Source organism: Anoplopoma fimbria, chromosome 11, assembly GCF_027596085.1.
Source record: "Anoplopoma fimbria isolate UVic2021 breed Golden Eagle Sablefish chromosome 11, Afim_UVic_2022, whole genome shotgun sequence".
NCBI lineage: Eukaryota > Metazoa > Chordata > Actinopteri > Perciformes > Anoplopomatidae > Anoplopoma > Anoplopoma fimbria.
Window position 1 is genome coordinate 3,831,997 of NC_072459.1, and position 116,132 is coordinate 3,948,128.

General features: G+C 41.5%; 18 protein-coding genes across 24 annotated transcripts; 9 read left to right on the forward strand and 9 right to left on the reverse strand.

Annotated features, from left to right (window-relative positions):
• Positions 1-3,070: 3,070 nt before the first annotated feature.
• elavl3 (ELAV like neuron-specific RNA binding protein 3) lies at positions 3,071-14,666 on the reverse strand. 3 transcript variants are annotated; one of them, XM_054607396.1, is made up of 7 exons: positions 14,658-14,666; positions 7,908-8,124; positions 7,711-7,814; positions 5,439-5,592; positions 5,082-5,310; positions 4,177-4,215; positions 3,071-3,398 (listed from the first exon to the last, which is right to left on the reverse strand). In XM_054607396.1, the coding sequence occupies exons 1-7, from the start codon at positions 14,664-14,666 to the stop codon at positions 3,071-3,073; spliced, it is 1,080 nt and encodes a 359-aa protein (XP_054463371.1). The 3 variants fall into 3 exon arrangements, with proteins under 3 accessions (XP_054463371.1, XP_054463370.1, XP_054463372.1); XM_054607395.1 differs by having other exon boundaries at positions 3,071-3,419; XM_054607397.1 differs by lacking the exon at positions 4,177-4,215 and having other exon boundaries at positions 5,082-5,307.
• A 9,660-nt stretch (positions 14,667-24,326) lies between these two features.
• LOC129099031 (dedicator of cytokinesis protein 7-like) lies at positions 24,327-55,156 on the forward strand. Of its 3 annotated transcripts, XM_054608193.1 has the most exons (50): positions 24,327-24,531; positions 26,547-26,634; positions 27,891-28,069; positions 28,281-28,349; positions 28,482-28,608; positions 28,989-29,201; positions 30,145-30,230; positions 30,318-30,384; positions 30,630-30,779; positions 30,981-31,061; positions 31,267-31,423; positions 31,558-31,688; positions 32,555-32,648; positions 32,746-32,908; positions 35,531-35,648; positions 36,569-36,639; positions 36,731-36,869; positions 36,996-37,097; positions 37,197-37,283; positions 37,978-38,209; positions 38,805-38,969; positions 39,126-39,295; positions 40,566-40,667; positions 41,045-41,131; positions 41,613-41,708; positions 42,628-42,768; positions 43,091-43,204; positions 43,319-43,489; positions 43,589-43,728; positions 43,895-44,064; positions 44,201-44,352; positions 44,650-44,832; positions 45,420-45,546; positions 45,679-45,763; positions 45,901-45,997; positions 46,101-46,235; positions 47,049-47,201; positions 47,736-47,894; positions 47,993-48,093; positions 48,177-48,369; positions 48,534-48,677; positions 48,820-48,951; positions 49,073-49,087; positions 49,746-49,871; positions 49,961-50,050; positions 50,957-51,193; positions 51,277-51,420; positions 51,580-51,686; positions 51,788-51,961; positions 53,268-55,156. In XM_054608193.1, exons 1-50 carry the CDS (start codon positions 24,482-24,484, stop codon positions 53,308-53,310), a joined length of 6,357 nt encoding a protein of 2,118 aa, XP_054464168.1. In that variant the 5' UTR covers positions 24,327-24,481; the 3' UTR covers positions 53,311-55,156. The 3 variants fall into 3 exon arrangements, with proteins under 3 accessions (XP_054464168.1, XP_054464166.1, XP_054464167.1); XM_054608191.1 differs by lacking the exon at positions 41,045-41,131; XM_054608192.1 differs by lacking the exon at positions 40,566-40,667.
• On the reverse strand, positions 33,121-34,879 carry angptl8 (angiopoietin like 8). Its single transcript, XM_054608194.1, has 4 exons — positions 34,458-34,879; positions 33,822-33,965; positions 33,523-33,633; positions 33,121-33,435 (listed from the first exon to the last, which is right to left on the reverse strand). The coding sequence occupies exons 1-4, from the start codon at positions 34,770-34,772 to the stop codon at positions 33,418-33,420; spliced, it is 588 nt and encodes a 195-aa protein (XP_054464169.1). The 5' UTR covers positions 34,773-34,879; the 3' UTR covers positions 33,121-33,417.
• A 1,404-nt stretch (positions 55,157-56,560) lies between the features above and the next one.
• Positions 56,561-72,684, forward strand: kank2 (KN motif and ankyrin repeat domains 2). The gene is made up of 13 exons (XM_054607118.1): positions 56,561-56,599; positions 62,650-62,734; positions 65,530-65,612; positions 65,913-67,286; positions 67,440-67,649; positions 67,730-67,838; positions 67,954-68,499; positions 68,584-68,671; positions 69,162-69,381; positions 69,992-70,134; positions 70,322-70,522; positions 70,635-70,733; positions 71,167-72,684. The coding sequence occupies exons 3-13, from the start codon at positions 65,576-65,578 to the stop codon at positions 71,221-71,223; spliced, it is 3,084 nt and encodes a 1,027-aa protein (XP_054463093.1). The 5' UTR covers positions 56,561-56,599; positions 62,650-62,734; positions 65,530-65,575; the 3' UTR covers positions 71,224-72,684.
• Positions 72,685-75,476: 2,792 nt separating this feature from the next.
• On the forward strand, positions 75,477-76,245 carry LOC129097978 (hemoglobin embryonic subunit alpha-like). Its single transcript, XM_054606908.1, has 3 exons — positions 75,477-75,574; positions 75,670-75,877; positions 76,078-76,245. Exons 1-3 carry the CDS (start codon positions 75,477-75,479, stop codon positions 76,204-76,206), a joined length of 435 nt encoding a protein of 144 aa, XP_054462883.1. The 3' UTR covers positions 76,207-76,245.
• A 1,222-nt stretch (positions 76,246-77,467) lies between these two features.
• LOC129098534 (hemoglobin subunit beta-like) lies at positions 77,468-82,425 on the reverse strand. 3 transcript variants are annotated; one of them, XM_054607551.1, is made up of 4 exons: positions 82,311-82,425; positions 81,930-82,152; positions 81,798-81,824; positions 77,480-77,780 (listed from the first exon to the last, which is right to left on the reverse strand). In XM_054607551.1, the coding sequence occupies exons 1-4, from the start codon at positions 82,400-82,402 to the stop codon at positions 77,568-77,570; spliced, it is 555 nt and encodes a 184-aa protein (XP_054463526.1). In that variant the 5' UTR covers positions 82,403-82,425; the 3' UTR covers positions 77,480-77,567. The 3 variants fall into 3 exon arrangements, with proteins under 3 accessions (XP_054463527.1, XP_054463526.1, XP_054463528.1); XM_054607552.1 differs by lacking the exons at positions 81,798-81,824; positions 81,930-82,152; positions 82,311-82,425 and adding an exon at positions 78,117-78,231 and having other exon boundaries at positions 77,468-77,629; positions 77,735-77,957; XM_054607553.1 differs by lacking the exon at positions 77,480-77,780 and having other exon boundaries at positions 81,672-81,824.
• Positions 79,649-80,417, forward strand: LOC129098535 (hemoglobin embryonic subunit alpha-like). The gene is made up of 3 exons (XM_054607554.1): positions 79,649-79,746; positions 79,842-80,049; positions 80,250-80,417. Exons 1-3 carry the CDS (start codon positions 79,649-79,651, stop codon positions 80,376-80,378), a joined length of 435 nt encoding a protein of 144 aa, XP_054463529.1. The 3' UTR covers positions 80,379-80,417.
• A 1,418-nt stretch (positions 82,426-83,843) lies between the features above and the next one.
• LOC129097986 (hemoglobin embryonic subunit alpha-like) lies at positions 83,844-84,587 on the forward strand. The gene is made up of 3 exons (XM_054606923.1): positions 83,844-83,941; positions 84,037-84,244; positions 84,420-84,587. Exons 1-3 carry the CDS (start codon positions 83,844-83,846, stop codon positions 84,546-84,548), a joined length of 435 nt encoding a protein of 144 aa, XP_054462898.1. The 3' UTR covers positions 84,549-84,587.
• Positions 84,588-85,817: 1,230 nt separating this feature from the next.
• Positions 85,818-86,571, reverse strand: LOC129098563 (hemoglobin subunit beta-like). The gene is made up of 3 exons (XM_054607599.1): positions 86,457-86,571; positions 86,076-86,298; positions 85,818-85,970 (listed from the first exon to the last, which is right to left on the reverse strand). The coding sequence occupies exons 1-3, from the start codon at positions 86,546-86,548 to the stop codon at positions 85,842-85,844; spliced, it is 444 nt and encodes a 147-aa protein (XP_054463574.1). The 5' UTR covers positions 86,549-86,571; the 3' UTR covers positions 85,818-85,841.
• A 1,419-nt stretch (positions 86,572-87,990) lies between these two features.
• LOC129098564 (hemoglobin embryonic subunit alpha-like) lies at positions 87,991-88,759 on the forward strand. The gene is made up of 3 exons (XM_054607600.1): positions 87,991-88,088; positions 88,184-88,391; positions 88,592-88,759. The coding sequence occupies exons 1-3, from the start codon at positions 87,991-87,993 to the stop codon at positions 88,718-88,720; spliced, it is 435 nt and encodes a 144-aa protein (XP_054463575.1). The 3' UTR covers positions 88,721-88,759.
• A 1,098-nt stretch (positions 88,760-89,857) lies between these two features.
• Positions 89,858-90,639, reverse strand: LOC129098562 (hemoglobin subunit beta-like). Its single transcript, XM_054607597.1, has 3 exons — positions 90,523-90,639; positions 90,141-90,363; positions 89,858-90,035 (listed from the first exon to the last, which is right to left on the reverse strand). The coding sequence occupies exons 1-3, from the start codon at positions 90,612-90,614 to the stop codon at positions 89,907-89,909; spliced, it is 444 nt and encodes a 147-aa protein (XP_054463572.1). The 5' UTR covers positions 90,615-90,639; the 3' UTR covers positions 89,858-89,906.
• A 7,154-nt stretch (positions 90,640-97,793) lies between these two features.
• On the reverse strand, positions 97,794-98,608 carry LOC129098726 (hemoglobin subunit beta-2). The gene is made up of 3 exons (XM_054607815.1): positions 98,466-98,608; positions 98,128-98,350; positions 97,794-98,022 (listed from the first exon to the last, which is right to left on the reverse strand). Exons 1-3 carry the CDS (start codon positions 98,555-98,557, stop codon positions 97,894-97,896), a joined length of 444 nt encoding a protein of 147 aa, XP_054463790.1. The 5' UTR covers positions 98,558-98,608; the 3' UTR covers positions 97,794-97,893.
• Positions 98,609-99,804: 1,196 nt separating this feature from the next.
• LOC129098727 (hemoglobin subunit alpha-1) lies at positions 99,805-100,698 on the forward strand. Its single transcript, XM_054607816.1, has 3 exons — positions 99,805-99,938; positions 100,044-100,251; positions 100,477-100,698. The coding sequence occupies exons 1-3, from the start codon at positions 99,844-99,846 to the stop codon at positions 100,603-100,605; spliced, it is 432 nt and encodes a 143-aa protein (XP_054463791.1). The 5' UTR covers positions 99,805-99,843; the 3' UTR covers positions 100,606-100,698.
• A 749-nt stretch (positions 100,699-101,447) lies between these two features.
• Positions 101,448-102,250, reverse strand: LOC129097921 (hemoglobin subunit beta-2). The gene is made up of 3 exons (XM_054606818.1): positions 102,120-102,250; positions 101,782-102,004; positions 101,448-101,676 (listed from the first exon to the last, which is right to left on the reverse strand). Exons 1-3 carry the CDS (start codon positions 102,209-102,211, stop codon positions 101,548-101,550), a joined length of 444 nt encoding a protein of 147 aa, XP_054462793.1. The 5' UTR covers positions 102,212-102,250; the 3' UTR covers positions 101,448-101,547.
• A 1,256-nt stretch (positions 102,251-103,506) lies between these two features.
• Positions 103,507-104,674, forward strand: LOC129097922 (hemoglobin subunit alpha-1). Its single transcript, XM_054606819.1, has 3 exons — positions 103,507-103,645; positions 103,757-103,964; positions 104,453-104,674. Exons 1-3 carry the CDS (start codon positions 103,551-103,553, stop codon positions 104,579-104,581), a joined length of 432 nt encoding a protein of 143 aa, XP_054462794.1. The 5' UTR covers positions 103,507-103,550; the 3' UTR covers positions 104,582-104,674.
• A 745-nt stretch (positions 104,675-105,419) lies between these two features.
• LOC129097923 (hemoglobin subunit beta-2-like) lies at positions 105,420-106,222 on the reverse strand. Its single transcript, XM_054606820.1, has 3 exons — positions 106,095-106,222; positions 105,757-105,979; positions 105,420-105,651 (listed from the first exon to the last, which is right to left on the reverse strand). The coding sequence occupies exons 1-3, from the start codon at positions 106,184-106,186 to the stop codon at positions 105,523-105,525; spliced, it is 444 nt and encodes a 147-aa protein (XP_054462795.1). The 5' UTR covers positions 106,187-106,222; the 3' UTR covers positions 105,420-105,522.
• Positions 106,223-107,486: 1,264 nt separating this feature from the next.
• LOC129097924 (hemoglobin subunit alpha-1) lies at positions 107,487-108,455 on the forward strand. The gene is made up of 3 exons (XM_054606821.1): positions 107,487-107,624; positions 107,734-107,941; positions 108,234-108,455. The coding sequence occupies exons 1-3, from the start codon at positions 107,530-107,532 to the stop codon at positions 108,360-108,362; spliced, it is 432 nt and encodes a 143-aa protein (XP_054462796.1). The 5' UTR covers positions 107,487-107,529; the 3' UTR covers positions 108,363-108,455.
• A 1,176-nt stretch (positions 108,456-109,631) lies between these two features.
• LOC129097925 (hemoglobin subunit beta-2-like) lies at positions 109,632-110,688 on the reverse strand. Its single transcript, XM_054606822.1, has 3 exons — positions 110,553-110,688; positions 109,969-110,191; positions 109,632-109,863 (listed from the first exon to the last, which is right to left on the reverse strand). The coding sequence occupies exons 1-3, from the start codon at positions 110,642-110,644 to the stop codon at positions 109,735-109,737; spliced, it is 444 nt and encodes a 147-aa protein (XP_054462797.1). The 5' UTR covers positions 110,645-110,688; the 3' UTR covers positions 109,632-109,734.
• Between the last annotated feature and the right edge of the window lie 5,444 nt (positions 110,689-116,132).

The following is a 116,132-nucleotide window of genomic DNA, read 5'->3' on the forward strand; positions in this document are numbered from 1 at the left end:
GATATGGACGCATCCGATTTTTACTTTGTCAAGAGGTGAATTCATTTTTGATATGCCTTTTTTTTTTATCATTCGGTGGGTGTGCATGACATTTGTGCAAATAGGATTTGCTTGCAACGGTTTCATTTTAGCATTTGGTTAAGTGGTTATAGGATTTACAAACTGATATGTGCAACTTAGATATTCAAAAGTAATGATAACTGAAATTGTAGAGGGTCCTTATTCAATAAATAACATAGATTTGTACAGCAATTACTCAGGGAATAATATAGTTAGTCTTAATTTATCCTCTTGGTACTGACTTGCAAAGCAATTCTTTGGCAAAAATCAAATCTATCTAATCATAAAGAATCATGCTCAGTGTTCATTAGAATTCTGCATCACGGTTTGAATCTGCGTTTTACCTTGTTTTTATTTATTTGCAAGCAGCTATTGGGTTTTTTTCAGCTGGGCACTGAGCCGGTCTCACTGCAGCTTTGTCTGGGATTCTCAAGTCAAAGAACTTCACTTCACTGCACCATCATTGAAGCAACACTGTACACAACTTCAGGACAAGAGATGAGAGCGCGTCTAAGCACCCGAAAGTATAAATGTTTCTGTCAGGTTATATCCCCAACTGTTTAATTTCCCTTTTGTTTTTGATTTTTACATTAAATTAGCTTCTTTTTAAAGTTTGTTTCAATCAATGTGATATGGTTAAGTTTGTACGAGATACAATGTTCCTTCGCCCCCTCCCTAGATCCCCACCCATACACCGCATGCTTATTCCCCCTTGCTCTGCAAAGATCAGAGGGTTTAAAATAAAGCCATGCGATGTCCCAATTTTTCCAAGCTTAAGAATCTGTAAAAATTCAGCACAAGGTCTTCGTCCTTTGTATGTATAAAAATAGATTTATCTCTAATGTAATCCTTTCAAAGAGATCGTCCTCTTTGGCTAACACAGCGTCATTTAGAAAAGCAAAAGCAAAAATGTCTTGAATATAGTTGACCTTATTTAATCTATTATCATGTGCAGATGTCTTGATATTGAAAGACATTAGCTCTCCCCATGGTAAATCTAGACAGGTCGGCCTTAATGTTTCATCCAGGGTGCCATAAATAATTTCCATGCAATTGGGTTGGGGATATTTTGAGAAATGCTATTCTTGTTTGAGTGCAGATCTGAAGCAAATAAATAAATACCGTTCTGTTGTAAACAGGTATTATTATAACACTTATTTGCAGGCTTGATGTGGTACAGTTATCTTTTGAGAGGGCAGGAGTTCAATGTTTCTGGGAAGCTTTTTAGAGAATTGAGGGTTTTTTAAATAAAACTGAGGAGCATTTGGCGGCGCTGGAGGAACTGCTAATCTTCCTCCTCAAAGGATCGGCGATCATTTTAACATTGCCCGATATTGTGGCTCACACACACCAGACTCTAAGTCAGTTTTAAACGTTCAGTCATGTGGAAGTGCATTCCTCTTAATCTGCTCTTTGCATGTTGTTACGGGTGAATGGCGGAACATTTGACCTCGTTATTTCGGGGAGTTTCTATCTGTGCACTAGACGGAAGAATAATACCGGTGCTCTTGAGTTTTTGCTCGTCTGTGATGTGTCTCTGCAGACCAGCCTAGACCGTCCATGGGGTGTGTGGTTTGACATTTTACTTAGAGTTACTTGTAGCAGCTACTTGGGTCATCATTTCCTGCTTCCATTTGTCTAAATGGATCTGAAGACTTAACCTGCCTGGAGCACAGTCACATTCATAATCAAAACATGTCAGAAAGAACAATATAATTTAGACGCGTTGTTTGTTTTTCTCTTGACCTCTTCACACCAGATGGCCTCTCAGTTAAAGGGATATCACACCGAATCGTGGCTGACGAAGCCATGCAAAGTAAAATGGCCTGTGGATAATAATAATAATAATAAGATACAGGTGCAATGAAGAAATTATGCAAAAAGGGAAAAAAACACCGGTATTTTCCTTTTGACGTGGCCGTGTTATGGTGAAACGGTTTCCCCCTCCAACTCGTCGTCACTCTCTCGCCCACTAGAGATTTACTAATGAGCGCTGTCGCCATGGGAGCACTGCCACTCTGCTCTAAGTTCACAGACAGTCTGCTTCAATCCATCCTGAGGATAGATTCGAAGAAATACAGGAAATCTTTTCATGTTTTTTGTGGACTAAATATATCTTCTAGGTATTGATGTGTACTCTTAATGTTGTTCGGTGTGAGACTGTGAGGGGAAAGAGGGATTCTGATGGCTTCGGACTTCTCTTTTCTGTGACCAGTATTCATTGGTTCGCCTAAATCTTGTTGGGTCTGAGCTAACGAGCTCGCACAGGGTAGAGAAACTGCCTTTACGCTAGGCACCACCTAATTCAGGTCAGGAAACAGTAGTCAAAGTTTCTAGAAAATGCTTACATACTCGGCTATTATAACCACCTTAAATATTGAATATATAGTTATATTTTAATAGACGTATATAAGAGAACACTGTTTTTTAATTTCATTTTCTTTGATCTAAAAAAATCGCTGATTCAAAATGCCCAAGTGTAAAAAAGTGACTACATCCTCTCCAGCAAGATAATAGGAGAGATGGTGGGGTAAGAGTTTGGGTAAATTGCACATATTCGTTCATTTAAATTTTTTTGATCGTTTTGTTCATCAGTTGTCATTATTTGCCTGAATTCAATCAAAGCACTCAGTACACATTCTCTGTCACATTCGTTAGACTGTCTCCTAAATAGATAGCTCTCGCCCCTCCCCAACAAACCAGCTACGTACCCCTTCTAATTCAATCCAGGCAAATACAGGGAAGGACTAGCATGTTGTGTAAAGAGAAAAGAAAAACTCCACTAGTGTGTTTGTTTGATACTCTGACTCGTGTATGCCTGCGCTTATGGATATGTCTGCTCATGTCTGTGCGTGTCTGCGTGTATCTGCATGTCTTTGATAATATATTATGTATTTGTGTGAGAATGTGTCAGAGAGAGACTCAGTCCAGGCCCATGTAGAGTGATGAGACAGGGAGCTCGGGTTTTGCTCCCTGCAGGTGGAAGGAGCTGCTGCCAGCCGCCTCTCTCTCAGGCCTTGTGCTGCTTGCTGGTCTTGAAGGAAACCTGCAGCACGCGGTCACCCAGGCGGTAGCCGTTGAGGCTAGCGATAGCCATGGCGGCTTCGTCGTAGTTGGTCATGGTGACAAAGCCAAAGCCCTTACATTTGTTGGTGGTGAAGTCACGGATGACCTTGACGTTGGTGACGGCGCCGAAAGGCCCGAAGAGCTGCCACAGGACGCTCTCGTCCGCCTCGGGGGACAGGTTGTACACAAAGATGCACCAGCCGGCTCCAGTTGGACCAGTGAGGTTGACCCCGGCCAGGCTGGTCATGCTGTCAATGGTGATGGGGGAGAATCTGGGGAAGAGAGTAGGAGAGCTACCATGGGTGTCATTCTGAAGTTCCACACAGGATTCAGTCGTCTACACTGTCTCTTTATGGGCATGTTTCTGTGAGGAATGATTGGAGTCGGGGGACACCATCTCCATCCCCTCTGCTGAACAGTAAGTAGATAAATATGTGTGGGCACCACAGCGGCTCCAAACTACCCGCTCTCAAACAAAATGACACTGTGTGCCCTGAGACACAGACGCCCACACAATGTGAATATTTTCTCTGCTGACCAAAGCCTCTGGAAGAATTAAACACATGAATCACAATGTTCAACAGAAATCACGGTATTGAACAAAACACAGAAACCTAGAGAGGGATGAAAAGCAAATTGGAATCAAATCATACACAAACTGGAGCAAACAGAGGAGACGCAAACGGAATCTGGTATGTCCATGCTGGTGAAAAAAAGGGGACATTAAAGCAACTGAAACTGACAATGTTAGTTCATAAATAAATACATAGAAATTATTTCTATTAATTAAATTAAAAGAACGAAAAGGTTAAACAAAGCCATGCCAGAATACCCTGCTGTTAGAAGCTTGCATCGTTGCTTAGTGCAATCGCAGATAGTATTTTGTTGTCTGGGCTGCTTCTGTAACATGGTTTAAATGGGCAGTGGATACTAAAAATTATGGCCTTTGTATTTGATTTGGAGATGAAGTCAGCAGGCGGTATTCCAGGCACTTTGTTTGAGGTTTTATTTTGGCATGGATGCTTTTGAAAATACACCTTTGGCATTTACCTCTTGACTCCGTAGCTGGCGTTTAGTAAATTGTCGAGTCTGCAACGCAAGAGGGAGAATGAAGGGGATGCAGAAGTTAGTTATGAGATCTACAAGGAAGGGGGGCTTTCAGTTAACATGTTGCTCCTTCACCAGCTGGCCTCCAGAGGGCATCCTCCACTGCAGCGCAGCCCCAAACCATCCAACCACAAACTGATGGCGTGTAAAATAGTCCTGTGAGTATGTGTCTCAGCTGGTATTTATTCTTCATTGTGATTTCTATTGGTTAAGCTCCCAAAATAGACTCCCCTTTAATAGTTTAAATGTAGCATCTACTGGTTATAAATAAGTATCCATACTGAGTAAGTGAGCAGTCCAACCTGAAAGCGTATCTACACTTGTTTTGGGTTGTTACATGAAAATATTGAATACTTGAAGCCTTTGTCTTTCACACCTTTTGAACCTTTATTCAAAATTACCGGCATTTTTACTCTCTATGGCGCCTATGAAGTATAGGCAAACTAGGTTCAGTGTTATTCTTCTTAAACCAAGATTATTTAGCTATAGTTTTTTATCGTATTTGGAAAAGTCTGGTCTCTTACATTGGTTTTGAGCTGTTATTTGGATCTGGTCCCTTTCCAAGTGAAGGGATCATGCTGCAGTTTAAAAGAAAGTCAGAGAGAAAGAGTGAGAAGGGGGGACAATGCAATATTGCCAATTCCTTCTGTACTGTGAAGCTATAATATTGATTAAAGGAACAGTTGACTAATAAGTTGTGTTAATATTGACAGATATTTTGAATGATTTTGATTACACAGTTGTCCTTATTATAAAATGAGACCACATTTGCTGTTTTCCGGGTGTGCCACTTCATCTGATTGATTTTTCTTCTCTAGGTGGTGTGAGGTTGCCAAAATGTTCAGTACCTGAAACGCTGAGTCTGGTGGTGCAGAGGCCCCGTGTAGCGGCGGGCAGCAGTCTGGTACAGCTGAGTCAGTAAGGCCTGGCCCGTCTTCTGGCTCGGATTGTTGGCGAACTTGACAGTGATGGGCTCGGCGGCGCCCAAAGGCTTCTGTCCGTTCAGACCTTTGATGGCCTCCTCCGCCTCGTTTCGCTTGTCAAACCGGATGAAGCCCACTCCTCGTGATATGCCTGCTCCGATTAAGAATAAGAAAACAATGTTACCACCTTGGCGTCAAGGAGCACTGCGGCGAACCAGTCTTTTAATTCGGAGGTAGAAATGGCGCCGGAGTGACAGCTTGGGAAGTGAAATAAGGCTATACCTGTGACCTGGTCCACTAGGATGCGGGATGTGATGATGCGACCGTATTGGGAGAACAGCTGCTCCATGTCCTTCTGGCTCATGGTTTTAGGGAGCCCACTCACGTAAAGGTTGGCATCACGAATAGAAGCCGAGCTTGGCCGGGCATAAGATACCTATAACACCAAATAAATGTATCAGTGAGTGCGTTATATATGTTTATACATACGACCAAATCACAAGTTTGTCTCAGAGGGCTTAAATCTGAGGAAAAAACAGGAAAACTCCATGAACATCCCAGAGAGACCTGATGTTCATGGAGTGAGTTCCCAACATATATTCCCCCATTTGACTCCTGCTGATTTCTCCTCATTCGCCCTCTCCACAGACCCAACTGCCTCTTAGCTATCTGTGGACTTAATCAGCGGCTTTAAGCTCGCACCGAGACGTCACAGACACACTGTGAAGACTGTAACCATTACCCAGACTGAAACCAGTCATCAGCTAACAAGCCCGAGTGTCAGCTTTGTTTTCCACTGTATCACACATCAGCCTTAGTTGGTGTGTTTTTCTGAATCCACTGGTGACTTAATTAGTGCGCAGACGTTTTTTGGTGCGTCTGTGTTTACATCCCTTATGGTTTTCTGTTAGCATTTTACATACATCTTATCTAATTGATGTAAAAGAAGAAAGAAAAAAAAGCCATACACTCATTCCCGATTTTCTGGTGTTCATGGGAGCCTGTGAACATGTGTGATAGATAATCCAGTCAGTGCATTGTAGTCAGTGCTGTGTTTGTGTGTGACGGAGAGACAGAGTGAGTGTTGTGTGAGATAGGCTGAGCTGCCCTCCTCGTCCTGCCTCCTTCCTTTGTCTCTATCCTCTGGGAGAGAACAGCTCGACTGGCAAACAGCAAACAATGTAAGAGCCTCACAAGACTTGCAGGATGCTCGACAACTTTCAAACACTCTGTTCACACATATGTATTGGTGTGATAAAACATAAATGTTTGTTCATTTTTGGAAGTATTATCAGCTTTAGAGTTGACTTTGCTCGGCGCACAGGCACAAAGGGAGCTCTGATGCGAATTAAAAGGGCTTGTATGTTTCTGATGAATACAGGTGTTCTGATTTCATCCATCAGTACTGAGCACCAGTGTCTATTGTGTACACAGACGGACTGTATGAGCAGGAGGGTTGTGTTGTGCAGTGATTAGGGTCTTCTGGATGAGTCAGGGGGGAGTTGCTGTGTTCGGGGAGCAAAGGCTGCCCTATAATTAACCCTCTCCCCGTCGCTCCCACAGTACAGATGGTGCCTGAAGCCCATATGGCCTCTAATCCTGTCATTGGCATTCTGCTCTCTGAGCTACCCCCCTACCCTCCTACTGCTGCCCCCCCTCCCTCACAGCCTCACCCCTCTCTGCTGAAGTCTCCTGCTAAATCAGATTAATATAAAACTATGCTATTGACCAGAAGAAATGTTTTTTTTACATCTGAGAAGTTCTTTATAGACAGAGCAGTCTATGTATAGATACATCAAGTGATTATTAAATCAAAATCAACAATATCATATAATATATATAATAATTGTCATGAATGTAAACACTTTTACTACCCTGGTTGTTCCAGAGTAAGAAGTATTAAATTACATTTTACACAAATATTTTAGAAAAGGACTGAGTCCAGCTCTGTTCCCGCTGAGAGCTGGCTGTTTGATCAGTCGTTCATCAGAATGAACGTCCGTGTTCGTTGGCAGCTGTTGGAGGATCACCTGCTCTGCTCTCTCAGAGATTTGATTTCTCAATCCTTCAGTTTGTCTCAATCTATGATCTACTTTGATCCGGTCGGAGGGGGGGTGGGGGTGGAAGAAGTAGTGTCTAACAATATGCCCCCTCTTTCCCTCATCTGATTTTGGGACAAAGAAGCCCCCTAATTAGCCTAGATTGGAGGCAGATGGGGTAACCAGGACTGACCCTAGTGCACCGCAGTCAGACTTCCTAATTACATTTCCATCACAATAACCTCTGCATGCTGTCCGCCCCTTGCTTTCTGACCTCCACTCTCTCCTGCTCTTTTCTCCCTCTTCCTTTGTTCTGGCCACCGCTCCCTTCTGCCTCCTCCTCCTCGCCATTTTCCTCCCCTCCCTCTGTCACGTCTGTCGCCACCTCTCACCCCCCACCCCTCCCCTCTCCTCTCCTTGACAAAATCTCCACTTCCTTTCTTTTTGTCTAGCACGTCTTCAAGAAGAAAAAAAAAGATGGGAGTGATTATTGTAGAGAGTAGAGGTCTTCTCACCTTGATTGTTTTAGTCTGCAGTTTGAGACCATTGAGTGTGTTGATGGCCTTATCTGCATCATTTGGATCCACATAGTTTACAAAGCCATATCCCAAGCTCTGACCTGGAGACAAAGAACAAGACAGTGGGGTTAGAGATTATCAAACCCAGTCGTAGATTGGTGGTTTCTTTTCCCAAACTGCACAAAGCGTCGTACCTGTTATCTTGTCTCTGACGAGCTTGCAGGATTCAATCTCTCCGATGCTACCAAACAAACTTTTGAACTCTTCCTGGGTCATGTTCTGAGGCAGATAGTTGACGATCAGGTTGGTTTTGCTGTCGTCTGTGGAGCCGTTGGTGCTAATGACTGGACCATTAGGCAGACTGGTTCCGCTTGGACCGTTGGACACCTGGGTTTCCATGGTGCTGATTATCTGCTGAGGAAGAGGGTGGGGTTACATTCATGGTTCACAAAGAGGCGCAAAAACACACCGCAGATATACGGCCAAATAAATGTGCATGTGTTAATATTCAACTTATAATGCACGCACGAATCTGAACGACACACGCAGGCTGTCCACTCTGTCACTGTCAGAGGGAAAGGTCAGGAATCAGCATTGCTAAAATGGCTACGAGGTCTGATTTATGGCCTCCCCTCCCCCATTCTCCCCCCATCCTTCCTCCTCCCCGCTCCCTGCCTCTGGTCCTGCAGATGTCACAGTCCCTTTTTCCTTACTCCTCCCCTCCCCCTTGCTCTCTTCCAGGGTCAAACCCCATTACATCATTACACAGGGATGATAATAGTGATGGTGGTGTGTTCGGATGGGGGAGATTGGGGTGGCAGGTGTCGAGATGACGGACAACAGGAGGAGTGACGTTATTAAATTGATTTTGCCCTCCAAGAAATGAGGAATATCAATGTTTGGTTCAACAATAAGTTCCGGTTTCTTATTGGTCAACTGACCTTGTTTTTGTAGGTGGAGTACGGGTGTGAGTTAGTGCACAGAGAAGTGTTTGTGTTGCTGGAGTAAACCGTGTTGCTTAATTTGATCCACAGGGGCTCCTCAAGGATAATCTGTGTGGCCAGAAACTAAACTTCATGCTCCACTTTCACTTTCCCTTCCCTCACTCTCCACACCCAGATCTCTGGATCATTGCTTCCAGTATGAATCCACATGGAAAACCAAAAACCTGCACTGATTTGTTCAGCTGTTTGAATCACAAAATCATGTCTAATATCCTAGTGGTATGTACTGAAAATCTTAATTTTACATCCTATTTTATTGTGCACATTTTGAACATAACTACTGGCTTTGTTTATTTGCACCTGTGTTATTTTAATGTTCATCAATAAATGTAATATTTGATTTATATTTTGAGTTAGCTTACCATTGTTGACTCAAACAACTCAAATTAGCCTCTTTAACATTACCATGTGTGTGCATTTGCAGAATTCTTGAATTTCGATGCATTTGAATCTCTTTGTTCCTTCTCACAAACAACGGTACAGTTTTTGGATAAACAGTTTGAATTCATATCCAGTCAGATTGTTGATTTGAGCTGTTGCAAATCTCTGACTGTTGGTGTTATGTTTGTCAATAAGAATAACAATCATTTAAAAATGTGATCAGTGAATTTCCTGACTTCGTTGAGAAATACTGTTGGTGTCATTAAAACATAAACATTATTTATGCCCCTGTGGCTCTTTGGATTATGTTCTCTATTAATACAAAACAAGCTTCATTTTTGTTCCCTCAGCTTTCCATATCTTGTAAATCCACCAACATTTTGTGTTTGTATGGGCTGCGTTTCTGTGTTATCATCACATCACTAGAATAATTAATTTCTTCACATCTATGTGCGGTCTCTCTCCTTTTCCAGCGTCTGCGAGTGGCTCTGTCTAACCTGCCTTTTCTCCTTGTCTCTGAAACCTGCCGTCTTGCTTTGAGCCTCACCTCGTCTCAGGTTGCCCAGGTAACAGCCCCTCAAAGACTGCATTGTTTCTAATGGCTGAATGGCTTTCTTACTTTCAGCGCGTTTGTGTCTATGCTTATTAGGAGCAGATATGCAGGTCAGACGTTTTCTCCTCCGTGTATTAATATTATATGGCTTTGCAGGAGCAGTGAATATCAGCAAGTCAAATTGATAAAGACAAGGGGAGAAGAAGCACAGTGACAGATTTAAGACAGCCTAAAAATAAAATACTTCAGACGCACATCTACGCACATCTACGCACAAAGCGGTGCAACATTGATAGCAATCTGTCACAAGATGTTGATGCTCTGGCTAAAATGCCCGCTGACTCTGTTTTTCATGCCATTGTGAATTATGATACGATTAACACGTGCTGACAAAAAAAAGGTGGAATCGAGCTGTTATGTTGCATTAAATGTACACTGTTATGTGTTGTGATGCATCTGACTAACTGGAAATATGAGCAACTGAATATGTCCCAAATATGACAAAAAGCATTTTGAAGGAGAAAAGAAACAACATATTAGGGAAAATTTGACTCGCCAACTGAAATAACCCTCAACATGGCAGAACACACATCCTCAGTGAACAGTGTGAAGTTATATAATTCACAGACCCACTGAGGAAGGGATGGGCACATAAGAGTGGCTGACACAAGCAGCAACTGTAAGATGAAGATTTTCATACGGAGCAGCATGCTTTAAAACAAAATACATAAAACAGAGAGGGTTTTTTCATATTTCATATTCCAACGACGAAAATCAAATAGTCTAGAGTTTGGTAAGCAGTAACCCCATTACTATGACAACGAGACAATAAATCATTGTGATGCTGTAGCCTACGAGAGCATGAATAATCCTAACACGCCCAGTATAGATCTACTCCAGGCTCCAGACATTTTCCACTACTGGAGACAATAAAAACGTCCACTATAGGAGAACCGCATGAAGTACTGGGTGCAAATATAATTTCCCCTTCGCTCTCGACATACTTCCTATAGGCTATCTAATTAGGATGAAAACCTGACATAAAAATAATCATTTTTCTTTTAAATCCTCTCTTATAATTCCTAAAACATTCCAGTTGTTAGGTTAGCACTTTGTGTCCCACACGCTTTTTTTCTATTTTGGGGTTCTGTGAGATCTCCCTTAATATTTAATGTACTGCATCAGCATCACCCACACATGGTCCCAGACTTGCACGCAAACAAGAGCCCTGCCTCCTCTGCCAAACACATGAACCCAGACTTGCACGCAAACAAGAGCCCTGCCTCCACTGCCAAGCACACGTACCGCCACCTACACTGTACACCATTAAATTACAACACGCAGAATGCATTACATGGCTTAATGTTAATGCAGTCAATGTTCTCTTGTCTTAGGATGACTATAAACCGCTTTCCCCCAATTCAGTTCTGCTCCAAATGCAGCACAGCACTGGAGGCTATAATGTACAGAAGAATACTCGGCTCCCAGTTTAAGTCATAACATGAGATTTGCCTCGTTACATGTTACAGTGCACCGACAATCACAATTTGAATGTGAGATGTAACAAGAGAGAAAATGACATGGTCACCTTCAGTATTTTGTTTTGGCATGCAGTTCCAGCAAAAAAAGGATTTGGGAATTCCAGGCTTAGTTTAGATTTAAATTCACTAACTGTATGTGTGTATTATACATACTTATTGTATATTTGTGTTAAAACAAATAATGAAAGAAGACCTCACCACCTGGATCTTTGAAACTAACAATGATCATAATGATTTCTCCTTTTACCACATAACCTTCTCTTTAGTCCATAATATAATGCATTATATTAAGTTTTTTTTTCTTTCTTTCTGGAAGGCATGAATTAAAAGTGAATGCTAGGCTGAAGTGTAAATGAGCCCCTCTAAATAACACAGATTACTGGATTATCCCAAACAAAGGGCATTAGCCACACTCTCTGCAGCTTAAAGGATCATGGTGGCAGCTGTAAAACAACAGGCCGACAGGAGTCACAGCCCCCCGTCAGCCGAGCACCGGAGCTCCGTCCTATCCTCCCCATCCTCCCCATCCTCCGCTCCGCAGACTAAAAATAAACCATTTCTAAAAGACTCCAGCTCTCTGCGTACGCGCTGCTTTGTGATAAGATGGAAGCAGACAGCGTCAAAGACTCGGGGAGACAAACGTGTCCTGCAAGTCCTTGCAGCATGCGGGGAGCTATCCAGCGTGCTGAAAAAGGGAGTGGCTTTCGGCGGTCTGGCTGGAGGCCACAGAGGCCCGTGGATCCAGCAAAGACCACCGAGCCCTGTTATTCTAGCTTTTATTTCATTTGAAAACGTTTTATTCGAGTAATTAATAAATAAGAAAAAAAATATGTATATATATATTTTTATTTGACCAAAAATCCCTCAGCATCTCCGGTTCACTTATTTTAGCCCCCTTATAATAAAAAAAGAGGCAAGACTGTGAGCTCTGCAGGCATTCATGAGCCAGAGCGCCCTTTTTGCTGAATAAACGTATTGAAAGGAGCAAACAAAAGAGCCACCCGTCCCTGCTCGTCTCCCTCGCAGAGGCCATGGCAGCACTATGAATATTAATGTAAACAGTGGCGCTTTGTGTCGTGGCCAGAGGGCTGCAGGACTCTCCGGGAACAATGACTGTTACAGTTGCCAGCCACAAGTCAAAGACACCATGATAGGTCAAATCAAACACCATCAATCCCATATGTATTCACTGATTTGTAATGTTTTTCCCCTAAAAAAAGCATTAACCGACTTGATAGTTGTATTTAAAAAAAAAAAAAAGAAAAGCTGAGTAAACTGGCTTTAACTGGAAGAGCACAGTGAGAATGGCCATAAATTATCAGAGCAAACGAGAGTTTTTCCAAAACGCTGAAGAAAATTGTAAATCGATATTAACAGTATTAAAGCTGTACATAATATTTAAATTGTAAGATGCACGAGCTCAACATATTCATTCTCGGAGAGGGAGGGTACTTTCACCTCTTTCTTCCCTAAAGCTTTTATATTTGTTGCTGATAATTACATGAAGTCGTTGGCAACAGGAGGCGAACCACCGCTTACATAACATAATTACATTTAACTCATATCATTTACACAGGCCAAGCCTTAACTGCAAAGATAAAACACCACATGGAGCCTTTTGGTGTGTTTTTTATTTTAATTTTGGACTGAGATTAAAAAAAAATGTCCTTTTTATCTGAAATATTTACATTTAATTGTGTACTTTAAACTCAGCGTGGAACAACAGTTTAGCCTGGTTTACAGTGATGGCCTCGGCTGCCCTTGTCCTTGAATTGTGTAAGTGCCTTGGATAGGTTATCTGACTCAACGCTTTTATGTGCTTGGCACTGCGGTACAGGCATGGAGGACTGCGGACCATGTGTCGGGGATCTGTCCTCTGTCGGTGGGCTTCTGTCTCGTGCTGTGAGGAGGGACAATAGGTGATGCACAACAAAGAGAGAATAAAAAAACTGGGATTGGAGGAGTGTCAAGTGGACGGACAGTCCGAGCCTCAGCGGCCATGAATCAACGAGCTGTCCATCTCCATTTTGCGTCTATTTATTCCCCCCCCCCAAGCAATAATCAGATAATTTCAAACACAATGAAAGATGTTGAAGTTGTTCACGAGCCTCACTCCTTCTCTCACTCCTCCTTCTATGTGTTCAATTATGGATCTTGTGTTGCTATTCGTCACAGCCTGGACATTTTACCACGTGTAGAGATAATTCCAATTCTAATTAATCATTTCATAATTCCACAAACTGATAAATATAGTTTATGATTCTTTTTGATTCACTTTATTGAATGTGGGTTTTAAGCAGCTGTGAGCGAGCAGCATCCTCTGGTTTCACATTGATCTCCTTTCATAACTAAATGTAAATGTGTCTTAATTGGCTCTCTCTGCTGTGCACCGTGTCAAGGGGTGAAGCGGAGGAGGCCTTCTGAAGGCTTCAAGGCCCTCGTTTGGTGCTCAAGTCCAGCAGAGACACGCCCAATCCGAGCAAAGCTAATTTATCACCGCTCACATCCCCTTTTATCCGACACGCGCACCGCCAGCATGGCCATCTTGTACGTGTGCGCTGTGGGTACTTTGATGGGAAACGCGCTTAAAATGGAGATGTCCATGCGCGTCCTCCGAGGTCTCCATCCCCATTCACTCCGGTTGCATCGCAACGAGGACCCTGAGGAATTTTGGACTTTGTCTGATTCAATGCAAACCAATGGATGCGTAATCTCCCTCCTCCCTCCCTCTCTCCCTCCCTCCTCCTCCCCCTCCCGGAGTGACTCGACCCTTTTTTTTTTTTTTTTTTTTTTCTCCTTTGCCTTGCTGGATGGGCCCTCAGCCTCCGAGGCATCATGTTTTGTCTCAGAAACCCGTCTCCAGCATCCTTGTGCTGCGCCAGGCAAAGAAAGCCCGTCCTCCCCCACCCCACACTCAACCATCTCCATCTCCATCTCCATCTCCATCTCCATCACCCTAATGCTGCGGAATTCCTACATCTTTACTCCAGCATCATCTCGTCAAAAAAAAGAAAAGAATCAAAGCTTCGACGTGGAGGCAGCTCGGAGTGGCTGTGGTTCAGAAACGTAAAGGCTGAGCCATCTAAAATGGCAGGATAACGACTTTATCCAGCGCTCATGATGACTGCAGGCTGGAGCGCAGCCGGCATGGCGCATCACTCAGTATGAGATGGCTAATTGCCGCTATCGATCGTTAATCTTATCATAATGATACGGCACTGCACATCGGACAAAAACACAGGACACTAATCCCAAACATCCTCAGTGCTCTGGCATGTGGGCACAGACATGGAGCTCCTTTAAATATAACATTTATCACCACTAAGTATATATCAGTGAGAAATGAATCTGTGTATGGCTACATCATATGTGTACATGCATAGTAGTGTGTAAGAGATCTGCCATGAAGGGATACAATGTAAGCACGCTGCTTCACAAACACAAGAGAAATGGAGTCATACGTACAGTAACCATTCTTGACGTACAATGAAAGAAATCTAGGTCCTTCTTTCCGCTGGTCTTGAATCTGGAGGCTGACTCTCTATATGCTCTTCAGCCTTTAAAATATACGGCCCTTGTGTTCTGTCAGGAGTCCAAATGAAAAGAAAAAAAAAAGAAAAAAAGGAAAAAAATACAATCTTCGCCAAGGAATCTCAGCCCTCTGAGATTGTAGGTGTCCTCTATAGGATGAAAATGAGGAGAAAGGGGTTTTCTACTGGATGATGATGAGGGAGAGCGTTCTCTCCGAGTGGCGTGGGCGATGGTTCAGAAAAAAAGAGAAGCAGTGATCCTCAACAGGGTGTGTCCAGGGGAGGGTGTTCTGGTTCTGCTGTTTTTGTGTGTAATTCCCTGCTCCTCTCGCAGTCTCCTTCTGTGCCTCTGCTGCAATGTTCTTCTTTTATGCGTCCTCCTGGCTGGCAGAGCGGGCTGCTGATTGGCTAATTGTGCAGGGAGGGTACTACATGGCAGCCATTGCAATGCGCTCCTCTCCCATTATCCCCTTCAGGAGAGATCACCAAGAGCCCCCCCCCACCCCACCCCCTCTCTCCCCCTCCTCCCTCCCTGCCCTCCCTTCTCCATCCCTGCCCTTCCATCTCTCCACTCCCTTTTTCTCGCTGCCCTTCCTTTCTTCCTGCCCCCCTCACACACACACACACACACACACACACACACACACACACACACACACAGAGTGGAGTGAATAGGGCTCCACCTGCACTTTCAGAACAGATGGGTGCAGCAGAAGACAGCAGACTTGTCTCTCTCATTCCCCACACTTTGCACTCACTTCTCTCCCAGCACAGCCCCTTCCTTTCTCTCTTATTCTCCATTTAGGTCTGTCTGAAACCACAGCAAACAGCTTCACTCCTCGGGCCTTTGTCTTTGCAAATAAAAGCGATTTTTTGAGTGTAGATCGGCAGACTTCCTGAGTCCACATTCTCCGCTGATAATCACAGAATTGAAGCGAGGGGGGGGAAACAAAATGTGCAATAATTGGGTGGGAATTGTGTCTACAAACAAAGCATTAAATCCATAATACGACTAATGGGTGGATGATTTCTGGACCTCTCGTATGCAAGGCAGATGGCTAGCTAGCTATAGAGTCAGGTGCAGACACGAGAATAACAAATTAGAACCCCCCCCTGAATTAATTCCAGTCTATTCAGTGAAAAGTTGAGAAAGGTACAGTTGTAGTTGTGACCGCGCCGGGTTGAATGGTCTCTTCTCTTTGCTTTATGAACAGAAATGTGTCCAGCAGTGATTTTTGTCTTACTTTATGACACCCATGAATCCCCTTCCTGAGGAGTTCTCATCCCTCTCTGCCCACCTCCTGCTGCTCCCTCCAGTGTGGTGAGTGCTCACTGAGACATGCTGTTTGGGCTCATCTATAATGCATCCCCCTGCCCCGGGACATCATGTGTGACAAATGACCTATTTCTGTGCAGACCCCCATAGGGCCTTGACCTGAGGGGGGGTGGGTTGTGCGTGCAAGTGTGCGCAAATCAGTGTGTGTTTGTTTATTTGTGTATGAGTCTCGGGTTTCTGTTCTTGTGAGGAACTGAGATGCTGATGGAAGGATTTATGGAACTAATGTCTCCAGTTTGGTTTTTTTTTGTTATCTTTGTCATGAGTGGACAAGTGGTGCTGATGTGAGTCCTTCTGCATCAAGATATCACTTCCCCTGCTTTGCTCTCCCTAACTGACCTTGAAGAGTCCTCAGACGTCTCTGGCTTTAAGGAGTGATGGTGGCAGGGAGGGAATTGTTTGCATTAATGCCACCGACCGCTTGCCTTTGAAGGACATGTGGTCGTTGGCTCTACATATCAGAGGACATGCAAGTTACTCATTCCCTCGTCCTGTTTGTCTCTCATTGTTTCTGCTGCCTTCAGTCACTCTTGCATACCACCTCGTTCTCTCTGTCATTGTCCTGCATCTCTCTTCCAGTCAGATTCTGAACATGGGCCCTGTCTGATATTTTACATAATTGCCTTACATAAGTAGCAGGCTCGGCTCAGAGCTTGGATGATATTAGCGGAGATGAATATTGCATGAGGAAAGCACTCGTTAAGCGTTAATAAGAGGATAGAGATGGAGCCCCACTGTCAGTCTGTCTTAACCCCGCCCCCACCGTTCTGTCAAGCAGTGACTCAACTCAGCCTGGATGCGTTGGAGCCTTTGAGTCAGTTTGTTAGAGAGGGAGGAAGAGTATGTGTGTGTGTGTGTGTGTGTATGTGTGTGTATGTGTTTCTGCCGGTGTGTATGAAGGTCTCTGAGAAGAGATTTGGTCATTAGGTGCTTGTGTTTTTTCCGTCTTTGTTTGCTGAATAAAAGCGGCTCTTGTAACACAAAAGCACCGAGGTCCGTCGACTGACTGCAGCCCCACTTACAGTTCACACTTAATGTGAATAAATGGGCTTAATTGTGGCCCCTCATTAGAGCCCTGGCTAGTTGCACGGCAGCTGAATCCTCCCTGTGGGTAAGAGGGCATCTGAAGTGCCTATTGTACATCACTGAATCAAAGGATCAAGCATTGGTTTTGCTTAAAAGCCTTTTTGTTATTCTACTGATTATTTTCTTATTGTTCAGGGTTCCTCCAGTAGTGGTGATTAGGCGTCTTGTTGCAGCGGCCCTTTTCTTTTAAACGTATCATGGAATGCTCTTTGGTGCCAGAGGGATTAACTCCAAGCATTTACAAAATGAGTTCACTGATTTTGTAGTTCATCAGCCCACAAAGCAGCAAATACAGTAGAAGCAGCAGAGACTGATAGAAATGTTATGTAGCATTTTAAATAGTTTTTTTTTTTATCTATTCAGCAATACCAGAACTGAAAGAATATGCCAGTTGTAAAGCATGTGAATTACAAATGAATGATGTGTTTGAACTCTAGAGAGAAAATATTTAACTTTGTAAATCGCAAAAAAAAAAAAAAAAGAAGCCTTTTAGATCTGAATGACGGAGCCGCGCCTCTTCAGTTTCTCATCTCTATTATTCTTGTGTAGTATTACGTCAAAATGAATGCCTGTTGCCATTGCCCTGCGGTAAGGCAGTGGCCTTGTGTATGTGTGTGAAGGAGAGAGAGGGGAGAGAGAGTGACACTATGACAGTGTGTCTGGGGGATGGGGAGGATGATTCAGCCTCAGGTCTGGTTAATTCAGCGCTCTCTCCACTAGGCTTGGCTCTTGGCTATTCAGGGTTTCGTGGCAGCAGCAGTGGAGCAGTTATTGCTTTCAGGAAAGGATCCAAAATTAAATTAGCCTCTTTTTAAAAGGGACTTTGTTGATAATGGCAACTGGCCTAATTCAACCCTTTATGTATTATTTGGCAATTTTCTTGCGGTCTCCCTCATGGGTTCACTCTTGCACTTTCTCTCCGTCTCTCTCCTCTCTTATATCTTTCTCTCCCTCCCTGTGTCTGGATGTGTTGTCTCTGGGCTATTATTAGAGTAGACAGGCTGGTGGGAGGAAGTCTCTGAAGTAGACGCTCTTGTCATCTTTTTATTTATGGATTATATTCTGCTTTCAATGTGCCTGTTTAATTCTCGGTGAACAGCTATCGGTCTTTTGTTTGTATGAATTCAGTGCGGTGTGTGATATGTTTGACCTCTTCATGCAATGTTCTTATTTTTTGACTTTTTTTTTTGAAAATGGAGGTGCTGGTATATATTAAAACGTGTTAATCATAACATTAACGCTGCCCGTGTGTGTGTGTGTGTGTGTGTGTGTGTGTGTGTGTGTGTGTGTGTGTGTGTGTGTGTGTGTGTGTGTGTGTGTGTGTGTGTGTGTGTGTGTGTGTGTGTGTGTGTGTGTGTGTGTGAATGTTCATTGGGTGAAGCAGGACTAACCTTCACAGAGACCACGTTTAACTGATACCTTTTCAAATATGAAGCCGTGGTTATTAATCTTTCATTCTGTCCTGTCTGCGTTGGTATCTAGGGAGCAACCTTAAATACACAAAGCTCTTAGACATTCTCTTTGTTTTTCTCTCGCTCCTTTTCCTGCTGAACAAAACACACAAGTGACAGACACAAAACGGATAGAAGAGATACAAGTACGCCAGCTTCTGATAGGATGAGCTGAGTTCAGCGTCATGAGCTGTTTTAAATCCCTCGACTCATAATGAACGATAAATAATATAAATCACAGTTCCTGCCTGAACCTAAAGTGAGCACCTTGTGCTTTCATGTAGCATTTGTTTTGTATTTACTTGACGGAGAATAAGTAGATCATAAGATAGATAACGCTGGCTGTCCAAATGGAAAATGGGAATGTTTCTTCGAGAAACTCACTGGTGTAGCCGTTGCACTCTACTCCCCCCCTCCATCTCCATCTCCATCTCCATCTCCATCCTCCTCTCCTCTTTCAATCTCTTGCTCTCACTCCCTGTAGTCCAGCTCTCTCCCCATCATGGCCCTCCCCTGTTTTTGGTAACAGGAGACTTGAAATCAATATCACATTAGTCTGGCCGGAAACTCTTGTGGAATTAAATATGAATGACTGAGATTGCAGCTCTACCTGCTGCTGAGAGAGATGCATGATGGCTCTTGGGGATATGGGTTTTAGCTTTTTTTGCGTTCCTCCCTCCAGTAAACAGCCGGGCCATTTTGTGCTGTTCTTCCAGCTCGGCGGATCACCGGGCTACAGTACCTTGTTGTGTCTGAAATAGGTATTGTCGTGGGTTGTCATTTTGTCTTCGGCACTGAACGCTGGCCAGTCCGATAGCATAATTTGATAAAGCAAATGTGATTGTGGACGTCACAAAGCCGCGACAGCTCAGAAGGCAAGAAGAATCAACGGGCCACACCCATCCTCCAACACAGCAGCAGCACCATTTAAATATGAAAGAGCTCTCTGGTTATTAGCAGATTGCATCTTACTTTTTTTTCTTCAGTATTTCCTCCACATACAATATGTGCTGTCTCTTTCATTACGCTCTCAGCCTCGCTGCTCTGCACATTCATTCTGGAACTTTTTACATGCAAATTTCTTTACTTGGTAGTGTTCCATTTTCATTAACTGGTCCACTGTGGAAAGTGGAATAATTTCTTTTAACATGCTGTTTGGCTTAAAAGCATAATTTGCAAGGTGGTTGGAGAGTGCTGGCTGGTGGGAGGAAAGTAATACGAGACAAAAAGCCACTGGGTATGCTTCTGGGAATTGCTAGAGGCTTGGGCACCAGTAAGCTAATACACATAGATGATATAGAGGTAGATGTATTTGCGAGCTATATTTCATCCCATCAGAGATGAAACGGTTTGTGACAGATGGAGTGATATTGTTCCTCTGTACGGCCCGTGAGTGCGGCCCCTCCTGCTTTCCCTCCCTGACAGATGTAGGGGGAGGACCACAGTGCACTCCTCTTTCTTTCAATTGATTTGGGTGCTTGAACCCTTAGGGACTGGAGGATGGTGGTGGGATGGGGGTGGTGGTAATGGTGATGGGGGTTTAGTCGTTTCCTGCAGCACAGAACCTGTAAAAAGTCTAACGCAAGTGCTGTGAAGAACTCATAAACATACAATATGCATATATCTGCATATACTCCAACATGGAGCGCATTAACAGCAGTGTGCTCTGTGCACTGCACTGAGTGGAGCTGGAAGGGAATATTTCCATAAATCTTGGTTAGTGAGTGACAGCGTAGCATGCAACCATGCATGTAATGTAGGCAGAGGAGAGAGTGTGGCTGTGCATAGTGGAGGCTAAGCCTTATGTGTGGCTCTACAAGACACATTCAGTTGATTTTTCACAGTTTATCAGTAAACAGGAAAAGAACAACAGATTTTTCTTCTGTCTGAGTAGCTCAATATACTGTTTTGTGTCCGGAGGAGAGATTAATACAAAGAAGTGTAGGTTTGTTTGTTTTGATTTAAGCAGATTTTGTGTGATTCAGCTCTGTTTATCTTTAGTCCCCCCCCCCCCCCCCGGCCCCCCAAAACCCTGACTGTAGAATCACCATTAGGAGACGTAACAGCTGTCTTCTAGCAGATGTGTCCTGTTGCTACACCTCACTCTCTGTCCCCAGAGGGGAAAGGTCAAGACAGGGGTGGAGGTCGAAGCAGAAATTCTCCTGAAGATGCTACATGTTGATGCTTTGAGAGAAAGAAACAAATGAGCATCTGCCTGCCCGTCGTTTAGGCCACCACCACAGGCCAGAGATTAGAATTAGCATTATTGATTGCAGTATTCAGTCTTGTGTAATTCCTCCATCCTGTTTAGAAGCAGCTGGACTAGGAGGAGCTAGGGAGACCTTCATTTACTGTTCCAGAAAACCATCAATATTTATCTTTTTTAAAGCTTTTCCATGTGTTGTTTTCCATTGTTTGCTATTGTTTTTCTGTTTTATTCCAAACATAGATTGTGGATACTTCCTTCTTTTATAGGAGTTAATGTTGTTAAAGTTTTTACTGCTGGCAGAGTAATGTCCTGAAAGCAAACCCCAGTAAGAAAGTGGTTAATGATTTTAATAGGACTCCCTGGTGGGGTGGGATAGAAGGGGGACGTGCCCTGGCCACGGGCGCGTGGCGCCGGAGCAGGTGGATGACGGGCAGCTGAGTAGTGGGCTCCAGGGGGAGGGGGGGCTCCATTTTGGAGGACTCTTGGGGTTGAGAGAAACCCTGAAAAAAGGCAACCCCATCTGGAACTGAGGTGGGGGCTCTTGTGTGAAAGAGATCTAGTGGGTGGTGTCTGACACTCTCTCTTTTGTTCTTTGGTAACACAGCAGTGATGGTGGTGGAGGTGGGGGCTCTCGCTGCCGTGGGGGCTGGGCGCTCAAACAATAGTGCCGATCTAGGAATTGAAAGCCTTCGATGAACAGAAAAGCAAGAAGCAGGCATGGAAGGTGGGGACAGAAGGATAAAGCAGGCACGGGTTGAGCCCACTTATAGATGGTGGGTTTACCAACACTACAAGGACACTGCAATGTCACACAAACACAGAATATATATCTACTCAATGAATTCGCTCTGAAACGTTCATGGTGAAGCTTTACAAATATATTTCTTCATGCTGGTTTATTTGGACATATCTTTGATGTATGTACACATGAATGCCTGGAGAAGAACGCTATTTTATTTCGCTAATAAACTAATTATGGAATGCACCATTGCACAGTTAATTAGAATTTGCTCAACCTTGGAGCATCAGAGAGAGAAAAAAAGCTGAGTTTTGTCATTGTGATTGAAGCGTGCCTGAGAGATGGAGAGCTCGAGCTTCATTTATTTTCATTAGCTGTGTCTACCGACCAGACTCCTGCCTGCTGCAAACTCTGGTGCTGCTCTGACTGCTGCTCCATGCATAAACGTATATCCCCAAGACGTCCGTCCTTGCTCGGCTACAGCCAAGCCTCTGTCACGCAAGGATGATTTTACCTACGTGTCCCCTCTTTCCATTTTTCACATCCCTCTGTACAATTCATGCCATTCATCAGCCATCTCACAGAGGACGGCCTGAGTACCTGCAGCAGCTCTCCAGGGTGCTGAATAGGACGACTGTGGGGTAGAAGGAGCGAGCAGCGGGGGGAGGGCTGCTGCAGCGAGTATTGCTATATTAATTCCTCATAGTAGGCATGGGGGTATGGAGTGATTGCAGGCGAGGAGGAGGGAGATGTAGATGCAGACCTGTCATTGAAATAGACAGACAAGGCCTCCATTAGTGGGAAGACTCACTGACAATGTCATTCTTCATTTGCACAAGCAGGCGGAGAAAGGGCCAGTCAAATATACAGTTTGTGACATTTATTTAACAATAAAGAATCCAGAATCCTTTTTTATGGCTACTTGTTTAAGAGCTGTAAGAAAAATGCCATATCATTCGTCTCACGGATCTGACTTTCAGTGCTGTTAGGCAGTAGGCCAGTAAACAAAAGCTGTAGCTATTTGTCATCTCCTTGTAGAGGTCAAATTTGAGGACTGAATCTTAAACAATCACTGATGAGGCAAGGCTTTCTTTCTTCTCCAATCCTGGTGAACAGCCCCACCTGCTGGTGTTGTCTGCTACAGATATCATGTAGCCCAGGCAGTCCTCTAGATGTTGCTATTGTGCATTTTTTTTCTTCTACTGAGATTAAATGCATGGTCGTCCTTGAGAGCTGAAGCTAAGGAAAGAAATGGAAAATACTGTTCCATGCAAATAGGAAATGTAATGCTAGGTGGTTTTATGAGTGTCATCGTCATGTTGCCAAAGCAAAGAAACCCCCTCTGGAGCAGGACAGTGAGAGAGTAATGTTGAGCTTGAAACTACTATTTCCTGCTTCCTAAATTTTATACAGAAATGAAACCAGTGAAACCCTAGACTGTGGTAGATGTGCGCCTGTGAACCGGTCAGGTGAGTTTACTTCTTGGACAGATGGGTGATACAGCCAACTAGTACAAGCTGTTCAAATTAGAGATGAAGAATAGTAGGAATGGAAGTGAAGCAGAGACATCCAGTGCGCTCTTACATTGATCTACAACAATACGTTCATCTGGAATTAAAAGATACTATGAAATATACAGTACCAGTCAAAAGTTTGGACACACCTTCTCATTCAACTACTTTGAAGAATGTAAAATATAAAACATATTCTGGTTTGTTGAGCATTTGTTTGTTTACCACATAATTCCATATGTGTTCCTTCATAGTGTGGATGTCTTCAATATTACAATGTAGAAAAAAATAAAAATAAAGAAAAACCATTGAATGAGAAGGTTTGTTTTTTTTGCAGCTTACAGTTGCTGCCTAAGGACCCTTTTCTAAAGAAAAAAATATGTAATTTTTTTCAATAAATGAAGTTTCTCAATGCCAAATCTCCAAAAATAAAATGTAATGAAGATTTGCTTCAATAAATAAATAAATTATGTATCTATAATTATATTAATAGATACTGGATACTTGATGTCCAGGGTGTGGCAGTAAGAAAAACTAGAAAAAAAAAAAAAATAAAGAAAAACCATTGAATGAGAAGGTGTGTCCAAACTCCTACTTTTTTCTTCCATCAAATGGAAAATTATATATATATATATTTTTTGCAGCTTACAGTTGCTGCCAAAGGACCCTTTTCTAAAAAGAAAACAATATGTAATTTCTTTCAATAAATGAAGTTTCTCAATGCCAAATCAAATGGAAAATTATATATATATATTTTTTTTTTGCAGCTTACAGTTGCTGCCAAAGGACCCTTTTCTAAAGAAAAAATATGTAATTTTTTTCAATAAAAAAAAATCAGTAAAAAAAATTAGAAAAATAAAAAAAAATAAAAAATAAAGAAAAACCATTGAATGAGAAGGTGTGTCCAAACTGTACCTACTTTTTTCTTCCATCAAATGGAAAATTATATATATATATATATTTATATATATCTGCCAAAGGACCCTTTTCTAAAGAAAACAATATGTAATTTTTTTCAATAAATGAAGTTTCTCAATGCCAAATCAGTAAAAAAAAAATAGAAAAATAAAAATAAAAAAATATTTTATTGAGAAGTGTCCCCGGATATAACACACACACATCATGGCAGACTTGACTCCACAGGCCGCGGTTCGGCTCCTATCCACTAGGAGGAACAGGGAGGGATCCTGCCCGGTCCACAGTGTCCCCGGATATACCACACACACATCGTGGCAGACTTGACTCCACAGGCCCGGTTCGGCTCCTATCCACTAGGAGGAACAGGGAGGGATCCTGCCCGGTCCACAGCCGGAGAAGGAAGCAGTCTGAGAGGGAGAGAGAGGGACCGCATCCCCGCACAACTCGGGCCGGACAGGAGGGGGGAGACTTCTTAACACTTTCTAATCTTCCTTTAATGGGGACGAGCCATGACCTCCACAGCCAGCGAGAGGAGGGCGTTTGCGCATAAAATCAATCGGTGCGTAAAATGTTTATTGGCTACATTGTTGCGTCTGACTGTGCGTAAAGAGTGACCCGCTTGGACACACACAGAGAGAGAGAGAGAGAGACACACATATGTAGCCAGTGAGCTATGGGTTGAAAGGTATCCCTGCCCACAAACCAGTCATTCTATTCCCACTATAACCAGTGGAGGGGTGAGAGTAGTGTTCATTGGAGCAGTGTGCGTAATAGTGAGTGGGTTTCTGACGCTTTGGAGACTTTAATAGGCTGTTTTGTTTGTGCGTGTGTGAATGTAGCATTGTGAGAGCATTGTCATTGTGATTGAGCTACTTAAAGGTTACATTGTAACGCAGGGTGCTAATCCAATGACCCACATTGGAGGAGGGGGGATGGATTGCAGGCGTTAGAGAAATGCTACAAAGTTTGTGTTAATTGTGATGTTTTGTGTTTTTGTGTTCTTGAGTCGTGTGAACGCCTCGCAGCATTATTGTAGCGACCTGTTTCCACATGTTGTAAACTGGTTTTCCCTCTTCATGCAGAAGGTCTACTGCCACTGCATTGATGTCCTATTACACTGGATAAATATTGATCAGATTCCAGGAGAAATCTAACAGTCATGGCACACCTGTCAACTGGTTATTTGAACAGCATGCCTTAACAACACTGGTGTGTGTGTGTGTGTGTGTGTGTGTGTGTGTGTGTGTGTGTGTGTGTGTGTGTGTGTGTGTGTGTGGAGAGTAATTGCAGCCAAGAGCCAGGTGCAATTGATATCTTTTCTTTAATAAATGTGGATCATCCTGTGTTTGTGCTTTACAGTTTGGCACCCTATTTATTGCCTTGCAGTATCAGATAGCTTCTCCGGAAAACAAACATGATGACAGATTCTTATCATTGAGCTGCAAGTGAATATTTTCTCACCCCCAGTGGAAACCTTGCAGAAATCATGTCAGCGACCTGGGTTATTATCAGCTTTTGGACCAGGCTCCATCACAAATTTTGATTTGTATATTACTCTATTGGCAACCCGTCACTTTGTTGATATGCCTGTCAATAACATTTCCTTTAGCGATATTAGCTTCATCGAACAGTCTCCCACTGCATTCCCCAAATCATGTCCGTCTGTCCTCTCCTTAGTGGGACCCAGACCATTGTTTAGTGCCGGATGCAGGAAAGGGAGGGAAGGGGGTGTTCTGGTTATTGCCCTCGCAGTTGATAGCTTTCCTTTTTCCTGTTTTAGATTGAAGGCTGCACAAACTTTTTCCACATCTTTTGAGGATGTAGCGATCAGTAAAATGGAAACATGCAAAGAAATGCTATGTCGTCATCAGCAGGAAGCCTTGCTCTGTCTTGGAGATGGGTGTAGAGGTCACGGGTGCTCTTTGCTGCCTTTACAGTCCATGTGTATTGATGGATTCAAGGCATGAACCCTAGCTATGTAATCATGAGGTCCACGTTGAAGCCTTTGCAGCTGTGTATATGAGAAACAGACATTTTGCGGTTCTAGAGGAGCAGCTGCTGTCTCTGTGAGAGGATTGTTTTTCCTGCTTTGTCTCTCTTTAAGCCTCCCATTTGCCGTTAGTGAGGCCATGAAGGCCATGGACAGAGGTCTGGCTCTGTGCCTGCTCCCCGGAGCCAGCTTGCCACCTCTCTGTGAGATCCGCCTGAGCCCATATCCAGAACAGCTGCGGGACTTCAGCATCGCTACTAGTACTGGAAGCTGCAAACTTCTGCTTTGGAGTTTTAACACAACATCAGAAACATTTAAATGAGCAAAATATTTTCATTTATGCAGATTTCTCCAGTATTGTAAGACATAGAGGCCTAGTTTCTTCTGCAGTAGTTTTGGTTTTGGGATTCTTAAGTAGGGCATGCAAACATTGACATGATAATGAGATTTATGCATCGGCCCAATTCAGTTTCTTCATATTTCTTTTATCTTGAAGAACTCCGCATCTTGACAGGATTTTTACAGACATTTTCCACGCCTGTAAACTTGTGCCTATGTTCCTTTCATATCCTTCTCTTTCTCAGGACGGTTGCTGCAGAGGTCAGAAAACAAGTGTCCAGAGACTATGGCTCTCCTCAGCTGACCAAGAAACGAGGAGGCGCACACCAGCCGGTGAGTCACCTTGGGTTTAACGGGAAACATTTCCAAGCCAGTAGGTTTAAAGCTCCAGTTAGCGCGGTCAGACGTTTATGGGTGTAACTTTGTGAATAAGGCTTAAGTTTAGATACAAGTGCAAGTGCAGATGATTGTACGTTTTAATTAGTGTTGACAGCAGGCGTGAGGGGAGGAGGTTTGGAAACATGATATACCGGCTCTCGCTCACCTGTGTTGGTTAACAGCATGGGAAGGTTTCTGCTTGGATACTCATCTAAAATAGAGTAACAGGGTTGTTACATAAGACACACACGTGTTTAGGAAAATCTCTGTCACACTTCAAGGATGACCGTGTAGTTTTGAAGTGATCCAGCAGAAATGAAGGAATACTGTGTGGACTCCACTGTGAACCATTATAATATTTTTATTGTAAAATGGGGTGGCCGTGGCGCAGTGGAGAGCAGGGTAGTTCTCCAATCAGAGTATCGGCGGTTCGATACCCGGCTTCGGCAGTCGATGTGTCCTTGGGCAAGACACTTAACCCCAAGTTGATCCTGAAGGCTTGCCATCGGTGTGGACTGGATGTTGCATGAATGTTAGTTAGAGTCTGATGGGCAGGTGGCGCCTTGCATGGTAGCCTGTCATCAGTGTGTTAGTGGGTGAATGATATGTAATGATATGTAATGATATGTAATATAAGCTTTGAGCTACTGATTGTAAGTCGCTTTGGATAAAAGCGTCTGCTAAATGACTGTAATGTAATGTAAAAATCGTCTTTAAATTGCAAGAAGATCATTCTAATTTTCAGATTTGTGTTTACGTGCTTTAATATACACGTTCTTTTTCTCATACTCTCTTTAAATATACCTGTATCTGAAATGTCCACTGTCCTTAAGTCCCCTCCTGAAAGAACCCAGTGAGCTTTGATTGGTTTACAAGAAAATATGTTGCACCTTTGCAAAAGTAGCTTTCAAGCCGTGGTTGGAGATACTCAGATGGAGGTTGGAGCTTTTTTAAAATACAGTTGTTGACACTGTGAGTTTAGTGAGAGGAGCACATACATTTTTTTTTAAAGTATTTGACATTGATGAATCTATTTTCTGTGTTTGCATTGTGTATAAATGTCTAATATCCCGTATCGGTCTAACCTCATGGCACCCTGCCTCCTTTCACTGCAGCGTGTAAGTCCCTCTGATCCTTCTGATCAGATAAGGATGTGTCATTATAGCCACGTAATAGTTTTTGGTAAATAATAGTCTAATGTTGTTTGACAGTTGCCCCTGACGGAGGTGGTGGAGCCGGTGGACTTTGAGGAGTATGTGAGCAGTCATGCTCCCGGGGTGGAGCCCGGCCCGCTCAGACAGCTGATGGAGTTCCCACAGGACGACCTGGAGCTCCTCCGCCTGGACAAAGAGTGCACTACACTGGAGCCGCCACTGCCTGAGGAGGACGAGTGAGTCCGACTGCTAACGGCCAACACAGCCCTCACACCGTAACACACATCCCTCTGTGGTCTTTACATTAGCACACACACAGGATTAAAACGTCTGTAATGGAGGACAAACATCACTCCAGATATGAACAAGGCCTTTCTCTCTGCAACACTGAACGAACATAAATATTAAAAGCATGCTTTGCTCAATTATTCATGTTTCTCTATGTAGCTCCCTGGATCCCAGAGTGAGAGATGCCCTGGCCGTCTACACAGATGACTGGCTGGTCATTCAAAGAAAGTAAGTGATGTAACCGACAGTACATGTTTCCTCTCGTTTTAATAACGTGCACCACTTTTCCCTGTTTCGCTGTTCACGTGGTTGACAGTTACATTATTACTGGGCCAACTGTCTTTGTTTGATTTTGTGTAGATATCAGCGCTACAGCACCACATACACCCCTCACAACTCTGAGCGTCAGAGGGAGAGGCGGCGAGGGCTGCTCAAACAGACCTTTGAACTGGATGAGGCTGCTGCTGCTGAGCGCCAGGACGACCAGGTAGCTGATGTTCAAAGGACTCAGGGTTCATTAAACTAATCTACTGTACATGCAGTGTTCCCACCAGTGAAAGCTTAAAAGCTTCATCATCATTATCATTTAGTACCTGGACAAAGAGAAGCCTGTGTCTCACTGTGATGGGAAGACCGTATGAGTAGCCTTCTGCTCAGAGAGTTGATCACAAGGAGAATGAGTAATGGATAAATGGATATATGCTTTGCTCATCAACCATTACACAGTCTCTATATGAGTCATAATAAGGTAATAGCATATTCTCCGTGTGTTTTCTAAAACATCTGCAGTGAGCACTTAAAGGTGACGTCTTTGCCTGGAAGGGAAACGCATGACCTCACTCTCCGTCTCACTCTCGTTTTCTTCAGGATGACGCCAAGCGGCGCTCGGTCAGCCTTGATGAGACCCCTCGGGGCAGCTGGGCCTCCAGTATCTTTGACCTGAAGAATTCCTCACCGGACGCTCTGCTGCCATCTGTGCTGGAACGGGCAGCTGCAGAGGACATGGACCGCCGTAATACGGAGGCCCGCCTGCAGGGGCGCCACAGTGACCTGCTGGGCCTGTACCCGCCCCCTGATGAGGTTTGTAGTAAACCACCCTGTAGATGCCTCTGCTGTGGGACAGACTATGTTAAACAGATGGGTCGAGGTGTTTTAAGTGGGGTTTCATGAGTTACTTATCCACAGTCAGTGTATTAACTACAGCAGACAGTCGGCACGCCCCAGTTTGAAGGAACAGACAGGAGTACCAAGCAACTGAACCTGTTATCTATTCTACCTTCAAAGCCACCAGGCTCCTTTGACACAAACAGTAATTCTAACCTGGGAGAACACGCCTACTTCTACCTTGATCAGTTAGTTTGTTGGTGTTATTGTTAGACTTTGGTGTTGTTAAGGGTTAGTTCTGATTCACCAAAGTGGCACAGTAACATTACTATAGGTAATACAATGACTACAGATAAGTACCATATTCAACCCAATTACAAAACACCTAACTATCCCTTTTTAAAGTAAAAACACGGTGACTTTATCATATAAATAAGTGTCTTTCATGACTCTTGATCACTGGTTTGTCTTAAATAATACACTTTCTTAGTCTTTACAAAATTATACAAGGTTTATTGTAGCTTTGAAGAAATTATTACATTTTATGAAGTATGATATCAGGCTTAGTAATCTTAGGGAAAAGTAAGCAGTGATGCTATCACACAGCACAGGCCTCATATTTAATAATTGAGGTGATTATCTAAACCTTCAGCTAGGAACTACTTCTACTACTATTTGTTCAGCTCAGGGTAACAGTATTAAAAGTTCCCTTAAAGTAAATCTCTTCAAACCTTTCCACTGCTACACAACTATGTTCTCTTTTTCTCTGCCCGTCCTTCTTCTTTTATAACTGAGTACACGCTGTCTCTCTCTCTCTCTCTCTCTCTCTGCCGCTACGTTGTCATGACACCTGTGTAAATGTTACGCGGGTGTGTGTATTGTAAATGGCTTTTCGTGTGTGTGTGTGTTTGCGTGGCAGGATGAAGCGGTAGAGAGATGCTCTGTCCCTGAAGTGCCCAAAGAACACTGTGGCCAGAGAATCATGGTCAAGTGTCTCTCTCTGAAGTGAGTTACATTTGGAATATAAAATATTCATTTTTAGAAATACCCTTCCAGATGTCCTTATTGTACTTTATTTTTTATGTTTTTCAGGTTTGAAATAGAAATTGAGCCGATATTTGGAACACTTGCCCTGTATGATGTCAAGGAAAAGAAGAAGGTATTTTTTTTTCATTTTTTATTTGATAAACTTCTTCCAATGAGCACTCCGTGAAACGGCTTACGTAATGCTGAGCTCATGCTTAACTAATTTAATTTCCCTTGTTTTAAAAAGGTCTAAGTGGTCTTGCGGTTTAGATCACTGAGTCAAAACTGAATTAAAATCCCTCGAGGTGCATTTCCATTATCATCTTTCCTTTCCCTCCCTCCGCTGTTTCCTGATTATCTCAATCTTCCCTCCAACAGATCTCTGAGAATTTCTACTTCGACCTGAACTCAGATCAGATGAAAGGGATGCTTAAACCCCACACACCTCACATGGCCATTTCCACATTGGCCCGTTCTGCCATCTTCTCCATCACATACCCTTCTGCTGATATCTTCTTGGTCATTAAGGTACTGAAGGAACCCACTTTTACTCAGAAGAATCAAAATGTTAATGGAATAAAATGATGTTTGCTCTTAAAGAAGTCCACTTGCCATTTTATTTGGCATTCAAGCGCTACTTAACAGATTAAAAAAAATAAAGTTAAATTATTAGTATGTGATTTAAAGATGTGCTTTACTGTATTGACAGTTTGTGTGCATGTATTTCAGCTTGAGAAAGTCCTTCAACAAGGAGACATTGGAGAATGCTGTGAACCCTACATGGTCATGAAAGAGTCAGACTCCTCTAAGGTAATGGAGCCAAGCGTGGTTTAAACTGTTGCAATGCTCATGGCCGGCGACCAGCGGGCACATAGGGCGGCTTTGCTGTCTAGTCACAAGCATTGCTCAATTCTGTCTGGGTGGCTGCAATATTGACCGTCGTCTGTGGCAGGTCAACTCTGTCGGCCACTGCAGATATTTTAAGCCTTTTACTGATATTTTGTTTTATCTTCAGCACAAGGAGAAGCTGGAGAAGCTGCGTCTGCAGGCGGAGCAGTCATGCAGTCGTCTCGGCCGTTACAGGATGCCTTTTGCCTGGACGGCCATTCACCTTCTCAACATCGTCAGCAGTGTGGGAGGTCTGGATCGGTCCGACCCCGATTCTGACTCTGGTACTGCCGACTTCAAACGCCTCCTCAATTTTACACGTACATGCACGTACAGAGAGCATTTAACTAGTTGCAGTGACAAACAACAGTCATGCACATGTCTCGCTAATATATTATATGAATTCTCTTCCTGCCAGAGCGAAAAGGTCATGGGACATGGAATGAGAGGAAGAAGAAGGGGATTGAGCGGATGAGTATTGGAGATGAGATGTGTAACTTTGCCACTTTCCGTCCAGCAACGTTGACCGTCACCAACTTCTTTAAACAGGTCGGACTTATTTATTGACTCATTAAGTAGTTAATGTCGTTACATAAACCTGACTAAGATGTGTGATGTAATGTGGCCTAATCATTTGACTGATAGAGCTGAGTGTTGTCACTCTAAAGGCTAAAAGAGGAGCAACCAAACGGATACCTAACGTAGATAACATAATGTATAGATAACGTAAGTCGTGTCTCCATTCACATATTTTGAAGTATGCCAGACTAATAAGAAAAGCTGTATTGAAACAGCAAAATTCAATAACATTTTTTTGTGAAAATAGAGTTGTTGCTCTAAATGGAATATTGAAAACGCCTTTGCTGAATAAAATCTGAGGTAGCAGACATTTAAGTCACATTACTTAAATGTTTGATCCGCTGCCAGCGTCGTCACGGATATTCCCATGACACGCAAATACCTTAAAAACATTTTTTTTTATCTCCAGACAGAATGAATCATGGCCAATAATGGCTGACATGAAAGAACAATTCAAACTTACCTAACTGAAACAAGTCCCTGACGTCACAGACATGGGTTAGTCGTCTACGGCGTCTTGTTTTGTTCCCGTTCACATACTTCTTCCTCTCTCTTTAGCGGTGGATTACAGCCATGTGTAGCTTCTAGCGCAGACTTGGAACCAAACTAAACTGTAACTTTGTTTATCCGCCTTCAAACCAGTTAATGGAAACAAGCCCAATTCACATTTCTTTTTTTTACGACATCCATCAGGTTCATTTATCATTCACTTGACAATTGAATGAAAACATGTCTATTTTAGTACAGAACTGTGTATTTTAAAGTAACTCCTAAATCTTAATGAGACTTTTGTAATACCAATATCAAGCTCTGCTCCTGTGTTTGTATCCATGAAGGAGGGGGACAGACTGAGCGATGAGGACCTCTACAAGTACCTGGCAGATATGCGCAGACCGTCCTCTGTTCTGCGACGGCTGAGGCCTGTCACAGGTAAACACCATGTGCTCCCACAGTCAGGATGTTTGTGTGAAACTGTCTGTATTCATGTGGAAAGTTTAATGGATGCTTTGTGATTTTTGTCCCTCAGCCCAGTTAAAGATCGACATCTCTCCAGCTCCGGACTCGCCTCACTACTGTCTGTCACCAGAGCTGCTCCATGTGAAGCCTTACCCTGACCTGCGTGTTCGCCCAACCAAAGACATGCTGGAGTTCCCTGCTCGCTACGTATACACGCCGCACACCACCTACAGGTGAGGGATCCCATGTCACACACACACATACGTATGCACATACTGTGTAAGTTGACCCATAGAACAATTATACATTCACCCATTCAATGCGTGCATGGCTTACTGTGTTTGTTTGCACATTGTTTTGTTGTTCTGCCCTCACTTTAGTCTGCAGTTTTAAGCACATTGTAAAATGTATAAATGGGAAAAAAACAAGCCATCATCTTTGTTTTTTTCTATATATGTATTTACATAGTACACATCTTAAAAATCTATAATAATTTAACAGTTTTATTAAATTTCTCTCTTGAGAAACAAAGTTTACTTAGTATATCAAAGTCAAAACAAACAAAAGTCATAAAAACATAAAAGATGGATGAGAGCCACAACAACAAGGACATAATCATAAGACTACTAAAAAAAATAGTTTCTGGCTGTATAGCAATCATCGCAGGGCTGGAAGGGAGTGCAGTGACATCACAGAGGTGAAATCTGGGTAGACTCCGAGACCTCAGTGGTGAATCTCAGAACTATGTCATAGCTTCACTCTGCAAGAGGGAAATAAAAGGGTAAATTGAATTGCATGAAAACATTAAAAGTTCAAAACCGTACATTTTATATTTTATATGTCTTACCATCTTCTGGAGTTTGGAGAGCTGCTCATTCTGAGTCTCAATATTCTCTTTTTGGAACTGGGTCAAATGCTGTAAATCTTTCAGGACGTTGGATTGCTCCTCAGCTTTCTCCTAAAAAACAGGAATATATGTTAATCAGCTGTGCGTCTCCAAATCAGTGACTGCTGTTCAAATAAGTAACGTCACTGTGTGCTTGTGCATTAACCAGAAGTGAATATTGTCAGGCTGCTGGGACAGCGAGGGAGATTCTTCCCTCTATGAGTTGTAACTACACGGTGACTGTGTCAGCTTTCTGTTACCAGCAGCTCTTTGATGCTCATGTTGATGTTGAGATACGATTCCAACTTCTTCACTTTGGCATTCAGCTCCACCTCTTCCTGCTCCATGCTGACCAGCCAGTCTTTAGTCCTCTTGGTCTGAGCCTGTTGCTTGGCCACCTGGGTCTGTCAAAAGAGCAGATATCCATATTATCCTCTTCTCCCAACGATGATCGCAGCTGCCTGCCCCTCAGTGTGACAGGCAGCTTTCTAATGACACCCTCACTCTCTTATCTCAGAAGAGTAACACGCCTCCATATACATCAGGGAAAAACATTAAAGAATCGTATGATGATTCTAGGTCCTACAAAGGGAGAAAAGTGAGACGCTAAAGCAAGAACAGTCACATAGGGGTTGGGATGTATAGGCGTAGTTGTGTTGTTTAACACGTGAGCACATGAGAGCTGCGTTGTTATGTCTGTTCAGCTGAGAAGCAGATGTTTAATCAGATGTTACATACTTGACATACCGTCTCTATCTCCCTCTACTCCTGCATGTTGTGTCTTTTTAGATCTGTTAGCCGGATTATAATTCTCAGTGGAAATCTCTCTCGTAATAACACAACCATTCAACAGTACAAGGGGAATCCGTTGTTTACAGATTTCTGTGTTTTCTTACCTGTAGCAACTGTATCACTTCTTTAATCTGTTTCTCCACTTCCGCAGCCTGTTCAGTCTCCCTCCCCAGCTTTTGGAGAGTCCCCTCATGGCTCCTCAAAGTCTGGCTGATTTTGGTGATCTTGGCCTCGGTGGTTTCATAAACATAGTTAAGGGATTCGCTGAACTGTATGACGCCAAACATGAGCACGTTGATTTCTTCCTTCGGCGTAGCCTTGTCTTCCATCTTGCCGGTCTTCCTCACCGGTCCTGCATGCACTGCTCTTAAACTAGCAGCCAAACAAAGCAGGCACAGACCCCAGATCATCTTTATCATACCTGTTTGATGTAGAATCTCAAAAATGAGGAAGAGTGGGGGAAAAACAACGTATTAGCCTATCGCAGCTGTGCAGATGTCAGCAGGATGATGAATGAGGAGCTGGTCTGTGCGCTTTATATTGCATGTGTACATGCAATACCATGGTCAAACATTAGCTCAGTGTGTTCGATCACAGGTCTTGGCCGTGGCCTTAGTCTCAGTGACCCTGAAGTTTAACCCCTGAGAGAATAATTTAGTCTTTTAGGACCACCAACACATTTGACGTACATAACGGTACATATAACAGAGAATAGATACAGAAAATGTATGAGCGGTATCATCTGTGTATTATTTAATATTATTTTAAACAGAAGTGACTTGTGTCCGTCTTGGCCTCTTGACAAGCTGATAAACGAAGCTGTTTCAAAATATGAACAAATGTTACATCGAGTGTTTACCTTGGACAGGAGTTTAGGTGACATTCGCCAAGCCAATGCTGTGTCAAACTTTTCCCATGTGCACAAATCTTTATCTCTGTCTTTTCCTAGAATACGACTATAAAAGGCTTTTGTAAGTTATCAGGAATATTACAAGCTGAAACTTTGGTGTGAAAGTGTCTCCTTTCGACTAGTATGTTAGGATTCTGATTGTCATTTAACTACAATTATCCAACACACAAAGTTCCTTTGACTCATTAATGGCTTTGCGTTTTTTTATTCTGTCCTTGTCATATTTTCTCTCTCTCATTCTCTGCCTTGCATCCTTTTGTCTTTCAGAAACTTGCTCTATGTTTACCCACAAAGTCTGAACTTCAGCAGTCGTCAGGGCTCAGTGAGGAACATCGCTGTGAAGGTTCAGTTCATGGCAGGAGAGGACCCCAGTCTAGCTTTACCGGTGAGTCACAGACGAGGAGAATAAGTGACGACGTGAGGAAAATGAAACTCCAGTCACTAGAAACAGTAAATGACGTCTTCTTGGAAGTATGAACAAAGGGGAGTATTTTTGTGAGCACAGAGGGAAGGAACATCTAGTTACATTTAGTCATCTCATCATTTAACAGGAACCGTTTTTCTAAACTGAATACTAAATGGTGAAGGATATTCTTGTAGTTTGCTCATCTATGGATAACGAGGAAGTGGTCATACGTCAAGGGAGGAAAGGTGTCCAAACACCGAATGAACCTTCCTAAACTATTTCTTCAACATAATCTATTTCTCCTTTTTTGTCTAATTTAATAACCAAATGTTTTCTAAAATTTTAAGAACTTATTTAAAAAAAAACCCCCAACTTTAATCATAATGTTTAAAGATGGTTTCCAGACCAATCAATAACCATTAACTAACTATTGACTATACAATGCTATTTATATTTGTGTTTCAAATGACTTGTTAACCGTTTAACAAAGTATTATAATAATTATTTTAACTTTAGAAAAGCCATCCAAATAATGTTTATAGACTTTTTACAAACCAATTTTTGACAAAGTGTTACAAATATTTGGTCCATAATGTTAATAGATGTTTAAAAAATGATTTCTTAAATGTTAAAAAATGATTTGGTATTCATTTACAAGTACTTAAAAACATTAAGTAAAATGTTAAATATGAACTGTTGAATTAACATAAAATGATAGCATTACTAATAATTATCACGCCATTTATTAATCATGGTCATAAAGTGTTTGCTAACAAACCTAGTTTTGTGTGAGACACAAATCCTTCAAATTATTACAAGACTACGTTGAGGATGATTATGTCTGAGGACTTCCTCCTGTTTATCAGAACTACTATGCTAACGCTCTGCTGTTTGACCAGGTGATCTTTGGGAAGTCGAGCTGTTCTGAGTTCATGCAGGACGCCTACACTCCCATCATCTACCACAACAAGTAAGGCCCCATCACCCACCGCCCCCCCACTGGAGTTTGTCCAACTCTGTCTCACCCTTTTAAACGTTGTGTTTAACCCTTAACTCAAAAGGTCTCCTGAGTTCTATGAGGAGATGAAAATGAAGATTCCTGCCAATCTGACAGACAACCACCATCTGCTGTTCACCTTCTTCCACATCAGCTGCCAGCCCAAACAGAACACTCCTCTGGAGACCCCCGTGGGCTACACCGTGAGTAGTCTCCTTCAGCCGGCCCACGTCCAACACTCCCACCCACACACCGACTTCTCTTAAAGTTCCCTCTGTTGTCTTGGCACCGGTGAGCGATCGCGTGTCTTTTTCTCTCTCTGCTCTCAGTGGATCCCTCTGATGCAGCACGGCCGACTGCGAACCGGCTCCTTCAGTTTGCCCGTCTCGGTGGAAAAGCCTCCACCCAGCTACTCTGTACTCACCCCTGACGTGAGTCTGTTTAAAGGGAAATGTGCTGATATCGGTTTGCCTGCCATTATCTGCTCCTTCTGTGTTGTGTTAAATGTGTTGGATGTCACTCTGCGGCAGGTTCAGCTCCCAGGCATGAAGTGGGTGGATAATCACAAAGGGGTGTTCAATGTGGAGGTGACGGCGGCCTCCTCGGTTCATACTCAGGTACACAAATGTGCTTTTTATACTGTAGCTTCTGCTTTTCCACGTATTTCTTCCTCCCACCTTTTTAAAAAGCCATATTGGAGAAAATATTTACTATTCATAGCGTAGTGTTTTAGAATTTTACGTTTTTTTATTTTTATTAATTATTATTAAGCCAGATTTTATACAGTGTTTCATGTGTTTTATGCTTTGTTTTTGGTATTAATATATATGTTATTTCTTATTTTATTTCACTCTTATTTACTTTTGACTGTTTTACCATGATCAATTTATTCAGTGCCGTAATAATTTATTTATTTATTACGGTAGGTAGTTAGTAAGTTACTTATTAATTAATTTATCTCCATTTTCATATTTTTTGGGGGTATTGTCAATCATTTCTGAAGCACTTTGGATTGCATTTGGTACTATACAAATAAACTTGATTGATTACTTGAGCAGCTCTCATCCATTGTGAATATAAATGCCCATAGCTTATGTCTGCAGAAGATGGAACTGATTTGAGCGTATTACTGAGATTTGAGATGCCGACTACAAGTGCGTTACACGTCAGTAGGCCTACAGATACATATTCTATCAGCAGTGAATGCATGTAATATTAAAAAACCCAGTTTGCATTCAAAAGGTCACAGGAACAAGTTGACATTCACCTGGTTCAAGTGATACTTAATGACTATTCTGTTGTTAACTCTAGGACCCCCACCTGGATAAGTTCTTCACTCTAGTGTACGTTCTGGAGGAGTACTCCTTCCCCTACCGCCTGAAGGACGTCATCATTACCGAGGCAAACATGGAGGGGGAGCTGAAGGCCAGCATGGCTGCAGTGAGAGGGGCTCTGCTGGATACCTGCATCAGGTTCCTGCACCAGCTGCTCAACAAGCTCATCCAGCTCATCGTCTACCCACCGGTCATTGCGGGCCAAATCGGTGAGTGTGTTCTGAAGGACGGCCATTTGGGATTTGAAGAGCACTTCTCAGAGCGAGGACAAAATGCTAATTCTGATAATTTGAGGAGATAATGTGATGATTAATATGACTTCCAAGGGAAAAGAAAGGACAGGAGCACACTGGTGGATTTACAGCCTATTATTGTGCAAACAGACAAACACTTTGTTTGTTTGCACAATTAAATACTACAAATCTAACCTCTGTGCTCAAGCTGAGAGGCACCCGATTTAGCTGCATGCTGCTGGGAAATGCACGGGGGAAACCTGTCTTCGAAATTAATAATTCAAACCGTTTCATTTTCTTAATGCATCTTACTGTAAACCCCACATGACAAGACATCAGATATGCTAGGTGTTAATATTATACTTATTTATAAATACATAAAATGTTGTTAATGTTTTGGTAGGCACTGTGAAGCATAAATCAGGCTAGTTTAAATTTACGGTCTACAAACATAAAATGCAGTTTTAAACAATAATATTTAATTATATACAGTATATTTTATAATAAAACAATTTCCAGTCCTAGTTTTAAGTTCTGCCTTTCGCTGCTCTCACTCTTGATTCATCCACAGTGAACCTGGGCCGTGCCGCCTTCGAAGCTATGGCTCTATTGGTCAACCAGATCCACAAGAACCTGGAGGGGAACCAGGACCAACACGGACGCAACAGCCTGCTGGCGTCCTACATCCACTTCTGCTTCCGCCTGCCGACCGCCGAACCTACAGTACCCCCGACAGGTGAGTCACCAATCTGAAGAGTGCCATCTGCGTCTGAGAAGCAGAGAGAGAGCGTTTCTCTGGACCACTGGCATTCATTCGAGTGGTCACATAGATGATTACTTGGTATAATTTCACCATGTGACCTTTCTATCCGTCCACCTCCATGAGAAACAGGCGCGCAGTCCTACGATATGCCTATGCAATACGCCACTCTGTCGAGAACAACGGTCCGACCCAGCAGCCTCCACCTGGCCCGCTCCAAGAGCATCAGCAACTCCAACCCGGACTTGGCCAGCACCCCAGTTTCTCCTGATGAAGAGGTGCAGAGGATCATAGGGAGCAAGGTGAGCTGCAGCCTTTCAAAATGTGTTACTCTCATTTAAACTATGCCGAAGGTCTATAAAAGCTTTAAAGTAGGGCTGTACAAAATAGTTTGAGGCTTTGAAGTTCATTCATAACAACGACATTCTAATTCTCAATCAACATTTGGATGCGGTGCAGCTTTTTATTGCAGGTCTTAAAGGTCAGGCTACACTTATCAGTGTTTCTCCTTCTGCAGCGGCGCACTTCGATCATTAATGTCTTCTGCTCTCGTGTTTCACTGAGGGCGGGGCTTAACCTCTCCACAGGTGGAGCAGAGGAGAGGCGGGTGAAGTGAAGATAATGCTTTCGGTATCGGATACGAACACGCTGGGTAGTGAATAGTATTTCACTATTCGTAGGTTTAGATTCCAGAGGTTGCTGCGAAAGATTGTTTCCAACTCATATGATCCAAACATGTCTAATATCTCAGGAGCGTTGCAAAGACCAAATGAATTTGAATGAAAATAATTAAAGAAAGGTGATTTAATAAAGAAAGACTAACTCATTTAATCAGATTTTTTAAAATATTTTTTATGGGTGATAAAATATGATGACAGACATTCAAATCTTTGTTCGAAAACCTCATTAGAAGCTTCAAATGTAAAAAAAAAAAAAAGACATTTGGTACAGCCATACCTTAAAGATGTTTTGAAAGTCATGAACAATATATTCAGTTTGAGAGTTCTTATGTTTTGAGAGAAATCTATAAAGTATTGACTCTGACTTGTTTTCTCATAGGAGTTTATTGTTTAATGTGCTCAATCATTTCATTTGCAAATTGTTTCATATTGTTTTCTGTCTGGCAATAATGGTTAATTTTACATATTTAATCTTGCTAAACTGCATTTATAATCCTGATAGATTAAAAAGAGACCACAGCACAAAAAAAAAGAATGATGGTACCTTTTCCCACTTTCTTTTGATTCTGTTATTTGTTGTGTCTCTGCTCTTCACAGCAGATTGAATAAACTCAGATTGACCGATAACTTTGTGCCAACAGTTAATGATGATGCTGCTGTCAGAGATGCGTTATGCTTTGTGCCTCTGTCCTTTGTGTTTAATTCAGTATCTTTGTTCTCCTCTGTGCTGATTCAAGCTTCACTCTCCTACACTCCCTTTCCCTTACAGTTTTATCCTTCAATAATCTTGTGTGGTATTTGCCTTCCCTTTACTCACTGTGCCCTTGCCTCTTGCCGCACTCTGTGTTTGTGTACGTGTGTTTTTGTGTGCGTCTCTGGTGGCTTACGGCAGGGTATTGACCGCTCCCACTCCTGGGTAAACTCTGCTTGTGCCCCCGGGGGCTCCAGATCTGTGCTACGTCGAAACCCCAACTCCAGCTGTGAGCTCAAGCAGGTGCCAAATCCCTCCTCCTCCTCCTCCTCCTCCTCCTCCTCCTCCTCCTCCTCCTCACCTTCACCACCTCACTTCCTCCACCCTGAACCATCTCTGATCAACTCTCGTGGGTCATTTCCTACCCTCAGTTTTGTCTTCTTCTCACTCTGCTAGCCTGTCACACCTTTTGCATCTTTCACAATTCATCCTCTCACCGGCGACTAACAGACCATATCTGTTGTGTGTGTGTGTGAGACATAATCTCTGTCTGGGGCTCATCAGATTTCTTACCAGAGTTCATAGAGAGTTCTCTGGCCAACCATCTGTTTCCGTTCATCCCTTTTCACATCACTTTGTCCTCATCTCTGTGTGTTCACCTCACGGCCACTCCATGTCAGGCAAACGACCGCAGCAGCAATCGCATGTCTGCCTTTCTGGACAGCGTGGCCTGTTTTTCAGTTCCCCCAAGGCAGATTACCAAGAAGGTAAAACTGACATCTCCTGTACCAAACTGTAAACGTGTTGTTCTTCATAACAACTTCATAACACATTTTGTTGTCCTAACATTCACCCACTTTCCGTGTCATGAACATTAATCACCATGACGTTTTAACAGTTGTGTCTTTCTGAAAGCTGGTGTGAGTTTTTGTTGATACACTGACATTTAATAGTCTTTTGTCTTTTAAATTTCAGGACTCAATTGAAGGCAGATTTACTGATGAATGAGTTAAATTAATTTGTACTAGGAATCATTTTAATACAGCTTTTTATTTACTTTTCCCCCTGAATTAGTGACAGAATAACTTTCAAACAGTTTTTTACTTTTACAAATCACAATAAGCGTTCATATCTTGCATCTTGTAATAACAAACAAACACACACTACTTTAATGTTAACAGTTCATCTAGTTTCTGAAATGCTTCGCTCCTGTAATCTAAAATAAGCTCTGTGTTGGTCCTGGTGTAGCTGCTCCACGAGGAGCTGGCGTTGCAGTGGGTCGTCAGCACCAGCGCGGTGAGGGAGGCGGCGCTGCAGCAGGCCTGGTTCTTCTTCCAGCTCATGGTGAGTATATCTTTGCACATTTATGTTCATGGCACTTTCTTACAGGGATGGTTCAGACGTTTTGAAGTGGGTTTGTAAGAGGTACTTAGTCCAGAGTCAGTGTATTAGCTACAGTAGATGACAGTTGGCACGGCCCCGGTTTGGAGGAAGGAGTTCCAGCACGGGAGCAAAGCAATGTACTGCTGAAGACACCCAAAAAGTCAATATCATTTTGAATTTATGCCATAGTTGGAACATTTCACTGCTTTACTTCACCTCTAGACAGCCGTTTCTGATGAGGAACTGATGCCAATATCTATTCTCTCTTCAAAGCCAACAGAATCCTTTGGAAAAAACAGTACATTTACCTCACAGAATACTGGAGTTACTGGTATACCGCTGCCTCGATTGGTTATTTCTTTGTGTTATTGTGTAACTTTGGTGTTTAAAAGGGTTTTTCAAATTCACTAAAGTCACACAACAACACAAACAAAGTAACCAATCGAGGCAGCCGTAGACCTGCATGTCCGGTGTTCTGCAAAGTAAAATGACTGTTTGGGTCGATGGAGTCTTTAAAGAGAGCATAGGTAACGGCTTCATATCCTGGCTGTCTGACGTCAAGTGAAACTATTACACTTAACCGGGTATTGATCTCTTAAGGGTCTGTTTTGCTGCCGCGCTCATCCACAGCAGTCCTGGTACTCCTCTCTGTTTCTTGAAACTTGTGGGCGTGCCTGCCACCATTTACTGTAGCTAATAGCCAGTACACAAGTACCTCATACAGATCCACTTCAAAACATCCTAACTATCCCTTTAAGAGAAAAACAAGCCTCAAAACACAAATACTATAGGAAGCATTATTCAATTAAATAAAAAATGTATTAAAGCAGGACAGGTCATATTTTCATGAAGTGGATTTCTTCTTTACTCTGTCCTCTAGACAAAGAGCATGTCCCATCACTTATTCATGACCTCCAAATTGGACGTTGCCAGGCGTCAGCGTTTCCCAGACCGCTTTGTGGACGACATCGCTGCACTCGTGTGTGCCATCAGCGCAGACATCGCCAGTCGACACCAAAAGGTAAACGGCATACGAGCCACCCTACAAGCAGTTCAGGAAGTGAACGGCTGAAAGTCCAATTGTTTTCAATAAGCTAAGTATTGAATAATGAGAGATGACTGGAGGATGTTTATAAAGTTTTTGCCAAATAGAAAGTTTCCTTATTTCGTACGTAATGCTGGAACCGTTACTGGCATCGTTGATTTAAATAACCCAATATGTCTGTTTATCTCTCTCTCTCTCTCTCTCTCTCTCTCTCTCTCTCTCTCTCTCTCTCTCTCTCTCTCTCTCTCTCCCTCCCTCTCTCTCTCTCTCTCTCTCCCTCCCTCCCTCTCTCTCTCAGGATGTGGAGCTTGTGGAGAGGCTGAATAGCAGTCTGGGCTTCTTCCTGAATGACCTGCTGTCTCTCATGGACCGGGGCTTTGTGTTCAACCTCATCCGCACCTACTACAAACAGGTGTCTTTTACTTCCCTCCCCGTTTGCCTTTTAATAACCAACTCTTTTAATCCCAACGCTCCCACGCACATTTTCAAACAGCCTTTACTGACTCAAACAATGTGTGTTGAACAGATTGCCAACAAGCTTCACACAGCGCAGAACCCGAGCTCCCTGAATGCCCTGAGGGTGGACTTCACTCGTATTGTCTGCAGCCACGAGCACTACGTCATCCTCAACCTGCCGTGCTCCACTCTCAGCCCTCCAGCCTCCCCCTCCCCCTCCACCTCCTCCACCACCTCACAGGTACTGGAGGAACAATATAACTGATTCAAACGGCTCATGTTTTATTGTCATGTTCTTCTATCTCATCTTCTCCCTCCTATCTGTTTTTTGTATAAACAGAGTTCAGCGTTTTCAAGTATGGTGCAAGACCAGGGTGTGGCCACCATGTTTGAGCTCTCCGTCCCTTTCCGCCAGCAGCACTTCCTGTCTGGCCTGCTGCTTGCTGAACTCTCTCTCCTCCTTGACCCTGAGGGAGAAGGGTAGGCTCTTACTTGTTGCACATATAAAGAATCCTGAGTGTCGTTCAGTTTCCGCATAAAGATCAGTTTGAACATTAAAATTAAATACAGTTCGGCACCATTAAGTACATGTGTGCAGTGATAAACTCACCAAATGTGCTGATACGCTTTTCTTTTTCACCCACAGGGTTTTCTTCCTTCATAAAAAGGCCATTAGTGCTGTTCACTCCCTGCTGTGCAGCCATGATGCAGACCCCCGTTACACTGACCCTCAGGTCAGAGCCCACATCGCACAGCTCTACCTACCGCTCATCCCCATCGTCATGGAGACCTTTCATCAGCTCCACGACTTCTCTGGTCAGCACTACATATATGCAACCCACTGCTGTTTTTTTTATGGCTGTGCACCTCCTCCGCACATTTATTTCATTTACACAATGCTTTTATTTCCAGCGTTATTGGACCTGAGAGCTCTTTTCTTATTTCTTTCTAGACTCCTCGCCTGCTCGGTGCCGCCATGCCTCAGCCCACGCCGACGATACTGACCCAGACAGCGGCAACACTATCAGTCAGTCTGTTGCCATGGCGATTGCCGGCTCCCCTTTGCCGCATGTCAAAGCCAACCCGTTTGCGTTGCCCACAGTGGTGAGTGATAGCGGCAGGGGTCAGGCTGTTTCCCCCGGGCCCTGCAGACTGACGGGTCACAGATCAGCCTCTGTGTGGGAGGCGTTCACTCTGTGGCCTTCCTGTAGCGCAGCACAGACAATCACTCAGATAGCATTTGCATTCCTCCCTTATTGCTGTTCTTTCCTGAGGAACAGCTGCTCCTCTTAGCCTGTAGGTGTCTCTCTGTCCCTTTGCTTTGTATCTATCTGTAAACAGCCATTTTGTACGCATCTGATTATAAGACTGGCCCTGTGTTTGTGTGTTTGTCTTCACCAGGCCGGGCGCCAGTCCAGCTCTCTGTCCGCCGAGTGCAGCAGGACTCTGCTGGTGAGTTTCCTGTGGGTTCTGAAGAATGCAGACGCTGCTCTCCTGGAGCGCTGGGTGTCCGATTTATCTGTACTGCAAATCAACCGCCTGCTGGATCTGCTGCATCTCTGCATCTCCTGCTTTGAATACAAGGTACAATAAACACGGCACTGTCGCCCCTATGAGGGTCACCCATACACCTGTTTGGAGTCAAAACCAAAGTACAGATGCCTTATTGGACATGCCAGAACTACACACACGTCACTAGTTGTTTTAAAAGTTACCTGTCTTGAGCTATCAGTACTGCAGTGTGATGTAGTTTCCTTTTTCTTTTGGAAAAGGCGATGTTGCAGAATGTACAAAAGCTTTTCAATATTTTTACATAAAACCTTTTTCCAGTTGTATATATGCATATGCAACCCGTCAGCATTTAAACAACAGTGCTTGTGGGCCGCAACTCATTCTTCAGGAAAACATTCAGATGTACAGACATGTGTACATCTACTTCAATCTGTCAGCAGGTTTTGTGTTTAACTTTCTTACATATGCCCATATTTTTTGTTTTTAGTGTGTGTGTGGTGTTTTTTTGTTGTAGTTTTTAACTGTTGTACATGTATTGAGTCTAACTACAGGCAGCTCTCTCTCATGCTACTGGAGGTTTTTATAGAATTGAAATTTGTTTTTGCCTGATGTCTTTTGTGTTTTTGTCCCTGTCCTGTGATGTTTGATGGTCGTTGTAGGGGAAGAAGGCTCTGGAGAGGATCAACAGCATGACCTTTAAAAAGTCTCAGGACATGAAGGCCCGACTGGAGGAGGCCATCCTGGGCACCATCGGGGCTCGTCAGGAGATGGTCCGCCGCTGCAGAGGTAAGTAGCACGAGAGCAGCCAGTAATGTGTGTGTGTGTGTGTGTGTGTGAGTGTGTGTGTGTGTGTGTGTGTGTGTGTGTGGTGTTTAGAAGCTCGTGTTCATGGAAATTGTGATTTGATTACTCTACCAGAAAGGAGTCCCTACGGCAGCCAGGAGAACGTCAGGTGGAGGAAGAACGTCACTCACTGGAGACAAAACACAGACCGAGTCGACAAGTATGTTTACAATAATTAAAGTACTGATAGATTTCTGGATTAGAATTGAAATGATAAACATTGTATGATAGGCTGTCTCTTACTCTAAATAGTACTTAAATGTGATACTGATGGTTGTGGAATAACAACTCTTACAGGACTAAAGCTGAGATGGAGCAGGAGTCTGTGGTGGATGGAAACTTAGCCACTGAGGCCTCTCTGATCGTACTGGACACACTGGAGATTGTAGTCAAGGTAAAGCCATCATCATCATCATCTTCATCATCTTCATCATCACACCGTGCTGTTCATTCCATGTAGACTCACCTTGCTGTGATTTGTTGTGTGTCTCTGTCAGACGGTGGTGGCATCAGAGCTAAAGGAAAGTGTTCTGGGTGGAGTGTTGAGAGTTCTCCTCCACAGCATGGCCGGCAACCAGAGCGCCCTCTTCCTGCAGCACTGCTTCACTACAGAAAGAGCTCTGGTCTTCAAGGTACACAAAGCAAACGTCTCTATTGTAGTTTGCTGTTGGTTAATTAGTTTTTTCTTTTACAATTTAATATTTATGCAGTCTTGAAATATTGTCATAGTCACTCAGTAAACATTTCTTCTGAGTTGTACTCGCTGTCTCACACCTACTGATTTATTTAAACGCTTTTGTTTATATTTGTATATTAATAACTCACCGCAGGTTACCTTGAATTCTTGAATAAAACGTTGTTTTCTCGCATGCCTCCACGGTGAACGGATAATCCAAAAACTGATTAAGTCCTTGAATGAATTGAAGTAAACGGGGATCGTGTTCAACAACAGCAAAACCATATAAAGCATTGTTTACTAACTCTCACACAACCTTATCATTTATCCAGTCGTATGCCCACTACATCCCAAACACACCCATCTTCAGTAAAACCTCACTATTTAAAACCTTTCAGACGAGTAGCAATTTAATAAGAAGGTTTTAGTGAAGATTCATGTGTTTGTGAAGTAGTGAGCATAAGACTGGAGTAAGTGACTGCCTGACTTGGAGTTTGTAAACTGATTTTTTTTATGTTGTTAAACGCGGCACCCTTATACTTCAATTCATCAAGACTTTTAACCGTTTTTGGATTCTCCGTTCTCAATGCAGACAACTAAGTTTATTCAAGAATTCAAGATTAAGTAACTGGTCATTTTGTGGTAGAAGTATTATTTTAATATTGACTCAGTGTACAAATAACTGGAATTTTAAAGAAACAAATAGTAAATCATACTTCATATATTTGTGTAAGGAGTACACACAGTGAGTGTGTGTTTGTGTCCGTAGTTCCCAGAGATGCTGTTTGAAGAGGACACAGAGCTTTGTGCCGACCTGTGCCTCCGTCTGCTGCGTCACTGCAGCAGTAGTGTCGGCTCGGTCAGAAGCCACGCCTCCGCCTCTCTGTACCTGCTCATGAGGCAGAACTTTGAAATAGGAAACGTAAGTCTGGAGGCTGTCTTTACTTTGTAGATCCATATTTTAATGTTCATGTTATAACCAGGGACATGCCAGTAACATAGAATGGATCCACAGGACACATACAGGATGTTTTAAGACTGGATATGGTGTTTAGACTCAAAACCTGGGCACATTTAAAACCAGGCATGTGCAGGTTTATTACATTTATGCTCCTCATGAAGAAATGCAGTCCAGCTTTTGAGAATGTGGAGACAGAGATGTTTCTGTTGTGATACACACTGCACCATTCAAAAGTTTTCTATCATGTAAATGAAATGTTGAAATGTGTTTGTTTTCTAGGGTGCCTGTTTTTGAAAGACTATTTATTTAATAGATGTATAGAATGCAGGAGTGTGAATCAGCTTTTGTTAGTGAGGATGCTTTTCCGCTCACGAATACTGTTCTCTGCATCCGCCTGGTTTTTATGTACACAAGTTTTGAGAACACAACAAACGTAAATAGACGCTTTAATAATAATACGAGTCACAATCTGTCCTTATTTTACCCTTGGACCAGAACTTTGCTCGAGTGAAGATGCAGGTCACAATGTCCCTGTCATCTCTGGTGGGAACGTCACAAAACTTCAATGAGGAGCATCTTCGTCGCTCGCTCAAGACCATCCTGACGTACGCTGAAGAGGACCTGGAGCTGAGGGACACGCCCTTCCCAGAGCAGGTTTGTATGCGCCTCTGTTTTAAAGTCTCACCTGGAGCTGCTGGAATGGATAAGTCTTATAAACTAATGTGTGCTGTGTTGCACTTTTGAATCTGCAGGTCCAGGATCTGGTGTTCAACCTGCACATGATTCTCACTGACACTGTTAAGATGAAAGAGCACCAGCAGGATCCAGAGATGCTCATTGACCTCATGTACAGGTACTGTGATGCACATTACTACGGCCTTTTCACTTGTTGAAAGTGTCACCAAAAAACCTCTGATATTCCGTAATTTTTTTCAGGATTGCAAAGGGCTACCAGAACTCCCCCGACCTGCGTCTGACGTGGCTCCAGAATATGGCAGGAAAACACTCGGCGAGAGGGAACCATGCTGAAGCTGCACACTGTCTGGTCCACAGCGCAGCGCTGGTGGCAGAATACCTCAACATGCTGGAGGATTGTCGCTACCTGCCAATTGGTTGTGTGACGTTTCAGGTCAGTGCATGCTCTTAAATATGGTGACTCACTCTACTCACAGCCGTATGACAGAATGAGATCGGAGGTTGTCCCAAAACTTTGCCACGAGGACTAAAACTTGCGCTTTGTTAAAGATTCCTGTCCTTAAACACTTTCTGTTCCCTGTTTTTTTTTTTCCTCAGAATATTTCGTCCAACGTGTTGGAGGAGTCGGCCGTATCCGATGACGTCCTGTCTCCAGAGGAGGAGGGGATCTGTGCTGGGAAGTACTTCAGCGAGTCTGGTCTGGTGGGCCTCCTGGAGCAAGCAGCTGCCTCTTTTAACATGGTACGACTCATATTCTCCAACCACATGGTGACGGACTGTATGTTAACACAGCGCGAGGTTACATCATCGACACGGCTGAAGGAGTGTTATGTGATCGGGTGGCATGTGTAAAAGCAGCTTTCTGTTGTGCTGTAACCCTCAGGCCGCCATGTACGAGGCCATAAACGAAGTGTACAAGATTCTGCTGCCCATCCATGAGGCCAACAGAGACTTCAAAAAGCTGGCCACCGTCCACGGGAAGCTGCAGGATGCCTTCAACAAAGTCTACAACCAGGTGAGGAAACAGTTTCCCATGAAATCACACGCAATTAACTGCAGTGTTAAGTGTTGATGAGAAAATTGCCTTCATCTTGTATTCCTTGTTATGTGACACCTTTTTTTTTCAACTTTTCCAGAGTTCAGGATGGGAGGTAAGACGTTCATTTGTTCTCTAGAGTATATTACATTTACGGTAAAACAAATTCAGCAGTTCTGTTTCATTTGTATTAAAGATGTTTTCTTTCTTCCTCCTCTCTCCTCCTGTGTGAACAACATGTTACTGGTGAGTGAAACACAACGTGCTTTCACACTTTGACATAGTCAAGTCTGTTACAAAACAGTTTCCCTCCCTTTTTTCCCAACCTCCTACTGTGGTGAAACTACATTTCATCAGAGATCTGTATTTGCTCTTTGTCCTATAACAAATATAATCCAATTTATCTTCTCTTACTAGATATGATGTCATATTTAAAAAGTAAAGAGAGCTTTTTCATCTGTGTACCTCCTAAGAATAAAAATAAAAGTGTCATTGCCTGGAAAAACAAGTGAAAAGGCATAAATATTTAAAAAAACATTCAAGTAATGAGCGACCATAATACACAAATCTAATTTCTATAGATAGAACTGATAGACTTGAAGCTTTATAACATCACAATTGTCTTATATCTCTCTTTGTACCTATTTAAATTATCCTAGGCTGCTAAGAAAAGAAAATATGTATTGTGTCAAGTAAAGTCAGCTAATTTTTATCCACTCAACCTCTTCACTCTTAAAACCATCTCATCTTTTTGTCCCGTCTTTAGTGCTTAGAGAATGTTTGGGACCTACTTCCGGGTCGGTTTCTACGGCTGCAGGTTTGGAGACCTGGATGAACAAGAGTTTGTCTACAAGGAGCCATCAATCACCAAATTAGCAGAGATCTCCCACAGACTCGAGGCATGTTAACCACTCAGGATACTAATACTGTGTCATTACTGATTTATGAGAAACTTATTTCTAATGATGACAATCTTTTTGATGCACAGGAGTTCTACTCAGAGAGGTATGGGGATGAGATGGTTGAAATTATCAAGGACTCCAGCCCAGTCGACAAAAACAAACTGGATCCCAACAAGGTAACATGACATGTATGTATACATATATATATATGTATATGTGTATGTATGTATATATATATATGTATGTGTGTGTATATATATAGTATGTTCACAGTAATCAATAGAGGAAACGTAAAAGGCTTTGTTCTCATTACAATCAAATGTGTCCCAAATTTGTGTTTTTTTTTGGCTTTCAGACTAGTTTATGGCAGTGCGTCGTTGGTTATCAGACACTGATGATGCTTGTTGCCTGACAATTATTTTTTTCATGGTCATGAGTTCTTCATCATGTTCACTCAGTATAACTGACTCCTATTTAATAAATCAGCAGTTAAAAAAAGGCAGACGAGCATCTTTCTGATATTAACTTAACATGGAACTAAAATGAATAACACATTTTGTTAAACCATGTTCACCAAATGAGTTAGTGTGTTTATGAGTCGTAAGAAATCATAGCTTATCTTTCAGTAGTAGATGTTAACCCGAAGGCTCGTCTCCGTTAGATTCAACAATATGTTAACGGATGTTTTCCTCCAACAGCAGGAAACCGTTGAACACTTGTTTGCCTTTTCATCAGTCATTTAAAATGCAAATAAACTCATCAAACAACCTTTCCACAATTCCCTTAGTTCTTCTGATAAATGCGTCATGTTTCATAACTCAGAACTCTGATTTAATGAAATCACGTGTTATTAATATTCCGTGGAGGTGCTGACTGTTGGTGTTTTGGGACAGTAACAGTTTTATCACACATCTTACTTAATTTATTAAACTAAGTTGACCGAAGAGCCGTTTCAGGGCCAAAATCTGTTCTCTTCAAACATGAATTTGAACAGTTTAGGCAGAAAGATTGGATCTGGTTGAAAATGCAATTTAATGTGAACGTAACCGAAGTGTACTGATGGCAGCTTGTGCTTGTTCCAGGCCTACCTCCAGATCACCTACGTTGAGCCTTTCTTCGACACATACGAGCTAAAGGAGAGAATCACCTACTTTGACAAGAACTACAACCTGCGTACGTTCATGTACTGTACTCCCTTCACTCTGGACGGCAGAGCCCACGGCGATCTGAACGAGCAGTACAAACGCAAAAGCATCCTCACGACATCTCACGCCTTCCCTTACATCAAGACACGCATCAATGTGATCCACAAGGAGGAGGTGGGTCTCTGTTCTGGAGGGATTTTTGGTCAGTTGTTATAAGAAAAAAACAACAACTATTTCTCTTTTCTTTGGTTCTCCAGATCATTCTGGTCCCGATGGAGGTGGCCATAGAGGACATGCAGAAGAAGACTCAGGAGCTCGCCTTCGCTACAAACCAAGACCCTGCAGACGCCAAGATGCTGCAGATGGTGCTGCAGGGCTCTGTGGGCACCACAGTCAACCAGGTACCTCTTTAGATACTTGCAACTGATGATGTGCAACCATAATGCATTTAAAATGTCACAATCCCACATCCTCCAGGAATATTAATCCCATTCAAATGAGGTTGAAAGTCTGCGTCAGACATTCCTTAGCAGATATGTAACAGTTTCTCCCCTGCTCAGGGCCCCCTCGAGGTGGCGCAGGTCTTTCTCTCCGACATTCCTGATGATCCAAAGATGTTTCGCCATCACAACAAACTGCGCCTCTGCTTTAAAGACTTCACTAAGAGGTGATGACACACTCCCTGGCCCAGACACAGACCGCTGTGTAACTTAATAAAAACAAAACCTCAACTCCCACCGCCTTCTCTGCTCTTTTTTTTTCGTGCAGGTGTGAGGATGCCCTGAGGAAGAATAAAGCCCTGATTGGTCCAGATCAGAAGGAGTACCACAGAGAGATGGAGAGGAACTACAATAAACTGAAAGAAGCTCTGGGTCCTCTCATCAACCGCAAGATCCCCCAGCTATACAGAACCCTGCCAGCTCAGGCTACGCAAACACAGCGGTAACTCGAGACAATCACACACACAAACCTGCACACAGAAACACACACAATGAGCTCATGCTACTGCTCCAACAAGAGAAACCTAAAACCAAACTTTATCATCCTCCAGGTCATGCACTCATAGTGACTTAAAAACGGTCACATTTCTCAAAGACTTTACATTCGTGTGTGAAGGAAAGTTGGTGCAGCTCTTGAAGTATTAAAGCCTGTATGACGATGGAAACTTATAGCATATGTTTTTACTTTTCATCAGCTCTTGGCATCCGCTGTGTTTTTTATGTGAGGGCCTGAGGACTGCGGCTTCATAATGAAAGACAAAGCTACAGTCAACAGCACCTGCCAGAGTGAAGCTTTAACACTGAGAACAAATCTATATTTAAAGGTGCAAAGTTCCAAATTCGGAGAATATCGATTGCCTCCACGTGGCTCTCAACATGGGTCAAACAGCGGTTACAGTGCTGACTTTGTTTACATTTTGGGGGAACTGGAGGATGGGTCGGCCAGGACGCCGTTATCAGTATGAGCGCAGTGCTTAGCATAGCGGCGGCCGTGAGCTAACCAGTGGGACACACACACACACACACACACACACACACACACACACACACACACACACACACACACACACACACACACACACACTGGGATTCACATCCATAATATGCACACATGGTCGACCGGCTACGTAAACAAAGCACATAGGAGCTCGGATTACCACACACACACACACACACACACACACACACACACACACACACACACACACACACACACACACACACACACACACACACACACACAGGGGGAGAGCGACTTCCTTTCCTGCTCAGGTAGACAAAACTAAACTATATCTTTTACATAGCAAATCTTTTTTTGCTGCTCTATTTATACTCTGAATTTAGAATTTAGCACCTTTTAGGAAGTAATTTTTTCTTCCAGATTAGTTAAACTTGATATGATAAGATGTAAAAACATTATATTGAGGTTAAATGCCATATTAGTAATGTGATATTACTCATGTCAATACAGTGATGAGGTGGTTTTACCTCATTCTTACTCTTTAAAAGCAGATCCTCATTTAAAGTCATGCAGGCTTTTAGAGGGGCACCACATACAGACAATGTTCACAGCTTTCACTCACTATAATAAACAATAATTTAAGTGTCACAGAACTCGTTATTACATTTGACTTGGACTAATCACTCATTAGACCTCAATTCTGCAGGTTTTCAGATCCACCTTTTAGCACGATAAACCAAATCACTCAAAGTGAAACACTCTGTATCGCCTTGCTTTTCTCTCGCAGGAACTCCTTCAGTCGGTCCAGTCTCCGCAGAGTCGACTGTTGAGGATCAGCAAACTGGAAAACAACTCAGAAAAAAAACAAGCTTTATAAATTAGCCACATCTCATCCCGTCTGCTCCCCCTCCCCCCCACTGATTGGACACCAACTGTCACAAGCACACACGCACCATCCTCTTCCTCGACTAGCTTGTTATTTTAGCCAGCCCCGGCCACCCAGACACGCCATAATCCCCACCCACACACACACACACACACACACACACACACACACACACACACACACACACACACACACACACACACACACACACACACACACACACTTGTCACCTCTCTCCCCCGTCCCCACCGCTCTCACACCTCTGAAGGAGAAAACCCCGGCTGTTTATTCTGGAAGGTTCAACAGCGACATTCGGAGCAAGGCTCTGACATGTCAGCGTTTTAAAGCAAGCTTTAAAGTGGTCTCCTCACAGTAATCTCTCTGAGCTTGATCGGGTTTTAACTTAAGTTTTTGCAGGACTAGAGCTGACAAACACATTTTGTATCCAAATGGTTTTGGGGTGGGGGGGGGGGTTTGTTCATGAGCTTATCTGTTTTCCATTTGCGTCTATTTGCTTTTGAAGAGGCTTTATCTGTCGAGGCCTTATTTAATTTGTAAGAGATTTTTTTTCTTCTAAACTATGCTTGGTAGTGGTCACTGCCAGACTCAGTTATTAAATATTCCCAGGGAGTTTTCTTTTGTTATCAACAGACCAAATAACTGACATTCCTTCTTCCTCAAGTTGTCACATTTATCTGCCCATCTCTCTTTATAAGAATTCATTAAAGAGCGGCGGTGGGATCATCTCCAGTCACAGTCCAGCAGGAATGAAGTCCAGTTTAAGAAGGAAAAAGGATTACTGGGTGGGGAGAACGGCTGGGTGGGATGTTAAACTGTGGGTTGTTTTTTTAAACTGTGAAACTCTCCTTTTAAAGCACTGCAGTCCCGTCATGTTCATCACAGAAGCACTGCTGTCGTCTACCCTCACCACCCTGCAGTGCAGTCTGATAGCTGAATACATTTTACATTTCGTGTGGTATATGTCCTCTTTTGACTGCATTTGAACTGCTGTCACTCCAGATGTGTCCAACGCTCGGGTTGTGGCAGATTCATTGTAGCTATTTCCTACTACTGTATCTATTATATTGCACTATTGTAAACAAACTGCAGCACATTAACATTGTAACTACTAAAATATCTATGCTTTTGTTGTTTTACGAGGCTGGAAACTGTTTTTTTTTTTTTTTTTTTACCAACTAGATAAACATTTTTTTATTTATTGTCTTTTTTACTGCCTTCTATTAAATTTCTCTTCATACGCCTCTGGTCAGCTTTTCTTTGTGTGGGGCTACTGAGCAGAAGAATAGATTGCACTCAGTATTTTAGAGTTTTGTGTTGACAATAACTGATGATATGCGATATTGTGTTCAGGAGTCAATAGTGACTCTACTAATGGTATCACGTTGTGATATAGTAGGTCTGTGTAGTATCTGTAATGCTGGATGACAATAATAATAATACATAAGGGACTTGCATTTAGATTTATTATTTATTTTATAGTAGGTCCTTTTACTAAAAGTTCTATTTTATTTGTGTTACATGGTTATAAAGACAAGACAAAGATGGATGTGATCCAGATGTCCTTCCTTGTCCACACCATTAGTCTTCATTTCCTGTGGCGATATGATGATCCAGGTTCTAACCTCCAATGTTGGTCTTATTTACCAGAATGTAGTTTATATTCAGGTAAATCCTGAAGACCTGGGACGGCTGGAGGTTTTCAACTTAACAAGATCACTCACTACTCTACTGTAGTTTAGTTGTAATGAATTAAGTTCAAGTAAGGTAAATAAAACTGTAAATGTTGAGATTTAAAATGTAAATCTCTATTTCTTTATTTCTAGGTTGTAGAATTGTCTTTTCTGAATTTTTATTAATTAAATATTGTGTGTGTTGATCTTTTACATCTTATTACATGAACATATGTCAAACATTCACGTGTTATTTTATTTTGTGTGTATGTATTTGAACTCTGGTCTCTCTTTCCCTCTTTCTTTTTTCTCGTTGAGTTTATTTTGAGCTTTGTAGGTCCTTTAATGTCCTTGGAGGTTCTTGAATGTTCTTCAAAGTTTGTTTCCCTGCTGAGATCTTAAAGTGTTCAGCTGATCCGGCAGGTCGTCCCCCTGAGGTTCTTAGAGGTCTGTGGAGAACCTTGACCTTAGAGGATCATATAGTGATGGAAAGTAAATACATTTATCAAAGTACTGGATTTATTTTTGAGGTACTGTTTCCGTAAAAGAGAGTTTCTGTTTGATGATACTTTATATTTCTTCTCCACTACACTTCAGAGTCAAATATTCAAATATGATGCACTGTTATAGATTAGGCCTAATAAGTATATTTTGCTGCTACTATATGTACGCATGTACTTTTACTTCAGTGATATTTCTAATGTAGGTGTTGTAGTGGAGTACATTGAGGTATTGCCACTTTTAATTATGTAAAAGAAGGTTATGATGTCCATACAGGGCCATGGATGGAGGGCCTTTAAAGTCATAGAAGTGTTGGTCGCTCAGAGGTCCCTGCGGCCGATCCACCCGGTCACAGCTTCTTTCTGTCCTGGCCCCTCAGTGGAGGAATGAACTCCCCACTGACCTCAGGACAGCAGAGTCACTGCCCATCTTTAACCTCACCTCTTCATGAAGTACTACCCTGAGCCTTCCTCGTAGCACTTATTGCATTCGTATTAGTTGTTGCACTTATTGAATTCGTATTTGTTTACTGCACTTATCCTATTCGTAGTAGTTTGTAGCACTTATTATATTCGTATTAATCTGTTGCCATCATTGTTTTCGTAGTAATTTGCCTCTGCACTATACTTTTGCTCTGGTTTATGCTTTAAGATGCTTGTTTAAGAAAGGAGATGCACTTATGACTTCTGGTGACTAGTAGTTCTCTTGAATACCTATGTTGAAGACACTTATTGTAAGTCTCTTTGGATAAAAGCGTCTGCTAAATGACTGTAATGTAATGTAATGTAATGTTGGTGGAGGTGTTTGGTCCTGTCTTGTGCAGACCCATGAAGAAGCATGCATCCTCGGAGGTAGGTGAAGGTCGGTGCTCTCTCTGGGCTGATGGAGGAGGACTGGGAGCTCCCTGATTGGCCTCATGGCCGCTGGCCCTTTAAGAGGAGGAGGGAGGAGAGCCGGAGCATCTCGGTGCGGTGTGTTTGTCTCCGGCAGTGAGCGCTCCTTCTGCGGCCGAGGCGGCTGAAAGCATCTCCAGAGGGGAAGGTAGGAGCTCCGAGCTTACTCTCTCTGTCACACTGTTATTATATATATATATATATATATATATATATATATATATATGAAAGATCTCCAGACGAGGCGCCTTTTTCCCCAGAATGGGACTTCTTTTGTGCTCTCTCTCTCTTTCTCTCTCTCTCTCGGGTCCTTTATCCCCTAAAAGCATCCCTTCTTTATTAATACTCATGTTTCCATCTGCTCTTCAGACTAATTAGCTTTCACAATTCCACACGAGTATTTATTTCCCTTTAGAATAATGTTAAAGTGAGTCGCTCCTCCTCCTCCTGTGCCTTTTTGTTCATCATCTTCATCATCATCATCATCATCATCTGAGAGAAGCGCCGTTAACAAAACATCTATTATATTATAATCATAGTAATTATAGTCATGCATTAACTACTAGAGAATCTGTCATCTGAATGGTGAGTTTGCACTGGCCTTTTATTCATTTGGGTTTGATAATAATGATGTAAATGTATATTAAAGCTGTGTGTTTTCTATAGTATATACAGTATACACAGGCTGTGTCATAGAGAGGCGGCTTTGCTCAACTTTTGTGTGCATTTATTGAATTGTTTCAGTTTTGTATCGATCTTAAACTAAACTAGGTTTTTACTGTAGTTGCATTGTCAACTCTTTCACCCCCAAGTAATTTATGATCAAGCAACACTTTTGGGTGTTTGTTTCTGTTTGCTCTTCATTATGAAACTTGCCTTACACATGATCTGTTGCAATGATTAAACACATTCTTTTTTCTTTATGAAAAGCTCATTGCAGACTAAAGACTCAGGGGAGAGGGTGGGTCCGTGCATTCTGCAAGTTTTCATGACTTCCAGATGTTAGTCAGCTTTTCGTTGCCGCTTCTTGCCCTTAAATTTGCTCGTCTCGCCTCCTGTAGCCGGTCAGTGGCCACAGACGGGGAGTTTCTGTCCTCAGAAGATGGATTAGAGATGATGGAGTTGTTTGTCAGCCGGGCAGGAGGAGAGTAAACCAATTTAAGACTCTATTTATCCAAATTGGTGCTTTTCAGAAGCTATTAGAGGCTTTAAATTGATCATTCTCATTGATTTCCATTAATTAATTAATTTTTATAGGCATGCTTATAGATTTCCCCCTGAATATGTAATTATTTTATGTTTATATGGAGGCTTGTTTATTTCTAGATTAACTGCATGTATCAGGCTGTCTCATGATATGTGTGGTACACCACCCTGATTCACCAGTAAACACATCAGATGTTCTGATGATTAGGGGCATGCCATAGTTGGCAGGATGTGGGGGTGTAGTCATCGGCCTGTTACACTGCATCAAACATACAATACTCCACTGTCCTGCTCTTGTGAAATGGGCTGCTGGCTGTATTAAATCAGCTACCAGCGGACAGACAAAGATTGTAGCAGCTGCATGGCACTCAGCCGGGTTCTGTGCTGTCGTTCATGGCGTCACATGGTCTGAGGCTCCAACATTTATTCTAATTTATACTTTTCTGGAGGGATGAGTTGTAGCCAGGTGTACCTAATAAACAGGCAACTGAATATGTCCTTGTTGTTTTGAGATTTACTGAGTGTGAGTGTAATAATAGTGAAAACTGAGTCTTCCTCGTTTGTCTGGGGACCCCCCCTGGAAACCCATCAGAGACCCCACGGGAGTCCCTCACACCACAGTTTGGGATTCTCGGGTCACGTTTGTGTGCAGCTGGAGTTTCCTTCTGCAGGTTTTTGGTGGAATGTGATTGTCTCATTACAGCTTTTGGACCCAGGGGTGCAGTCGAGGAATGCAGGGTTATAAACCCCATTTGCACACTAGGCCACACGCCGGGCATTTAAATGGTTTAGTGAGCCTAATGAAATTACACCCTGAAACCTGTGTGATTGTCTGTCACCGTCTATAAGGTCCACCAGTTGCTGCACGATGGATGAACTGTTCTGTTAAAACAATACACAGCAATAATGACCATTACCATCTCTGAAATATATAACGTTAGCGATAAACAGATTTATAATCTTGTTAACTGGCCTTTCAGTGAAAATACATGCAGGCAACTTGTGTTTTTCTTTTTATTGTCTCTGCATGTACCCCATATCAGATTATCAGAAACCAGTGCTGGGCAATATATCAATGTTATATTGATGTTTTTGTATGAAACTGACTCCTCTCTTAGGTAATATGATAATATGGCATAAGTGTTGGCATCCATTTAGAGGTAATTGGTTTAAAATATTGTGATATTTTATTTTCTCCATATTGACCGTTCAGAAACCTGAACTGTGGGTTATTTTTCATGTTTTCCTCCCTTAAAGCAGCCTTTAACTCTTTCTATTTCTCAACAGCATTTGTTTTGATGATGAAACCCAAAGTTCTTAGTCGGATTAGAGGTTGATTAGTTTAAAGTCGGGATAAACATACAGCCCAGTATTGCCAAATTACCAATAGTCTGATTTGGTCAAGACAGAGAGGGTTAATGCTCCGACTTCACTTTATTGATTGGAGCAGCCAGTAAATCAACTTTTTTCAGTGAACATATGGTCTAATCTGTCTTCTGAGCTACTAAAGGCTGTGATTATCTGCTTAAATAATCTCACTAGATCTCCTTCAATACATTAATCACTCAGAAAAGCAACATGGACTTTTCTGTCCAGTAAAGCTCACACACACACGTGGAACAGTCAGTGTTGTTGTTTTTTTTCTTGGCCTGTTTTTATTGTCTTTATGTCCGCCGTCTTTAGATCAACAGCTCTCACTGAATCAGGAAGTAATTGATTAGATCCCTGAGAGGGAAACACTTAAGTACATCGCCGCTGCAGTAAGGTTACTTCCTCTGCTCCGCTCGGTCCCACAACACACGCTGACCTCAGCTTTTAGCCCCAGCACGGCTCTGACCGACTCCCCACCACCCGTCTAACTGCCATCTGGACTTTGTCTTCCTCCCCTCCAGACCCCACAGTTCTCCTCAAAGCAGTGCAGAGCTCTGGCCTCTCTGCTCCGCATCATTCTTAATCCCCACCTCCACAACTGCACAGGAATGTTCTCCCAAATTTCTTTTTTTTTTGTCTTCTTTCCCCAGTGCCGCTCCTTAGCCGCTCAGCCCCACCCTTGCTCAGTTTCCTGTCGGAGGTCAGTACAATGACCAATAGCAGACTGGCGGGTGTTTACTCTGCTCCTGTTCCAGGAGTAATGGGAGCTGGTCGGCCCCTCCTCTTGGCCGTACTCTAGCCAGACTGCTCAGCCCAGCGCCGTCTGCTCCTCCATACCACCACTCCTTAATGTAAAAAACAGGGCTTTAGTTAAAGGACAGAAAATCCTGGAGGGGACGTCCCACTGGATTATGATTTCACTGTCCTGAGTTTTAAGCCCAAATGAGTCAAAAACCAGGAGCCCGACAGCCACACTGTAACACGCTGTGTTTCCATGTAGCTATGAGATCATCTGGCCTCGGTACACGTGGTGAAGGCCTGTCTGTCAACCAGTGACGTACACCGCTCAGCCACATCTCTCCTGGTGACAACCGACTGTTGTTGCCTCCACATTTAGCATTCTGTAGCTGTTCAGGGGAGAGAGTTGTCGTCATTTTTTTCTGATATATTATTCATGCAGGACCATTTGGCTGAATGGAGCCATCTGTGCTGCAGAGTGAAGAGGAGGACAAAGAAGTCTTAGTAGATACATCAACAACCGTGTCTCCTGTTGTGATCTTTATGGAACACTTAAAACTCTTCCCCATGTCTATATTGAGGTCTCTGCGGCCTGTAACGCTGAGTGGAAAACCTCAGAACAACAATCATCTTCATTTGGTTAGACAAAGTGCAGCTTCTCATAGGGAATTCTCTATTGTCGTCCTATTTTTAGGGGAGGAATGCACAAATGAGGGTAATCTTCTAGGCGGGGCCTTTTAAGATTTTGAGGAAAGGTCCTTTTAAACTGTATAAAGTTATGGTGATCGTTCTGATGCTCCTGAAGCGTTAACAGCAGAGACTTCGTTCTGGTGTCAGCAGCATGGATTCATACTGGTGGTGTCCGAATCAGAGAACAGTCATGGTCTTCTCATTCGAGAACTTTCCATCTAAATCTCTCAGCAGCCTTTCTTCCCCCCTCCTCCTGCAGCTTTGCCTTTCTTTCCTCACATTCCCACTCTTTTTCTCTCCCACCCTCCCTCACACACCACCCTGCTCTCCTCTGCTTTCTCTCCTTCTTACCCCTTCTCCTTTTTTTTTGTTTCTTTCCCGTTTACGCTCTCCTCCCCTTGTTACTCTTACTCTGGGCCGGGAGGAAGTGACTGGGTTGTTTCTGGATCCTTTGGGAATAGAAAGATTGAGCTCCCTTTTCCTGTAACCCTTTCTACATCGGACTTCAAACTGTTGCCAGATATCGTCTCGGTTTGGTCGCATCAGTTTGCTTGTTATGAAGAGAGGGGCACATAGACTGGCAGAGCAGGGATCCTCTGAGAGCCTTTCTAAGCCAAAGTGACTTTAGAACAAATTGCACTTGTTATCTGTTGTCAAAACGTTGCTACTGTCAGATTCATCATCAAACAGACAGACAATTTCAAAGCAGCCAAATCACTTAGCTCTCATATCAGTTAGCCCTTGCTAGAATAAATCAACTCAAACGCTACAGCTGTGTTTGTCCGTCTGTGGGAGTCTTCGGGCCTCGGACAGTGTTTTCATCTGTGCTGAGTGGGAGTCGATGGGAGTTCAAGTTGTCTCCTGTAGCGTTTGCTATTTGTCTTGCACAAGTATTTGCCAACCAAACAGTTCTCTTGCTTTAATCTTTTCCTTTGAGAGCACTTTTTGTCAATGATACATAAGTTTCTATAATCGGGTAGGGAGGCATTCATAATATTGTGTCTTACACAATTAGCGGCGCAGATTGTCGGCCATCTTTGGAGCCCGGGGCACCTCTCCAGATCAATCATTTCCCATCTCTGTCAGTGTGTGGGTCCATTACAGCACTTCATCAACTGATTGTTTGTTTTGAGGCAAGTTTCCTCACCACACACTCGTACACACACCCTTTCTCTCTGCCTCTCTCTCTCTCTCTCTCTCTCTCTCTCTCTCTCTGGATGCCCCTCCTTGCTTTCTATTAGAACCAGCTGTGGAACTAGGGGCTGAATGAATGGCTCTTTGTGATTTGGCTGTCTTTCCAGTCCAAAAGGTCTGTTTCTCCCCCTGCCTCTCCACCCTCGGCGGTATTGGCATGACAACAATATGAAACAATGCGTTGAACAACAACACTTCTTGTTATGAAATTATGCAGTGGTCACCCATAGGTGTTTGTTAGACTGCGAGACCCCCCCCAACAAAATGTCGACCGCTCTTACACAGCGGGCTGACTCTGAGCAGCCGGAGCAGAATGTATGAGAATCAGCAGACACAGTCACGCAGCTTATCTGATCGACATGCATGCAGAGGTTACAGTGCAAGCTTCACGTCTGTGTTGTCCATGAAGGGAACGCATTATAAGGCTCCTGAAATAAGTCTGGCTTTAAGGTGATCTGTTCCCACAAAAAACTGGAGTGTGTGTGCCTGTGAATTTGGGGGGTGTGAGTCACAGAGGCAAGGAAACAGAAAACATTGGCCCAATCACATGGCAGGGAGGCTCCCGGCCTTGAATTGATTAGAGAGCCTTGAATTGGAGAGCGGGAGGGTGGGGGAGCGTATTGGCAGAGCGGCTCTGCAGGGATCAGGGCTGCATCCAGGCCTCCGTACAGCGAGGTCACACTGTGATTGGCATTTCATGGGGGTACATTGTTCACATCCGGCTCGTCAGTCAAAACCTCTGGAATGTTTTGTGATGTTTTTTCTGGCTTTGCAACATGTGTTTATAGTCTTGCGGTGGCTTCTCTTTTGTAACCTGTCAGTTTTTATCTCTGTGTCGACAGAGCTAACCACCTTTCAAAACGTATAAGTGATGTCTTCTGGTTACTACTTGTCCGGATACCTCCTGTTATTTTCATGGGATCTGGGCTACAAAACTGCTACTATCAAAAGCTGTGACTGCCAAAGTTCAAATTCTCTTTTATTCTGGTTTTCCCACAGGTGCTGACTGTAAGAGTGCAAGAAAAGGAAGGGAGAGCAAGGAGCCTGGGGAGGAGAGATCCCGTCCTCGCAGCGCAAGCAGCTGGTATGAAGCGGAAAATAAATCCTTCTTCCTTCTTTTCCTAATTCACAAACCATTCCCAAGCTTGAGCAGAATAGTAATCACCAGCGGCTCAGAGAGTCTGCAAGGCAGTGGAAAAAAAAGATCTTCTCTGGATGGTGGGAAGAGTGGTATTTCAGACTTAGCAATACTGAGGTCTAATCCTTTGTAATGGCAATAATAATAAGGTGACTCAATAAATGGAAGCAATGAGTTTGATAAACTTGAGGGAGCTGACCTCGAAATAAAAACCTGGTATCTTAAATCACTTTTCAGGGTGGTCTAAACCGGCTGATACTACCGGCTGAATCTATACACATGCTGTAAATAAAACAGAATGTTTGATTGCGAGTGCAAAAATAAACGATTTGCAGTGGTTGCTGAGATGTGAAAGACACTACACGACATTATAATGTAGTTCTTCTCATGTCTTATTCTTACAGGACATACAGCAGATGTGTAATTTGTGCTGGGTGACCTGCATCTTATCCCCCCCAGGGTTGTCTTAATCTTAATAGCAGGGGGACAGAGGGAGTAGAACTTCCATTAGTGTGGTATGCAGCTGTATGTGGGGGTTGGGGGGGGGTTATAATGTGGGCAAAGGCGTTTGTCCTGGATGAGGCTGGCCAGGGAGAGTCGCCTGAAGAATGGTAGTGTGACGCTGGGGAAGGGCGCACACTGGTTTCTGTTCAGATGTCATCTCAAAGGAACTCTGTTTGTAAGCTGAGAGAGAGGGAGGAAGGTCAACCGCTCCACCACGAGCACACATGCTAACACATGCTAACACATCTGAAACACCCAATGAGCCACTGGTGGAGAAGCAGATGTGGAGGCCTGGATCTGGGGGCGTTTTGAGGGGGGGGATGTGGGACGAATGGCACCCGGAGAAGCAATAAGCAGAGAGGCATTTTGAAGCAGTTCTCATGTTTGGATGTGATTTGAAGGAGTATAAAGCTGCATTCAAAGCGGACTGCAGCGGGCGGCCTCTGGTCTGCTGGGCCGGGATGTTTGGTTGCTTAACTACAGATCCTAATTATATCTCATCAACTGTCCGCTGTCAGCGCCGTCCTCCACCCTCCGGCACACTCTCTCTCTCTCACACTCACACTCACACAGATATGATAGATATTGCTTTCCCAACCACTCCCCCTCTCTCTCTCTCTGCTGTTCTCCCCCTCTCACACATGTAGGCATACCCAGACCACACTGTACAACAGGCAGCACATAATCAATCCAACACTTTGAAGCCACGCTGGAGATAAACAGACGCTCACACTGCCTCGCTTCAGATCCCTTTAATTCTTGTTTTTTAACATGAAGTATAAAAATCTAATGTTAGGAAGCCTTAAAGTTGATATGTAGGACATCTGATAAATTCCTCTATAAGCAAAAATACAGTTGGCTCAGTGTCTTTGCCCTATAAAGTTAACAGTGTAATCTTTTCCGAGGACTTTTAAATCTCTCAATGATAAAAGGGGTCTGTGTGGGCATGCATACAGTATTTCCATGCCTCACAGTGTGTGCAGTAATCCTGGTAGGAGAGGGTGATGAAGGGGCACCGATAAGGGGAATCGCACAGGGACATTAAACTGACTGCAGGACTTCAAAAATACCAAGTCGATTCAGTCAGTGTTTCCAAGCGTCCTACTTTTCACAAATGACGAGGGTCACAAGGCAGCACGAGAGAGACGAAGTGGAGGTCTGTGGTCCAAACCTCTGGTCCTAGCCCCATAAAATCTAAAGTAATATAAGGCTGATAAGCTGGGTAATATTGCGGATGGCTTAAACATTACATCCTCAGTTCCCACAAAGTGATGACCTAGAAAGTTAATCTTTTCCAAGCAGACACAAACTCACAGGCTTTGGCATTGTGGGCTCTATGTCATTGCTGGCACTTTGTTCTTCTCTGTGGGAGGAAAGAGCACAATCTTTTGTTTATAAAGAGTCAATATGCATTACCCCTGATGTGAAAAATGTTTTAAAGTTCTCAGCAATTCTCTATGCTTTCTGTGTGGAAGTACCGAGCGGGTAAATGAGGGAGACAGTGACCAGCTGAAACCTCCTGATCGTCAGCTGACGTGGAGAGAGGGGGAGAAAGCACCAGAAAAACATAAAAGGAAGACAAATAAGAGAAGACACAGGAGGGGAAGATGTGGAGAAAGTGAGGGGGAGAAAGAGAGAGAGAGAATCTTTAAACCCTGAATTGAGAGGCGAAGTTAGCGCGCACCGATGATTCCTAATAAGGTTGTAACTGGCAGTCTCAAACCTCTGTCTTGGATTTAGCTGCCAGGAAACTTTCCTCTGTAACTCCTCTCCGCTGAACGCTCAGAACAGAAACAAACACACGATCCACTGTGACCCACTATGCTCCCAGAAATGAACAGATACAATGAGAAAGGGAGGCAGGAGGGTGGTGAAGTGAAAGAAACACTTCTGAACATCACATTAAAAATATAAATGCGGTCATAAAGAACAATCATCATTGTGCATGTCGGGTATCTGGAGAGCCTCCTAACCCACAAACTGTGAAATAAGACAACCCAGTCAGTTTTTTCAGGGGGCTGCTTGGATCAGATAACATGTGATTCAAAAAGCCAGTCACCTGCTGACTCATTAGAATATGCCTCCACCCGTCTGAGTATCTCCACCTGTAGACTCACATGTCAGTCTCTCAAAGCTAAACGCTCAAGAAGAGACTGATGACAATCTCTGTTCTCAATCTCTGTTGTTTCAGATTGTATACTCATCTATAAATCCAACACGTGTCTGTCTCTCTGCAGGTGAGAGTTGGTGGGTGACTGTTTGAAGAGCAGCCACAGGCTCATCATGGCTCAGGTGCTGCATATGGATCCCGGGTTCCCAGGTGCAGCTTCTGTTTATTTTTACAAATATTTCTCCACATGATAATGAAGTTATGTTTAGATTATTACTTATTTTTGTTAAGCTTTAAACTTTCATAGACCTTCAAAGTAATTTAACAGTTGTAACTTATAAGGTGGGGTCATAGTAACTGTGTCATTCCACTCTGTGCCTCATTTTCTGATTGTTTCAGAGTACATACTTAGATACACAGTAGCCCAAAGTTAAGGCTATTATCTAAAGTCTGAGCCCAAGATTAGACGCAGATTTCCGTTTGTTTAAAGTTGATTTCCTTCCCCCTCAGGCAAACTCAACCCGCCTGCCCCCCCCTCGCTGCACGGCAAAGAACAGGAGGCGCCCTACTCAGTGGAGACCCCCTATGGCTACCGTCTGGACCTGGACTTCCTCAAATATGTAAACGACATAGAGAAGGGAAACACTATCAAGAAGGTGCCCATCCAACGCCGTCCACGCTATGGCTCCCTGCCCCGTGGTTATGGCTACACCGGCTCCTGGTGGACCTCCACAGAGTCTCTGTGCTCCAACACCAGCATGGACAGCCGACACTCCTCCTTCTCCTACTGCGCCCCGGGCTACCACTCGACGCAGAGGCCCAGCTTCAGCACTGCCCGGGTGGAGAAGACCCTGTTGGATGCACGCAGGAAGCTGGAGGAGGAGAAAGAGGCGCGTAGATTCTCCAACCTGGGCAGCATGCACAGCAGCGTGGCAGGCTCTAACACCTCCATCAGCAGTGCACACAGCTACAACCGAACCCACGGTGGAGGCGGATCCTTCACCCCAATGAGTTCTGGCCTGTCCACGCCGGTGACACCAACTCCAGCCCACCTGCAGCACGTCAGGGAGCAGATGGCTTCGGCCCTCAGGAAGATCAGGGAGCTCGAGGAGCAGGTGAAGACCATCCCTGTGCTGCAGGTCAAAATCTCTGTGCTGCAGGAGGAGAAACGGCAGCTCAGCGTCCAGCTGAAGAGCCAGAAGTTCCTGGGTCACAGTCTGAGTTTCAACCGAGGTCGTCCCCGGGGCGAGCTCTACATCGACATCCCTGAAGAAGAGGTGATCACTGGGGCGAAGAGCAGCTACAAGCCACTGTCTCCCACCTCGCCCGATGGCTCCAAGCTTCAGGATTCAGGTTGTGAGATCGAGGACACAGTGATTGTTGGCGGAGCGCGACTGGATGCAAAGCGGGAAGTGCGCACCATCGGAGTGGGACCAGAGGACTTGAGGGGCAGTCTTCATGTGGGAGTCGGGGTTCGGGAGGAGGACCTGGGTCTGCTGCCAGAGACAAAGGCTCTGAGGAATCAAGTGGGTCAGCTTGAGGGCCAGCTAAAGAGGACGGTGCAGGAGCTGCAGGATGCTCAGCAGCAGGCTGCAGCGGCCCAGAATGCACCTCGGGCAGAACATCCAGTCATGGCTACCAGCGTGGGCTGGCAGGAGCCACAAGGCTGCAGCCTGCACACTCTGGTCAGCTTCACACAGCTGCCCCAACAGAGGGAACAGAGGGAACAGAGGGAACAGAGGACTGTGGGAATCCAGGTGTACACACTCGAGCAGCCCACTGTGGTGGAGGTGGGCACGCTGCTCCGGGCGGAGATGTGCAGCTCCCCCTCCCTTCTGCCAGCTGGTGGAGTCGTGGAGGGCCAGCACAGAGGACAAGCTGAAGGTCTCTGACACTAAAATTTATTGCATTGCCATTGGATTGCATTAAGTGTAACCAGTAAACTAACATTGTCTTACTTTTCTTCTTAATGTGTTCCTCCATTAGATATTTCATTAGTTAAGGCTGAAAAGTTGAAGTCTTCTTTCTGTCTCACAGATGCTCCAGTTGAGTTGCCGATTGCAGTCAGCTCCAAGCAGGTCCGCGATGTCCTAAAGAGCGAGTTGTCCACTTCGGTGCCGGTAGCTAATCCCGCCATTGCTGTAGGCACGTCTAGTAATCAGATCAGTTTGTTGCACTCAAAAGAAGAAGAAACAGTCGTGGAAACACCCACAGAGGCCGTCCAGTCACAAGAAGGCCCCAACGCAGGTAACAGGACTGAACTCTGGTCAATACACCTCTTCACCATCACTAACTTTGTTCTAACCACAACACGTTTTATTTTCCAGCCTCATCTCCACAGTCCTCTCTGAGGTCCATTATGAAGCGGAAAGCAGAAGGTGAACCAGGATCTCCCTCCACAAAGAAGAACCTACAGTTCATTGGAGTCAATGGAGGGTAAGCATCAAACATTTTCACCCAATCAACCAGCCAGTTAGCCAAAGGTAAAATGGTGACAGTTGCAAAAACGCATTGGAGCTGTTTGACAGTGAAACGTGTTCTTGACTCACAGATACGAGTCCACGTCATCAGACGACAGCAGCAGCGAGAGCTCGGAGGAGGGGAGTGACTCCAGCGAATATCATGAAGCCAGAGAAAAACTGCCAGAGTCAGCGGCCCACAGCACGGCTTCCCAGCTCCCAGAAAGCAACAGTGTACCTCAACAGACTGCCGCCAAGCCACCAGCCGTCGTTCCAGACTCGCAGCAGAGTCCCAATCAGTCTGAAACTGCCGACACAAAACTGCCAGACGAAGCCGCCCAGTCACCAGCATCAGACACTGCCTCCGACTCCTCTCCACGTCCTCCATGTCCAGCAAACGAAGCTGCTGCCAACGAGACTGTCGACCGGTCGTCGGAAAAACACACAGTCACCCAGGAGATCACCTCCACATCTTCAAGCACTGAATCCACTCCTGAACAGAGCTCAGTCACCTGTTCGCCGTCGCTGTGTGTCACTAAAACCACTGAGATCACCACGCAGAAATTCACCGTCCAGTCAGAGACGACCGTCCTCTCCGGCCAATCAGAGCCGAAGCCAGCAGCTGTCAAGCAAGTCAGGTAAACATACCCATGGTTGACAGACAGACTGATGTAATGATATATGAGCATCAGGGACTGATGTTGTCTCCTCATCTGTCTCAGGCTGGACCTGAGCGACAGCCTGATGTCGGCTCTTCGTGCCCTGCAGGAGGCCCTGGGGGAACCCAACGCCTTCAGCCAACAAGGAGCAGTGAGTGTTCATTTAATTCACTTCATTCAACCAGGATAATCCACTCAGTGTCGATTCTGCGTTCCAGCAGATCCAGCAGTGTCCTTTTGATTGATTTATTTCAAGCGCACACTCGTATGAAGAACCGACTCTTAAAAAATAGGTTGGTTTTTTTTACCATGGGATTTTTTAACGAGAGGTTATAGGTTTCTTTTAATATAAGATTTATTCTGAATTTTTGAATAGATCTAGGATACATAAGCTTTTGTAATACAAATAAAAAAGAAAAAGGGTTTTCTGTGCTGAGCTCTTGGGTGTTTTTTTTTTTTACATATCTTTCAGAATTTTTGCATACAACACATTTTCTGTGTGTTTCTCCAGCTGATTGTTTTCCAACAAACCCTTTTCTTGTATGTTATTTTGATATGCTTATCGTGGTCGGTCTGAGCCGGTGAGCTGTGCTTTTTGTTTGTCAAGTGTCTCAAACCGTCCTCATTGTGTCTGACCTCAGAGGGCGGCCTACACCACCGTGCTGCAGGAGTGGCTGCGCGTGTCCTGTCACAAAGCAGCGGACACGGCTGTGGTCAAGGCCTATATGAACAGCTTCGCCTCAGTCTCCCCTCAGCTGCTGGAGTTTGTGATCAACATGGCAGACGGCAACGGGAACACAGCGCTTCACTACACCGTCTCCCACTCCAACTTCCCCGTGGTGAAGCTGCTGCTGGACACTGGTGTGTGTGTGTGTGTGTGTGTGTGTGTGTGTGTGTGTGTGTGTGTGTGTGTGTGTGTGTGTGTGTGTGTGTGTGTGTGTGTGTGTGTGTGTGTGTGTGTGTGTGTGTGTGTGTGTGTGTGTGTGTGTGTGTGTGTGTGTGTGTTTATGTGTATACAGTACCAGTCAAAAGTTTGGACACACCTTCTCATTCAATGGTTTTTCTTTCTTTATTTTTTTATTTTTTCTACATTGTAGATTAATATTGAAGACATCCACACTATGAAGGAACACATATGGAATTATGTGGTAAACAAACAAATGCTCAACAAACCAGAATATGTTTTATATTTTAGATTCTTCAAAGTAGTTGAATGAGAAGGTGTGTCCAAACTTTTAACTGGTGCTGTATGTGTGAGTTAGAATAAAAAGGGAAAAGCAAGACAAGAGTACATAAGTGTGATTTTAAGTGTCGATGTGTGTTAAGTGCATTAACATTTAAAATCATACAAGAAAAATGTTCACATGCTCCTGTGTTAAACATTCCCATCTCTTACGCCTCATACATGGCTGTCATTGTTTGTGCTGCTGTCGTACCGCCTGTCTCACTGATTGCCCTGTCTACCTGACAGGCCTGTGTAATGCTGACAAGCAGAACAAGGCGGGCTACACGGCCATCATGCTGACAGCTCTGGCCGCCTTCCACTCCGACAACGACCTTCAGACGGTCCTGCAGCTGCTGCGCACGGGGGACGTCAACGCCAAGGCCAGCCAGGTGCGCCCTCTTCTGCTCGTTAGGCTTCACTGCAAACCCATGTGACTGACAGAGCGTTCACATGGGCTTTTCTGTGCTCTCCTCACTAATGTGTCAGATTTAACAGATGCAGAACGTAAACAAATAGTTCTGATATTAGATCCACATGGTGAAGATGAATTTAAACATTATAAATGTGTGTTTGCAGGCTGGTCAGACGGCGCTGATGCTTGCGGTCAGCCACGGTCGGGGGGACATGGTGCGGGCGCTGCTGTCCTGCGGGGCACAGGTCAACATCCGTGACGACGACGGCTCCACAGCGCTCATGTGTGCGTGCGAACACGGTCACGTGGACATTGTGCGTCAGCTACTGTCTGTGCCGGGCTGCGATGCCACTCTCACTGACAATGTAAGCATGGATTTCCTCTCCATCTTTGTTTCTCCGTCTCTTTCTTGTTTTGTTCTTTTATTGACAAAACCTGCCCAGAACCATCTCACCATCACCTCCTCGTTTCTTTCAGGACGGCAGCACTGCTCTGTCCATCGCCCTGGAGGCCAGCCAGAACGACATCGCAGTGCTTCTGTATGCTCACCTCAACTTTGCAAAGCCTCCTTCTCCTGTGAGTCCTTTGATAAACTGCTAACACACTTTTACTGTTGTCATAAGAGCAAAATTCAACAATCATTCAGAGAGAAATCTGCAATACAGGAAGAAGATATTGACTGATTGGTCCACTTACAGCTGCCTCTAACTCTAACTGAAGAATACGTAGATAAAGCTGATTGAAGACAAACCTCCTTGAAAAAGAATTTGATACTAAACTGTATGATACAAGCGTAAATATATCTGAACTCTTTAAATTTCACACATTAGCTGTAATTTTCCTGCAGCTTTATGACAGCTGGGTGTATCCGCACAGCTTGTTTTTCTACAGCATGCAATAAAAACTTAACCTCTGAATAATCAGGTGTCAGTAGTATACTTGGTACCAGCTATGATATAAAGTTTTCATCAATAACGCCATGGTTTCTATTCTTTATTTATTTTTAAAGGTATCACCGAAGTCTCCTCTCTTGGGTTCCTCTCCTCCTGCCGGTGAAACCAAATAAAGCCTCCTGCAGCCAATCCACAGTAACTACTCATACTAGTGTGATTTTTTTTTTTTTGTCATCTATGTAACTACGACAAACAAAGAGTTTGTGTGTGCGTTTGTTTTCACCCTCCATAATGTAAGTGCGTTATAACGTGCTGATAGTTACTCCAGCGTGCACCACTGTTATTCCTTTTGTACACTATGGTCTTTAGTTTAATCACAGTAGTTTTTGAAAACATGGATTTCTTGTTTGGTTAATTCAGCGGCTGTTTAGACACCAGTCCAGTCATGCAGTGATCCAGTATTCAGCACTGGTTTTCAGCTGCACTTACAAGTCAAAACTGTTCACTGAGTTTCATTATACGGTTCATTATAATACACATTTTTGTTTTACTCCATGTGAATCTCATATTAGTTGCTTTATAGAGCGATGTGTGTTCATTGTAATGTGTACAATAGCTCTTACACAGTAGCATTATTATGTTTGTGACCATCACAGTCATTTGGAATAACAAAAGCCACCCCTCTCATGGATAAGTGCCCTTGCATCAAGTAGCTAATTGGTGCTACAAAAATCTAAGTTCAACAGTATATCAATATTTATACACAAGATTTATTAAGTCTAGAGTATTTTTGATATTGATTTTTTTCAAATTTTTGACTTAATTCAGCAATTCTCAAGGATCAATTTTTTTTTATTTCCCAAACAATTGTTAACTTATTTCACCTTTTTAACCAGGGGTCAAAAAATTATTTTATACGGCAACTACATTCCCCAAAATAAACCCAAAGACGTGTCTCTCCTTTCAGCTCTGTGACTCTGTATATTGTGGTGATAATGTTAACAAAGGCCGGGCTTAGTGTGATGGGAGGAATAGAGCAACGTTATTCTCTGAAGGCTACGGGACTGTGCTGTTTGTATTTTTAAACGTGAAGGTATTTGGGATGGTAGGAAGGAAAGATTAGAGTGTTTCTGTGTTTGTAATATTCTGTGCTTTTAGGTTTTAACGAGATGTTGATGAGAAATGACTGAAAGCACCACCTCTGTGGTCATGCTGGTGAGAAATGTACGGGAAGCAGAAAGTGTCTGATTAGGGTCTTTAAAGGACGTGCCGTGTAAGATGTGAATATCAAAATAATATATGTCAATATAAACTGTTAGTTATTATGCCTAAAATCTAATTCCTCGAACAAAAGTGCATAGGCTATTGATGTCAAAATTTATATTAATTGTTAAAGACTTTTTCACAATTTTCGTATTAATTTTTGAGCAACTGAATTTTTATAAACTTTCTTTTTTTTATTTAAGTATCTATCTTTTTATACATTTAGAATTTTGAAGCTCACGCCTACTTTATGTAATCCTACAGCTCTTTAGTTTATCTTTTATGAAGGTTTATGTCAAATTCTAGACTGTTTTTCACCTCTTCTAATTTGTGCATTTTGGAAAAACAATGAATTAATAAATGTGGACCACACTGTTTCTATATTGTAATTATTCAATATTAATATTGTTTTCATGTCAGTTGCCATCAGTGTTTATTTTGTACTAGCCAATGTGTTACATCAGAGTAAGGTGTTATTGTTCTTTTTCGTGCCTGTGTTTGTTTTTTACAATATTTGTTTAGGGTTTTTACAGACTTGAAGTAATTGGTATTTAATCAGATGAAATGTCCACCAGAGGGCGGTCTAACACCCTTTTTATTTATCAATTTGTAACACTGATTTAAACATCCATCCATCTTCCGTAACCGCTTATCCAGTTAAGGGTCGCGGGGGTGCTGGAGCCGATCTCAGCTGTCAATGGGCGAAGGCAGGGTACACCCTGGAGAGGTCGCCAGCCTATCACAGGGCTGACATATAGAGACAAACAACCACTCACACCTACGGGCAATTTCAGAGTCATCAATTAACCTAACCTGTCTTTTGACTGTGGGAGGAAGCCGGAGAACCCGGAGAGAACCCACGCTGACACGGGGAGAACATGCAAACTCCACACAGAAGGTTGTCCAGCCCGGGAATTGAACCCGGGCCCCTCTTGCTGTGAGGCGACAGTGCTAACCACTACACCACCGTGCAGCCCTATTTTTGATTTAAACATCATTGTAAGAATGTGCATACGTTACTGTAGTTCTACCTGGAGGCATTACATTTGGCTCTTTTCTTCATCTTCATTGCAATTCATGTAAAAGGTGTTTTAGACCAGCTCAAGTTCCTGTCGGAAGTGTTGCCTCGTGTCTCGTTGGATGAGTCTTAAATGGAACAGGCCAGGCAGCAAAAGATTTGCAATATACAATTCTGTTGGACCAACGCGTTTCAGCTTGTGACCTTCATCAAAGCCATCCGCCACCAGAGGAAACATTTACAATAATGTACATTACAAGTTCTGCTGGAGTTTTACCTCGTCAGCTGTTTTCCCTTCTCCGTCTACTTTGGAAGGTGAAGTTGTGCCAGGAATCCCAACTCTGCTTCTACAATCCTCACCGGTTGTGGCCAGCTGTGATCACAGATGCAAACCAGCTAACAGTTTGATGCTTTTCTGGAGGTAACAGTAAGTACTTCCTGCTTGGTGCACATCTGGGTGTCATGTTGGGTTTAATACCTAAGCGCATAAAGGATAACCTGAATCGAGGCTGTTGGTAGATGAAGAACCAACCTGAAACCATCAGTGAAGTCAAGATGAGTTTGTGTTTCCTTGTATCATTATGGCTGGCAGTGTTTGGTTTGTTGTAGAATTAATGCAGGCTCCATATTTAAAGTTTCCTTGAAGAGGTTTATTTGTGAGCTTGCTGTTCCAGACTTGGGAAATGTGGCTCTCTTTAACAACACTGCCCATTATTTTTATACCTCTCTTGAGAGTTAGGTGAATTTTTAAAAGGTGCAATGATGTGGCATTTTGAAGAGTGCGCCCAAGTTTTGAATTTATGTCCTTGATGTTCTTAGTTTTATTGCTCCAAACTTGTGGAGCACAACTTAAAGTGTTTATATTTGTGCTTTACAGTCATTTTCATCTCACTTTTGTAGTGCAAATTGTACTTGTTTTTATTAGCCAATGGACAGCCATGTGCATTCCTTTAAAAGACTGAAACAATGTGTTGCATTTTGAGTTCTGCTCTCACAATCTCAGAGAAAAACACTTGGCATAGCACCAGCTGTTCTCCTCAGACAGCTGCTTGTCTCTGGGAGGAGTCGCTAAGATTACAGGACAATGTAAGCAATGCCCATAGTCTACACCTAAACAATTCTCTTATGAACTACGCTTGAGAAGATGAAGGATTTTAGACAACCAATCAGAAATGAGACAGATATTTTTAATTCTACTAAAGCAAAAAGGTTCCCTGACCTCAGCTTTGACTCTCAGTATGTCTCCGAGAGTCTAATGAGATCACTTGTCTTACAGTCACTTTATAATCTGCAGAAGATAGCAGATGAACTGAGCTGACAGCCCTAATTGTGATCATGACCACTATGAGCATGTTAAGCCAAACTCTATGGACAGTACCAAAATAAAACATGTAGCCTGTTTTTTTTTTTAGCTCTGTCCACATCCAAAAGCATTCAGCCCTGAAACAATGACTCTGCTCATTTGGTTATAATCGACAAACAATTTCCGGTTATGTAAAGCCGCAGTGTGCACTTACATATCAGCTGAACAGCAGGCTGGAAATACAGCTTATCTATACATTGTTTTGAGGGGATCCACCCTCACAGCTGCAGCACAGAGTAGATAAGCCTTAACCACATAATGTATAGAGAGAAACACAGAACATGACTTAAGTCTTTGAGTTGGAAGGTTTCCAACTGCTGAACAAATCTATTGATATTACTTGATTTAAAATATGGATTTACAAGATGTTTGGTCTCTGCATGTTTGAACATTTTTGACAGAAGACAATAATATCTGCATTCAGACACTAAAATGAACCATTTTATGTATTTCACTAGTGCGTAAATATAATGCTCTGGAGTGATTGCTGACATTGTGATCTAACTTTCAATGAAAATACTACATATATATGCACTTGTAATTTCACATTTTCCTATAAATCATAATGCCATTTTCCTAGTATCATTACATCAATGATAATTTGTTTGTTCCAGAGCCACAAAAGAAGATTATTTGTATGTATAGTTTCTATCGACCCATCACGTGACCCACTTTACGCAGCATATCTTAGAGGAGGTTCTGGGTGTGTCCATGCTCTGTTTCAAGCATAAAAACCCTCTGAGTTTGGGCTGATCGCGACATCAACAATAAGCGAAGTCAAGATGACCACTCTCACTGCTAAGGACAAGGAGGCCGTCAGAGCCTTCTGGGCTAAAGTGTCTGGAAAGGCAGGGGACATCGGCACTGAAGCTGTGGGCAGGTAACTATGACAACAAACTCACTGATGTAACCTGCTCCAACATTTACTGATTCATTAATAAATGCATCACTCGCTTTTTATTTGTTGTTACCCAGGATGCTGACGGTGTACCCGCAGACCAAGACTTACTTCTCCCACTGGAAGGACACGAGCCCCACCTCTCCCTCTGCCATAAAGCACGGAATCACTGTGATGGCTGGAGTTGGAAGTGCTGTGGAGAATATCGACGACCTGAAAGCAGGTCTTCTGAGCCTCAGTGAGCTGCATGCCTTCACTCTGCGCGTGGACCCTGCCAACTTCAAGGTGCAGAGCCAAAGTCTTTAGAAGATAATAGCCAGTCATATGAAATGTTCCTCTGACGTAGATCGCTGATGGCTTCCAGACCTGAAACAGGTTCATCTGTTGTTGTCATGTACATGATGCCTCCATGTGTGATTGATGGAAGCTAAAAACCTCCATAAATATATATTTGTAACATCTGTGTGATTGCTTTCTTTTCACAGATTCTCTCTCACAACATCCTCGTGGTCATGGCCATCATGTTCCCCAACGACTTCACCCCTGAGATCCACGTGGCTCTGGACAAGTTCCTGGCTGCTCTGTCTCTGGCCCTGGCTGAGAAGTACCGATAAACAGCAGCAGAAGATGACGGAGGCTGCAGCATGAGCTTACAGTGCAGAGTGATCAATAAATGCATTCATGCGTAAATCAAAGCAAAAGTTGTTTTCTGGTTTCTTTGTATTATTGTTTTGATGGTTTGTGTGTCATAGAGTTGATCAAAAGTCACATCTACAGCACAAAGCAGACTTAAAACATCGAGAAGGTCACGTTTTACACTTACTAACAATAGAGCCTAAACAATTAGTCCATTCATTGTGCAATAAATTTATAGAAAATTAATTGTGAATTATTTTGATCATCGATCATTATTGTTTAGACAAAAAAGCCCAAACATTCATTGTTTCAGATTCTCTCCAATGTCAGAATTTGCTCTCTTTCCCAGTTTTGTATCACTGTGAAATATTATCTGTCAGTGAGACAAAACAAAACATTTGAAGACGTCACCTCAGAGCCTTTAGATCCTGACATTTTATAGAATAAACGATTAATTGACCAAAAGATCGGCAGAGTAATTGAAGAAAACAATCGTTACTTGCAGCAATAATTTTGATGTTAAATTTACTATATTTCCATAATTCATAGACTTTTAGAAAAACAAAAGAAAGTACAAAACTTCAAATACCCAATGTCCTTAAAACAAAAACATTATTTTGGTGAAATCAACGTTTTTTCCTCAGAATATTAAAATAGATTAACTTTTCATTTGGCGATTTTCAAAATGTTACAAGTGTGAGCCATGACAAAGGAGTTATTATTATTACTATTATTATTATTTTGTTATTGTTGTTTATACAACTTTTGACATTTGATTAATCATTTTGTCAGAAAGCAGCAAAAATGACTTGAGATACAGTAAACCTGACATTTTGTCAACATTTCCCTTTAGAATGTCCTTTTCATGACTATTTAATGACAACAGTATATTCTATGGAGCTATTTATTTATATAAAGGCAACATGCTATTGTTTCCAATATAGTTATAACAACAATGACAGCAACAGGAGTTCAATCAGAACATTGTTTTGTTCATTTTAAACGCATATGACGGTGTTTCATGTTCTTGTGTTTTCATTAATATCTTTTAAGATCATTTATCCACTTTAACTACATTTCATCAGCACTTTTGTTCACCATCTTCACTGAAGGTCAGTCTGCATGTTTTTCTTAAATGTCAAATACACTATTATTTATCTTTATATCTATTTTTGATTTGTTTTTAAAACATTGAGACACAACTTTGCTTATTTTCTTTTTGTTTTATTTGCTTTTCATGATCAGCACATGAAGGTCTTCTGTTGCAGCTCTCTAGTGGTACTGTCTTCCCAGAGAGGACACCACCACGGACAGGAACTTCTGGAAAGCTGCCTGGACTTCACCAGTGAAGGCTTTGCCAAACTGAGAAGCAACCACAACGGTCAGACAGTCGGCCAGGAGCTGCAACACAACAAGCATCAGAAACATCAACGACATGAAAGGTTGGTCGGTCTTTGAGTTGTTGTTTCAGAAGATCATCAGCTTTCATTAGATCCTCATCTTTACCTTGAAATTGTCGGGGTCCACATGCAGTTTCTCGGAGTGCAGCACGCTCAGCTCTGTGTAGGTTCCCTTGATGTCGTCCATGTTCTTCACAGCCCGGTCCAGACCGTGGAGGATAGTTGTTCCGTGTTTTGCAACCATCGGGTTTCCCATGATTGCAGCGGCGTTGTAGAGGTTTCCAAAGTTGCCGAAATACCTCTGAGTCCAGGGGTAGACGACCAGACACCTGAGGAACAAACATGAATGTTAAAGGGTTGGATGTGGAGATGAAATCTATGAAATGAACATTATATTATCTGAAGCACATTATGCAAAATTACAAGATAGTGTTATGGTTAAGTATTGCGTCTCAAGCACACATTGTTAATGCAGAGTTAGGACTCACCTGGAGAGAGCTGCAGGGCCCACGGTCTCATAGTTCATCTTGGAGAAGATGTCCGCGATGGTGGCGCGCTCGAAGTCTGTCCATTCAACCATTCTGCCGGCTCTAGATTGTCCTGTACGTGTCAGTAAATGCTGTGCTGTCAGACAACAGACGCAACTTTTAAAGCCACCCAGCTCTCCTCCCAAAAGCATGTGATTGGGAGGACACAGGCCAAGTTCTGTGTTATAGATTTGCACCAATGATAGCAGAAGGGCGTATCTTCTCTGCCTAGATTAGTTATCTCTGAGACAGAAGAAATAGGAATAGCCTTGCTGTAAAGTATAGCTACCCTTCAGCAGCTGTATCAGATAGATACAACCACTGTAAAAAACCGAGATGAAAGAAAACATGAGTGTGTTACCCAGAGACGGACAATGGCTCAATAACAGCCTCCGTCAGTGTGCAGAACAGCGGGGGCCTCGGACAGCTCCCACCTCCTCGGAGGCCTCAGCATCAGCACCTCGGACAGCGAGCTTTAAATTTATCTGCACAATGTTGAACGATCTCCTGAATCACTTCTGTCGAACATTAGTATACGTTTGTTTTCACAGCATAACTCTCAATCTAAAATACATTTTAAATGTCAAAGTAGAAGCTTACGACAAACTGAATATGATGTTTAAAGTTGAAACGCACACACACACACAAACATGAATATGAGTAATATGTCAATAGGATTAGCTCTTCATTTGTGCAATTAAAAAAATACAATATATATGTGGTATACAGTGCTAATGCTGTATTTAATATTTAAATTCAGCATCTTTCCTACCCCACAATAGTTCACTATATTTCAAAAGGAAATCTTTAAGTAGTCTAATATCAATTTCTGTATTTAATTACAGTTTTCAGGTTCTGCTTAGTTGCTATTTTATACTTCCATCCACTAAACTTTGAAGGCAAATATTGTAGTCCTACTTTTTACTCAACGATATTTATTTGAAAACTTTGGTTGCTTTGCAGATGCAGATTATTAATGAAAAACCAACTAATCAATGATACAATAGATTAATCTACCCAGCATTATAAAGTCATTAAAATCAGCCCCACCTTTACCAATAATGGACACTTTATAATATCACATAATTTTTAACACAGTGATATATATAATCATGAATCTGAAATGGGGCATTTTTACTGCTACTTTTGGTACTTTAAGTACATGTCGATGCTAATACTTATGGACTTTTACTTTTTAAGTAAAATCTCTGAATATTTATTCCTCCACTGTTTGATAGAAACTTTTAAAATGGATTTCTAAAGCATACAATCATGAATGCTGATGATTTAAAAAGATTGCGTCAAATTCAAAGAAGCTCCACAATGAGAAGATAGTTTCTGTTTATCTCTTGGAGGCTGTGTCATAACGTGGAACGCCTCGTGCAGCATATCTTAGAGGAGGTTCCGGGTGTGTCCATGCTCTGTTTCAAGCATAAAAACCCTCTGAGTCTCGGCTCATCACAGCATTCAGCAACACTCATTCTACCTCCAAGATGACCACTCTCACTGCTAAGGACAAGGAGGCCGTCAGAGCCTTCTGGGCTAAAGTGTCTGGAAAGGCAGGGGACATCGGCACTGAAGCTGTGGCCAGGTAACTATGACAACAAACTCACTGATGTAACCTGCTCCAACATTTACTGATTCATTAATAAATGCATCACTCGCTTTTTATTTGTTGTTACCCAGGATGCTGACAGTGTACCCGCAGACCAAGACTTACTTCTCCCACTGGAAGGACACGAGCCCCACCTCTCCCTCTGCCATAAAGCACGGAATCACTGTGATGGCTGGAGTTGGAAGTGCTGTGGAGAATATCGACGACCTGAAAGCAGGTCTTCTGAGCCTCAGTGAGCTGCATGCCTTCACTCTGCGCGTGGACCCTGCCAACTTCAAGGTGCAGAGCCAAAGTCTTTAGAAGATAATAGCCAGTCATATGAAATGTTCCTCTGACGTAGATCGCTGATGGCTTCCAGACCTGAAACAGGTTCATCTGTTGTTGTCATGTACATGATGCCCTCATGTGTGATTGATGGAAGCTAAAAACCTCCATATATATATATTTGTAACATCTGTGTGATTGCTTTCTTTTCACAGATTCTCTCTCACAACATCCTCGTGGTCATGGCCATCATGTTCCCCAACGACTTCACCCCTGAGATCCACGTGGCTCTGGACAAGTTCCTGGCTGCTCTGTCTCTGGCCCTGGCTGAGAAGTACCGATAAACAGCAGCAGAAGATGACGGAGGCTGCAGCATGAGCTTACAGTGCAGAGTGATCAATAAATGCATTCATGCGTAAATCAAAGCAAAAGTTGTTTTCTGGTTTCTTTGTATTATTGTTTTGATGGTTTGTGTGTCATAGAGTTGATCAAAAGTCACATCTACAGCACAAAGCAGACTTAAAACATCGAGAAGGTCACGTTTTACACTTACTAACAATAGAGCCTAAACAATTAGTCCATTCATTGTGCAATAAATTTATAGAAAATTAATTGTGAATTATTTTGATCATCGATCATTATTGTTTAGACAAAAAGCCCAAACATTCATTGTTTCAGATTCTCTCCAATGTCAGAATTTGCTCTCTTTCCCAGTTTTATATCACTGTGAAATATTATCTGTCAGTGAGACAAAACAAAACATTTGAAGACGTCACCTCAGAGCCTTTAGATCCTGACATTTTATAGAATAAACGATTAATTGACCAAAAGATCGGCAGAGTAATTGAAGAAAACAATCGTTACTTGCAGCAATAATTTTAATGTTAAATTTACTATATTTTCATAATTCATAGACTTTTAGAAAAACAAAAGAAAGTACAAAACTTCAAATACCCAATGTCCTTAAAACAAAAACATTATTTTGGTGAAATCAACGTTTTTTCCTCAGAATATTAAAATAGATTAACTTTTTATTTGGCGATTTTCAAAATGTTACAAGTGTGAGCCATGACAAAGGAGTTATTATTATTATTATTATTATTGTTATCATTATTACTATTATTATTATTTTGTTATTGTTGTTTATACAACTTTTGACATTTGATTAATCATTTTGTCAGAAAGCAGCAAAAATGACTTGAGATACAGTAAACCTGACATTTTGTCAACATTTCCCTTTAGAATGTGCTTTTCATGACTATTTAATGACAACAGTATATTCTATGGAGCTATTTATTTATATAAAGGCAACATGCTATTGTTTCCAATATAGTTATAACAACAATGACAGCAACAGGAGTTCAATCAGAACATTGTTTTGTTCATTTTAAACGCATATGACGGTGTTTCATGTTCTTGTGTTTTCATTAATATCTTTTAAGATCATTTATCCACTTTAACTACATTTCATCAGCACTTTTGTTCACCATCTTCACTGAAGGTCAGTCTGCATGTTTTTCTTAAATGTCAAATACACTATTATTTATCTTTATATCTATTTTTGATTTGTTTTTAAAACATTGAGACACAACTTTGCTTATTTCCTTTTTGTTTTATTTGCTTTTCATGATCAGCATGTGAAGGTCTTCTGTTGCAGCTCTCTAGTGGTACTGTCTTCCCAGAGAGGACACCACCACGGACAGGAACTTCTGGAAAGCTGCCTGGACTTCACCAGTGAACTCTTTACCCAACTGAGCAGCAACCACAACGGTCAGACAGTCGGCCAGGAGCTGCAACACAACAAGCATCAGAAACATCAACGACATGAAAGGTTGGTCGGTCTTTGAGTTGTTGTTTCAGAAGATCATCAGCTTTCATTAGATCCTCATCTTTACCTTGAAATTGTCGGGGTCCACGTGCAGTTTCTCGGAGTGCAGCACGCTCAGCTCTGTGTAGGTTCCCTTGATGTCGTCCATGTTCTTCACAGCCCGGTCCAGACCGTGGAGGATAGTTGTTCCGTGTTTTGCAACCATCGGGTTTCCCATGATTGCAGCGGCGTTGTAGAGGTTTCCAAAGTTGCCGAAATACCTCTGAGTCCAGGGGTAGACGACCAGACACCTGAGGAACAAACATGAATGTTAAAGGGTTGGATGTGGAGATGAAATCTATGAAATGAACATTATATTATCGGAAGCACATTATCCAAATTACAAGATAGTGTTATGGTTAAGTATTGCATCTCAAGCACACATTGTTAATGCAGAGTTAGGACTCACCTGGAGAGAGCTGCAGGGCCCACGGTCTCATAGTTCATCTTGGAGAAGATGTCCGCGATGGTGGCGCGCTCGAAGTCTGTCCATTCAACCATTCTGCCGGCTCTAGATTGTCCTGTACGTGTCAGTAAATGCTGTGCTGTCAGACAACAGACGCAACTTTTAAAGCCACCCAGCTCTCCTCCCAAAAGCATGTGATTGGATGGGCGGTGGGTGGGCAGGCCAAGTTCTGTGTTATAGATTTGCACCAATGACAGCAGAAGGGCGTATCTTCTCCGCCTAGATTAGTTATCTCTGAGACAGAAGAAATAGGAATAGCCTGGCTGTAAAGTATAGCTACCCTTCAGCAGCTGTATCTGATAGATACAACCACTGTAAAAAACCGAGATGAAAGAAAACATGCCAGTGTGTTACCCAGAGACGGACAATGGCTCAATAACAGCCTCCGTCAGTGTGCAGAACAGCGGGGGCCTCGGACAGCTCCCACCTCCTCGGAGGCCTCAGCATCAGCACCTCGGACAGCGAGCTTTAAATTTATCTGCACAATGTTGAACGATCTCCTGAATCACTTCTGTCGAACATTAGTATACGTTTGTTTTCACAGCATAACTCTCAATCTAAAATACATTTTAAATGTCAAAGTAGAAGCTTACGACAAACTGAATATGATGTTTAAAGTTGAAACACACACAAACATGAATATGACTAATATGTCAATAGGATTAGCTCTTCATTTGTGCAATTAAAAAAATACAATATATATGTGGTATACAGTGCTAATGCTGTATTTAATATTTAAATTCAGCATCTTTCCTACCCCACAATAGTTCACTATATTTCAAAAGGAAATCTTTAAGTAGTCTAATATCAATTTCTGTATTTAATTACAGTTTTCAGGTTCTGCTTAGTTGCTATTTTATACTTCCATCCACTAAACTTTGAAGGCAAATATTGTAGTCCTACTTTTTACTCAACGATATTTATTTGAAAACTTTGGTTGCTTTGCAGATGCAGATTATTAATGAAAAACCAACTAATCAATGATACAATAGATTAATCTACCCAGCATTATAAAGTCATTAAAATCAGCCCCACCTTTACCAATAATGGACACTTTATAATATCAACATTTTTAACACAGTGATATATATAATCATGAATCTGAAATGGGGCATTTTTACTGCTACTTTTGGTACTTTAAGTACATGTCGATGCTAATACTTATGGACTTTTACTTTTTAAGTAAAATCTCTGAATATTTATTCCTCCACTGTTTGATAGAAACTTTTAAAAAGGATTTCTAAAGCATACAATCATGAATGCTGATGATTTAAAAAGATTGCGTCAAATTCAAAGAAGCTCCACAATGAGAAGATAGTTTCTGTTTATCTCTTGGAGGCTGTGTCATAACGTGGAACGCCTCGTGCAGCATATCTTAGAGGAGGTTCCGGGTGTGTCCATGCTCTGTTTCAAGCATAAAAACCCTCTGAGTCTCGGCTCATCACAGCATTCAGCAACACTCATTCTACCTCCAAGATGACCACTCTCACTGCTAAGGACAAGGAGGCCGTCAGAGCCTTCTGGGCTAAAGTGTCTGGAAAGGCAGGGGACATCGGCACTGAAGCTGTGGCCAGGTAACTATGACAACAAACTCACTGATGTAACCTGCTCCAACATTTACTGATTCATTAATAAATGCATCACTCGCTTTTTATTTGTTGTTACCCAGGATGCTGACGGTGTACCCGCAGACCAAGACTTACTTCTCCCACTGGAAGGACACGAGCCCCACCTCTCCCTCTGCCATAAAGCACGGAATCACTGTGATGGCTGGAGTTGGAAGTGCTGTGGAGAATATCGACGACCTGAAAGCAGGTCTTCTGAGCCTCAGTGAGCTGCATGCCTTCACTCTGCGCGTGGACCCTGCCAACTTCAAGGTGCAGAGCCAAAGTCTTTAGAAGATAATAGCCAGTCATATGAAATGTTCCTCTGACGTAGATCGCTGATGGCTTCCAGACCTGAAACAGGTTCATCTGTTGTTGTCATGTACATGATGCCTCCATGTGTGATTGATGGAAGCTAAAAACCTGTGTGATTGCTTTCTTTTCACAGATTCTCTCTCACAACATCCTCGTGGTCATGGCCATCATGTTCCCCAACGACTTCACCCCTGAGATCCACGTGGCTCTGGACAAGTTCCTGGCTGCTCTGTCTCTGGCCCTGGCTGAGAAGTACCGATAAACAGCAGCAGAAGATGACGGAGGCTGCAGCATGAGCTTACAGTGCAGAGTGATCAATAAATGCATTCATGCGTAAATCAAAGCAAAAGTTGTTTTCTGGTTTCTTTGTATTATTGTTTTGATGGTTTGTGTGTCATAGAGTTGATCAAAAGTCACATCTACAGCACAAAGCAGACTTAAAACATCGAGAAGGTCACGTTTTACACTTACTAACAATAGAGCCTAAACAATTAGTCCATTCATTGTGCAATAAATTTATAGAAAATTAATTGTGAATTATTTTGATCATCGATCATTATTGTTTAGACAAAAAGCCCAAACATTCATTGTTTCAGATTCTCTCCAATGTCAGAATTTGCTCTCTTTCCCAGTTTTATATCACTGTGAAATATTATCTGTCAGTGAGACAAAACAAAACATTTGAAGACGTCACCTCAGAGCCTTTAGATCCTGACATTTTATAGAATAAACGATTAATTGACCAAAAGATCGGCAGAGTAATTGAAGAAAACAATCGTTACTTGCAGCAATAATTTTAATGTTAAATTTACTATATTTTCATAATTCATAGACTTTTAGAAAAACAAAAGAAAGTACAAAACTTCAAATACCCAATGTCCTTAAAACAAAAACATTATTTTGGTGAAATCAACGTTTTTTCCTCAGAATATTAAAATAGATGAACTTTTTATTTGGCGATTTTCAAAATGTTACAAGTGTGAGCCATGACAAAGGAGTTATTATTATTACTATTATTATTATTTTGTTATTGTTGTTTATACAACTTTTGACATTTGATTAATCATTTTGTCAGAAAGCAGCAAAAATGACTTGAGATACAGTAAACCTGACATTTTGTCAACATTTCCCTTTAGAATGTGCTTTTCATGACTATTTAATGACAACAGTATATTCTATGGAGCTATTTATTTATATAAAGGCAACATGCTATTGTTTCCAATATAGTTATAACAACAATGACAGCAACAGGAGTTCAATCAGAACATTGTTTTGTTCATTTTAAACGCATATGACGGTGTTTCATGTTCTTGTGTTTTCATTAATATCTTTTAAGATCATTTATCCACTTTAACTACATTTCATCAGCACTTTTGTTCACCATCTTCACTGAAGGTCAGTCTGCATGTTTTTCTTAAATGTCAAATACACTATTATTTATCTTTATATCTATTTTTGATTTGTTTTTAAAACATTGAGACACAACTTTGCTTATTTCCTTTTTGTTTTATTTGCTTTTCATGATCAGCATGTGAAGGTCTTCTGTTGCAGCTCTCTAGTGGTACTGTCTTCCCAGAGAGGACACCACCACGGACAGGAACTTCTGGAAAGCTGCCTGGACTTCACCAGTGAACTCTTTACCCAACTGAGCAGCAACCACAACGGTCAGACAGTCGGCCAGGAGCTGCAACACAACAAGCATCAGAAACATCAACGACATGAAAGGTTGGTCGGTCTTTGAGTTGTTGTTTCAGAAGATCATCAGCTTTCATTAGATCCTCATCTTTACCTTGAAATTGTCGGGGTCCACGTGCAGTTTCTCGGAGTGCAGCACGCTCAGCTCTGTGTAGGTTCCCTTGATGTCGTCCATGTTCTTCACAGCCCGGTCCAGACCGTGGAGGATAGTTGTTCCGTGTTTTGCAACCATCGGGTTTCCCATGATTGCAGCGGCGTTGTAGAGGTTTCCAAAGTTGCCGAAATACCTCTGAGTCCAGGGGTAGACGACCAGACACCTGAGGAACAAACATGAATGTTAAAGGGTTGGATGTGGAGATGAAATCTATGAAATGAACATTATATTATCGGAAGCACATTATCCAAATTACAAGATAGTGTTATGGTTAAGTATTGCATCTCAAGCACACATTGTTAATGCAGAGTTAGGACTCACCTGGAGAGAGCTGCAGGGCCCACGGTCTCATAGTTCATCTTGGAGAAGATGTCCGCGATGGTGGCGCGCTCGAAGTCTGTCCATTCAACCATTCTGCCGGCTCTAGATTGTCCTGTACGTGTCAGTAAATGCTGTGCTGTCAGACAACAGACGCAACTTTTAAAGCCACCCAGCTCTCCTCCCAAAAGCATGTGATTGGATGGGCGGTGGGTGGGCAGGCCAAGTTCTGTGTTATAGATTTGCACCAATGACAGCAGAAGGGCGTATCTTCTCCGCCTAGATTAGTTATCTCTGAGACAGAAGAAATAGGAATAGCCTGGCTGTAAAGTATAGCTACCCTTCAGCAGCTGTATCTGATAGATACAACCACTGTAAAAAACCGAGATGAAAGAAAACATGCCAGTGTGTTACCCAGAGACGGACAATGGCTCAATAACAGCCTCCGTCAGTGTGCAGAACAGCGGGGCCTCGGACAGCTCCCACCTCCTCGGAGGCCTCAGCATCAGCACCTCGGACAGCGAGCTTTAAATTTATCTGCACAATGTTGAACGATCTCCTGAATCACTTCTGTCGAACATTAGTATACGTTTGTTTTCACAGCATAACTCTCAATCTAAAATACATTTTAAATGTCAAAGTAGAAGCTTACGACTGAATATGATGTTTAAAGTTGAAACACACACACACACAAACATGAATATGACTAATATGTCAATAGGATTAGCTCTTCATTTGTGCAATTAAAAAAATACAATATATATGTGGTATACAGTGCTAATGCTGTATTTAATATTTAAATTCAGCATCTTTCCTACCCCACAATAGTTCACTATATTTCAAAAGGAAATCTTTAAGTAGTCTAATATCAATTTCTGTATTTAATTACAGTTTTCAGGTTCTGCTTAGTTGCTATCTTATACTTCCATCCACTAAACTTTGAAGGCAAATATTGTAGTCCTACTTTTTACTCAACGATATTTATTTGAAAACTTTGGTTGCTTTGCAGATGCAGATTATTAATGAAAAACCAACTAATCAATGATACAATAGATTAATCTACCCAGCATTATAAAGTCATTAAAATCAGCCCCACCTTTACCAATAATGGACACTTTATAATATCACATTTTTTAACACAGTGATATATATAATCATGATTCTGAAATGGGGCATTTTTACTGCTACTTTTGGTACTTTAAGTACATGTCGATGCTAATACTTATGGACTTTTACTTTTTAAGTAAAATCTCTGAATATTCATTCCTCCACTGTTTGATAGAAACTTTTAAAAAGGATTTCTAAAGCATACAATCATGAATGCTGATGATTTAAAAAGATTGCGTCAAATTCAAAGAAGCTCCACAATGAGAAGATAGTTTCTGTTTATCTCTTGGAGGCTGTGTCATAACGTGGAACGCCTCGTGCAGCATATCTTAGAGGAGGTTCCGGGTGTGTCCATGCTCTGTTTCAAGCATAAAAACCCTCTGAGTCTCGGCTCATCACAGCATTCAGCAACACTCATTCTACCTCCAAGATGACCACTCTCACTGCTAAGGACAAGGAGGCCGTCAGAGCCTTCTGGGCTAAAGTGTCTGGAAAGGCAGGGGACATCGGCACCGAAGCTGTGGCCAGGTAACTATGACAACAAACTCACTGATGTAACCTGCTCCAACATTTACTGATTCATTAATAAATGCATCACTCGCTTTTTATTTGTTGTTACCCAGGATGCTGACGGTGTACCCGCAGACCAAGACTTACTTCTCCCACTGGAAGGACACGAGCCCCACCTCTCCCTCTGCCATAAAGCACGGAATCACTGTGATGGCTGGAGTTGGAAGTGCTGTGGAGAATATCGACGACCTGAAAGCAGGTCTTCTGAGCCTCAGTGAGCTGCATGCCTTCACTCTGCGCGTGGACCCTGCCAACTTCAAGGTGCAGAGCCAAAGTCTTTAGAAGATAATAGCCAGTCATATGAAATGTTCCTCTGACGTAGATCGCTGATGGCTTCCAGACCTGAAACAGGTTCATCTGTTGTTGTCATGTACATGATGCCTCCATGTGTGATTGATGGAAGCTAAAAACCTCCATAAATATATATTTATAACATCTGTGTGATTGCTTTCTTTTCACAGATTCTCTCTCACAACATCCTCGTGGTCATGGCCATCATGTTCCCCAACGACTTCACCCCTGAGATCCACGTGGCTCTGGACAAGTTCCTGGCTGCTCTGTCTCTGGCCCTGGCTGAGAAGTACCGATAAACAGCAGCAGAAGATGACGGAGGCTGCAGCATGAGCTTACAGTGCAGAGTGATCAATAAATGCATTCATGCGTAAAGCAAAGCAAACGTTGTTTTCTGGTTTCTTTGTGAGGGTTTGTGTCATAGAGTTGATCAAGCAAGTCACTTCTTACACTCAGCTTAACAACAGAGCCGAAACAATTTGTCGATTCACTGTGCAGAGCATGAATAGAAAATTAATTGTGAATTATTTTGATCATTGAACATTATTGTTCAGACAAATCAATTGTTTCGGGATTCTCTCAAAGACCAGAAGTTATTCTGTTTCTCAATTTTATATGTGACATGAATATCTGACAGTGAGACGAAACGAAACATTTGAAGAAGTCACCTCAGAGCCTCTATTTCTGACTTCTTATAGACTAAACTATTAATTGATTAATTTACAAAGCAATCTGCAGAGTAATCAATGAAATCAATCGTTAGTTGCAGCCCTACTTATAACGTTAAACTTATAGGGATATTTTAATAATTCATTACATTTTCATTATTCACATATTTTAGAAAACAAAATAAATTAAGACACATCAAATATGTCCTTAAAACAAAAACATTATTTTGGTGAAATCAATGTTTTTTCCTCAGAATATTAAAATAGATTAACTCTTTATGTGTCGATGTTTAAAACGTGACAACTGTGAGCCATGACAAAGGATATATTATAATTATTATAATTATTATAATAATAATAATAATTATTATTATTATTTATAATTATATTATTGTTTTGTTGTTCTTGTTGTTGTTTTATTAACCTTGAGCATCAGCATTTATTAGCAACACTATATTCTTGTGGAGCTATTCATTTAAATAAAGGCAACACTCATTTGTTTCCAATATAATTATCCAACAATAACATAATAATGTTTCATCTTCTTATATTTTGAATCCTCTTTCGTTCATTTTTTTTTAGATTGTTCATCCACTGTAAAACATTTCATCATCGCTTTTGTTCACCATATTCTCTAAAGGACAGTCTTCATGTTTTATTTATTTAAAATACACTATTTTTCATGTTTACGTCTATATTTGGTTTTAAAAAAACATTGAGAAACAACTTGATGTATTTACTTTTTGTTTTATTTGCTTTTGAGACAAAAAACAGAGTTTTTCATGATCAGCATGTGAAGGTCTTCTGTTGCAGCTCTCTAGTGGTACTGTCTTCCCAGAGAGGACACCACCACGGACAGGAACTTCTGGAAAGCTGCCTGGACTTCACCAGTGAACTCTTTACCAAACTGAGCAGCAACCACAACGGTCAGACAGTCGGCCAGGAGCTGCAACACAACAAGCATCAGAAACATCAACGACATGAAAGGTTGGTCGGTCTTTGAGTTGTTGTTTCAGAAGATCATCAGCTTTCATTAGATCCTCATCTTTACCTTGAAATTGTCGGGGTCCACGTGCAGTTTCTCGGAGTGCAGCACGCTCAGCTCTGTGTAGGTTCCCTTGATGTCGTCCATGTTCTTCACAGCCCGGTCCAGACCGTGGAGGATGGTGGTTCCGTGTTTTGCAACCATCGGGTTTCCCATGATTGCAGCGGCGTTGTAGAGGTTTCCAAAGTTGCCGAAATACCTCTGAGTCCAGGGGTAGACGACCAGACACCTGAGGAACAAACATGAATGTTAAAGGGTTGGATGTGGAGATGAAATCTATGAAATGAACATTATATTATCTGAAGCACATTATGCAAAATTACAAGATAGTGTTATGGTTAAGTATTTCGTCTCAAGCACACATTGTTAATGCAGAGTTAGGACTCACCTGGAGAGAGCTGCAGGGCCCACGGTCTCATAGTTCATCTTGGAGAAGATGTCCGCGATGGTGGCGCGCTCGAAGTCTGTCCATTCAACCATTCTGCCGGCTCTAGATTGTCCTGTACGTGTCAGTAGATCTTGTGCTCTCAGACAACAGATGCTGTTTTTAAAGCCACCCCGCTCCCCTCCCAAAAGCATGTGATTGGATGGGCGGTCTACTGTGTCATGGATCTGCAACATTGATAACAGTAGAATGACGTCTGGAATGTGCCTGACAGACAAACAGACTGGTTGTGGTTCAGTACAATTATCTTTGTTTGTCCACTATCACCATACAATTTGTATTGTATTTCTAAATAGTGCAGTTTGAAATGCACATATATGGAAAATGTTACAAGGTTTGTTTAACTATCAGCAGTACACAATAGTGACTGAGAAAAATGAAAATGCCAAGTGTGGCACACTTATTAAGGTTGTTCTGGTTGTTGTTATACTTTCACATGACTTTTATCATCATAGACTTCTATCTAAATTGAGAATTCAGTACTGATGAATAATGTATCCACCTTTTAAGGTGTTGCCAGCAGATGTTCTGCTTTGACTGGTGTGTGAATTACTCACCTGATCTGAAAAAGGAGGGGATGCAGCCACAGTGTAACTTTATTTCTAGAGATTTATGAATCAAAATCATGTTAGAGGACTAGGACGAGCCCAAGTGACGCTTTGCCAGAACTTGTCAACTAAAACAAAAACATCTGGACTGAAGTCTGCAGGAAAGTATGCACGGCAATAACCAAAGTCATTTTGTGGGCCAGGGTCTGTGCACTTGTGCCAGCAACACAGATTAGCCAATGAAAGCATCTTTTGAGATTGAGAGGCCTAAATCTCAAGAATGGGCCTTCTGGCCTTTCTTAACCCATGTTAACCCCGACCTAAATATGCTTTATACTGTCACGATTTGGCTTTTCTATTTTGCATTGCTTATTCATTATAATCAAATATGATGAGAAGTAAAACATGTAGCCCACCCTCAGAGTGTTAGGGGTGCAAGGTGTGGGAGGTTGGGAGCATATCGATTTACCTCAGGGGGAACTGGACTACATTCTGGACTCTGGGCTTTATTCTTTGCTCATTACTCCACTATATACTTTACATAGACAATATTTATGTGCTGCTTTATCAATGTTCAGAATGTTAAATACAGCTCTTTTAAAGTCTGGCTTCAACACCCCTCAGCTGTGCCTCATGTAACGTGTTGGGTACCTTTAAAGGCCCTATAAAAATCTAGCAATTATTATTATTAATATTACGGTTTCAAGCAAATGAGGCAACTGTACTCATTTGCAGATGCAGTAAAAGGCAAGAGACTAAAGATTTGTTTTAGATGAGTATCATTTTCCAAAAAATAAATAAAACATGGATCAAAACGATAGTGCTGTAAACAACCGACAGAAGGTTTAGCTGCTAACAGTTTGTAAGAAAAACACAGTACCAAGAAAGACAAGTGTTACTCCATAAGAACAAGAGTGAATTGAATGACTTAACATGTTCAATCATTGGCTGCAGCTGCCCTCTAGTGGTATGTTAATAAAGAGGGGAGGAACATGCACAGCTCCAAGCCCAAAATATGTGTTGATAACAATAAAGTCACAGATCTTCGTGTTTTATTACCTGAAGAGTTTTGCATCCCAGCCTTTCCCAGCCCAGGTGTGGTAAACCAGGCTGGTTATTTGTGTTCCCGGTCCCTAGACAAAATAGAGTTTTTACCTACAATAGGTAGAAATACAACAGAAATACATTATTCCAGGCCAGGCTTGGATGCACCTATTACGTTACTTTTCAAACACTTGATTATCAGACAATGTTGTCAGCTGATATTTGAGGCTGCTTTGACAGGACATTTTGATATTCTGCAGCTCACCTGGTCTGGGAAAGGAGGTAATACAATTTAACCACAATGTGACTTCTAAAATCAAATGATGTTTTCAGCACATTTTTGGCAATTTTGGCGTTACAGGGTGAAATTCATACATTTAATGACGACCTAAGCTGAAATAACATACGAACCATGGCCCATTTAATGAATAGGCCAGAATGATGGTGGACAGGAAATAGACAATCCACTAGGTGGCGCTCCAACACAATTAAGGCCAGGGACGATCTCATTTATGTTCCATTGGGCTCAATATAGAGACAGACTCTGTTCAAGGTCAGATAAATGTTCTTATACAGCTTTTTTCCCCAGCTGAACATGTTGTAAACTTTACACTAAAATGTGGTCAAATTAGAAATCAAGCTTTCTTTTTGTGCTTGAGGTAAAGTTTATGTATGTACTTTTAAAAAGTGTTCTTCAAAATAAATGTAAAGTTCAATTTCAATCAACAGAAAATAAATATACCAATTCTGCAATACTTAAGAGTTCTTATAGTGATATTTTAGTTTGCTTATGGAATGTATACTTATTTTTAGGCCTTTGTTATACACTATTTGTGTGTTTTATTATATTGTACTTTAAATTATCTTCATTGAAAAGTGTAATGCAGTATATTTACAAAAAGTGTACTTTTATCTAAGTTCATCGTTAAGCTGCATTTCAGTGCACTTTTAAAAAAAAAAGTATTCTAAATTGCAAAAGCTTAAATTGGGAACTTATAGTACTTATGGAATTCATTTTTGGTAAGTGTTTGCAGCAAAGTGTTTCACAGGCAGACATAAAAAGAACAAAGGACAGAATACGGTGCTTTCCCAGTTTCAAATGTATATAAAATCTATGAAATGCTTTACCAACAAAAAGGCCATTAAAGCATAATAGCTAGCATAGCCTGTGATATATATATATGTACTCAATCTGAATTTGTGTCACCTTTTTCTCTTTCTTTATATTATTTATTTAAGTTTTTTATTTTTATATAATGCTTTTATTTCAACCTATCTTTCTTATCCTCTGCAGTTGCCCCGCTGCAGTTGCCCTGCCATTATCCAAAGGTTTTGTTGTGTTTTAAGCTTTTTTCTAGTCCCAATGGTTTAATGAAAAAATTGAGAACTTAATTCCTACCCATCGAATCAAAAGCAGAAAAGTCGAATATTCGTGACTTATGATACATACATTTAAACTACTAAGTTAATGCCAAGATCAAATATCTAATCAAATATTTTCATCAACGACAATCATTTATTCCCTTATCATTTGATTTGAGTGTTTTAGGAGTCTATGGCTTATTTGCTTGATATGGTAATTAGGTTAACCCTTTCTGCAAAGGTGATCCTGAAGGGTTAGGAGGATTGTGAGGATGATATTCTGATGTCATCCTCACAATCACTCTCACTCTGATGAAGTAGTTCCAGCAAAGGACCTAGACTGTAACCGTTTTACATTATTCTATAACAAAGAAATAATTGTATTTATGCCCAAGAAGCCAAGACAATTCATGCCCCACAGAAGTATACTCTACTACATGAGTATACTCAAAATGTAAATGGTATGCAAAATGACTCATACAATTCGTTGGCATTAGAGATTAACACTTGCATAGTATTTATATCACCAAGGTATTTGATATGTACTTGGCAAAGCACTCAAGCTCATATGATGGTAGTGTATTTATAGTTTTAATCCGCCTCTTTGTGTTTTTACAGATCAGCAGAAGAATGTTGCTATTCAGGACCTGGTCACATTAATATTTGGGAAAGACACTCTGACTTAGTCTGACCTTACTGAGAAGGGAGGTAAAGGACCAACTTAACCCTGAGAAACCGAATGCAATTAAAGGTACAGAGTTTGTATTAATGTCATCAATATGAATGGATTTAATGTCATGTATATTGTCTATCTTATAAAGTCTTGAATCCCACGCTTCCTTCCTATTCTCGCAGGCACAGTGAGAAACAGCCCTAACACCAAGGTCAACAATGGAATGAAAGGGCTCCTCAAAGGTTCCTCCTCCATGATTGGCCACTGCCACTATCTTAAAATGTGTTTCTGTTAAACGCCCACTCCTGTGAAAAATAGACTTTTCAAGCCAATAAACAATGCAACAATAATATTCTTAATAAGTATTGTTTTAACTTTGTTTCAAATTGAAGTGTTTTCCAATTATATTTCAGGTGAACTTGAAAGTCATTACAAATTCTAATAAACTAAATTTTAAATATGTTATCTAAACATTTTGATTATATTGTAAAAAATACTCCAAATCGATTTTAAGTTTATAAATAGTTATCTGAAAGTTGATTAAAATATTCTTTACGTAAAAAAACTTAAATAAAAGTAAAGGATTAGTAAATTATAAAAAATATATACTGATTCAGTATATTTATTCAAAATAGTACAGTCAAGTACACTTGCACTTTAGTTGTTTCTTTAGCAGCACTGATATGTCTTTAGTATTCTAAGTACATTTTAGTACACACTTTCAGTACATTAATGATGTGCTCATGAAACAAAGTAAAAACAATATACCCTGGTTAGCCTATGTGTCTGAACTACAACTATTTATTTTTTCAAGGATTGTGCCAATAGCTTAGTCATGGGGTTGTCTGAGTTACTGCCAGTAGTCGTTACTTTCGTCATATAGTAGAGATTTTCTTTATCAAGCCAAGTCTAATGAGAACCCCTCCCAATAAATACAAGTGGACTGCTGTTGGATAAATGTTTGTGTTTTTGCATGTTTGACTGGACATGACCCAGTCTGGAAAAAGGGAAACCATCGCTGCTGAAGTCGATCAGGAGAATATGGGATTTTTTGTCGTTTATTCATTTTCTTTAGGATTTAAAAAAAGGACCTGTATGTTAAATAAGGTGAGTAACTTTAATATTAATATATAATAATGAGAGAAGAAGACAGACCTGTAATGAGAGAGGTCGGGGGTTATTAGTTGTATGGATGTTGAACTTGATGTGGGGTCAATTATACCCCAAGCTCATTAAGAATTTGAGTGAAAACAAAGAAATTGTGCTCAAAGTTTATTTAGTCTATTTTTTTTTACTATGCATGCAGTATACATTTGTTATTTCTTCAACATTCTAAAATGATGTATTATAATATTTCTGCATACTGGGGTGCTTTAACAATTGTCGAAGTGCATAAATCGGGTATGACCCAGCACAGACCCAATTCGTAATACTGCAATTATATACATATTGCAATACTTTCATCAGTGGGGAACAGGCTCAATCATCACTGTGTCATTTCATTCGTTCCTCACACTTTTTAATGAATTATGATTCTTGTAACTGGGAGGTTCATCCCCATTCAGCTGCTTCACTAGCAGTCAACTGCTATTGAAATCGACATAAAACGTCAGCTTGAAGCACACAGATAAATGTTCTCTCTGTATCAGCTCTGAGCGGATCCTCCCTTTAAAGCATCCAGTACTTGTTCAGATAAGCATGTGTGACTGGCAGAACACTTGAATGACCTTTAGGTTGGTCTCCACATTTTATGTTCATTTATTGCAGAGCTTATCCTTTTTAAATAGGTATGCTGCTTTTTGAATGTTTACAAGGTTCATCCGCCCGTGTTTTTGTCCGATCTGGTCTCTAAATCAGTATTTTGATTTTGATTCAAGTTTTGATTCAAGTTATTTTAATTGTACTGTCTTGTATCATATTTTGGTAACGACATCATTATATGTTTTTTTATCTCAGTAAAAGTAAAAAGTAAAATGTATTTTGTTACTAAGGACAAGCAACTCTAAAATCAGAGACAAAATCAGTTTTTGAATGAGTTTATTACATTACATTACATTACATTACAGTCATTCAGCAGACGCTTTTATCCAAAGAGACTTACAATAAGTGTATTCAACATAGGTATTCAAGAGAACTACTAGTCACCAGAAGTCATAAGTGCATCTCCTTTCTTAAACAAGCATCTAAGAGCATAAACCAGAGCAGAAGTATAGTGCAGAGGCAGATTACTACGAAAACAATAATTGCAACAGACTAATACGAATATAATAAGTGCTACAAACTACTACGAATAGGATAAGTGCAACAAACTAATATGAATATAATAAGTGCAACAAACTAATATGAATATAATAAGTGCAACAAACTAATATGAATATAATAAGTGCAACAAACTAATATGAATATAATAAGTGCAACAAACTAATATGAATACAATAAGTGCAACAAACTAATATGAATACAATAAGTGCTACGAGGAAGGCTCAGGGTAGTACTTCTTGAAGAGGTGAGTTTTCAGCCTGCGCACCAGAGTCTGTAACTGGATGCTCCTACAGGAGCCAGTGTGGAGAACGGAGGAGGGAGGTTGTGTAGGAGAACTTGGGGCGATTGAACACCATTAATGAGAACTTTTTTGAAAGATGACATTCAGGTTCCTGTTAGCTCTGCAGATGTTGTGTAAAAATCTGTAACAGGTATTAAGCTCGAACACAGCTTATATTAATTGGCCATAACAATTTATGGCCAATTAATATAAACTTTTGAATTCCAATTTCTCTTCCTGCTCGTTTCAGTGCCAGAACGCTGTCTCTGGAATATGTCGTTTTGGATAATTAAAGTATATGCACACTACATTGTGAGTTCTTGAATTTCATAACAAAACATTTGGAAATAACCTGATTAACTTGTGGGTTTGTGGAGTATTCCAAACTATTTTTTGAGCCATCTTGAGACGTTTATCTCATGCAAGCTGCAGCATAACATTTGGAAGCTGTCCAAATATTTTGAGGCCTATCTGGGATGTGGCCCGGGTGTGCCCAGGCCCTGTTTCTGCATAATATCCATACGTTTGGGCTAAATCAGCATTCAATCATCAGGCTAGTGTCAGGTCAAACAAGGACAAAGTCAGAGCCTTCTGGCTAGTACACTGTGTTTAAATATATAGTAGACAGTTCTTATGGTCTTTCAACTTTACTTGAATATTTTAGCCTCTTTTCTACCCAACAGAGAAAATATTTATATAAATAACAGTTACAAAAACACCCATAATACTCCATATCCGTAATGTGTGTATTTTAATAATAAACTATGTATTTATTATAATGCATCATAATTTAACACTTTAAAAGTGGTCATTTTGCATGTACTTTTACTTCTGATACTCGAGTGCATGATGCTGATAATACTGATGTACATTTCCTAATTCAAACATTTAATGAAGGACTTTCACTTATCTTACTTTTACATCCATATTGACACTTGGAATGGTTTTAAATACCTCTTCCTCCCCTGAGCATATGCAATATTGTGAAAAAAGGCTTTTACTTTTACATCGCCCTGATTTGACCATAAAGACAGACTGAGAGAGGTTGTTGAAATGCTCATTGTTTTATTGATTTACGCCTTTGAGACATGACAAAAAACAGAGTTTTTCATGATCAGCACATGAAGGTCTTCTGTTGCAGCTCTCTAGTGGTACTGTCTTCCCAGAGAGGACACCACCACGGCCAGGAACTTCTGGAAAGCTGCCTGGACTTCACCAGTGAAGGCTTTGCCAAACTGAGCAGCAACCACAACGGTCAGACAGTCGGCCAGGAGCTGCAACACAACAAGCATCAGAAACATCAACGACATGAAAGGTTGGTCGGTCTTTGAGTTGTTGTTTCAGAAGATCATCAGCTTTCATTAGATCCTCATCTTTACCTTGAAATTGTCGGGGTCCACATGCAGTTTCTCGGAGTGCAGCACGCTCAGCTCTGCATAGGTTCCCTTGATGTCGTCCATGTTCTTCACAGCCCGGTCCAGACCGTGGAGGATGGTGGTTCCGTGTTTTGCAACATTTGGGTTTCCCATGATTGCAGCGGCGTTGTAGAGGTTTCCAAAGTTGCCGAAATACCTCTGAGTCCAGGGGTAGACGATGAGGCACCTGAGGAAACACGGACACACATGCATAACTCACAATGAACTCACAATAAGTTAATGCATTGCTTTTTATACATCCATGTCAAGGAAAACACGCAGAAACAGAAGAGATGTCTCACCTGGTGAGGGCTGCAGGGCCCACCGTCTCATAGCTCATCTTGGAGAAGATGTCCGCAATGGTGGCGCGCTCGAAGTCTGTCCATTCGACCATTTTGTCAGCTGTAGATTTGTCACACTAGTACTGTGTTGGTCAGTACCTGATACAACTTTTAAAAGAAACCTTTAACTCCTCCCCCAATTACGCAGCAGGGATCCCGTCCAATCATTGGATGGAGAGTGGAAGTGGGTTTGGCAGAGTAGTATGGTTTTGCAAAAATTTTAAAGAAAGGGCTAATCTGCAATGATTAGATCGTGTCAGAAGCAGAGGAAATATATATTTTAGGGTGTGTTGTGTAATCACATCAAGCAACATGTTTTAAGATAACAGTGTACCACCTATCCTCCCTGGTTTAAAGAGTGGTAGGGGTCAACTGATGCTTTACATCATGTGAAAGCGGGGAGACTGAAGATTAATTTGAGATGCATCACATCTTTCAACTTGTCCAAGTCATAAATCATTATTTAAAAAACAATTTATTTAATTATTAAATACAGTCAAAGGTTTGGACACACCTTCTCATTCAACTACTTTGAAGAATCTAAAACATGAAACATATTCTGGTTCCTTCATAGTTTGGATATCTTCAATATTAATCCAAAATGTAGAAAATAATAAAAATAAAAATAAAGAAAAACCATTGAATGAGAAGGTGGGTCCAAACTTTTGACTGGTACTGTATGTCTCATAAGTTTCATCAAAATGTTGGGTTGGTGCAAAATGTAATGGATGTAACATGTTTTCATCACTCAAGAATGAATAAAAAAAAGATTTTAAAATAATACCATATTTAGACATCAACGGAACGAAAAAACGCCGGTTAATGTCTCTGTACACTGAACTAATAGATTTAATGTCGAGAGTATTTCACGAACTGCTGTAACACTGTGTTGGGTCACAACAGATCATTTAAGGTCAAGTGCCAAAAAAAATTCTCACTATATGAAATGTTTATTACTATCATGGGAACTAACACCAGCGCACATGAATACGTTTGGGCTTATTAAAACCACAAAAGCCTCAGCTTTCCATTCATACCCACTTTTATGCAATTCAATGAAGAACTATTCTAATACAGCATGTCAGAATAAGTGAAAATAACGCATCTATACTGCATGCAAACAACTGCATATGATAAGCATAAAGTGGCCATGTGTTCTAGTGTATAGAAAGCGATTCTTCATGAGAACGTTATCTCATGTGAGCTGCAACATGTCACTTGGCTGCTGTCCAATCAGCCTATCTTGGAGGAGGCCCGGGTGTGCCCCAAGCCCTGTTTCATCTATAAAATACCCAAAGTTTGGGCTGATCTGCATTCAACCAAAAAACCGTCAAGCAAGATGAGTCTCACCGCAAAGGACAAGGAAGCAGTCAGAGCCTTCTGGGGCAAAGTCTCCAGCAAGTCTGGGGCAATCGGCACTGATGCTCTCTCCAGGTAACTATAACCTCCAACTGCAAGAGTTTGTTTAAAATAATAATAATAATAATCTATTCAGCCTCTTGCTCCTCGCTTACTCTCTCTCTCTCATGTGTTACTCAGGATGCTGGTGGTTTACCCGCAGACCAAGACTTACTTCACCCACTGGAAGGACCTGAGCCCCGGGTCTGAGCCTGTGCAGAAACACGGAAAGAGCGTGATGGGTGGAGTTGCAGATGCTGTGGCCAAAATCGACGACCTGAATGCCGGTCTCCTGACCCTCAGTGAGCTGCATGCCTTCACTCTGCGTGTGGACCCTGCCAACTTCAAGGTAGATGTCATATGTGATGATTCACCCGTCAGTGTAGCGTGGAGAGCAGGGGAGGAAGAGGAGGAAGGGGAGGAAGGGGAGGAAGAGGAGGAAGAGGAGGAAGTTCTTTGAAGATCTAATTATAAAAACAGCATCTTGTGGTTCTTGGAGCCTTTTTCATATTTCATACACACAGTAGGTTTAATTCTTGATCATGTTTTAAATTCCATCATGCTCTTCTCACAGATTCTAGCTCACAACATCCTCGTGGTCATGGCCATCATGTTCCCCAAAGAATTCACCCCTGAGGTCCACGTGGCCATGGACAAGTTCTTGGCTGCTCTGGCTCGTGCCCTCTCTGAGAAATACAGATAAACTGTAAACAGGAGCCGCTGATGGACAGCAGCACGGTCCTGGATAGGACACTCTGTCAGTCAGAATATCAATAAAATATAAATTGCAATGAAACATTGTGTGTGGTGGAATGGTTTTTTCTCGTGCAGATGGACATAATAAATGGGTTCAAGATGTGTCAACAGCAGGCAAAGTGTCAGTTCAGTGGAATTGATATTGGAATAACAACATTAAGACCTCTAATGCTTTACAAGGATTATTTCAAAAGTATTTAAAATATCTTTCTCACATAACACACCTTCTCATTCAACTACTGTGAAGAATGTAAAATATAAAACATATTCTGGTTTGTTGAGCATTTGTTTGTTTACCACATAATTCCATATGTGTTCCTTCATAGTTTGGATGTCTTCAATATTATTCTACAATGTAGAAAAAAAAAAAAACATTAAATGAGAAAGTGTGTCCAAACTGTTGACTGGTACTGTATATTTGTGCAAATACATCTTTATAATATATAGTTGCCCCACAGGGGTCTTTCTGCTTTAATAGAATATTTTCTATTCATCCTCTTTTCTTCCCCTGTATATTTCAAAGATACATCTTTTAATAATCTAATAATAATCCATATACTAAACCATATCATTGTTATAAAGTGCAGTATAATAATACCAAACACACACTGTGATTATCATAATGCATCATAATGGAAGTGGTCATCCTACACCATGACTTTAGGATACTTTTTAGTACCTTTTCCACAACTGAACATATCAATATATATTGTGATAAAGGCCTTCTTAATATAATGTTCACATCGTCCTGATTTGACCACAAACACAGAAAGAGAAAAGACCTACAACTTGTTAAAATGCTTGATGTTTTATTTATTTACGCATTTGAGACATGACAAAAAACAGAGTTTTCCATGATCAGCACATGAAGGTCTTCTGTTGCAGCTCTCTAGTGGTACTGTCTTCCCAGAGAGGACACCACCACGGCCAGGAACTTCTGGAAAGCTGCCTGGACTTCACCAGTGAAGGCTTTGCCAAACTGAGCAGCAACCACAACGGTCAGACAGTCGGCCAGGAGCTGCAACACAACAAGCATCAGAAACATCAACGACATGAAAGGTTGGTCGGTCTTTGAGTTGTTGTTTGAGAAGATCATCAGCTTTCATTAGATCCTCATCTTTACCTTGAAATTGTCGGGGTCCACATGCAGTTTCTCGGAGTGCAGCACGCTCAGCTCTGCATAGGTTCCCTTGATGTCGTCCATGTTCTTCACAGCCCGGTCCAGACCGTGGAGGATGGTGGTTCCGTGTTTTGCAACATTTGGGTTTCCCATGATTGCAGCGGCGTTGTAGAGGTTTCCAAAGTTGCCGAAATACCTCTGAGTCCAGGGGTAGACGATGAGGCACCTGAGGAAACACGGACACACATGCATAACTCACAATGAACTCACAATAAGTTAATGCATTGCTTTTTATACATCCATGTCAAGGAAAACACGCAGAAACAGAAGAGATGTCTCACCTGGTGAGGGCTGCAGGGCCCACCGTCTCATAGCTCATCTTGGAGAAGATGTCCGCGATGGTGGCGCGCTCGAAGTCTGTCCATTCGACCATTTTGTCAGCTCTAGATTTGTCACACTAGTACTGTGTTGGTCAGTACCTGATACAACTTTTAAAAGAAACCTTTAACTCCTCCCCCAATTACGCAGCAGGGATCCCGTCCAATCATTGGAGGGAGAGTGGAAGTGGGTTTGGCAGAGTAGTATGGTTTTGCAAAAATTTTAAAGAAAGGGCTAATCTGCAATGATTAGATCGTGTCAGAAGCAGAGGAAATATATATTTTAGGGTGTGTTGTGTAATCACATCAAGCAACATGTTTTAAGATAACAGTGTACCACCTATCCTCCCTGGTTTAAAGAGTGGTAGGGGTCAACTGATGCTTTACATCATGTGAAAGCGGACTGAAGATTAATTTGAGATGCATCACATCTTTCAACTTGTCCAAGTCATAAATCATTATTTAAAAAACAATTTATTTAATTATTAAATACATTTTGAACTGGTTTAGTTAATTATAATGGATATACTTCCATTCCATCCTCACATACAGTACCAGTCAAAGGTTTGGACACACCTTCTCATTCAACTACTTTGAAGAATCTAAAATATAAAACATATTCTGGTTCCTTCATAGTTTGGATATCTTCAATATTAATCTACAATGTAGAAAATAATAAAAATAAAGAAAAACCATTGAATGAGAAGGTGGGTCCAAACTTTTGACTGGTACTGTATGTCTCATAAGTTTCATCAAAATGTTGGGTTGGTGCAAAATGTAATGGATGTAACATGTTTTCATCACTCAAGAATGAATAAAAAAAAGATTTTAAAATAATACCATATTTAGACATCAACGGAACGAAAAAACGCCGGTTAATGTCTCTGTACACTGAACTAATAGATTTAATGTCGAGAGTATTTCACGAACTGCTGTAACACTGTGTTGGGTCACAACAGATCATTTAAGGTCAAGTGCCAAAAAAAATTCTCACTATATGAAATGTTTATTACTATCATGGGAACTAACACCAGCGCACATGAATACGTTTGGGCTTATTAAAACCACAAAAGTCTCAGCTTTCCATTCATACCCACTTTTATGCAATTCAATGAAGAACTATTCTAATACAGCATTTCAGAATAAGTGAAAATAACGCATCTATACTGCATGCAAACAACTGCATATGATAAGCATAAAGTGGCCATGTGTTCTAGTGTATAGAAAGCGATTCTTCATGAGAACGTTATCTCATGTGAGCTGCAACATGTCACTTGGCTGCTGTCCAATCAGCCTATCTTGGAGGAGGCCCGGGTGTGCCCCAAGCCCTGTTTCATCTATAAAATACCCAAAGTTTGGGCTGATCTGCATTCAACCAAAAAACCGTCAAGCAAGATGAGTCTCACCGCAAAGGACAAGGAAGCAGTCAGAGCCTTCTGGGGCAAAGTCTCCAGCAAGTCTGGGGCAATCGGCACTGATGCTCTCTCCAGGTAACTATAACCTCCAACTGCAAGAGTTTGTTTAAAATAATAATAATAATAATAATAATCTATTCAGCCTCTTGCTCCTCGCTTACTCTCTCTCTCTCATGTGTTACTCAGGATGCTGGTGGTTTACCCGCAGACCAAGACTTACTTCACCCACTGGAAGGACCTGAGCCCCGGGTCTGAGCCTGTGCAGAAACACGGAAAGAGCGTGATGGGTGGAGTTGCAGATGCTGTGGCCAAAATCGACGACCTGAATGCCGGTCTCCTGACCCTCAGTGAGCTGCATGCCTTCACTCTGCGTGTGGACCCTGCCAACTTCAAGGTAGATGTCATATGTGATGATTCACCCGTCAGTGTAGCGTGGAGAGCAGGGGAGGAAGAGGAGGAAGGGGAGGAAGGGGAGGAAGAGGAGGAAGAGGAGGAAGGGGAGGAAGGGGAGGAAGAGGAGGAAGAGGAGGAAGGGGAGGAAGAGGAGGAAGAGGAGGAAGGGGAGGAAGAGGAGGAAGAGAAGGAAGTTATTTGAAGATCTAATTATAAAAACAGCATCTTGTGGTTCTTGGAGCCTTTTTCATATTTCATACCTGAGCAGGGGAGGAAGAGGAGGAAGAGGAGGAAGGGGAGGAAGAGGAGGAAGGGGAGGAAGAGGAGGAAGGGGAGGAAGAGGAGGAAGAGGAGGAAGGGGAAGATGTTCTTTGAAGATCTAATTATAAAAACAGCATCTTGTGGTTCTTGGAGCCTTTTTGATATTTCATACACACAGTAGGTTTAATTCTTGATCATGTTTTAAATTCCATCATGCTCTTCTCACAGATTCTAGCTCACAACATCCTCGTGGTCATGGCCATCATGTTCCCCAAAGAATTCACCCCTGAGGTCCACGTGGCCATGGACAAGTTCTTGGCTGCTCTGGCTCGTGCCCTCTCTGAGAAATACAGATAAACTGTAAACAGGAGCCGCTGATGGACAGCAGCACGGTCCTGGATAGGACACTCTGTCAGTCAGAATATCAATAAAATATAAATTGCAATGAAACATTGTGTGTGGTGGAATGGTTTTTTCTCGTGCAGATGGACATAATAAATGGGTTCAAGATGTGTCAACAGCAGGCAAAGTGTCAGTTCAGTGGAATTGATATTGGAATAACGACATTAAGACCTCTAATGCTTTACAAGGATTATTTCAAAAGTATTTAAAATATGTTTCTCACATAACACACCTTCTCATTCAACTACTGTGAAGAATGTAAAATATAAAACATATTCTGGTTTGTTGAGCATTTGTTTGTTTACCACATAATTCCATATGTGTTCCTTCATAGTTTGGATGTCTTCAATATTAATCTACAATGTAGAAAAAAAAAACCATTGAATGAGAAAGTGTGTCCAAACTTTTGACTGGTACTGTATATTTGTGCAAATACATCTTTATAATATATAGTTGCCCCACAGGGGTCTTTCTGCTTTAATAGAATATTTTCTATTCATCCTCTTTTCTTCCCCTGTATATTTCAAAGATAAATCTTTTAATAATCTAATAATAATCCATATACTAAACCATATCATTGTTATAAAGTGCAGTATAATAATACCAAACACACTGTGATTATCATAATGCATCATAATGGAAGTGGTCATCCTACACCATGACTTTAGGATACTTTTTAGTACCTTTTCCACAACTGAACATATCAATATATATTGTGATAAAGGCCTTCTTAATATAATGTTCACATCGTCCTGATTTGACCACAAACACAGAAAGAGAAAAGACCTACAACTTGTTAAAATGCTTGATGTTTTATTTATTTACGCATTTGAGACATGGAAATAAATAAAATAGTTTTTCATGATCAGCACATGAAGGTCTTCTGTTGCAGCTCTCTAGTGGTACTGTCTTCCCAGAGAGGACACCACCACGGCCAGGAACTTCTGGAAAGCTGCCTGGACTTCACCAGTGAAGGCATTGCCAAACTGAGCAGCAACCACAACGGTCAGACAGTCGGCCAGGAGCTGCAACACAACAAGCATCAGAAACATCAACGACATGAAAGGTTGGTCGGTCTTTGAGTTGTTGTTTGAGAAGATCATCAGCTTTCATTAGATCCTCATCTTTACCTTGAAATTGTCGGGGTCCACATGCAGTTTCTCGGAGTGCAGCACGCTCAGCTCTGCATAGGTTCCCTTGATGTCGTCCATGTTCTTCACAGCCCGGTCCAGACCGTGGAGGATGGTGGTTCCGTGTTTTGCAACATTTGGGTTTCCCATGATTGCAGCGGCGTTGTAGAGGTTTCCAAAGTTGCCGAAATACCTCTGAGTCCAGGGGTAGACGATGAGGCACCTGAGGAAACACGGACACACATGCATAACTCACAATGAACTCACAATAAGTTAATGCATTGCTTTTTATACATCCATGTCAAGGAAAACACACAGAAACAGAAGAGATGTCTCACCTGGTGAGGGCTGCAGGGCCCACCGTCTCATAGCTCATCTTGGAGAAGATGTCCGCGATGGTGGAGCGCTCGAAGTCTGTCCATTCGACCATTTTGTCAGCTCTAGATTTGTCACACTAGTACTGTGTTGGTCAGTACCTGATACAACTTTTAAAAGAAACCTTTAACTCCTCCCCCAATTACGCAGCAGGGATCCCGTCCAATCATTGGATGGAGAGTGGAAGTGGGTTTGGCAGAGTAGTATGGTTTTGCAAAAATTTTAAAGAAAGGGCTAATCTGCAATGATTAGATCGTGTCAGAAGCAGAGGAAATATATATTTTAGGGTGTGTTGTGTAATCACATCAAGCAACATGTTTTAAGATAACAGTGTACCACCTATCCTCCCTGGTTTAAAGAGTGGTAGGGGTCAACTGATGCTTTACATCATGTGAAAGCGGCCTGAAGATTAATTTGAGATGCATCACATCTTTCAACTTATAAATCATCAGTCATAAATCATTATTTAAAAAACAATTTATTTAATTATTAAATACATTTTGAACTGGTTTAGTTAATTATAATGGATATACTTCCATTCCATCCTCACATACAGCACCAGTCAAAGGTTTGGACACACCTTCTCATTCAACTACTTTGAAGAATCTAAAATATAAAACATATTCTGGTTCCTTCATAGTTTGGATGTCTTCAATATTAATCTACAATGTAGAAAATAATAAAAATAAAAATAAAGAAAAACCATTGAATGAGAAGGTGGGTCCAAACTTTTGACTGGTACTGTATGTCTCATAAGTTTCATCAAAATGTTGGGTTGGTGCAAAATGTAATGGATGTAACATGTTTTCATCACTCAAGAATTAATAAAAAAAGATTTAAAAATATATTTAGACATCAACGGAACGAAAAAACGCCGGTTAATGTCTCTGTGCACTGAACTAATAGATTTAATGTCGAGAGTATTTCACGAACTGCTGTAACACTGTGTTGGGTCACAACAGATCATTTAAGGTCAAGTGCCAAAAAAAATTCTCACTATATGAAATGTTTATTACTATCATGGGAACTAACACCAGCGCACATGAATACGTTTGGGCTCATTAAAACCACAAAAGCCTCAGCTTTCCATTCATACCCACTTTTATGCAATTCAATGAAGAACTATTCTAATACAGCATTTCAGAATAAGTGAAAATAACGCATCTATACTGCATGCAAACAACTGCATATGATAAGCATAAAGTGGCCATGTGTTCTAGTGTATAGAAAGCGATTCTTCATGAGAACGTTATCTCATGTGAGCTGCAACATGTCACTTGGCTGCTGTCCAATCAGCCTATCTTGGAGGAGGCCCGGGTGTGCCCCAAGCCCTGTTTCATCTATAAAATACCCAAAGTTTGGGCTGATCTGCATTCAACCAAAAAACCGTCAAGCAAGATGAGTCTCACCGCAAAGGACAAGGAAGCAGTCAGAGCCTTCTGGGGCAAAGTCTCCAGCAAGTCTGGGGCAATCGGCACTGATGCTCTCTCCAGGTAACTATAACCTCCAACTGCAAGAGTTTGTTTAAAAATAATAATAATAATAATAATCTATTCAGCCTCTTGCTCCTCGCTTACTCTCTCTCTCTCATGTGTTACTCAGGATGCTGGTGGTTTACCCGCAGACCAAGACTTACTTCACCCACTGGAAGGACCTGAGCCCCGGGTCTGAGCCTGTGCAGAAACACGGAAAGAGCGTGATGGGTGGAGTTGCAGATGCTGTGGCCAAAATCGACGACCTGAATGCCGGTCTCCTGACCCTCAGTGAGCTGCATGCCTTCACTCTGCGTGTGGACCCTGCCAACTTCAAGGTAGATGTCATATGTGATGATTCACCCGTCAGTGTAGCGTGGAGAGCAGGGGAGGAAGAGGAGGAAGGGGAGGAAGGGGAGGGAGGAAGAGGAGGAAGAGGAGGATGAGGAGGAAGGGGAGGAAGAGGAGGAAGAGGAGGAAGGGGAGGAAGAGGAGGAAGAGGAGGAAGTTCTTTGAAGATCTAATTATAAAAACAGCATCTTGTGGTTCTTGGAGCCTTTTTGATATTTCATACACACAGTAGGTTTAATTCTTGATCATGTTTTAAATTCCATTATGCTCTTCTCACAGATCCTAGCTCACAACATCCTCGTGGTCATGGCCATCATGTTCCCCAAAGAATTCACCCCTGAGGTCCACGTGGCCATGGACAAGTTCTTGGCTGCTCTGGCTCGTGCCCTCTCTGAGAAATACAGATAAACTGTAAACAGGAGCCGCTGATGGACAGCAGCACGGTCCTGGATAGGACACTCTGTCAGTCAGAATATCAATAAAATATAAATTGCAATGAAACATTGTGTGTGGTGGAATGGTTTTTTCTCATGCAGATGGACATAATAAATGGGTTCAAGATGTGTCAACAGCAGGCAAAGTGTCAGTTCAGTGGAATTGATATTGGAATAACGACATTAAAGCTAGGGTGGGCGATTTTGGAGAAAACAGCCGTTGAGATTCCGTCGCGTGCTCTCTGGCCTCTCCCTGCCACGCTACCTGCTGTAGCTCCTCCCACCGAACGTCAGTTATGCGCGTTCATGTGAATTCAGTTACATTGATAGGAAGACGAAACACGCAGGGACGCACCAACGTCGTTGCCAAGGTGACCGGACAGTCCCACAGCCAATAAGAACGGAGAATCGGAGCCTCGCTCTGATTGGTCAAAGTGTACATGAGCGGTGGCAATTTTTGGGTGCGGCCCACAGAGGCAGGGGAGAGCAAAGTTATGAGCAGATATTCTCAGAGCACTTCACCTACATATAGCTGACTGGCTATTAGGACAGTTTTGCCAAATATTACAGTAAAGAAATTACCCACCCTAGCTTTAAGACCTCTAATGCTTTACAAGGATTATTTCAAAAGTATTTAAAATATCTTTCTCACATAACACACCTTCTCATTCAACTACTGTGAAGAATCTAAGATATAAAACATATTCTGGTTTGTTGAGCATTTGTTTGTTTACCACATAATTCCATATGTGTTCCTTCATAGTTTGGATGTCTTCAATATTAATCTACAATGTAGAAAAAAAGAAAAAAAAAGAAAAAGAAAAACCATTGAATGAGAAAGTGTGTCCAAACTTTTGACTGGTACTGTATATTTGTGCAAATACATCTTTATAATATATAGTTGCCCCACAGGGGTCTTTCTGCTTTAATAGAATATTTTCTATTCATCCTCTTTTCTTCCCCTGTATATTTCAAAGATAAATATTTTAATAATCTAATAATAATCCATATACTAAACCATATCATTGTTATAAAGTGCAGTATAATAATACCAAACACACACTGTGATTATCATAATGCATCATAATGGAAGTGGTCATCCTACACCATGACTTTAGGATACTTTTTAGTACCTTTTCCACAACTGAACATATCAATATATATTGTGATAAAGGCCTTCTTAATATAATGTTCACATCGTCCTGATTTGACCACAAACACAGAAAGAGAAAAGACCTACAACTTGTTAAAATGCTTGATGTTTTATTTATTTACGCATTTGAGACATGACAAAAAACAGAGTTTTCCATGATCATGGAAGACTGAAGGTCTTCTGTTGCAGCTCTCTAGTGGTACTGTCTTCCCAGAGAGGACACCACCACGGCCAGGAACTTCTGGAAAGCTGCCTGGACTTCACCAGTGAAGGCTTTGCCAAACTGAGCAGCAACCACAATGGTCAGACAGTCGGCCAGGAGCTGCAACACAACAAGCATCAGAAACATCAACGACATGAAAGGTTGGTCGGTCTTTGAGTTGTTGTTTCAGAAGATCATCAGCTTTCATTAGATCCTCATCTTTACCTTGAAATTGTCGGGGTCCACGTGCAGTTTCTCGAAGTGCATCACGCTCAGCTCTGCATAGGTTCCCTTGATGTTGTCCATGTTCTTCACAGCCTTCTCCAGACTTTGGAGGATAACTTTCCCGTGTTTTGCAACATTTGGGTTTCCCATGATTGCAGCGGCGTTGTAGAGGTTTCCAAATTTGCTGAAATACCTCTGAGTCCAGGGGTAGACGATGAGGCACCTGAGGAAACACGGACACACATGCATAACTCACAAATAAATCAAAAAAACATTGTGAATGCACTTTTTTTTTTTCCACATTCATGTAAAGGGAAAACTTATAAAATGCAGGAATTATTGCCCTCTCTGAGAAATACAGATAAACTGTAAACAGGAGCCGCTGATGGACTCTGTCAACAGTCAGAATATCAATAAAATATAAATTGCAATGAAACACTGTGTGTGGTGGAATGGTTTTTTTTTAATAAATGGGTTCAAACTAACAAATAACTCACAAATAAATCAAAAAACATTGTGAATGCACTTTTTTTTTCACATTCATGTAAAGGGAAAACTTATAAAATGCAGGAATGATTGCTCACCTGGAGAGAACTGCAGGGCCCACGATGTCATGGTTGATCTTGGAGAAGATGTCCACGATGGTGGAGCGCTCGAAGTCCGTCCATTCAACCATTCTGCCGGCTCGAGATTAGTTTCACTACTGCTGTGTTGGTCAGCAACTGTATCAACCTTTAAATAACCGTTTCACTCCTCCCAATTATATGCGATTGCAATCCAATCCAATCATTGGATGAAGTTGGTCAGTGGGTTGGCCGAGTAGTGTAAGGTTTTATAAACTTGATAAAGAAATGGCTAATCTGCAATGCTCAGATTGTGTCCGAGGCGGTAGAAATAAATAATAAATCATACTGGCTGTACTCTGTAATTACATCCAGCAACGTGTCTGCCTGTATGAGACATTTAGGCAAGTATGTTGCTTGTTTGATGCACTAAAAACTAAAAATGACCATTTACACTAAATACTGCTACTACTCTTTTCCTCTTCTGTAATCTATGACATAGACTACAGTATTCTGATTTAGATTAAATGATCTAAATCAGAATACTGATGGCTACAGCTTTCTATTTGACAATATTATTGTTATTTATCATTTTTTTTTGTTGTATAGTATGTGTATTTATTGTCTGTGTAGTTGTATAGTATGTGTATTTATTGTCTGTGTAGTTGTATAGTATGTGTATTTATTGTCTGTGTAGTTGTATAGTATGTGTATTTATTGTCTGTGTAGTTGTATAGTATGTGTATTTATTGTCTGTGTAGTTGTATAGTATGTGTATTTATTGTCTGTGTAGTTGTATAGTATGTGTATTTATTGTCTGTGTAGTTGTATAGTATGTGTATTTATTGTCTGTGTAGTTGTATTTATTGTCTGTGTAGTTGTATAGTATGTGTATTTATTGTCTGTGTAGTTGTATAGTATGTGTATTTATTGTCTGTGTAGTTGTATAGTATGTGTATTTATTGTCTGTGTAGTTGTATGTGTGTAGTTGTATGTATTTTGTGTGTGTAGTTGTATAGTATGTGTATTTATTGTCTGTGTAGTTGTATAGTATGTGTATTTATTGTCTGTGTAGTTGTATAGTATGTGTATTTATTGTCTGTGTAGTTGTATAGTATGTGTATTTATTGTCTGTGTAGTTGTATAGTATGTGTATTTATTGTCTGTGTCTGTGTAGTTGAGCTGCTGCAACACTTGAATTTCCCCCATGGGGATCAATAAAGGAATATAATAATATTTCCATCACTGTTATTAATGTTATACAGTAAGTTAAAGTATAATATGAGGCGTTTACGGTCATTTTGTTCAATGAAACAATGAAATGACTGGACGTCAGGAAGCTCTGACCGCTGAATGACTGGACCTGGTGCAATAATCTGCTGATAATGAGGACACTGTAGTCCGTGTTTCTTCATTGAAACATGATCAGTCAATGTAAAATCATGTTTGGAAAATAAAAAAGGATTGATGACCTTCCTCGAGCTAAGTTTAGCCTGTATACTTTTATCAGTAAAAGAGAATATTAAACACTAAATACAAGTAGATTTTGAGTTGGACCTTCTTGTACTTTACTTGGGTTTTTCCATTGTCTGCAACATTATACTTCCACTCCATTTCAGAGGCAACTATTGTATTTACACCACTACTTTTATTTTATACCTTTAGTTACTATAGTTACTTTGCAGATTCGGATTAATTATACAAAATATAACCAACAAATAATATAACTTGTATTATTGTAGACCAAAATACATAAATACTTAAAAAAACAAAACATTTAAGTGATGTACATTAATGCAATTTCAGAATTATTTTGTACTTTTGTACACTGTGGTATTACTACTTTTTGTATATCTGAGTACTTCTTCCACCACTGTGATTGATTCTTATCGCTTGTTTTTTATTCTGTAAATGATGGTAAGATCTGGTCACACACAAAAAAAACATCATATATCACATGAAGATGTACTCAAGACTGAGCAACCAGAAGAACTGAAAGCGTACAGTGTATGTAAAACAACAGGTACAGGTGTATTTATTGGATGGAAAGCTCCTTCAGCTCCGGATCAGTCTGTCAGGTGGTCAACCAGCACCTCGGACAGCTCCTCACCACTGATAGCCACACCATCAGTGCTGTCCCATCTATGACTCTTTATGAACTTATCATCTTACTAAATAAAACCGTTAAAACATTTCCTTTATTTTTTATTTATTTATCAAAATATTGCTGATATGGGAGACGACCAGAAGAAAAGAGGCTGCATGACCATAATGCTGTTATGGTTATATTTGGATAAAAGCGTCTGCTAAATGACTGTAATGTAATTTAATTCAGCAACAAGGGACAAAAAGCGTATTGCCTTTCTTGTGGAAAATTCAACCACCTTAAAATGACAATTGTTGAGACATAATTCACATTTTAACTTTTATACAGACAACACACTCCCTACCACGTGATCACTGCTGCAATGATCGTTCTACAGTAAGTTTATATGTTTGCAGGCTCCACGCAGCTTGTGGAAGCTGGACAGACCACCAACAAGTTCATCAGTCTTTCAGACGACCTCCCACACTGCTCCCATGATGGATGCATGCTTTTTCACTTGTGGGGATTCAGGACCTACAGTGGGTACGGAAAGTATTCAGACCCCTTTAAATTTTTCACTCTTTGTTTCATTGCAGCCATTTGCTAAAATCGAACCTTGAGTGCTGCAGAAATTCTTTTGTAACCTTGGCCAGATCTGTGTCTTGCCACAATTCTGTCTCTGAGCTCCTTGGGCAGTTCCTTCGACCTCATGATGCTCATTTGTTCTGACATGCACTGTGAGCTGTAAGGTCTTATATAGACAGGTGTGTGCCTTTCCTAATCAAGTCCAATCAGTTTAATTAAACACAGCTGGACTCCAATGAAGGAGTAGAACCATCTCAAGGATGATCAGAAGAAATGGACAGCATGTGAGTTAAATATGAGTGTCACAGCAAAGGGTCTGAATACTTATGACCATGTGATATTTCAGTTTTTCTTTTTTAATAAATTTCCAAAAATTTCTGCATTTCTGTTTTTTTCTGTCAAGATGGGTTGCTGAGTGTACATTAATGCGAAAAAAAATGAACTTTTTCGATTTTAGCAAATGGCTGCAATGAAACAAAGAGTGAAAAATTTAAAGGGGTCTGAATACTTTCCGTACCCACTGTACATCAGGTCTTGTCTTGATAAAATAGGTCTTGGTCTAGGTGAGCTAAGCATCAGGTTGCTGGTTGCAGACCTTTATCAAATAAAGAAATATTTTTTATGAAAAAATAAAGAGCATGTATAGTTAATGTCAAACTATATTCAAATAAAATAAAGCTTAATTAAGGGCCACTGTCTCACAGAAAGACCTCACCACAGACGTGTCCTTCCCAGTGAGACTCGTGCCTTTTCTTAAAGTTATCCGAAGTGACAGAAAAAGTATTCTCAGATAGAGTTTATTATATTAAAAAAAATGTATTGGCCCGAAACTCAAAATTTCACTCAGTTTCAAATCCAAACCTCTGAAGGTTTGGACAAACACTGAGGGTCCTCCAATCAGTCAAAAGCGCCATCTAGCGGATAGGATGCAAAATGGGAAATATTTAGCAGAAACCTTCATCATGAAGGGTCTTTTTTAAGCCCAAACTGTCAAACACACGGATGTCAAACAGCCTGAATATTACAATAACAATTTGGGATTAATTGTCATATTTTTAAATCATATTGCTGCATGTTTTGACCCTTGGTATTTTCCCTTTCGGCCTATTTGTAGCCTACATGGCACTTTATGGGACCGTATTTTTTTACACACCTTCTCATTCAACGTTTTTTGTTTTTTTTTCTACATTGTAGATTAATGTTGAAGGAACACATATGGAATTATGTGGTAAACAAACAAATGCTCAACAAACCAGAATATGTTTTATATTTTAGATTCTTCAAAGTAGTTGAATGAGAAGGTGTGTCCAAACTTTTGACTGGTACTGTATATACACAAGGAGTGAAAATGATCTATATTGTATTGTATTATATACCATTCTGTATTCTGCATAATGCTTTTGCTTTAAGTATTGTAAGTATGTACAGTACTGGTACTGTATATATAACTTTTAATATAAACTTTTTTATTATTATAAATGACCCATAAGTTTGAACAAGTTATGTAAATAAAAATATAAATAAAGAAAAATATATATATTTATTCATATATATATAAATATATATATATATAAATATATATATATATATATATAATATATATATATATATATAATATATATATATGTATTTATTTATTTATATATATATATATATATATAAATAAGTTTGGACACACCTTCTCATTCAACTACTTTGAAGAATCTAAAATATAAAACATATTCTGGTTTGTTGAGCATTTGTTTGTTTACCACATAATTCCATATGTGTTCCTTCATAGTTTGGATGTCTTCAGTATTAATCTACAATGTAGAAAAAAATAAAAAGAAAGAAAGAAAAACCATTGAATGAGAAGGTGTGTCCAAACTTCTGACTGGTACTGTATATATATATATATATATATATATATATATATATATATATATATATATATATATAGAATATAAAATAAACAATAATACATTGTGAATGACAAAGTGAGACAATCCCCCTGGTTTCCAATGTAAATCCAGTTTATATTATGTTTTTTTCCTTCTTTTTTCCTACCACATAATTCCATATGTGTTCCTTCATAGTTTGGATGTCTTCAATATTAATCTACAATGTAGAAAATAATAAAAATAAAGAAAAACCATTGAATGAGAAGGTGTGTCCAAACTTTTGACTGGTACTGTATATTGATAGAGATATAGCCATATAGTGGCAAAAATCCATGTATCAAATGTTATTAATTCATGGTTGTTGTTATTAGTTTATGGTTGTAGTTTTTTAACCTTTCTGTGTCAGTAAATTGCATATATTATAATGTGGACTGTTGATCCTACAAAACCAGACATTTGAAGATGTGTGACCATGGCCTTGTAATGGGAATATTTCAAGAGGCCTAATTGCAAACACTATAAAAACCAAACAATTAATCTTTTGGGGGTGAAAATAATCTTTAGTTGCAGACCTACATTAATGGGGAATGGCCTGGATGCATTTTGTGATGTGTAAGGTTGTATCTAATCAACTGAGATACAATGTTACATTGTCACACTGGAGGACTGAACAGCTCCTGAATGGAATACAAAGTAACCAGATGTGGCAAGACTTTCATTATTGACAGACGTGGGTTTGGCAGAGTAGTATGGTTTTGCAAAAATTTTAAAGAAAGGGCTAATCTGCAATGATTAGATCGTGTCAGAAGCAGAGGAAATATATATTTTAGGGTGTGTTGTGTAATCACATCAAGCAACATGTTTTAAGATAACAGTGTACCACCTATCCTCCCTGGTTTAAAGAGTGGTAGGGGTCAACTGATGCTTTACATCATGTGAAAGCGGACTGAAGATTAATTTGAGATGCATCACATCTTTCAACTTGTCCAAGTCATAAATCATTATTTAAAAAACAATTTATTTAATTATTAAATACATTTTGAACTGGTT

Excerpts from the sequence above, each read along its gene's own strand:
- LOC129098535 (XM_054607554.1), top strand. The coding sequence starts at position 79,649 with ATGACCACTCTCACTGCTAAGGACAAGGAGGCCGTCAGAGCCTTCTGG. Across the intron at positions 79,747-79,841 it reads GGCACTGAAGCTGTGGCCAG|GATGCTGACAGTGTACCCGC; the intron begins GTAACTATGACA and ends GTTGTTACCCAG. Across the intron at positions 80,050-80,249 it reads TGGACCCTGCCAACTTCAAG|ATTCTCTCTCACAACATCCT; the intron begins GTGCAGAGCCAA and ends TTCTTTTCACAG.
- LOC129098562 (XM_054607597.1), bottom strand. The coding sequence starts at position 90,614 with ATGGTTGAATGGACAGACTTCGAGCGCGCCACCATCGCGGACATCTTC. Across the intron at positions 90,364-90,522 it reads GGCCCTGCAGCTCTCTCCAG|GTGTCTGGTCGTCTACCCCT; the intron begins GTGAGTCCTAAC and ends TTTGTTCCTCAG. Across the intron at positions 90,036-90,140 it reads TGGACCCCGACAATTTCAAG|CTCCTGGCCGACTGTCTGAC; the intron begins GTAAAGATGAGG and ends GTTGTGTTGCAG.
- LOC129098564 (XM_054607600.1), top strand. The coding sequence starts at position 87,991 with ATGACCACTCTCACTGCTAAGGACAAGGAGGCCGTCAGAGCCTTCTGG. Across the intron at positions 88,089-88,183 it reads GGCACCGAAGCTGTGGCCAG|GATGCTGACGGTGTACCCGC; the intron begins GTAACTATGACA and ends GTTGTTACCCAG. Across the intron at positions 88,392-88,591 it reads TGGACCCTGCCAACTTCAAG|ATTCTCTCTCACAACATCCT; the intron begins GTGCAGAGCCAA and ends TTCTTTTCACAG.
- LOC129097925 (XM_054606822.1), bottom strand. The coding sequence starts at position 110,644 with ATGGTTGAATGGACGGACTTCGAGCGCTCCACCATCGTGGACATCTTC. Across the intron at positions 110,192-110,552 it reads GGCCCTGCAGTTCTCTCCAG|GTGCCTCATCGTCTACCCCT; the intron begins GTGAGCAATCAT and ends GTGTTTCCTCAG. Across the intron at positions 109,864-109,968 it reads TGGACCCCGACAATTTCAAG|CTCCTGGCCGACTGTCTGAC; the intron begins GTAAAGATGAGG and ends GTTGTGTTGCAG.
- LOC129098727 (XM_054607816.1), top strand. The coding sequence starts at position 99,844 with ATGAGTCTCACCGCAAAGGACAAGGAAGCAGTCAGAGCCTTCTGGGGC. Across the intron at positions 99,939-100,043 it reads GGCACTGATGCTCTCTCCAG|GATGCTGGTGGTTTACCCGC; the intron begins GTAACTATAACC and ends TGTGTTACTCAG. Across the intron at positions 100,252-100,476 it reads TGGACCCTGCCAACTTCAAG|ATTCTAGCTCACAACATCCT; the intron begins GTAGATGTCATA and ends CTCTTCTCACAG.
- LOC129097923 (XM_054606820.1), bottom strand. The coding sequence starts at position 106,186 with ATGGTCGAATGGACAGACTTCGAGCGCTCCACCATCGCGGACATCTTC. Across the intron at positions 105,980-106,094 it reads GGCCCTGCAGCCCTCACCAG|GTGCCTCATCGTCTACCCCT; the intron begins GTGAGACATCTC and ends GTGTTTCCTCAG. Across the intron at positions 105,652-105,756 it reads TGGACCCCGACAATTTCAAG|CTCCTGGCCGACTGTCTGAC; the intron begins GTAAAGATGAGG and ends GTTGTGTTGCAG.
- LOC129098534 (XM_054607551.1), bottom strand. The coding sequence starts at position 82,402 with ATGGTTGAATGGACAGACTTCGAGCGCGCCACCATCGCGGACATCTTC. Across the intron at positions 82,153-82,310 it reads GGCCCTGCAGCTCTCTCCAG|GTGTCTGGTCGTCTACCCCT; the intron begins GTGAGTCCTAAC and ends TTTGTTCCTCAG. Across the intron at positions 81,825-81,929 it reads TGGACCCCGACAATTTCAAG|CTCCTGGCCGACTGTCTGAC; the intron begins GTAAAGATGAGG and ends GTTGTGTTGCAG.
- elavl3 (XM_054607395.1), bottom strand. Across the intron at positions 5,593-7,710 it reads TGCAGACTAAAACAATCAAG|GTATCTTATGCCCGGCCAAG; the intron begins GTGAGAAGACCT and ends TTGGTGTTATAG. Across the intron at positions 5,311-5,438 it reads CCTAGTGGACCAGGTCACAG|CAGGCATATCACGAGGAGTG; the intron begins GTATAGCCTTAT and ends TCTTAATCGGAG.
- LOC129097978 (XM_054606908.1), top strand. The coding sequence starts at position 75,477 with ATGACCACTCTCACTGCTAAGGACAAGGAGGCCGTCAGAGCCTTCTGG. Across the intron at positions 75,575-75,669 it reads GGCACTGAAGCTGTGGGCAG|GATGCTGACGGTGTACCCGC; the intron begins GTAACTATGACA and ends GTTGTTACCCAG. Across the intron at positions 75,878-76,077 it reads TGGACCCTGCCAACTTCAAG|ATTCTCTCTCACAACATCCT; the intron begins GTGCAGAGCCAA and ends TTCTTTTCACAG.
- LOC129097921 (XM_054606818.1), bottom strand. The coding sequence starts at position 102,211 with ATGGTCGAATGGACAGACTTCGAGCGCGCCACCATCGCGGACATCTTC. Across the intron at positions 102,005-102,119 it reads GGCCCTGCAGCCCTCACCAG|GTGCCTCATCGTCTACCCCT; the intron begins GTGAGACATCTC and ends GTGTTTCCTCAG. Across the intron at positions 101,677-101,781 it reads TGGACCCCGACAATTTCAAG|CTCCTGGCCGACTGTCTGAC; the intron begins GTAAAGATGAGG and ends GTTGTGTTGCAG.
- LOC129097922 (XM_054606819.1), top strand. The coding sequence starts at position 103,551 with ATGAGTCTCACCGCAAAGGACAAGGAAGCAGTCAGAGCCTTCTGGGGC. Across the intron at positions 103,646-103,756 it reads GGCACTGATGCTCTCTCCAG|GATGCTGGTGGTTTACCCGC; the intron begins GTAACTATAACC and ends TGTGTTACTCAG. Across the intron at positions 103,965-104,452 it reads TGGACCCTGCCAACTTCAAG|ATTCTAGCTCACAACATCCT; the intron begins GTAGATGTCATA and ends CTCTTCTCACAG.
- LOC129098726 (XM_054607815.1), bottom strand. The coding sequence starts at position 98,557 with ATGGTCGAATGGACAGACTTCGAGCGCGCCACCATTGCGGACATCTTC. Across the intron at positions 98,351-98,465 it reads GGCCCTGCAGCCCTCACCAG|GTGCCTCATCGTCTACCCCT; the intron begins GTGAGACATCTC and ends GTGTTTCCTCAG. Across the intron at positions 98,023-98,127 it reads TGGACCCCGACAATTTCAAG|CTCCTGGCCGACTGTCTGAC; the intron begins GTAAAGATGAGG and ends GTTGTGTTGCAG.
- angptl8 (XM_054608194.1), bottom strand. The coding sequence starts at position 34,772 with ATGATAAAGATGATCTGGGGTCTGTGCCTGCTTTGTTTGGCTGCTAGT. Across the intron at positions 33,966-34,457 it reads AAGTGATACAGTTGCTACAG|ACCCAGGTGGCCAAGCAACA; the intron begins GTAAGAAAACAC and ends CTCTTTTGACAG. Across the intron at positions 33,634-33,821 it reads TGAGCATCAAAGAGCTGCTG|GAGAAAGCTGAGGAGCAATC; the intron begins GTAACAGAAAGC and ends CCTGTTTTTTAG.
- LOC129097986 (XM_054606923.1), top strand. The coding sequence starts at position 83,844 with ATGACCACTCTCACTGCTAAGGACAAGGAGGCCGTCAGAGCCTTCTGG. Across the intron at positions 83,942-84,036 it reads GGCACTGAAGCTGTGGCCAG|GATGCTGACGGTGTACCCGC; the intron begins GTAACTATGACA and ends GTTGTTACCCAG. Across the intron at positions 84,245-84,419 it reads TGGACCCTGCCAACTTCAAG|ATTCTCTCTCACAACATCCT; the intron begins GTGCAGAGCCAA and ends TTCTTTTCACAG.
- LOC129099031 (XM_054608193.1), top strand. The coding sequence starts at position 24,482 with ATGACCTCCACAGCCAGCGAGAGGAGGGCGTTTGCGCATAAAATCAAT. Across the intron at positions 30,780-30,980 it reads ATATCTTCTTGGTCATTAAG|CTTGAGAAAGTCCTTCAACA; the intron begins GTACTGAAGGAA and ends CATGTATTTCAG. Across the intron at positions 51,687-51,787 it reads TTTAAAGACTTCACTAAGAG|GTGTGAGGATGCCCTGAGGA; the intron begins GTGATGACACAC and ends TTTTTCGTGCAG.
- kank2 (XM_054607118.1), top strand. The coding sequence starts at position 65,576 with ATGGCTCAGGTGCTGCATATGGATCCCGGGTTCCCAG. Across the intron at positions 70,135-70,321 it reads TCAACGCCAAGGCCAGCCAG|GCTGGTCAGACGGCGCTGAT; the intron begins GTGCGCCCTCTT and ends GTGTGTTTGCAG. Across the intron at positions 70,523-70,634 it reads ATGCCACTCTCACTGACAAT|GACGGCAGCACTGCTCTGTC; the intron begins GTAAGCATGGAT and ends CGTTTCTTTCAG.
- LOC129097924 (XM_054606821.1), top strand. The coding sequence starts at position 107,530 with ATGAGTCTCACCGCAAAGGACAAGGAAGCAGTCAGAGCCTTCTGGGGC. Across the intron at positions 107,625-107,733 it reads GGCACTGATGCTCTCTCCAG|GATGCTGGTGGTTTACCCGC; the intron begins GTAACTATAACC and ends TGTGTTACTCAG. Across the intron at positions 107,942-108,233 it reads TGGACCCTGCCAACTTCAAG|ATCCTAGCTCACAACATCCT; the intron begins GTAGATGTCATA and ends CTCTTCTCACAG.
- LOC129098563 (XM_054607599.1), bottom strand. The coding sequence starts at position 86,548 with ATGGTTGAATGGACAGACTTCGAGCGCGCCACCATCGCGGACATCTTC. Across the intron at positions 86,299-86,456 it reads GGCCCTGCAGCTCTCTCCAG|GTGTCTGGTCGTCTACCCCT; the intron begins GTGAGTCCTAAC and ends TTTGTTCCTCAG. Across the intron at positions 85,971-86,075 it reads TGGACCCCGACAATTTCAAG|CTCCTGGCCGACTGTCTGAC; the intron begins GTAAAGATGAGG and ends GTTGTGTTGCAG.